The sequence below is a fragment of the Xenopus laevis genome, chromosome 1L (assembly GCF_017654675.1).
Source record: "Xenopus laevis strain J_2021 chromosome 1L, Xenopus_laevis_v10.1, whole genome shotgun sequence".
Taxonomy (NCBI): domain Eukaryota; kingdom Metazoa; phylum Chordata; class Amphibia; order Anura; family Pipidae; genus Xenopus; species Xenopus laevis.
Genome location: NC_054371.1, coordinates 121275698 through 121391027, shown reverse-complemented (window position 1 = coordinate 121391027; position 115330 = coordinate 121275698). Strand labels below are relative to the sequence as shown.

Sequence of the window (115330 nt, the reverse complement as noted above, 5' to 3'; positions counted from 1 at the left end):
TAGGTTGTATTAATGAAGTAGCACAACTGTAAGATAGTTTCATAAAAATGCTGTGGTTTATAGGAAGCCCCTTTTTACAGTATTAGGGTCAGACCAATGGGATATCAGGAAATAACCTAGTAGGCCCCGGTCTTGGTGGGTCCTCTGCATCTAAAATGTGTTATCCCAACTGTACTTCTTTGTTCTATGCCAACTCAGCATAGTCAATAAGAGCCAGAGATAACAGCGCCTTGACTGGACCTTTGTCACTGCTGCCTCTTAGGCCAATCAGAACTCCACTTGGTCAAGTTGTCCATCATAAGAGGACAAAGAGAAATGGCTGCATGGAGATATACCAGAGATATAACAGATAATGTGAGCTTAATTACTGTTGCAGTCTCATTTCCGACCACGTGGTCCATATTTACTAAATTAAAATTTAGTAAAATTACAATTCTAAAACTCTTCCTAATACCATTTTACACATTATGTAAGGCCTATTTATTGGATTTATATATCCAGCACTGCATTCTGCCTACAGAGTTTAAAAACAATATGCAGATGTGCCTGCCCGAGCCCAACTTCTGGGTTCGTTTTATAGACCGGTGCCACCTGCTGATGACATCACAAAAGGTGCAGGGTGAGCAGGCACGCGTCTATAAAGGTTGATTTTGGCATTGTAAAGTCGCGGGCGGGGAGAGCAGGCAGAAGATCTCAACCCGGAAGCGACCCGGAAATGGGGGGTACGAGGTCGGCCCAAACCCAGCCGATCAGCGAGTTTCAGGTCTACCCTCACATCACTAATATACAGGATAACCATTGACTACCAAGAATATTAATCAGTTGATTCAATATTTTCATATTTTAATATTTGCTGCACCATGTACTATAATGGATATGTATTACTGATAAAAATAAAGGATATTTTGAATATTTCATTTGGCTTTATATTTTGCACCATCTTGAATAACTGACTACTACTGTTGTAAGTGTTGTACGATTTCTTCCTCCCCTTCACTTTTTCCATTTGTCCAGTGTCGGACTGGCCCACCGGGATACCAGGAAAACTCCCGGTGGGCCAAGGTGTCAGTGGGCCCTCCTGCTTCTAATCTTTTGACCTATTTCATGGTCATTCTCTATTTCTTTATGGGAATAAAGAGGCTTAATAATGGAAGAATAGAGAATAGTATGTAGAGAAAAGAGACTAGGAGAATAAAGAGGTTGAGTGAGGAGAGGAGGTATAATAGTTAGGAAAGTGGGCCCTCAACTAAGGTTTTCTGGTGGGCCCCTGGTATCCCAGTCCGACACTGCATTTGTCTGTGTAACCAGCGGCATATGTCACAGAGTTTCTGAGTGGGGGAAGCCTTAAGGGTGAGCTGGTAACACACGGGAAGCTGCCCATTGACCGAATAGAGTAAGTATTACATGGTATTAGCCCAATATCACTAGTAAATAGCTTTATACAAATTGCACATTACACAATTTGTACATTTTGACACTATGATGAATCATGCTGAAATTTAGTAATCAATTATTTTTCAGTAGTGAATGATAGGATAATCTTGGATAGATTCATGGAATTAACCCTTATTTCCCTACTTAAAAATTCCCCTCAGCAGAGATGATATACGGCCTGCAATTCCTGCATTGTATCGGGATTATCCATCAGTCAGGATAAATTCTTTTCTACAGCAGAGGTAGGGTTGCCACCCGGCCGGTATTTTACCGGTAAAATACCTGCCAAGGACGGGGCCAGTATTACAAATTTACCGGCAATGTAGCTGCCGGTAAATTTATAATACAATCAAAAGGAGCCCTCGGCCTGCCCCCAATCCCCTGCAACTTACCTTTTTTTTTGCCTCTTCTAGCGTCCGCGGGTCTCCGTCGTGTGGCTCGCCCCTTTGTCGTCACGCCCCACCCCCTTTGACGTCACACCCCGCCCATTTGAGGCCCCGCCCCCAGCAGCCGGTAACATTTTTTATAAAAGGTGGCAACCCTAAACAGAGGCCACATATAAATAATGCCCTGCAATTCAGCAGCCCTTGTCTTCTGCTATGTTAACCCTTTAATCTCTATATTACAAAGACTTTAAACCTTTGAACATACTATTTGACCATCAAATGCATTTTAAAATCTCAGATTTCGGCCTGGCACATTTTCCCAGAAAACACGACCACTGGCTGGGTTTGAACCCTGGGATACATGGCCCCAGAGGTAAAATATGCAGTAATATTATATTTACAATGGAAAAACATGATGTATAGGAGAATGTATCTATAATGTAGCTGATACCTTTCAACTTATTTCCACTGTTAAATAATTTTAACAGGTACATTTGGATTTATCTCTACTCTACTCTCTACTCTATCACACTAATACCACCATTTCATAGCAAAAAGCAGATTGAAAACCAATTCCTTTACTCAATATACAATTTATACGGATTGCACTAGCAGGTTTAAAATCCACTTATGATGGGCGTCTCCCACATATACCTCCCAAACATACCACGTGTATAGTCAGCCCTGCAAACATTAAGCATGTTCATCATTTATCAAAACTAGACATTGATATCACTATACTCATATACAGGAACTATTATCTTCAACAACCCTGCTATAGCAAGGTGAAATATTTGGATTTAAATTTGTAGGTTTGATTTGTATCTGTTAATATTCCAGCATTTGAGTATTCATGCTAAACAACACATCAAACTGCCAAGAGTCAATATAGGCATTTGTACATGGTGGGCCAATGCAGCTGTAAAATGTAGTATGATTTATCTAGTCCAAGCTAGAGAAGCCAACTGGTCACGTGCATTACATACATTCAATGGTAAGCTGAATCCATCAAACACCATTGCCAGTATTATCCCAGCAGACATACTTAGAAGCAGGGCCGCACTGGGATTAAAAAGCAGTCCATGTGTCCCCCCATGAATGTTAAATAAAACCATTGGTGGCCAGCCCCCCAGTTGAAAAAAACATTGGTGGCCAAGCCCCCCCCATAAAAGTTAAAAAAAATTGGTGGCCAGGGTCCCCCCAATAAAAGTAAAAAAAAACATTGGTGTCCAGGGTCCCCCCCATACAAGTAAAACAAAACATTGGTAGCCAAGGTTCTCCCCATAAAAGTAAAAAAAGCATTGGTGGTCAGTGATTTAAAAAAAATATATATTGTTGTTCAGCGGAAACAGTGGCAGGCAGGCTTACTTATTGGCTTCCTTGTTCTCATGGGCAGTTTCCAATTTGTCTCTTTTCACTGGATTTGGCTCTCATTCGTTGGCTTTGGCTTCGATTCCCATTCGTCAGCTTTCATCTGTCGGCTTGAGCTCCCATTTGCCGGCTCCAGTTTCGGCTACCATTTGGCAGCTTTGTTTTGGCTCCCATTTGCTTTGGCTCCCAATTGGCTACCTTCTGCTAATAAGAATTAAAGCAGCCCACCGGGCATTTGTTCGACTGGACAGATGGCCAGTCAGGGCCTACTTAGAAGGTGTCATTTTGCAACTTGGTAATTAACTAGTTGTTTTCAGATAGATCACAAGAGATAACGACTTTTCCCAATTTCTTTCTATTTTCTATGTGTCACCATTTTTCGAATAAAGTAGTATAAAGTGTAATTTTTCACCTTCTAAAGCAGCTCTGGGAGGAGGGGTCGCCGACCCTGTAAACTGTTATAAATTAATACATTTAGTTGATTCATTTCTTATCTTTGTCCCTGCTGAGCAGAATCCCTGGGTTTCAAGTAAGGCAGCTGTTAGAATTGATACAATAGTTGCTAATACTCCAAAGATGCTGCTGAGAAATGTATCAACTAAATGTGGCAAAGTAGTAGCAGAGTCTGCACCTGAATTACTGAGCTGCCAGACGGACATTCAACTTTAATCTAAGATTTTAGACAAACAGTAAAAAATAAATAATGGAAGGTAATTGAAAAAAGTCTTTATTTCTGGGGAACAATCTGAAAACAACTGAACTGAAAAAAGTGTTTGGAAGATGAACTCCCCCTTTAATTATTTAAAAGTCAATCCCACATCAGGTGACATAGGGAACCACAAAAGACATCAAATGAAGGGTCACATATATGGATAAATCCTTCCACAAAACAGTTCCCTCTCCCTATTTAGACCCATTGGTGAGAGGGTACCTAATGTAAAAATCCAATACTCATAAGAATGGTCTCAGTGTCACCCCTCATAAAACCTGGTACAACCCTGTCAATCACTTGAAAGGAGACACATAGAGGCCCATTTATCAAAGGTCGAATTTCAAATCCATGTGAATTTCTTTTTAATCTTATAAATTCAAATATACTCACAATTCGAATGGAAGTTTATTTAAGAAGAAATTCAAACATCTGAAACTCAAACAAATATTCCTGATCTGAAAACTTGAATTGAATTCAAATCGAATTCTACTCAAATTGAGTTTTTTCTCTGAAGGAGAAGGCTATTAACATTTTCAAATGGGTCACTGGACCTCTGCCATTGACTTCTACATGAACTACAATGAAGCTGGTTTTAGGTGGCAAATAGTCGAATTTGAATTGTTCCCAGGGTTCAGTTATGATAAATCTTTAATTCAAATTTAAATTTGAGTTTGGATTATTCCCAACTCTAATTTGTGAGTTTTGACCAATAATCCAACTCGAAAATTCGAATTTCCAATTCGAACTTTAATAAATCTGCCCCATAATCTCCATTCATCCTATTCCACAAGATGTTTAGCTATGGCAGAGTTCATATCATTCCTGGAAACACAATTTAAGTGTTCCAATTTGCTCTTCCTAATAGGTCTAGTCCCAACATATTGTTGACCATACTCACATGTGGCCAGATAGATGACTTTGTTACTACCACAATTAGCATAAAATAAAGATGCATATCTCCTAGAATCATTGCTGCCTCCAAACTCCTTAGACAACTTATATTTACAAGCATGACAGCGGGTGCCTCCACATCTGTAACTTGCAACCAGTGTGGATCTAAATGGACCACATTCCATAAAAAGACTGGGAGAAATAAAGAGCCTAGATTCCTTCACTTTTTAAAAGCAGTTCTTGGTTGTGCAGGTAACAAAGATTTTAGAACCGGATCCTGTCTCAAAAGACTCCAGTGCAACCTATCCCATGCACCATAAAACTGTCCCTTGAAAAGGTGGCAATTATATTGGGAAACCTAACATTTGTTTTTCTACTATGACAATAAGGGATTCCCTTCCGAGTGCCCCTAGTCTGTAGTAAGCTGTTAAGGTCAACAAATACTTCCCCCTCATCTGAAGGTAAAAAGAATGATCAAACATAACAAAATGGAATCTCATAAATAATCTAAAGCTTGCATCAGAAATTACTTTTGTATATCAGGATAGAGTCTTGTGTGTTCCAACCAAAATCTAATGGCCATAAGACCCTGATGTTCAAGGAGGGTTGTCAATTAACATCCTGAATCGTATTAATACAATAAGTAGTGTCCCTCAAATATCTAGGCAATTTTAACACCAAAGGTAACAGAAGGTAGTCCATGTATTCCAAAAACTGCTCATTTAAGGATCCTGCGCTGGACACTATTGGTCTGTCCTGAACATTATTCAATTTTTCAATTTTTTATGAACCTTGGGTAACCAATGAAAAATGGGAATACGTGGACAACCGCCATTGATGTAAAGATATTACCTGTCAGTTAAAATAGACTTGTTCTTTGTCAACTATTCCAACTCATTAGTAGGGTCATAGCTAAGTGTTTGGTAATTTTGCCCATCTTGGAGCTAAGAACTACTGATCCACCCTTATCAGCACACTTGACAAAAATATATTTGTTCTCTGCTAGACCTTTAATAGCCCTTCTTTCCTGCTTCTTCAAATTTTTATGTCTTACCATATTTATTATTCAATTTACAAAGATCATTAATCACTAGCTTTTGGAACATATTAACATAATTACCTGACTATGTATTGGATAAAATGTTGTTCTCTCACGTAAACCAGTATGAACTAAATTCTACCCTTCACCATAACGATCACAGTATTTGATGATAAATCCTCCATTGCATTGATAGTGCAAAATTCTGCAAAAATAAAAGCAGAAAAATCTACAGCACTCTTTAGATTAGACACCATATTATTCATAGAGTCATTCAATTCACTCTGACTATCAAGAATTAATGTTTTTTCTCCAGTTCCTCTCCAGACTCCCTGAGTCCACCTCTCCAGATTGACTTCTTGTGCGAACACTCCAATCATATACACGGTTAAGTTCATAGTTCATCCACAAAATCTTCTTTTAAACTATCAAACTGAAAATTTGGCTTGCTAATGGACCTCATCAGAACATGTATGAGATTGGTGGTAAGCCTGGATCTAGAGTCATAATGTTTCGTCCTAGCAACCTGATCCTGTGGGAAGGAAGATTGGAGTGGTTCAACTGAGATACCAAAATGTGATTTGATTTAAAGGGGAAGGAAACCTAGTTGGCGCAAAAACCCTCCCCCCCTCCCGTGTGTTGCCCACCCTCCCTCCTCCCCCCTGGCCTACCCATCCCACTGGGCAAATGCCCCTAACTTGTTACTTACCCTTCTGCGCAGGTCCAGTCCAGGGAGTTCACAGACGACATCTTCTTCCACTCGATCTTCTTCCTGCTTTGACCGGCGCATGCGCAGTAGGAGCATTATCAATATATTTAAGACAGAGACATTTTGTGCATACTGCTACTGCAAAATGCCTTACCCTTTAAACAAAACAGGGATAGTTTGTCCATATATTGCAATATATTTAAGCTGGCCAACTACGTCAAAGTCATCCCATAACTGGCCAGTCCTACACTCAAATTGCATCTGATTCATTAAGAATTCTATTGCTTCATTATACATTTTACAAAAGGGACTAGGTTTTACCTGCAACTTACTTGCTGCTTTCAAAGTAAAACTCCCAAACTTGGCTGCCCTTTTATTAGACACCAGTGGGATCACCTGACTATAGCTGGGAATATATAGATCCAGCTATCATAACTTCCAGTTCTCAGTCTTTGGACATTTAATTAAAATTAGGGCAACTGTGCCAAAAAGTTATGTTTCTCATTGGGATGATGATTTTTTGCATGTAGTTCTATTTTTCTTCACAAGATGGCAATAACAACTTATAGGTCCAAATCAGTTATCCAGCATTTAGCAAGCAATGCAACCATTATTTTTTGTGCAGCTGCAATATCTTATAAATGATCAATTCTTTGTAAATCTTTTATAGGTAAAAGAGTTCACTTTGCAAAGTCCTACCCAGGGGTGCTTCGCCAATGAGGCAAGTTGAGGCTGTCGCCTCAGGTGGCAGCGCCCCACTAGGTACCAGGGGCAGCAAAAATTTGGTACTTTAAGAGCGAATTTCTGGGGGAGAGGGGGCAGCAGCAGCAACTGCTGCCTCAGGCGGTGGAGGGGCCAGGATCGCCCCTGGTCCTACCAGTTTGTTTAGGAAAATATAGGAGTCTCCTTTAAAAACACTTTGAAGGGACAGTTTACCCGCTTGTTCAACTTGAATTCAACTTGTGTTGGAGTTTTCTACATTTTGCCTATTGTTTTAATTATGTTTGTTTCTTGCAAGGTAGATTAATAGATTACTATTATACAGCCCCCTCTCTTCACAATTTATTGTGACTATTGAAGCGGGAGTTCATTATGCAGGGGAGATTATCTGTCCACAGTAAATGTAATCATCTATGAACCAAACATGCATAGCTTTACTTTCCCTGTTTGCCCTGTTGAGCTGAAACAAAATCATACATTGTTCTTGATTAGTGATGGGCGAATTTATTTGCCAGGCATGGATTTGCGGCAAATTTCGCCCGACTGCGAATATTTTCTCAATACTGTGCAAAAATTCACTGTGGGAAAATTCGCTTTGACAAAACAATTTTTTTCGCTCGTCAAAATTGTCGCATGTCAAAATTATTCAGACGCCCATTGGCTTTAATGCATTTGGACAAAAGAGTCGCACATATAGAAATTGTTGCACGTCAAAATTATTCGGACGTCCATTGACTTATTATAATTTTTACTTACAAGAGAATTGTTTGAATTCATGGCAATTTTCATTTTCATTAAAGGTCCCCCAAGTGACTACTTTTACTTACCTGACACCCCGGGGGAGGTGCTCCTTTCAGTAGAAAAAACCCACTGGCCTGGTGTTTTTCTAGCGAGCACCATGAAGAGATCCTCTTCCTGCTTCTTTGGTTTTCAAATTTCCTGGGGCAGACGCATGTGCAGTAGCGTGAAATAGCCAGCTTTTTCGTTAAAGTATAGTTTTTCACTCTACTGTGCATGCACAGCCGCGAAAAGACCTGAAGAAGCAGGAAGAGGATCTCTCCGTGGTGCTTGCTCGAAGATCAGTTTAGAAGCAGTTTTCTGCTGATAGGAGGACTGGCCCGCGGTGTCGGGGAAGTAAAAGTAGTCACTTGGGGTGCCTAACTTTTTGCATGTAAAATGCTATTCCTTCTCCTTTAAGGTTGGATGCCTTTTTCAAAAGTGATAAAAACTTAGTAAAAAGTTGATCCACAGAATGGTCTGATTGCCTTTTTAAAAATATGAAGAATTTCCCTATCTGAGGTCAATTGGAAACTGCTTTTTTTTTTTTTTTAACTTTCCACTGGATAAGCTAGAAGTTAGATTTACTTTAATAGTAGGTTGAACTTCTGTCAACATAATTTTATAAGAATTCATTCTATCATCTTGTCTACAACAGGTATTTTCAGGGGCACTTCGTTGCACTAGAAAGGCCAAAATTCTGATTTAAAATTTGGAATGTTGGCTCTTAAAGCTGCCAGTAGCAGCTTTATGCCACCCCTAGTAACCTACAGAGTGCTGCTATCTCAGTCAGGTTTCTTCACTTACCTTATGGCTGAAGTGCACCTGGGTATTATGACCTTTGGTAGAAAAATAACTGAAATAACAGCACTGGATCTTTTCCTCACTGAAGCAGCTGATTCCTGTGTGTATCTGCTGAATTTTGCCTGAAACCAAGTCATACCATAGGGTGGTTAATGTATATTCCAATTCTAGATAACTATAAGACTTACACTTTATAAATGTTTGGAATTCTGTGTCTAAAATGCAAACCCTTATTGAGAAGGAATATCTCTAGATCTTACACCATTTTGGTGTGACATACAGCCCTGTTTAGAGCCAAGCTTATGATGCATTTAACCACACAGTAGGCATTTATATTAAGAGGCATTTTTAATGAAGCCAACTCAAACATATAATGTTTGCATTATGTGGAACTACACAGAAGCACTGTGGGGTAAAGTGCCCTATATTCCAGCACAGGACTCCTAGTCTGTATACAGGTATGTCCACCATGTAAATAAAGGTCTACTTAATTGAGCCTGCAGCTATGAATATTAAGCAGGGCCGGACTGGGGGTAAAAAGCAGCCCGGGCAAAAAAATCAAAGCAGCACATGTAAACGTATGATCTCGTAAACGGGGCCTCGATGTGCAGTCGGGAAAAGCCTGAGCTAAGCAGCACCTGTTACCCTACCTCCAAGCGCATGTGCATAGAGTGCCAGGGGCCATGAGGAACAATGTAACATAATATATAGTAACATAGTAAGTAGGGTTGAAAAAAGACACACGTCCATCAAGTTCAACCTTTTAGTTTTTTTTTTTTGACGGGGTAGGCAGGAGGCAAGAGGGCACAAGTCCCCAGTGGGAGTGGGGCCAGGCAGCACACAGCGGGGTGTGAGCCGCTAGCAGGGCACCGAGAAGCCTGGGCACTGAGCAGTGGTGTAAAGAAGGCACCTGGTGGGCATTGGACTGGACTACCCCCCTTCAGGACAGGACTGGGCTACCTAACCCCTTCAGGACAGGACTGCCCCCCCTTCAGGACAGGTCTGGACTGCCCCCCCCCCTTCAGGACAGGACTGGGCTGCCCCCCCCTTCAGGACAATACTGGGCTCCCCCCCCTTCAGGACAGGACTGGGCTCCCCCCCCTTCAGGACAGGACTGGGCTCCCCCCCTTCAGGACAGGACTGGGCTGCCTCCCCCATACCTCCCGACTGTCCCGTTTTTAGAGGGCCAGTCCCTCTTTTGATAGCTCAACCTGCAGTCCCTCATTTGTACTGGAAAGTCCTGTTTTTTCTCTGCACCGAACAGCCACAAAATAAACAATGTTTCTAACTTAATTGCCTTTTGGCAATTTTAGATAAGCAAATAAGTAATTGTAACAATATAAGATAACAGGTCCCTTGGGAAAAGTTAGACTCACAGCTTAAAGGGCAATTCACCTTCACTAGCAAAACTGGAATAACTGGAAAAAAAACCACATAAATGTGTTCAAACTTTCATAACCTGCCAAATTTTGTAAAATGAACATGGTAATTAGAGGGTGTGGCCACACAAATGGGCGTGGACTTTTCTGCTACGCGCAGCAACTTTTTTGTCCATCTTTTTATTTACAAAATGTTGGCGGGACTGCCCCCCCCTTCAGGACAGGACTGCCTCTCACCCCAATGCTGATCGTACTGGGACACTCACACAGCAGGTAGCAGCAGCAGCAGTGCGACAACAGAGGAGAGGAGTGGGGGGCGGCAGAGCCAGGATGGGAGATACAACGAAGGAGCGGTCTTACAGCCCGCCGGATGCACTGAAGCTGAAAAAACTTTGGAGGCAATCAGTGCAGTGTTCGAGGTGAGAAGCGGCCCACTTCAACTACATATGGGCGGCCCCTTGGGCATTTGCCCAAAACTACAGATTTTCAGTCTGGGCCTGAAGTTAAGCAAATGCCTGCAAGATTTATGTTTAAAACTTAAACGGGCTAAGGCTTCTTCTATAGATACTACAATAGTAAACATTACTGACCTGTGAGTATCTGAATATGTGTGCATTTAATCATATACTTATTATTGATGTGCAGGGTGATGTGCAGGGGCATGGACCCCACAGCACAACTGAAGACCAGCTAACAGCCCATCTCACCCAACCTAGTTATTTATATCCTCTAGGTATTTGGAAGCTAATGACAGCATAGCTTGGCCCTGTCAATGAGAAGGGATTCCAATGGGTACACACAACAGAAGATCACAAAGGTAGAGTGAAGGGGCAATCACACAATCCTGCATGAAGGTCCTTCTATCTTTGTGAATAAAAGAAGTGTATTTAACTGTAAGGAATTGGGAGAGAGTGTGGTTCAGACAAGAAGGGGGAAATATTTTTGCCCTGGTGCTTCTGGAATGAAATCCATTAACATTTGGCAGACCCAATTAATTCGTTTTGCAAATTGAATTTCAGTCCTGCAGACTGCCCAAAGCATCCTTCTATACTATCTCTGGGTGTTAGTTGGAGGCTGCATCTATATTTCTCAATGACCATTGTCAACAATACACATGCCTGGTGTGGTGATACCTGTGAATAAAGTTCCTTAGTAAATAAAGACACACAAGCCATATTCTTGAACAGTATTTATTTTTTTCCCTAGATCTGTGACATTCAGACATTTTCTAGAAAACCGATTATAGGTTCTACGTGTCATTTTAATTTTTTTTCAAGTTTGTTTAAAATAAAAATCTAGAAATTAGATATTACTAATGAGGGCCAACCACCAAATGGTGCCAGCCATCTCTAAGAGGCAGGTTTGCCTTACCCCTCCCATGCAACAGGGCCCCCAAGCACACTGCACAGAAGGGGTAGATGTTTTGCAATAAGAGTCATTGTTGAAACTGGAAGCTGACTAGATTCTGGAAGGGATCTCATGCCCCCAATTAGATACTCTCTAAACATGAAATACCCACTCACTCCTTTAAATAGCTGGGCTACCCTATTAGCAACATGCTTGCCTTACACTATTGCCTTTGTGTAGCTATGAAACCACCCCCAATCATTTTTGGTACCTTCTGGTTACAGTCACTGGCAACACAAAATCTGTTCTCTCCTTTTTCATATCTTTTTCTATCTTTCTCTATCTTTTATTCCTCTAAGAACCCCAGCCTTACTGGTAAAGTTAAAAAATCATGTTTTCCTTCTTTGCTTTTGTAAAGAATAGGTATTATAGCACTTTTTATTGTCCTAAGATTTGATTGAATTTACAAGCTTGATAACTTCAGAAAGTACATCATCGATCACAATGTCAATTTTTTCCTTGCAAAAATGACCTTCAGTTCTTCAAGATTGTAAATTCAATTGAATGTAAAGGTTTTTACATTTTTTTTGTACGTCCATTAACATTTGTGATAATACTCATACATCATGAGAGTAAAATAAGCTGTATGGCAATCATTACCACAATGCAGAAGACAGCAGATTTCATACTATTGATTACATATACATTGATCCAATAAAAGGCATCATATTACCTATTTAATACAATTAACATATTACATTGAAATAGTCATCAAATTACAATCCGTTATGTTTACTTTGTAAGACTGGCATTTAAGCATACTCTTCCACCTTATATTAGCTGTGTCCCACTCTCTTGTACTAATGACACTTTCTTCTGCCACCAAGGTGCCCCTACAAATTCAGTTATTTTAAAAACACTCTCCTCATTTGGCAGTGAGGGTATTTTTCATGCATCACCAGCACCCTGACTCCATTCATGCTAATAAAAAAAGAACTACCATCCCCAACACTTCCTCAAGTAACTTTAGAAGTTCATTGCATTATAAAACGTATATCTCTCATGTAAGTATCTGCTGCTAGTGACACCTGCATGGTTCTTATGCCAAAATGTATCTCCCTTGTCAACCATTCGCCACTGGAATGTATTGTACCAATTAGGCAGAAATTATAATATACTTATTTAAACCACTCAAAGGTGAAATTTGGCATTCTTTCTTTGCACTCCACTCTAATAGTATATTTCCACAGTTTAAAGTACTGTCCCAGAAAAGGACTAGACCATTATTTTAGCCAAACATGTCCTTGGGAAGACCTTAGCCTTCCAAAGGGGGCATCACAGAGCCCTACACTGCCCTATGGGTGCAATAGGGAATTCATGGGCAGGATGGGTGTCAGATTAAGAACCAGTCTCTAGAAGAATATGTCATATCAAAAATATCATATGTAGTCTTCTTTAAACTCATGCTAACTGCCTGACATTGCAATTACTTAGGAGCAATTTTGAGCATTTTTAGTGCAATTTAGGATGGGACACTTTAAAATTCAAGTGGCTTTGAAATTTGAAAGTATGGTTGACTTCTTCATATCAGAGTTAGTAGTATTTAATAGAGCAGATAGTAGACGATTTGGTCTATTGTTATTGGTAAAAAGATTGTATTGCAGAAATGTGGAAGTTACCACAAGAATGTATTTTGGGAAATATATGACAGTATATTTCTTAACAATATATTGTATTCTCAGCTAGCTGAGTTTTATTTTTTGCTCAAACAAGGCTAGAGTTTGATTGGTCAGCCATATACATCAGTAAAGGACCACTGGCAATCATCTACTTGTATGTGAACAGTTTAAAAACCCAATATACCTTATTGTTCAGCATGGGCCTTTAATGTTCCTGATGCAAAGATCCTCCGAGGAAAGAGGGTTTTTGAGGGTGGCTTTAGGTTTAATTAAAAGAAAAGCACAGGATGAATTTGGCCAGAATCGGATAAAGAAATGAACACACATGTAACATACAGAAACCCACTCTTCCTTTTGGGGACCCCATGGCATACAGGAAAGAATTAAACATTGTTTTGTAGGGCTCCTGCAATGCTGGGGTACCTTACACTTATGTAAATTAACTTACTTGATGGCTTCCTGAGCACAGGCTTATGTTTGAATTTTTGGCCCTTAACATTAAGAAGCACCAGGAATTTACTGAAGAAGAACATCTGTAAACGTGCCTCAAGCCAGGTTTTAAAGTCTCCCATATTAAATTGGCAGTTTTTTAAGAATAAATTCTTAGAGACAGATTCTTATAACAAAGGCCACCCACCCTGGCCTCTCTATATAAATACATGCCACCCAGTGGGGCAGTACACTTGTATATGTCATATTACACCACTCCAGGCCATAAGATTAAAAAAATACAGTTCTGATCTTTTTTTTTTAGCTCTGTTATCTATATATAAATATATGCATGTATATTTATATATACATATTTATGTATGTAAACACACACACGTACAGTCCAAAACCTTACTTAAGGACCATATTCACCATAAACCCTTACTACCGGGTGGGCGTTCAAGGCTTTTCTGGTAGCAATGGGGCTAAAAAGAACCCTGCCTTCAAGGCGTTTATTAAAATATACGTGGAAACATTCTTTCTTCTTCTTTATAATGGGAGTTATGAAAAATATGGCCAATAACTTACCACTAGAAGGCTCCTGAAAAGGAAAAACGCATTGTAGACATCCTTAAAAATCAGAGTTTAAGAAAATAAATACATTTTTTTTTCTTTAATGATTTGGGGAGATTAATAAATCTCAAATTACTGTTCATGGTAAGCCCTGAAGCAAGGAGGAGGTTAATCGCGCCACTGCGCGTACACACGTGTGCGTGTTTACACAAACATTTTTGTTGTTGTTGTTTTTAATAGAACTTTCACTCCAGCATTTTCAAAGAACCCGCAGGGGTTAACAAATATCCAAGGCTTTTAAGAAAAAAAGCTGACATAATCAAACCACACAGTGGCTATGAATAATTAGTAATAATTAGTGAACTCATTAAGTCTTCACTCTACCGCTCCCACCAAAAACTGTTTTCTCTTCCCCCGCACATATTCAGCCGCTGTCTGAAGAGGTGTGGGGAGCTGTGGAAGGAGAAGTACGTCGACGCGGTGGACTCCATGAATTGTCTGAGCTGTTTGAAGGGGGAAATGCGCGATGGGAGCGTAGAAGGAAGAGTTCTCCCTGCTCTCGGAGCAGGGCGTGAGCAATCAGCCCTGGCAGAGACTGAATGGAGGTGTTTATGGAGTCTATCTTTGTCTCCAAGGTTGTAATCCTTTTCTCAAGGTCTTCATTGCGTTCTTGCAGCTCAGACATGAGGTCATACATTACATTCTGGGTCTGAACAGGAATACATAAACAACTGTTAACATCCTATCAAGATAAATATTCACAACACTACGGGAACAGATTTTTCAAAGGTCGGGGGAAATGTTTTCTGCACTTTTTTTATTGACAGTGAAAAATTAGATTTTCCTAAATGTATTATATTTTAGCATTATGTCTAAAATTATAAGATATAGAAAAAATAAATTGAATTGAAGTCACCTATAGACAGGTAGTAAAAACATTTTTCACCTTATCCATAAACTCTGGAGTAGGGGAGACTATGTTTACATTGAGTTGGGGGAAATCAATGACATTTTACTTTGGAGAAAAGAAAAGTGGTGAAAAGCTTTTCACAAAGGAAAAAAAGGGACCCCCCCCCACCCAAAAAAATATGTCATATGTGTAAATGTGAGAAAAATATTTTGGTTTCTTCCCTATTTGTTTCAGAATGAACACTATTGATAATTAATTAGGTGGAAGAGAGAATGCGATGTCAAACAGTGATACAGATAATTATTTTCCATTTTTCTGAAGTATTTTTAAGGCAGTTATAGATGGGAGCAGCCAGGAATAGATCAAACAACGTATATCTTTTTATTGAGTTTCAGTTTCTCTACTCACTGGTAGTTTGCATTGCACATGACTCATTGCTGCTTCTCTTGTTTCAGTTCAGCTCTTTACGCTTGGAAGGATAACACAGAAGCAATGGGCTGAATGGGGGTAATATGTGACGGCACAAAGCAACAAACCTTTTGAAGTAACCTGATTGACTGATGGAGAGTAGTTTCATTTTCTGCTTAGTCCAAGTTGAGTCCAATTACATTCAAGGAGATGCTTGAAGGAGAGCTAAACCCTAAAAATGGATATGGCTAGAAATGCCATATTTTATATAACAAACGTATTGCTTCAGCATCTCTATAGTAATAAGTCACAGGACTTTTGAATCTTGGATGTTGTTAGTGTGTCAGTCACATGCTCAGTGTGCTTTCAGCAGCTGTTGAGAAGCTATTCTTAGGGGTTGTCACAAATCACCAAGCATTTCATATAAACGGATGCAACAGGGCTGAATATTCAATTCTACCCTACTTCTTAAGTTAAGCTTTAGTTCTTCTTTAAAATGAGTAGAAAACAGTTCTTAAATCCGCAATGAGTTTATTTTTGCAGCACACGCAATGTGTGAAATTTGAGAAAGGGGATGACCCCAAAACATATTGTGCATAAATCTTGTCTGTGATTACCCTTAGGCAATAACTTTTTATTGACTTTTATTAGTTTTTAATTACATTTTTACAAGTTAGCATCCCAAATGAGCTGTAAAGTTGGTCAAACACTAACATGCAATCAAAGCCAGAGCAGGTTAAAGAATTCATTCATGTTATTTTCTGATATTGGATCTCCCAAACCTAATGCTCTGCATGTAATAAATAGGCCTCTTACAGTTATTTAATTTCTGGATACACTGATTCCCATGTTTTTAATCTCAAATTTGAATATACAAATTAGAGTTTAGATTTGGACAAATGTTTTGTGAAAAAGTCTGTATTAGTCTCAATCCAAAATCACCGAATGACCAAAACTTTGATCAGTTTTGTAATTTTTTTTTACATTTCTCGCATATTTACATTGTTAATAAGGAATGCATTCATTTTGGGTACACCCTTATGGATGTTGGGTACATTTAAGTTGCCTATAGGCAGAAAATGTCAACCTGCTTGCCTGTGTATAGACCCAAAACCATACCTTCCCCATGTGATACATAATTGGGTCTCAGTCAGATAGTGATTGCCCTGTGCTGAAAGTTTCCTTGCCCAAGGAGTGCACTGGGCAGATTTTCATGTAAAAAAACAATTGTCAATGTGTGTCATATCAGTTATGATAGCCGACAGGGAAATGCATCTCTCTGCAGCTTACTTTCCGGTCCGGTCATTGCAGGACTGTTTGCTCATCCATGTGGATGGTTACATTGGATGGTTTGTTGTGTAATATCAGTTTGGGTGGAAATTACAATATGGAGGTGTGGAATCCAGAATAGGTGATTTAAAAAGCATATACTTTTTGGGCACATTTTTTAGGTGTGTGTGAAACTCCTTGTGTAAAAGCACCCAAGTACCTTGATAATAGCAAAGCTGTAGCCACATATTCAGGTTACAGAAGATCTCATCAATGCAAGATAATTAACAATTGGCTTGTGAGTTATAGGGCTTATAGCACACCTTTATAGAACAACCACTCACACTTAACTTAAAATGAAAGCTACTTACATGCTCTTTGATAAGATCAATGACACATAAACAGCATTGCATTACAAGCTAAATGGCAGATACCTTCCCATTCACAGATATCACAAGATCTTTTGTATATCCAATAATGGGCCAAGATAATATTCATCATGTATATACAATCACTAATTTCTATGCTAATTTAATATGAGTTGGTTTCTGCTCTGCTATGATGTATTTCCCCAGTGAAGAAATGCCCGAGACCGTCCATACCACTGGCAATTGACTAATGGAAAAGGTGCTCATTGACCTGAAAATGTTCTAATGCATATCTGTGAATGAGAACAGGCTGTACCTTCTGCATCAGAAGGTTTCCAATAGACTCAATGAGAAGTGGCACAAGCAGGTTAAGAGAAAGATGAAGCACACTTAGTACACATCCTTTTAAAAGAAGTTGACAATAGATTTATTTTTCTCTTGAAAAGATACATGGAGGTAAGTGAGGGGAGTACTATAAAGTAATGGGGCATAAAGAGGGAGCATATGGTTCTACTGCACCATCTGCAGATGGGTACTGGTCTGATAATGGGCACATGATCGATTGGTAAGTGTGACTGATATTTTGTGATATTTGGGGCTCTTTTAAACAATTGGTTAGAGTTTTTTACTGCGCTTCTCTAATATCCTCTGGCTATATAGACATATTATTCAATAAAATATACATTTATTATGAATGTCTACTCAGTGTTATTCATTGGAGAGTATACAGTATATGTTACCCACACTGGGTGTGGGTAGATTCAATAGTTAATGTGCAACAGCCTGTGGTCCAGGACCCAAGAAGCACCATATCTGGTATATGCAAGAAATGAATTAATGCACTAGAAAGCATTTTAGGCCAAACAATTTTGTTGTACATAGTGATGGGCGAATTTGCGCCGTTTCGGTTCGCCGAAAAATTTTCTCGTTTTTGACGCCGGCGCCCATTTTTGCCGCAAATTTTCACAGGCGTTTCGCGAATTTATTCGCCAGCGGCGAAACGCGCAAATTCGCCGCGAATTCGCGCCTGGCGAATAAATTCGCCCATCACTAGTTGTACAGTAACCACCAAGGTCAGGGTACTTTGCCTCCTTGTATCTCCCAGGGAAATTTAAATTTAGAATCAGATTCAGAACATATAAGGGCTGGTGAGTCTGAGCACTGCTAGATGCAAGGTTGTATTGACTCTATTTATGAAAGGTAATTGCATCCAAACACAGGGCCGGATTTACCCTCCTTGCCCCCCTAGGCCCAGCTACTGTGCCGTCCCCCCCCGCACGCATTTTCTGGATGTGAATCTTTTTCCAATCAGTACATTTATGCAAAAGTGGATCAGATGGATCAACTAGCAGTTAGGCTTGTTTGAGATATATCTACTGTATATATATTCTCTATATACAGTGTTGGACTGGCCCGGCGGGATACCGGGAAAATACCCGGTGGGCCCGACCCTAGTGGGCCCCCGCCGGGCCAGACCCCCTCTCCCAAACAGTTTTTTTTTAAAAAAATAAACAAAATTTCGGCGGATCGCAGCGCCGTTTGCGCATGCGCGCCTTTTACGCATGCGCGTCTAGCGCCATTTACGCATGCGTGCCTAGCTCCGTTTGCGCATGCGCGATGCGCCGCCTGGGCAATTATGCCGAGCGGCGATTCGCCTAGGTAGCGGGGGTCAGAGGGGGGCCCTGGACACCAGTCCCGGTGGGCCCCGGGCACCCCAGTCCGACCCTGTCTATATATAGACACCTTTTTATACATAGATGCAGAGAGAGATGTGTCCCTTGTTTTGATAAGTTTGTCAATTGTGCTCCAGTGGGCAGCCGCAGCATCAGTTAAATATTTATTATAAAATAAAAAAGTCAAATCTTGGCAGCAGCATAATCTTTGCAGTTCCTATTTCTCAGCAGACATTATCCCTTATAATACATGAGTGATACTCCAAGTTCCCTGTGTAACTCAGCCTGCAGCCTTGTGCCTTTATATGGTCACAGAACAACCCCTCAGTGACTCCTAATATCCTTATCATTTACAGTAGGGGGTACATTATCCATTATAATACATGATGATACTCAGAGTTCCCTGTATAACTCAGCCTGCAGCCTTGTGCCTTTATATGGCCATAGAACCCCTCAGTGACTTCTAATATCCTTATCATTTACAGTAGGGGGTACATTATCCCTTATAATACAAGAACTGAAATGGTTTTCATTTTGTAGGAAGCAGGAAAGGGACATAAAAAAATCTGTAACAGGTTTAGAAGTTAGAACACTTGTGATTCTGCACCTCCAGCAAATCTGCAAGTTGACTATGACATATTTCTCTACATGGCCGATATACAGCAGATCTGCAGGGTAAATATTAAATGTACATACCAGGAACAGTTCACCTTGCTGGGACACGCAGCACAGCAGAGGCAGCAGCAGCACGAGCACAGAGAGGAGTGGGAGGGGGCGGAGCCACAGCGGGAGATAGGCTGGAGGAGCGGTCCTAAAGCCAGCCGGATCTATCAGGAGCAGCCGACTTACACAAGATGTTAGGGTGCGCCTTCTTGCCGCCCCTAACATCTTGCCGCCCTAGGCCCGGGCCTAGGGGGCCTTTCCCTAAATCCGGGCCTGTCCAAACATGATCCTTACACTTACACTGCATACCAAAAACTAAAAGGTATAGGGCACAAGTGGAGATATTCTGGTACTTCCCAAACAGTAGAACCTCTGCAGAAAAATAAAGTGGAACTCCACTTGCGAGCAAGAGTGTGTGTTTATTTAGTAGCTTTACATGACACCAAGATCATACCAAATACAATGTTTCGGGAGGTGTGTAACCCTGTCCCTATCTCAGGTATGTCTTACACACCTCCTGAAATATTGGTGCAGGTTCACTCAAGGGTGAATTGTCCCCAGCGACCACTTCACTCCACTTCGCTAGGTGCAAATTCGCTACTAATTCACTAAAATGTGAGGTTGCGTCCTGGGTGCCGAATGCTGACGAGTTTTCGCTATCGATACTTCTTCAGTGCGAGCATAGTGAAGATTCGCTAGCGTTCGATTCACTAGTAATCTTACGCTTAGGTCTGTAGCTTTGTTTCCGCAGTTCGCCTGGTCTAAGGTGGCGAAAGAGGTAACGTTCATTAAAATCCGCAATTTAGTGAATTTGTGGAGCAACTACCATTCACCAGAATGAAAAGACGCCTGATGATAGAGTGCGAACGAACAATAGCGACGGTCTCTTTCGCTAGTGAATTGACATCTGCTCCTGTCATTGGCGATGTCCCTGCGGATGTGATTTTTGCCGAAAAGTCGCTAGCGTTAGCCATGTACTTGGTGTGATGTTGGAGTCATGTAAAGCTACTAAAATAAAAACTCTTGCTCGCAAGTGGCCTTACACTTAGACTGGCTAAGGACATCTGTAGATGCGATGGAACCATGGAGCTACCACAACTTGTTATGTGGAAACTCCAGTATTCCCAATGCAGGCTACATCAATAGGTGCCAAAAGAATCAAACAACCATGGCAAAAAGTGAAATTGATGCTGACCCACCAACCAGTTTAACTGCAATGACTCTGGAAAAACGCTGCATTGTGGATAAAAAAAAAACATGGTGATTTGAATGCAAAATTGCATTTTGCAATTGTAAATGAGCCTTATAATTGTTTCAAGGATCATTAAAATGCTCATATCTTATTGCCCATTTAAATATTTCTTCTTTCGTGCCCTGCTGTTATTAAAAGTGTGATTAAAAGTGTGCTTTGTCAGAAGAACAAATCCAAAGCAATAGCACAAGAGTCACAGCGCTGTATATGCAAAAAACAGACAGTAATTGCTATAGCTTCCACCAGGGGGCATTGTGGGTTGTACCTATCATTACTACCGGGTATGGAACCTGTTATCCAGAATGCTGGGGACCTGGGGATTTCTGGATAATGGATTTTTTCATAATTTGGATCTTCGTACCTTAAGTCTACTAGAAAATCATGTAAGCGTTAAATAAATGGTTTTGCTTCCAGTAAGGATTCTATCCCCCATATGTAATAAAAGGCACTAAGTTTGCCCAGGAGCAGTAACCCACAGCAACCAATAAGATATTTGCTTTTAAACAGGTGACCAGTAAATTCTACCTGCCGATTGGTTGCTGTCGATAACCCCATTATTTCTTACTTTGGATCAAGTACAAGGTACTCTTTTATTATTATAGAGAAAAAATGTAATAATTTGTAAAAAATTTGGATTATTTGAATAAAATGGAGTCTATGGGAGACGGCTTTCCGTAATTTGGAGCTTTCTGGATAATGGGTTTCCGGATAAAGGATCCCATACCTGTGTTATTTATTTTATTATCTACATATCTAAGAATCAAGAAGCCTTTAAAAAACTACATACAACCCATCAATGTGTACATGGACATTACAAGCAATTAACTTTAATTAGTCTTATCAGTTATTGTAATAAGAGCAATGACCCCCTAGAGAAGTGAATTAAAGTATAGTTAGAGTAGGGATTCTTTACCTATGGATCTGGGTCAAGGCACATGGTGAGTGTTTAGAATGGGCCAGACCGATGCATTTTTTGAGGGGGCCATGAAGATGACTGTTACATTTTGCTACTGTTTTGGCTAAAAATAGTAAAAAAAACAAAATGAATCCAGAACAATGTCTGCAAATGCACACATATTCACTGGAGTTTAGTTACAAGTTCAGGGCAAAACCAATATGCAGTGATCAGAGAAATGCCAAGCACAATTCTTTTATTTATTGCACTTTTATTGTCCATAGCCAATTTACGTGCCACGCAATACTTTTCTATATAGTAGTATATAGTAATAGTAATAGTGTGGTGGCATTGCCACTTTTGCCTTGGGTGCCAAAACTCTTCAGGTTGGCTCTGATCCGGGTAAACTCTATTTTATGTTTTCCTATACAAAATGTTCTGTGCTATTCACAGTTTTCATTGTGCACTATGTTTTATTGTACAGCTAAAGGGATACTGACAAAAGTAAATGATAAGGCATGGGTTTAGCAGACTAAAATTCCTAAATGTGTGCAAGCATGGGAATGTGCATTGATTAACGCTCTTTTTGTGGTCACAGTGAGGGACATCATAGGGAGTTACAAAAGAGAATAAGCAGAGCAAAAGGAATGTTAATGCTGCTTTGATCAACTATTCATTTAGTACAACAGAACACCCAGAACGTTCTTCATTTATAAGGCCATAGATTCTTCCTTTTTTACATTTTTACATATAGTAGATGTCCAATCTGCAGTCCTTCATCTGTGCTCCCCCAAGAGGTAATGGCTTTAAGAGTTGCTTGGAAATGCAGAAGGCCCACATCATTAGACTAAAAGGTTTTCTTGAAAAAAAAATTTAAATAGCCCAAACCCCTGCTCCCCCCATGTGTGGATCTAGCAGTAACATCATCTGCAAAGGGCACAGCCCCCAGGTCTCTCATATTAGCAGGGCTGACCCTCACTAATAAGCGGATCACAGAGGGGGGTCCGAGCATCACAAGTGCCTTGTTACTATGGAGTAGCTGCTGTACATTCATGAAAACTGTCAGCTGTGTTTGAGGTGAGTGAGCTGGATGTGGGCTCTGCAGTGCATGCTGCTATAAATACACAGAAAGAGCAGAGACCTTGCTGTGCATTTCTCTTACCGTCATATATTCCCTGCCAGCTAAATATTAGATTCAACTAATACAATTATATCTAAGTAACAGAAGTTCGTAGCATGTGGTAAGGCCCTAGGACTCTTTGGGGCTCTGGATCAGTTAAAGGAACAGTAACATCAAAAAATGAAAGAGTTTTAAAATAATAAAAATATAATGTACTGTTGCCCTGCACTGGTAAATCTGCTGTGTTTGCTTCAGAAACACTACTATAGTTTATATAAATAAGCTGCTGTGTAGCAATGGGGGCAGCCATTCAAAGGAGAAAAGTCTCAGGTTACACAGCAGATAAGCTAATAGTGTTATCTGTTATCCACTATTTAACCTGTGCCATATAGCCTTTTTTCAATTTCCACCATTGCTCCACAGCAGCTTGTTTATATGAACTATAGTAGTGTTTCTGAAGCAAACACATCAGTTTTACCAGTGCAGGGCAACAGTACATGATATTTTCATTTTTTATGTTACTGTTCCTTTAAGAAGGTGATGCAGCAGAAAACTGCACTGGTCTGGGGGTTCTTCCAACGAGCACCATGGAACGGTTGGCTTCCTTCTTCTTCTTTCTACAAGTTTCCCAAGGCAGGCGCATGTACAATGAAATAGGAGCACCGGCCCGGGTGTGAAATACAAACGCTTGGGGGTGCCTAACTTTTGGAAACCCCAAGTAATGAGTGTCTTTCCTTCTCATTTAAGAAACACTGCAGTCTTTACCTTTGTTGAACAGTAAAACCTATATCAAGGAGTCAAGGAGTTGGCTGTTGGTCTATCCAGTGTCGGACTGGCTCACTGGGATACCAGGAAAACTCGGTGGGCCCAGGTGTCAGTGGGCCTCTTGCTTCTAACCATTTAGTCTATTTCATAGTCATTCCCTATTTCTTCATGGGAAAAATAGGCTTAATGTTGAAAATGTTGTAGAGTATACTAAGGAGATGTAAAAAACTAGGAGGATAAAGAGGTTAAATGACGAGAGGATTAATAGTTTGGAAAGTGGGCCCACGGTCTAAGGTTTTCTGGTGGGCCCCTGGCATCCCAGTCCGACACTGGGTCTATCTCCTTCAATATTATGTTGTGATCCATTGACATACTGCTTCTTAGTTTCTGTACCAAATGCTTAATTTTGTGAATTATCTCCACTCCTGGCAGGTTGAGCAGCAGATCAATGGACAGCAGACCTTTCCAGGTTTAATACCAAGAATAACAGATTCTGCCTCTTTAAGGATAGTGAACAATGTGGTTGTATGCTCAGTGCACATCTTCAACATGGCCAGACCATACCGTCTGATATTCCTCCCCCAGGGTGCTGAACACATTTAAAAAATAAGGAAAGCTATAGTCAAATTGTTAGTCAACCCCAGTAATGTAAATTAACTACCCTACGCCAAACTGCCTGTTTTTAAAAAAATCGCCATAGTCCAGGATAGAATTCCTTAGGACATGCAGCTGCCACTTTCTCTCTTCTTTCCAGCCATACTTTGCTTAAGGTAAGGCTTGTTGCATTCACAAACTTTGCAGAAAAGCAAAGCAGCAATGGCCTTGTTATTAAAGGGATACTGTCATGGGAAATTTTTTTTTTCCAAAACACATCAGTTAATAGTGCTGTACCAGCAGAATTCTGCACTGAAATCCATTTCTCAAAAGAGCAAATAGATTTTTATATATTCAATTTTAAAATCTGACATGGGGCTAGACATATTGTAAATTTCCCAGCTGCCCCCAGTCATGTGACTTGTGCCTGCACTTTAGGAGAGAAATGCTTTCTGGCAGGCTGCTGTTTTTCCTTCTCAATGTAACTGAATGTGTCTCAGTGGGACATGGGTTTTTACTAATGAGTGTTGTTCTTAGATCTACCAGGCAGCTGTTATTTTGTGTTAGGGAGCTACTATCTGGTTACCTTCCCATTGTTCTTTTGTTTGGCTGCTGGGGGGAAAAAGGGAGGGGGGTGATATCACTCTAACTTGCAGTACAGCAGTAAAGAGTGATTGAAGTTTATCAGAGCACAAGTCACATGACTTGGGGCAGCTGGGAAATTGACACTATGTCTAGCCCCATGTCAGATTTTAAAATTGAATATAAAAAAAATCTGTTTGCTCTTTTGAGAAATGGATTTCAGTGCAGAACGTTTTTTCCCATGACAGTATCCCTTTAAGTAAGAGATTAAAGTCCCTGGTGGCTGCAAATTACAAATTACCACCCTCAGTGACTTTCGCTTTCCTTGTTTTTCAACAAGGTCACATGCATGAGTTTAATGTGGGTGTATTTATCAAAGAATAAAAACACAGCTTTCCACAGTTCATTAGAGCAGGACACGCCAGCTCAGGGCCAAAATTAGGGGTAGGCAGAATAGGCACCTGCCTAGGGAGTAACGATGTCGGGGTCACTAGGCAGGTATCTTTTAAACAGTTGTCTGCCTACCCCTAGTCCAGGATTTCTTTGCTCCAGCTGCCTCTCTCCCTGATCATGCCTGCTCACTTGAAACCCGCCCCCCCACAGTGCACGTGACTTCATAGTGCAGGTGAACTCACGTTCATGCGTGCATACACAGGGGGAGGCGAGGTGACTGGCAGGATTGCCTAGGGCACCCGGTTGCCTCGGCCGCCTCTGCTCCAGCTCTCTATTCAGTTGCATAGGAGATTTAAGGGGCCAATTTATCAATCTATTATAACCCTTTGATGAATAGGCCCCTAAATCAAAGGTATAGTTCACCTTTAAGTTAACTTTTAGTATGTTATACAGTAGAATGGCCAATTCAAAGCAACCTTTTAGTTGATCTTCATTTTTTTCTTTTTTTTACTTTTTAAATTATTTGCCTTCTTCTCCTCACACTTTCCAGCTTTCAAATAGGGGTCACTGACCCCCCATCTAAAAACCAAATGCTCTGTATGGCTACAAATGTCTTGTTATTGTTACTTTTTATTTCTCATCTTTCTATATAGGCCCTCTCTTATTCAAATTGTTGCATGGTTGCTAGGGTAATTTGGATCATATTGACCAGATTGCTGAGATTGCAAACTGGAGAGATACTGAAAAAAAGCTAAATAACTCAAAACCACAAATAATACAAAAATATATGATTCTCTACACCACGCTAAATGTTAACAACCTTTTATTGTACAAATGAATATAGAGTTGTAAGGGTTCTCTCAGTACACTGTGAAAAGGTGTGTGTTTACTCTTTGATAAATATCCCACTAAGGATGATATTGAGTGGTTTGGTTCTTCCTAACTACAAGCAAGCATAATAACTCAGTTTAAAGGTAGGACTCAAAAGGAATTATCAGGGCACAAGTAAAGCCCATAAACATCTACATAAATCCAGTTATTGGACTATGCCATCTGGCCAATAAAAAACTGGTCAATAAAATCAAGTGTGTAATGAAGGCCAGAGAAAAAATCTTGAATAGTAACAATTAGAGATGCACCAAATCCAGGATACGGTGCAGGATTTGGACAAGATTCTGCCTTTTTCAGCAGGATTCAGATTCGACCGAATCCTTCTGCCTGGCCGAACTGAATCCGAATACTAATTTGCATATGCAAATTAGGACCAGGGAGGGAAATCACATGACTTTTTGTGACAAAACAAGGAAGTAAAAAATGTTTTCCCCTTCCCACCCCTAATTTGCATATACAAATAAGGATTTGGATTCGGTTCGGTATTCAGTCGAGGTTCGGCCGAATATAGTGGATTCAGTGCATCCCTAGTAACAATTAGTAATGGGCAAATCTGTTGAATTGAAGTCAATAGGCATCAAAATAATTTTGACACATGTCAATTTTTACGCGAGCAATAATTTTTATACTCGTGACTATTTGGTCCAAATGCATCAAAGTCAACGGGTGCCCGAATAATTTTGACGCATGACAAAGAGAGCTGCCAGAGATCCCTCTCCTCTAATTGATCCCTCTGCCGCACCACCATTGGTGGCCAGGGAGTCACCTAGACAAGCTGCCAAGTGGAGGGCTTCTATCCTCACTGCAGGAATTGCCTAAATGTTCTAGATATTTGGGGCATGCTGCTTCAACACTACCCACTTCCATTTGGAGTAAATATCAGGTAGTCTGCCCCACTCGACTGCACTGCAGCTTTCATCCCATGTACCTGTTGTTTAAGAGCAGTTGTTCAACAGGAGTTGCTACCTTCACACATTTAATTGCGGTGTAGGGCTTGGGCCACTGCAGAACTGCTTTCACCTTGTGGAAATCAAGAGCTAACCTTTGCTCATTGGACAAGTGGACCGCATACATCAATCTTGGGACAATCCTCCTCCTTCATGGTACCTGCCATAAAGAAGCCTTGCCCCAAAGCAGCCAGTGTTTCTTCCACCCAAAGAAATGGGTAGGCATTCCAATGCATGCGAGCCTTTAGAATTAACCCATTAACCTGACAAAGGTTCTGGGGGTGCTGCTCTAATACCAGAAAGGAATGGGTTGCTCAGTATCACTGGTGCAGCCACTAAGATTGTAAGCTTTATTGGGCAGTGTCCATCTTCCACTTGTTTCTCTTAACACTTAGCACTCAGCATTAATTAGCATTAATTTGGTCTTTCATACAGTTCACTGTTTAGCAAACCCGGCATTAATGTGTACGTAGAGTTATTTTCAGCGAATGTGATAACATGCGATCACACATTCTTATGCAAAATTTGCAACTTTATATTTACCGCAAGTTAGTAAACTGGCGATAACATATTTGGCGACAATTCTGTCTATAATTTGTGAGAATATTTCTACCGTGCTTTAGTAAACGGATACCTCAATCTTGAATGTAAATGCATGTTTTATATACAGTTCTAATACTGCATCTCCCAATAGCTCTTAGTTCTATTTGATTTATTAATCTTTTTGATTTATTAATCACTGTACAACAACACCTCAGTACATCACTGCTTGTTGTAATTTAATTTTGTATGGCTCTTATAGTTTTTAAACTATTTTAATAAATGTTAAGTTTTATATATTTCTCCTCTAATTCAGACCTATTGCTATTCAGTATTTTGGTGGTGCAGAACTAGGGAAAGCTTAGTTCATATCTAGAGAATACTTCAGCTACAAGCTCAAGGCCAGTGTTGGCAAACCCTACTGACGTGCAAAATCAAAGTGTCAGAAGACAGATCTGCTGTCAATGGGCCCATGTAAATTTCTAGCAGTGCTGGCCTCCCCCTACACAGTGCGAAGGTTAAAGATGGCTGTATATACAAATACAATCACCCCCATTTAGTGCTCATTTATAGGACTTGGGGCAGGGTATTTCAGCTCAGCCTGCACACAATGTTGAATCAAATGCAAGGTGTAGACACAGCACCACTAATGCAACGCGGCCCTGTACTTACCACCGACCACAGAGGGATTTGAAGTAGTTTGCAATTAATGCAATGAAATGAGACCTACATAAATGTGGTGCTGCCAAACTGATAAGCCCCCTGCATATTTTGGGAGTTGCCAAACTAATACCCCCAGTGTGGATGAAGTAAAGGGCATGGTCAGGGTCTAGCAAGGTATTCTGAAGCCACAGATTTGTTTCTTGAGAGGCTGGCAGTCACCTATTCAGTCCTGGATTCCTACTGTCAGGCTTGAAGGATCTCATAACTCCAACCTGATTGCTCTAACAGTGAACCTTAAATTGAAAAACTGGCTGTCCCCAAGTACTGTTTGTTCCTTGGAAAAATAGGTTGAAGGCACTGGACATGGGGCAAAAAGAACAGTTAGCCCTGGGGGTGGAACTGTGGAGTGTTGTTGTTATGGGATCAGTAACAACAAACAATTAAAAATGTTTTCAAAGTAATTAAAATATAATATAGTGTTACACTGCACTGGTATATGCAGATACACTACTATAGTTTACATAAATATGCTTCTGTAGCCCCCTTACAATGATTTAAAAACATCGGAGTTACATTATCTCTTTATATCTGCTGGATGTGACTGGTTGGATTATCAAGAGCAAACACATCCAGTGGTTTCTATGAAGTTAGATACACATCCCAAATGTGTGAAACAGCTATCTGGTGTTTCCCTCTAAATCAGATGACACTGGAGGATAACACAAATGGGACTGGCATCTCATATCTGTAGTATGATCAAGGCTGTACAGAGTGTGGTTAAGTACCACAAAGTTGCCATCAGGGGGAGCCCTTTACTTGTTGATATGTATGAAACTCCTGAGGATGTAATTAGAGATGTAATTAGGATTACACACTGAGGGGAATCCTAGCGATATCATTGCCTTTTAAATTATTGAAACCATGAAAAATGCAAAAGCCGACTTTAAACACAAACAGACACAGAGTTTCCCCCTGAATATTATACAATGTAAACAAAGACCACGGCTTTATCATAAACCATAATCCACAGTGACTTTTTCCCTGACACACTGATAATGACAGAGGACTGGAGCTGTAATATGCTCACCTTTGCTAGATCCACCAAGGTGTTAGCCTGATCATTGAGCTTCCTCTGCTCCATTTTCACGCTGCGTAGCCTAGGGGGGGACAGGACAATGAGAATGACTTGGCAGAGCCACATGTTGGCCAATCACATGAGACATGCAAAGCCACTGTCAACTTCCCTTCACTCACAAAAAAAAAGCCTTTACATAATATTAACCCCTCCAGAATTCATGAATTATTCCTGTAGACATCACCGTCACTGGTAGGGTTAATAGTCAGTTTGATGTATTTTATGTATTTGGTCATGCGATATTAATTGTTAAAAATAAGCGAGCAACTGTCTGCATAGCACAGATATGGAGAGGGGCCACATTCTTGCAAGAGAGGCCTGCAGAGCATTGCAACCCTAATGTAAGGACAGAAATTACAAATACATTAAACATCTTTGCATGCGTCGTTATGCATTGTTTTTGTTCATGAGCACCGCAACTGGCATTGTGCAGTGGAAATTAAATGTCTGTGAGAAGCCCGTGCAGCCACTGCAACCCTTCCTGATAATGAGCATGCTGCTTTATGCAATAATGCACTGCACTGACATGGGATTGCCAAGAGAGAGCTCTGGGAGGGCTACAGGCTTGAAATAAGTTCCAGAGTTTATCCCATATAGTTAGAATGGGCAAATTCAGAGTGTTACAAGAGCCATGAAGATCCTGTAAATTATATCCTTCTAAACGGTGCCGATATAATATGTGTGATGTCATTTCTGTCACATGATTTGCACTGCACTGACATGGGATTGCCAAGAGAGAGCTCTGGGAGGGCTACAGGCTTGAAATAAGTTCCAGAGTTTATCCCATATAGTTAGAATGGGCAAATTCAGAGTGTTACAAGAGCCATGAAGATCCTGTAAATTATATCCTTCTAAACGGTGCCGATATAATATGTGTGATGTCATTTCTGTCACATGATTTGCAAAGTTTCATTGCAGTTCCTTTAAATCTAATCATAAGAAAAGGCCATATTCTGTGCAATGCACAACACCTTTCTATCAAGGTGCATGGTGCAGAATTGCACTCCTTCACTGCAATTCTGGCTACTTTCTTGCTGCACAATACAAAGATAAAGTAAGTTACTCAAGCTACTACAGTGACAGTCACATGCAACTGTTGCAGTTACCTGTGAACAGCCACAGAAGGAATAATTAAAACCACTGAGTGAGGTTTTGGTTTATTTATTTAATTAATTATTTTTTTATTTCTTTCCCTTTTATTTTATGCTTTGTTTTCTATTTCCCTTTGGATTCTTTGACTTTAAGTATATGTACTCATTTGTTTAATTCCTTGGTATGTCATACAGCATTGTATATTCTTTTTCTATGCTTATCTTGACATACTTCATATGTTGTAAACCATAATCTGTTGTGTTTTTGAAAACTCAATAAAACATTGTTAAAACAGAAGGAATAATGAAAGCTAATTTCTGTAACAGGAGCCAAGATACAGGCATGTTGCTAGTTTACTATACTTTCTCTTGTCAAAAAGTCCTAGCTTTGTCTAGACACACTCACATAGTATTTGCCTATTATGAGCTGACCCCTAGTCTTGCAGTTTCATGTAAAGCTATTATGTTCGGCCATTACTAGATTTAGAACTACTGTAGAATGATGCTGGTTTTAGCCTTATAATGTACAGGGAGTAAGTTAGTTCATCAGTCCTCCTTGGCAGTCTAGACTTTGAAACCAGTCAGCATTACTATATAAAGCAGCATACTCTTCATAAGGGAAGAAGAAACACCAGAAAGAAAGATAACAGGATTTCTCATTCATCGTTGAATGAGAAACCGCAAAATGATCTTAGAGATGAAGACCAGAATTGTACAGTTAGTTGAAGTCCCATGCAGGCAAGCACTGATACATACACCTGAGGAGGGTATTTGTAGAGGATGAGAGGGTGTTAGAGGGAGAGAGGAACTTACTTCTGAGCCCTGGTAAGGAAGATTTAGCAAAACAAAGACAAAACACAACAGAATTCTATTTTTGTTGCTGTTAACAAACAGGACAAAAACACACAATAAAACACAGCTAATAGAGGACTTGGGGTTACACAATTCATTCCAAAGATTTGTAGCAGCAGTTGTCAAACTTTTTATGTCCAAGACAATGGACCCCTTGTAGATCCTACCTTTGCTCATGGCCCTACATAGCTTATGCAGTGAGTAAAGATATGGTAAAAATATTGGATGTCAATAATGTCAATCATTCAGCCATAGTTACGAGAATATCTAGGACAGCAAACACAGTCACCCCAAATCTCACACTAAATCACCTTCGTACTAAGCTTTCACGCTAAATTCACCCTGACATAGCGCCCCTATGGAGGTCAACTCCAAAGTTGGAACCAGTTATTTAGAGACATCAGACATTTTCAACCAATCATTTTTTAAACAATACTGTTAGGTCGTCCAATGTGACTCACTGTTGGTGTAGAATATAAATTATAGATGGTGTGTTAAATAAACCTATCCCTTTTTTTGAATGAATTATTATCTTCCTTTGGACTTCGGGGATGACACAATCATAAAATACCCAAAGGGTTGGTTCAATATTATACCATAACTGGTTACTGGACAAATTCTGCGGTTATATTTGCATTTTTAGACTGCTAATAGCAATTGGGAGTCAGGAAACCAATGGCTAACTGAAAACAAAAAAATGCATAGACAGGTTTCCTGGGCCATCAAAAACAACTGTTAAGTAAGCCTGGTATTAGCAGTCTAAACTGTTTAAAACGGCAAATGTCTTATAAAACACATTAAACAATAAAGTATCTACTTCTCCAGATATTGGACACTCTTTTTAATTTTCTTCTGCTCTGAATTTATCCATTCACAAAGAATCGAACCATGAACTCAATGAAGCCCAATATGTTTATGGGCAATTCTGTATATCTAAAGTAGCCAATTGGGATCCGTTATCCGGAAACCAGTTATCCAGGAAGTTCCGAATTATGGAAAGGCCTTCTCCCATAACGGTATATTTATCAAAGAGTGAAGTTAAAGATCACCACAGTCTGCTAGTGTGAAATTCCGCCACTCTCCATTCATTTCTATGGGATTTTAAAGGCGTATTTATCAAAGGATGACTTTCACGTTCACCCATTGATAAATACTCTTTTAAAAATCCCATAGAAATGAATGGAGAGTGGAGGAATTTCACACTAGCAGACTGTGGTGATCTTTAACTTCACTTTTTGATAAATATACCCCATAGACTCCATTATAATCAAATAATCCAAATCTTTAAAAATAATTTATTTTCTCTGTAATAATAAAACAGTATCTTGTACTTTATCCAAACTAAGATATAATTAATCCTTATTGGAAACAAAACCAGACTATTGTGTCTATTTAATATTTACATGATTTTCTAATGTTACAAATTACGGAAAGATCCATTATTCGGAAAACTCCAGGTCCTGAGCATTCTGGATAACAGGTCCTATACCTACTTAGATAATTATATTCTTGACCAAATCTTGAACAGTCCTTTCACCTTGTAAGTGATGAAAATATTTACTGTTCTGAGCTATACCTGATTGGTTCTTGTTTAGATATTGGGGGCTTTGAGAGCATCCTGGGAAATCATTTTACTTGGGCAGAGGGAGCAGGAAACTAATTTTTAGATTGGGTAGGTCCCTCTTTTTCTGTTGTATTAGTTATCAGTTATTTTTTTCTATGTTAACTGTATGTTCAATGTATATGTCCAGTTAGTGTACAGAACTGTGCAATATGTTGTTTTTTATGCATAATTGTTGTTGTCATGACAATTATCATTGGCTGTTCACTAGGCCCACTATTACCGAGGCCCATTGGGAATTACTTTGTTACTCTAGCATGCCAGTCTGCCCCTGGTCACAAGCAACTGTCACCTGTGTGAACAACTCAGATTCATGACTAGAATGTCAACAAACTGCAAAAATGAAAATAACCACCAGGTTTATAAAAGTCTGGTGGGATATCAGACTGATGCAGTTTTTTTTATAACTTCATATGAAATATATTATTTTCCTATGGCATGGGGAATGGTGGGCCATACTATAATTTTGCCCAGTAACTCCTAGTTCTATATTTTCAGTATAATTTGAAAGATAATGTCAGCAATGCAGTAGAAGACCCTTTTCTAGTAGAAACACATAGGTCCAGTTTTGGAAAGACACAAAGAACACTCAACATTCTGCACATCTGATGTGTGTTGTTTCACACAGTTTGAGATATCCCAAGTTTAGGTAGTGATGGTCCATGTACAATCTGGGGTGGGTCTCATGGCTGATATGCTGTCTGCAGCGGACAGATCTAATGCACGATGTGCATTCTGTAATGGGTAGGTCTAAGGGTTGATGAGTGATGGAGGAAGAATTAGGGCTGCTGTTTGATCCATAGGGAGGAGGGCTGTCAGTTGTCTATTCCCTTTCTATTTCTTATGATTTTTATCTCATTCAGTAATAACAGATTTCTCAGTATCTTCCTTTTCTCATATTTTGTTTTCCTCCTTTTTGTTGCCTTCTAACCCCATTTCAAGCTAACTCTCTCTGTTTGCCTTATCTTGTCTTATCTTATTAGATCTCTCTCCCTCTCTCTCTCTCTTTTTTCTTCAACTCTAATTCTTTGTGTCATTCATTTGGTTAATTATGATTTTTGCCTGCATTGCTGCTGTATTTTAGTGCTGCCATGGCAACCATTTTAAGCGTAAGCTAAGCAATAAAGATCAGGGACATAGTAATAGAAGTTTTACAGCAGACATCTGCACACGTATGTAAGCCTTAAATATTTTGCCTGTGTGTATTAAACAGATAGTTAGATAGATTTATGTCTTACCATATCATGTGAATAGGTTTTTTCAAAAGCTATTTCAGCCATATAAGTTTGCACACAAATATGGCGTATGTGGATTGTCAATTGGGTTTATTCCAATGCGAACTAGGATGGACTGTTATTCATTCACATGAACCTCTTTGGTGTTTGTAGGTAACTAGTTATCTTACTTGTTAGCATGGGGCAGGGGTATATATTAAAGAATGCTCAACTGTATATATGTGTGTGTGTATGGATATAGTTTTATATGTATTTGTAATGCATTAATGTGATACCCTCATATATTCCATTTAGAGCTCAGGTGCAGGACAAGGAGGTAAACATGGCTTGAACCTTTGTTAAATCATCATAGATCAAGACACCCCTAACTGCATCCATCCTTAGGTTAAATGTAGGGTCTAATATACTATGGAAAGAATGGAGCTGCAGTTTAACGACTCATCATGGATGAGTTGTTTAGTTATGCTGTAACGACTAAATAAAAGCTAAGCAGAATATTGGTATTTTGCCCACTAGGGTGAGCAGCAATGTCACGTTTCCTTGTGAAAGGAGGCAGGGCTTAAGGATCTGCAGTACACAGGGTCAGTAAATAATAAAGATAAATCAGTAATTAATGAAGATGAATCTACTTGCATGCAGCCCAGATTAGCTAAAAGACTGATAACACGGTTCTGTAATGCAGACCTGAAATACTGTAATTTTTTAACAGATGCTTATTATAGGCCCACTTTCATTTCCCCCCTACATACTTGCTAGGTTATGAACACAGCACTGTTTCAGTTCATTAGCACTGCTTAAATTGAATTATTACAGCTAGAATGTATGGAATTTGGACTAGATATACTGGGCATGATTTTAATTATCGCATTGATCATGAATACTCAATTCACCTTGTATGTGAACACGGGAGATTTCATTTACAGCAAGAAACACAAGGGTGCAGCTATACTGACTTAGCTATTTTTGCTAGAACCTATATGACTGCAACATGCCTGCCACCTTGGTATTTCAGTCGTATTTAATGGATTCCCAAAGAAACACTAGTGAATTATCCAATTATATTTAGCTCTAAATCTAACATAGCTAATTAGATATCTACAAAAGCTTATTAAAATCAAAACAATAAGATGAAAACATTAATAGTCCTACAGAGCAGGCAGTTTGGCTTTTTGATTTTCATAACATAGGTACAACAGCAGGTAGCAATCAGTCACACCATTACTGTATTTTGTAGCTTGTGGTCAGTCTTATTGCTGATTGGTTGCTATAGGGAACTGAAGTGGTGACATTTAACATTAGTGTTCGTACATAAGATATAGGGTGTTACAGATTTAAAATGAAGATGTGAAAATGAACGAGTTTCTATTATCGTTTTGTTGTCAAAACATAAGAAATTATACTCCAAAACACATAAAGGGTAGGGCAAATTAAAGTGGAGTAGGATAAATCTAATGTAAAGCGATTAAAAGTGACTGATGCTCATATTTGAAAATACAAATTAATGCAAGGGATTTATTGATATGGAGTGACATTCATATTTCACCTATAAGTTTACCACTTACATTTACTGTAAATGACTTTTGGGGTAATGCAGAAAGGTGCAAAGTTTGCTACTAGACAAGTAACCCATAGCAACCAAATCAGCAGATAGCATAGGCTGGTCTTTTTGATAACAAATATCTAATTAGGTTGCTAGATTTTACACTCTGTGAACTTTTTATTACATTACCATAATGAAAGGGTGTTGGGGAGAGGAGAGAGAGAGAGACATGGAAAACATACAGTATGTAAGAAGGAAGGTAGAGTTGAAACTTGCCAGGGAACTTGAATAACATGGGAGGACAATGATCAAGTTTGAGGGTGAACAGCCAGATCAGAGTAGGAGATGGCTGTGTATGTGACTGACAGCCAGAAGTACAGCTTCGTTTGACTGATGAATGCGGAATGGTGTCTGGATACATTTAGAGAACCACTGTGTCCTAAAAGTAGAAACATTCATTGCTAAATGCATTAATGTTCTATGAAATTGGCCAAGAATGGGTAACCTATGACCCTCCAAGTTTTGAATTATATCAGCCAGTATCATAATGCCAAATTAAAGTGGCAATTGGTGACAGGAGATGTACTTCTGTGGAATCTTTAGGACTATAGTTTTCTCATTAAACCAGGGGCCATAATTACCACTGCACAGGGGCCAACCATTGTCTGCTTCGCCCTTGGACTGTGTTCCCAATAGATAAGAAAGCAGCATATGTTGAAGTAGTATTGTCAACCATAACTCCTTTTTGGCCAAAGTACTCTCTCTTTTTTCAAAAACCAACTAATTTAAAAGATCACCAAGGCAGTATAAAGTGTCAAACCCGTCAAGAGACATGTGCAAAAAAGATCTTCAAGCACATCTTGAAGAAGCCCTAGAGGCAATGTAAAATAGTTAATGGTCTGGAAGCAGCTGTGCCCACATTATACTGTTAAGCACAGTTGCCATTATACATAAAGCAGTAGTTGCTGGATGAAGACATGGAGACAAACTATTCATTTTAAATGAGGGAATGTTAAGCTAAGTTCAATTCATCATTAGACCTTGAGAATATTAGCTATATTGCCTTTTTAAGGGCAGAATTGAATCCCCAGTGTATATGAAGGTTCATATTCATCCATGTCTTGGTATCCCTTTTGTAATAAGTCAAAGCAACTGGACTTGCTTTACTTTTCCTCTTGAAGGAGTTCGCAAGTCATCTTACTGGCTTTGTCAATTCAGAATCTCAATTCTGAATAAAGAAAGCCAGTCAGATGACTAGGGGAAAAACACAGCAAGTCCAGTTGATTTGACTTATTACTACAGATATTCATCCCCCAGTTTTGTAGAAGCAGTTTCTAATTTAAATCCCTACATTGAGAATCGGCACCATACTTGCCATACTAAAATGTCTAGACACTTAAACAGGCACATGGAAATACACCAACTTCTCCATTTTCAACAAATTCTAATAAATATATATTCTTGGAAAAGGTCCGCAAGTCACTGGATTTACATCATTCGGGTTTGCACAGTGCTAGCTGCATATTTATGGCTCTTACACACAAGGTTTTTCCCATGTGTTCCACTGTGGTGACTCTTTCATGTGTTCCATTACAAGGTAGAACACAACCCATTCTTTTTGTAGCTATTTGTATCGCGTGGAAGAGCCAAATGTAGGTGAAACTCAACTTAATTCATCCCACCTGCTCAACTGTTCCAATGTGAGTACTGCTGCTTTTGTAAATAATGAGGCGTGTTCCCTTGCAGTGGAATGCAAGGCATGAAAGATCCACCAAACTGGAACATATAAAAAATACACTCATCTGTAAGGGTAAGGGCACACACTGTTATTTTTGGGGGATTAGTCACACAGCTAACAATCGCTTCTACGTTGGCCGACTAGGATCTAGATAGCCGGCTGGGATGGCACTCGGAGCGCTTCATTTTCAAAGGTCGTCAGAAGTTGCCTCACGTGGAAACTTGGGCGACTTTGGAAAATCAAAGCGATCTGACTGCCATCCCGCCGGCAATTTACATTCTAGCCCGCGGGAAAGCAGTTTGGGGAGATTAGTCGCCCGAAGAAGAAGCGATTTGTCGCTGAGAGACTAATCTCTCGAAATAGCAGTGCGTGCCCTTACCCTAGAGCCTTCTGAATGGCCACACTGCACAGCCCCAGCACCTATAACTCACCAAGTAATCCAACTACATGGGCCACCTGATCAATAATCAAACATGTTCCTAACAGAAATGGAACCTGCTGTAAAAAAATAGTATTAGCCAGCCCTAACTGCATATTGCCTGTTATATCTGTCCAGCACAATTGGGCTTACAGCCTTTGTGCTCACAAGTCACACAGCCATAGCTACGCAATTAATCATTCAATTAGGGAGCAGACAATCCTAGTAAGACTGTGAGAATATAACCTTGGCGGGCAAAAATGGAAAGAACTAGTAAAGAGAAAAAAGAAGAGTGAAAATATACAGGAGGCAAAGATGATGGATAACGGATCTTATAGTAAAAGAGATGTGGAGATGTGGAACATTAGACATGAGATTCATTATAACTAAAGAGAAAGAAGGAATAACTAATCTAATATAAAATTAAACAGCATAATATTTAACCAAGCATGACAAGCTTCTGCACTCACTCACTTGGATGTGTCTGATGAACACGCCACCTAAATAACCTGGCAGTATGTGATCTGTGTTCTGGCAAGTACCAGAGGGGCTGTTGTAAGGTGCTATATTTATGGGGCTGGTGGGGGGCTGTTTGGGCCTCTGTGTACTTGAAATGTCAGGGCCTAGTTTGAATCCCAGTCCAGACCTACTTACACATGCTATGTAAAATTCTTTACCTATAAACAGAGGAAAGTTTTACTCTTAGGGGCATATTTATTATGCTGTGTATAAAACAGCAGGATAATACACCACACATCGTCAGGCTTCGCCGTGTAAAAAACACTGTAAAATGTTTTTGAGTTTTTTCTTAGAGTGATTTCTGCCGCAGCTATGTAAAATAACGGCAGCAAAATTACATACTCCTTGATAAATTTGCCATTTATTTTAAACAGCTGTTTACACTGTTTCATTTTATACAGCATAATAAATATGGCCCTTATGTAGGCGTAGGTTTACCAACAAGCACCTTGAAACTTAAAAATGCTATGTACATGACTGCTTTCAAATCTCTCCAGTCCTTTTGCATATCTTAAAGGAGGCAGGAGGTGGAGCATTTGGAAAAATGACCCTGCCAATATGTTATACAATAGAGCTAGGGTACACAATATCTTAACCCACCTTATCCTACAAAAAACACAGGTGGCCTCTACTCTGTACTTATATCATTCTTTTTCAGCAAACAACATTTCAAGTTATTTGCCTCCTGCAGCTATTGTTCTTTAACATTTACTGATACATAACTTCATGGCCAACATACTCCATAAACAACACAAAGAAGACCAACTTTAGAAATTCCTATTCTGTTAAAGGAACAGTAACACCTACAAATAAAAAGCAATTAAAATATAACATATATAACATAGCTACATGCTATGTAGCTATGGGGGCAGCTGTTCAAGCTAAAAAAGGTGAAAAGGCACAGGTTACTAAAATAACAGATTAAATTTGAAATAGCATACAATGGGATCCTGCTTTGTAACCTGTGCTGCTTTGAATGGCTGCCCCATGGCTAAATAGCAGATAGTTTATATAAACTATAGTAGAGTTTCTGAAGCAAACACACCTTTGTACCAGTACAGGACAACATTACATTATATTTTAATTACTGTAAAACACTTTAATTTTTTGGTGTTACTGTTCCTTTAGCAAAGGCAAAAGGGACATAAAATGCCAGAAGAATATCTTAATCTATTGGCAGTTATTGACCTCCAGGCAGAAACGTATTATTGAAAAAGTACAGCAAAGACTCAGGACTACACAGGTATACCTTGAACAAAATTTCCCTTTATCTTTATCTACAGACGCACACACTGCACAGTATATTATTCTGTATCCATGCACAAAACCCTGGATGTCTTTCTGTATCTATGGACTCAGAAACTGCAGGTTTTCTGTATCCAAGCCTGTACACCATTACTACATCATTCTGTATCTATGTAAATTTTTTATTAGCATTATACTTTATCAATGCAGGCTCAGGTTCCCTCTGTCACCATGCAGACACTCAGCTTAGGCCTGCTTCTATATCTGCAAACACAGATTCACTGTGCACACACAGATTGTGTTGCTGTTTCTGTCTACAAATGTATTTGCTCAACACTATTTGTATCTGCATTGGTTCCCTCAAAGAAAACCTTAATCTTAATTCTATATTTATAGATACAGGCACATACCTACCCACAGGCATAATTCTCTAAGTATAGCCACATGCACACAGAGCGAGCATTATTCCTTATCTAGAACAGCCCAGTGGATGCAGGCACACACTCTTTGGCCATTATTTCTTATGTTTTCCAGCACCACTATCCATTTGTGACTTACTTACTGTATATCTGCAATAATGCAATTGTATACCACATACTAGCAGGAATTATAACATGTCAAAATGCTGCCATGTTTCCTGTAGCCATCATCTTTTTACAGATTATCTATGTACAGGTATGAGATCCCTTCTCCAGAAAGTTCTGAATTATGTAAGGCCGTGCCCCATGGACTGCATTTTAAGCAAATAATTCTAATGATTCTAATCATTGATTCTAATTAATTCCTTCTTCCTTATTATAATAATAATAATAATAATTGGTAAAACAATCCTATTGGGTTTATTTAATGTTTATGTTATTTTTTAGCAGATGGTGATCCCTTATCCAGAAAACGTAGGGCCAAAGCATTCTTGATAATAGATCCAATACCTGTACTTTAATTTATTCATTAAGCAAATTCAATATGAGGCAGTTGGCCATTATTTAATGATCATCCCCAAGGGCTGGTATGTGCAGTAACGTGACATCAGTACTGCAGCTTGAAGAGTTGTGTTACCACTTGTGTTAATTGCAGTTATTGGATCACATTGGATCATTGTACATGGATTCACCATTACTGATGGGCTTTAAATGAAGCCTATTATCTCACATAGTACACAGCTAAAATGCAGTCTGCTATCATGTTATGTCATTAACACTGTAACCTATTAATAACAGCATTAGGTGCATTAGCCTCATAAACTGTACTCCACTTCCCCTAATGGTTCCCCAGTGTCCTACAACTGCATTAAATTAAAAGTTGTGGAGCTGTTTTTCAAAACCTTAAACAAGTCTGCTGCTGATTGTATCTTCTTTTTATTTTTCTAGTCCTTTCCTATTGCTCACCACCATCTCTGTTAATATGTTATAAGCATTCTGCATTTTTAGGTTTGACTAGATTTGAATTCATATAATACCTCCCTCCTACTTAACAATTTATAATAATTTCCCCTAACAACACAATAAAGAATGTTTCCAAAACTTATCCCATCACATACTCTAATCTGTAGCTGTAAAGAATCTTTCCAGGTCTCAGCACAGTCACATGCCTTCCTTTTAAGAGCCTTCTACCATGCACAGTACAATAAGCATATCCAACTGCAAAACATTCTCATTCTTTGTTTTCTACAAATTATACAGCCTCACTGCATCTCTCATTCTGTTAATGAAACTGCACTTCCAGTATTCTCTACCCAGCCCTTATTCTGCTGCTTTCCTCTTCCATTTTAACTTTATGCAGTCATAGCTTTAAGGTGACCCATGACAAAACTTTCTTTCTTCTCCATAAGACCTCTTGGAGCTTACCCTTTGAAAGAATTTCCGAAACCTTTTAACCATTTCCAGTTCAAACTCTACCCTATTGTCTTGTCTGCAATCTCAGTATTTTCTCATTACCCACACTTGATTCCTCCTGTAAGCACAACTACCCACTGTTCTAGCCTATGACAGAACCAAACTCATAAGGTCGTATGGGTCTGTCAGGGTGCCAGTTGAAAAACATGTAGAAATGTAGAAATATTGTATAATTAATTGTATAAATATATTCACTGTAATGCCAGAAAACAAATCACTTTTAGAGATCATATTTGTGTCAAAAATTGGTCAATGCTGCTATGAATTAATTTGCAATTGCACTGCCTCTTAATTTTAATATTAAGAATAGATTCCTATACAAATCCATTTCTTATTTCCAGGGCATGGGTTTGATCCATGATTTGTATTATGTTATTCTACCAGCTAAAACATGAAACCTATAAGTTACTAGTTTCTTGCTATGTATTAGTAAGCATTGCTCAAGGGATGTCCAGTGTCATTGAATATGTTGGTGCTTTTTGTAGTGTCAATAGTAATAATATAAAATTATGTCTTAACAATCATTCTTCTTTCTTTCACACATGTTCTCTTTCAGTCCTCCTTTTAATTCTCTCTCTCGCTCTCTTATTTAAAACTTTCTTTTCTTTCACACTCCCCTCCACCACGATGTATAGCCCTTTGCTCAGTCTCACACACTTACAGGTGAATGGCTTGCAGGAACTTGCGCTGATGTTTGCGTACTTTAGCATGGTCGATCTTTCTCACAAGCTTGGTGTGTTTGTAAATTAGCCACGTTTCCCTGAGCACGTTGGCAGCTGCATTTTTTACCTGTAAAAACAACAATAAAAGAAAGCAAAAGACACAAACAAAAATAAATAGTGAATAAGGAGCTGCTGTGCAAGTGCAATAAGCAGGAAGACATTGGGTATGATAGGAAAAAAGATCAGGAAAACATGGGGTTTGAATGCAATGGAGAGGAAGGCATTGATAAGAAAGGAAGAGCTGAGAAATAAGAAAACAGAGCTGGTAGATAGAGGATCTAGAGAAGGTCAAGGTAATCCTATAAGGATCACAGATTCTGTCCTCTCAGACCAACAGAAGAGATCTCCGATGAGTTCCTATTAATTGTTTTAAAAAGTAATTTCCCCCCATACTGCTAGTTGGATTGAAACCTACTGATGCTTGAGGAAAGCAGAATGCCTCCCAGTGGCTCAGATGTAGGTGGGACAGTTCCAAATAAGACCTCCAAAGTGGCCATGCTTGCTGTAATGTAGGTGGAGATTTAGTTAAATGTGGGGGGCGTGTGTTCAGTTCAACAAAGGTGAATCAGGGACAAGACCAGAAATGTCTGACTTTTTAATATTTAGATATCTAGCATTTGATATTTATGTACCAGTTGCACAAGAGATATTACACCTCATGCATTTTTAGCAGATTTTGTTATTTTAATCATTTTCAAGTTTACTGAACCAAGCCCCACCCACTAAACACAATTAGCTCTTCCATTTATTTTCTCATGTAAAACATTTCTTGGTTATTGAATGCCACTGTGATATTAAAGTATTTGAAGGAAAAGAGGAAAGAGGGGACTAGCCGAAGAAAAAGGTTGTACGGGAATAATAAAAGTAGAAAAGAATAGAATAAATAGAAATAGAAAATGCTAGAGAGGACAAAGGGGATAGAAAGGGGAAATGTGCACAGCCCATACATTTAAACATTTACGGTTTTGCTTCAACATTCCCAGTTACATATACTCTCTGACTCTTTGCCACTAATCTGACTCCCATTCCCTCATCCCTTCCAGCAAATTTGTACCCGCTTTGATAGTTGTGTGTCCATCATAAAGTTGTGTACGTGTTTCTCAGCTTTGGTAAGTTCCAGTTTTCTTGCAACAACCGCGACAACCAGAGCTGTGCAGCCTGCCCCCTGCAGAAGTAAAGCAAGTAGGGAAAAAACATGGACTTATTAGCCAAAAATAGAAAAAAACCATCAAAGATATAGTTTCAGTGGGAATAAAGGACAAATAGATTACCAAATAAACACCAGGGCTGAGCAGAGGAAGCCATTAAAGGTTAAACAACTACTCTTCTAGTATGCATACTTAGAATTAAAAGTATTTGACATATTATTTCATTGTTTGCATGAGTCAGGTATGTAAATGATAGCCAGCAGGTATTATGTGTAAACAGAGCTTTTTTTTTTTATATTTAATTTGTTTATTCAGTTTTTTTTTTGTTAAAACAAAGAGTACAACATATAACAAAACAATACAGCAATAAATGTTTTCTCATTGTATGGTCGTCACAGCTCATTAAATACATTTATCTGTATGCACAAATACATAAAAAAAAAAAAAAACAGAGCTTTTAACTGCACAGTTCTGTAGAACATACAGGGGGTTAGGTGCAAAGGTTGCTGCATGTTCAGTAACCACATGCAGTTATTCCAATTAACCTTTAATACTGCCAATCCAGTAAAATAGTTTATGTTAACTACTGATTGGCTGCAATAAGTTGATGAGCAAAGTTTCCAGGCATGGATTTGCAGCGAAATTCACCACCACAATCCCATATTTTTGTTTCCGTGAAACTGAGGACAAAAAAGTTGCCAGGACAAAAAAGTCGCCACGACAAAAAAGTTGCCATAAGAAAATCACCCATTGACTTTAATACATTTGAAATTAAAAAATTGTCGCGCATAAAAAAATTGCTGTCGTCTATTGACGTCAATGCATTTTGCAAATTTTTCACCATTCGCTCATCACTAGTTTCTAACACTTTGCCTATATTGTTACACTCCGCACCGTAGTAAAATGATCCATCACTGCATTTCTTTGACCCATTAGGTAGTTTATTTGTATAATAGCTTTATTAAAACAACAGAGAAGCTGGCAAATGTGAAAAACAGAGAAAGAGAGAGCGTCCAATCCCATTCTTACCATAATGCCAGTTAGCAGACAGACTCCCTTGCCACAGTAAGTGTTGGGCACCATATCTCCATAACCAATGGAAAGGAATGTTATAGAAATAAGCCACATGGCACCCAGGAAGTTACTGGTGATCTCCTGCTTGTCATGGTACCTGCCAGAGAAAAAGTAATAGAAAGAAACCAGAAAAGGTAAGCTTGGTAAGGGGGTGATTTCAGTGTAGTCAATGCATGCCAAACCATGGTGTTGAGAAAATCCCAGCTTCATGCCAAGTAATCCATTCCTCAAAGTTTCCTCTAGGAACTAAGTGCACCGAGGGTAAATACCTGAGTAACTTCTAATACAATATACAAAACAGCAAAGAACAACAAAGTAAATGGCATTTGCATCTGATCTGTATTGCTATATACAGTATATTTCTACAATCCGTAAATAATCAGATAGTATGAGATGTATGTCTGTTGGTCAGCAATATTTGCATTTCATCTTAAATTTAAATCATCTGCGATATTTTACCAGTTAAAAATAAACATTGGGTCATCATTACCAATCTCTTTTCCAACTGGAAAAATGTGTTCTAGCTCAGAAAACATGTGTCCAAATCCTTAATCCCGCACTTGATATTATGGATTAAATGGGGTGTTAGAGCTATGCAGTGCCTCTGAACTCTATCGCCCCTCAATAAAACACAACTGCCAGATATATATTGATTTATTTGGTAAATACTTTTTTGGCAGTCAGGAAAATGTATAGAAAATGTGCTCAAATTCAACAACTAGGAGACAGATTTACTAAAGGGCGAAGTGACTAACGTGAGTGAAAATTTGCCAGCGTGACGTCATTTCGTTGCTTTGCAGATTTACTAACGGACACAGGCTTAACTTCGCACAGGCGTACACCTGGCGAAGTTGCGCTCTGTCCCTGGCGAAGGGACTTAACTATGTAAATTCACTAAGATGTGGATTTTACTAAACGTTACCTCTTGCGCCAGACTTGCCTTCGCCACCTCAGACCAGGTGAAGTGCAATCGAGTAGATAGGACTTCCTCAAAAAATAGTTGAAAATTTTTCTAAGTGCCAAAAAACGCTGGCGACTTTTCATTTTTCAGGGTGATAGGCTGAAAAAGATCGTAAATTTTTTTCTGGGGTACCTGGCTCCCCCCCTACATTTCCTAACATATGGCACATAAACTATACACTGGGCTCATGTGTAGGGCAATATAACAACTTATATAACCCGGGCTTGTGTAGTGTAATGTATTGGCTGCACCACATACGTCCATTCAACTTTAACTTCCTGACGCATGCAAATTAGCCAACACTAGTGCAACTTTGCTTCGCTTGCCGCAGTAATGCTAGTGCAAGTTCGCCAGCATTCGGTGCCCTGGACGCAACTTTAGTGAATTAAAGTTGTCGTGGCGAATTTTCGCCTGGCGAAGTGTTGCAATGTGAGCGAAGCCGTCGCTGGTGAATTTTTGGAGGTTAGTAAATTTGCCCCTAGGAGTCCTTTAGGATTTTAAAAGTTTGAATTTGAATTTTTTGCAAAAAGGAAAGCAGTAGCCCAGTGCAAGCAGTCAGCAAATGGCTTTGCACTGCCAGTTATATAGGTGTCAGTAAGACAATAGAAGCAAATATCTATGGGGCTATTATGGTTTACTGCATTGGAGCAAGTCTGCACCATTGTTAGCAAATGAGCCACACAGTCACAAACTGATTTAAATGGCCTATAAGTGTCCAATGTTGTTGACACAGTCATGGATCTATTACATAGGAACCCTTAAACCTTATTGCCATTAGCACATGTTGTTCAATAAAAGACTTATCATTCTGACTTACAAAACCATAAGTACACTTAAGTCCTGGAAAAAACGGATCTCTTAAAAAGGCCCTGATCATTAATATTGTTTCCCGCTAGCATAACTGACATCATGAACATGTACCTGTCATTGGATATTTCTTATTCATCGGTGTCATTGAAAGCCTAAATGAAAATTAGCACACACAATGAGATGGGGTATCCCTGGGTTACATGTTGTTGTAGTTTTAGCCAACATCTGTTCTTATTTATTATGAGCAAAGAAAATCTGTTTAAAGGAACCATGTAGTGAACATTGTATGGAATAATCTCGAATTAAAAATGTCGGAGGTGCACTTTTATATGTTCCTTATGCTCATCAGAGCAGCCATGTTATCTCCTAATACGATTAATGAAAAAAGGTTGCCTGTGAATAATGTCTTTATATGATATTGAACATGTAGTAACTAGCATGGTTTCAAATCCTCCTTTTAAATTCTATATTTAAAATAATAATAATAATAATTTAAGGAGAACAAAACCCTTCTTAAGTTAAAAGCCCCTATCCATCACCTTTAACTGCCCCCCCCCTCCCTGTTTCCTATCCTCCATTTTCTTCTTCTTGAAAAATTGTCCTCGGCAGCAACAAAAACCTATCTAAGCAGAGTAGCGCAGCGGAGCTCACAGACGCCATCTTAGTTTGCTTTGGATCCTTTTCTTTCTCTTCGGTAATTTATGGAGGTTTCCAGTGCATGTGCAGTTACCACTATTACAGACTGGCTCTAACTGTGCATGGACCGAAAGCTCAAGTGTCAGCGGTCACTTCACTAAGAAATATAAAGCTACCAAAGATGGTGCCCACGAGCTCCACTGCATAGTTGAAGACTATGCGGGATGAAGCAGGGAAAGGGCCAGTGGAGGTTGGCGCACAGGGCCTTTTAACTTTAGGGGGTTCCCTTTTCCTTTAAACATTATGGGGCAGATTTATTAAGGATCAAGTTGTATTTTCCATGATAATTCGAGTTTTGAAGGGGTTTTTTTGGTAAAAAAACTAAATTTTTTTAAGATTTATTATACCCCAACTAGCGTTGCCACCTGTGCGGTTTTGATCCGGACAGCCCGGTATTTTGAAGGGCTGCCCGGGTCAAAACTTCCTGCCCGGTTTTCCAAATTACGAAAACTGGGCAGGATTCCCCATGATTGACACAGCCATGCCCCCGACATCACTCCCCGCCCTCGCCGCATCACAGCCCCGCCCCCTGCCCGGTCTATGCCATGCACAAAGGTGGCCCTGGAAATAGCTTGAATTCGAAGTCATGTAGACGTCAATGGCAGAGGGATCCCTTGAACAATTTGAAAATGTTAATAGCCTTCATGATGTTTGAGGTTTTTTTCGGGTTTTGCCTGAAAACTCAATCAATTAGAGCGATTCGAATTGTTTTTCGCTGAAAACGCAATCAATTCGTGCTTTCGGATCATTAACCCCGAACTCGCTGATTCTAATTTTCATTCAAGTTTTTTCTTCAATTAGAAACTATTCCAGTTATGAGTTTATCTGAGGTCATAAAACTCTAAAATCCGACCATTGATAAATAACTCCCATAATAAACCCAATAGGATTATTTTGTCATCTATAAGCATGAATTACTGTATATCTTATGGATCAAGTACAAGGTACTGTTAAAACATTATAGAGAAAAGGGGGGAAAAATTGGAATTATTTTCAGAGTTTTCTGGATAACGGATTTCCTGATAACGGATCCTATACCTGTAGTATGAAAAGTGTATTAGGTGTTAGATTCTATTGTGGGCGTTCAGCTGGAGTGTCAAGTCTGCTCAATAAACACTTTCAATCAAGGGAGGGGGAGTGATGCTACGACAGGGTCAATACAGTTTCCAGTCAAGGTGCAGTATGTACACCTCCATGTGAAACATACCTGCAGTGCATAAATACACCATGCTTGCTAACAACGTTTCCTGTTTCACTTACTAAGAGTAAACGAAGCAGACACATTATATTGCCGTTTGGTGAAAGCATCGGTTAATGGCTCTTTTGCTGTAAAGAGGATACACCTAACCTGCATTGTCCACATGAACACGTTAATGCAGAATATGTCTGAATTGATTTACATATTCAGTTAATTAGAATAATAAATAATGTACCCCTTATTGTAAAATATAAGGATATACGAGTTCCATTGCCATATAAAGGCATGAGGCTAAATGGCAAGTGCTTTTATACAGATCATGGAACTCCAAAACTGGAGTTAATATAGCAGTCATTCTCCCAAACTCTGGAAACTAAATTCAGCACCAGATCCATTAAGAAAAGATATAAACAGAAAGCAGTGGATGGGAACTGGCTGACTACATATTAACAGGAAAGGATATTTGAAGGTGCATTAATGATTAATATGTTTTTTTTTTCAGTTCTATGAATATAATTGCTTACATGGTTTGGAAAAAAAAACACTATAGTTCCTCCTTATTTATTTTTTATGAAGCTCACAGGATGCCCCTAAAGCCACTTCCAACTATATTGTTTTCTCTGTCAACTTTTGTCTGTTTTTTTCACTTGTTCGTTTCCTATTAACTTTGATATGTATACTAATACATATTTTAATTCAAATAATTTTTTTTAGGTACAACAATAATAAACCTTAGCCAGCAGTTGGTAATTTAGTAACTGCTAGAGGGCCACAGTTTCAGTATCCCTGCCATTAGGTTTCAGGTATACCCTTAAAGGGGACCTGTCACCCTAAGAAATAATTTCAAATTATTTTCTATCATGTTAGTTGAGCAAAATAAACTTTACTTACACTGTATTTATTATTTAAATTATGCTTCCTTCTGTTTTGGAATTATACAATCACAGCAAGCAGGCAGTTGCCATTTTGTGGACACAGTTATTAAGGGAAATTGTGTATCACCCCAAAATCTTGTGTATGAACCAGAATGAGGGACCTAATGTCCATGTGCAGTTCCGTACACAATTATAGAGCCTGAGGAGGGAAGGGGGAATGTGAGGAGAGCAGTGACATCTAGGAAGTGCTGAATGGAAAGTGAAAGTATTTGACTGCCCCTCCTCTATGCCACGGGCATAGAGGCGGGGCAGGTAATATTTGATTGACAGTTTAGATATTTAAACGCCTTTATAACAGGTATGGATGTTTTAATGAAAAAAATTTTTGGGGTTCCAGATTTAATTTGGAAAGGACTTTCATTATGCAGTTTTTTATATGTAGGTGACAGGTCCACTTTAAAGGGAAACCTCATATAAAATACATAATGTGGATCTCTTTTTATTTCAGAACAACCTAAAGCCTTGCAGTTGCTGGAAGCCTTCATATTTAAAACAAAAGTTGATTAATTAGATTACTTTAACGCAGACGGCTAGCTGAATAAAAGCATTAGTCTAATTGCATAAAAGTTTTATTAATATTAAAAAAACTGAGTAAATGTCACTTTCTCTATTAAGGCAGAGACACGCTGCTATTCCGGGAGATTAGTCACCCGGCGACAAATCTCCTCTTCTTCGGGGCGACTAATCTTCCCGAACTGCCTCCCCTGCCTTCCCGCCGGCTAGAATGTAAATTGCACTTTCCTTTTCCAAAGTCGCCCGAAGTTGCCTCACAAGGAAACTTTGGGCAACTTCGGAAAATGAAGTGATCCGAGTGCCATCCCACCGGCAATTTACATTCTAGCTGGTGGGAAGGCAGTTTGGGGAGATTAGTCTCCCCAAAGAAGAGGAGATTTGTCGCCGGGTGACTAATCTCCGGAATCGCAGCGTGTCTCTGGCATTAAAACACAACAATCATTTTGCATTGCTGTACTTTGCAATTAAAACATGTTTGTTTTTTTTTAAATCAAGTTTTATTTATTTAACTGTAAAGAAGAAATAAATTCTGAAAGAGAACATGGCTATAAAGTTGTATTTCATATACTGAACTGTACCAGTTCTGAGTAACAGCAATAATCACTGCCTTCAAAGTTGTCCACAGCAGCTCCATCTTGGATCTTGTTGGGCCATGCTTTGCGTGTCAGTGACACTGCACATGGTCAGTGCTCTCTAGCTGCTGTTGAGAGCTACACTTAAAAGGCATTTGTTGGGCAAAAATATTATCCCCAACTAAAGGTGAGGGCTAATATAGTTTAGGGTGACAGTATTATTTTTTTTTTTTAAATTGACCCCTGGAGCTACCGGTACGATCGGCCATGTTGGGGCACATGCATGTGCATAATGAGCAAATGCCGTGACTAGCTCATTATGCGTATGTATGACACAGCAGCTTACCCTGGGAGCTCCCTCCCAGTGTGAGTGTCCTAGCACTGACTGGGGGGGGGGGAATTTTATTTACAAAAAAACTACTGTTACCCCTAACCGGAGTGCGGGCTCTATCAGCCCACTTTTCCAAACCATATAAACAATATTTGGTTGGGCATAATATTCTATGCCTAACTGGTGCCCTTTAAGGGATTGTTGCCAATCTTTATTACATTTACAGTTAGTGAGGTTACATTTCTCATAAAACAGATGATATAGGGCTGGTTAGTATTCAGTTGTGATGCAGAATGCCAGTAATGTGATTCTGAATTAATTTCTTGTACAACCATGTATCATCAATTTTATATTGTATATATTGTATGTATGCATTTTTATAAGTGTGAGTCAGTCCCTAAGCTCAGGTATGTGAGAGCAGCCCACAACGTGCTATGAATCAGCAAAAACAAATATGATGGAATTTGTGGAGGAACAGATCTTCATCTATAAAGGCTGGTACAGAAGGCCAAATTATAATGTGTAGCATTTTCAGCCTGATTCTTTGTGAACTTTCACGCTCCTTTAAGTAAACAGTAAATTAAGAGACCATAGTATGGTATGAGACAATATTTTATGGCTAAGTGCTTCTTTTAGTCTGGGGTTCAGTCCTGCGACCCAGGGTTTGATAAAGAATGTATTAAATATCACCTACATACTGTAACTCATTTTTATTACTTGACCATAAGAGCAGGAAATCAATGTAATTAACCCTTTGCGGGTGGTTAGGTTCTGGACAATGTGTACAACAATTGTTTCTACTTGATTGATGTAAAAATGAAGCAATAAACTATACTTTAATGTATTGAAGAGTAAGGGCCTACAATAAACTATACTTTCATTTAATGAAGAGTAAGGGCCTACAATAAACTATACTTTCATTTGGGATTGTATATTTTAAATAAACATAAACCTTGTATTGTATTGAGCTTGTAAACATATTAAAGTGCTGTACACATAATTGTTGCACTACAGACAAGATCCCTGTCCCTTGATATTCCAATTAAAACTGGTGCCCAAGATATACATTGTTAGCCCAAGCCCTGGGAAAAGTCAGTAACTTAAACAATGGATCCTTTTACTCATTAACATCTTCCCTTTAAAAACATGTACGTGTTAGATGAAACAGGCATTTTATAAAATGAAAAACCCCAACATTTGTGGACACCAGCACAATGCATTTTATAGCCACCATAAAGAGATCACTGTGAATTTTACAATATGCACTTAAGGAATACTTTGTTTTCTCTTCACTCTTCCTTTATATAATATCAACAGTACATAGACATATATAAGCATAATTCTTTCCGCCATTGGTTATAATTAAACCACATAGAACACATGGACCAGGAACAGAGGCATCAGAATCTACATGCTTACATGCAAATAAGCCCAAGATGTTTTCCATTATACATTTCCTAAACAGCGTTTTGTAAACGTTGGTTTGAAAGAGAAAGGGCCACAGTAATAATGAGCATGCCAGTTACGGCAGAATGAGTTTTTATGGCTGAGTGAGTTCCCATCTTACTGCTCAGTGAGTAGGGCTGAGCCTTTAAATGAGCCCATGCTGTTTGCATGCTTTTTATTAAGCCTCTCTGCATGAGTCGATTAATGGCTGTCTAGGCCAGAGCAGGGCAGGCAATGGGAGCCTGGCTTCTCCCTGACATGCAAGCCTCACCGCTGGCATCTAAGGGACATGCTGTAGCAAAGAAATGGCAAGATGTGACTCATGCTGCATCCATCCAGTAAAGTTCTCCTTTGCAAACATTCCCTCATCCCCCTTAAGAAAGGATTAATAACAAGATATAGCATTGTCTGTGTGATAGCCATGAGCTTCTGCACTCATTGGGGCAAATTCACTAAGATTCGTAGTTGCGCCAGGTGTAACTTCACCGCACTTCGCCGCACTTTGCCAGGCGTAGTTTCGCCAGCGCTTCGCAAATTCACTAAAATCCGAAGTTGCACTCAGGGGTAGCGTAAGGTTGCGAAGTTGCGCTAGCGTTGATTCGCTAAGCGAAGCGAAGTTACGCTAGCGATGGTTAATTTGCATACGGCGCCAAATTCTAATTTCAATGGAGGAATACGTAGAATCACTACAAATGCCTGGGAAACCTTCAAAACATCAAATAAAATTTTTATTTTGCCCTACACATGTGGCCACTGTATAGTTAAGTTGCCATGAGTTAGGAAATGTAGGGGGGAAGGAGGGGAGCCCCAAAATAATTTTCGATCTTTTTCAGCCTATCACCCATAATATAGAAAAAACGCCAGTGTTTTTTGGGACTTAGAAAATTTTTTAACTTGTTTTGAAGAAATCCCTATCTACTCTATTGCGCTTCGCCTGGTCTGAGGTGGCGAAGGAAGTCTAGCGTAAAATGTAGCGTTCAGAACAATGCGCACGTTAGTGAATTTGCGTAGTTACGTCCGTTGCACAAATTCGTCAGGCGTAAGGGTGCGAAGTTACGCTAGTGAAGTTACGCTAGCGTCCGTTAGTGAATTTGCGAAGTAACGAAAATGGCCAACGCTAGCGAATTGACGCTAGCGTTAGGCGCTTCGGCGCATAGTGAATTTGCCCCATTGACGGAGAAGTGCAAATTGTTTTGACCAGCAGAATATGAGATTGTTTTAATCGCATTAGTGTTATTTCTTCGAAAATCATCCGTGGCTTCAAGTTGTCACTATCTGTTTATCAAGGCAAGTATTCAGCGGCATTACTGCACCCAGAATTTACTGCTGATCTGTCAAGTGTCACTTGTTTATGTGTTAGTCTATAGACAGGCCTGCCCTCATACTGTAAGAGCAGAAATTCTAAAAGCCTTTGCTTACTCTATTATGATTTGGCAAGAGGTTATGGGCTCCCTGGCTTCGACAGAACCTAATAACTAGAGCATTCAAAAGTCAATAATGTGGGCCAGTCTTACAGTTTGTATTGTGTAGGTCTAAAAATCACCAGTTTGGGATTGACCAGGATCAGACTGGGCATGATAATATTGTGTTTCAATAATACCTAACCAAAAATGTATAACTGCCTCCCTAAGAAATAATCTCAAAAATGTATATAAATCAGCATCCCTCTGCAATTTAACTTTTGCCATTAAGTTTTACTGAACAACATGTACACGGGAACTGTAGTAACCCCTACTTATATATAGATTGTATTTACCCTTTAAAATACTTTAAGGGCCATTTTAAATTGACTTTAAAGGTATCTCACTTTCAAGTGCTGGTGATTTCCCTGGTTTATTCAAAAGATGCAATTACATCTAGCTAATAAATTTGGCTCTGACCAGAATTCCACCAGAGATAGATCTTTTATCAGAGCTCTGTAGCAAGCCTCAGTATGACATATCATAAAATAATTGTTGACAGCTGCAAAATTTGATTTTTGTTCCATTCACAGTCACTAATTTATTCTCAACTATGAATGCCTAGAGCGCATTCCATATTCCCTAGAGCTGCAGGCTACAAGATGCAACTTTTCTAAATGGGGGCTACCTAGACACAGTACACTGGGAGAAACACACTGCCTCCAACTAGACACAGCAGCAACTATTTTCCCTTCAAAGACCTTAGTCGCTACAAGGCTATGTAGAGCCTAACAATGTCTTGAATCAATGGAAAACAATGTATTATGGGTGAAAAAATGTAATCTGTATCCAAAACTGAATTTAGTACCCTGACCCCATATTTGTAATTTAGCAATGTCTGTTCCTTTGTATGTCTTTCTTGTAAATAAAGGCTTAGAACTGTTATTGATCTATATATTCAAAAGTGCAGACTGGACCATCTTCTTACATTGAAGTAACACCTGATACTGATAAACCGATTAACAGAAAATATTGCCTTGATTCACAGACACTAACAGTTGAGCAAAATATTTTGTGAGAACATTATTGAGGAATAAATACACAGAAATCACATCAGACATCATTAAAAGAATATCTTCATATGAATTTCTTCTAACGTTTTCAGACTTTGATAGCGAATTTGTTTTAGATTGCCTAAGAAATGCATGCTGGGTAACTGGGAATGAAGGAACCCCCAACCTTTCTTTTACGTAAAGATGTATAAAAATGGATGACAGTCCCATCGTCTGCCATGAAAACCAAGCAGTGATAGAGAAGGGAGAGATATGGAGACAGCAGGGGCAATCAGAAGGGAGTTAGAGGTTGCTGCAGTCGTTTGAAAAGTTTTTCTACATTTGTTTCTAAATGTCACCACTAATTAAAGAAAAGCTTACTACTGTACAAAGCAACAGTCAGAACATTTTAGATTGTAGCTGTTATTACTTTTGTATGTATTGCTTAGTTATCTGCATGTGTCCTCTACAGAATTTTGTATATATCATAGTGCACAGAAATTAAATATGCTGCCTTCATGTTATTAACCATAAAACCACCAACTTGGCAGCAATGAGAAAATGTGGCAGAAATATAAATATATACATCCATATCTATACTAAACTTGAGCTCATTATATCCTGAATATTATATTTGTCCAAGAAGTCATCCAAGCCACTTTTAAAGGCATTAGTAGAATCTGCTGTTACAACATACTGTAACTTCCCTGAAGTAACATAACTGAAGAACCATTTTCAATACTTTGAATGAAAGTTCACTCCTCAAGTCTAAATGGGTTGCCACTCTTTATTTGTTCTTTTCTATGTAAGAAAATAAACCCCAATACCAGTCAATAAAGTGCTTCAACACACTTGCAGGACTTACCAGATGCCCTTGTCTGCAGAGTAAACAACCACAACCATAACAGTCTGCCTTCATTGTTTAAATCAGCCATCCCTTAACCAGTTCAGTTGCTCATCTCTGCACTGCATACTCCAGGTGTGGCTTTACTGGGGACCGATAAAGAGGCAAAATCATGTTTTCATCCCTAGAGTTAATGCCTTTTTTAATGCAAGACAGCACTCTTGTAGCAACATAATTACACTGCCTAGAGTTGCACAGTTTGTTATCTACAAAAATCACCACATCCTTCTTAAGGGCTAGTCCACACGGGGAGATAGCGACGCGTTTGCGGTCGCGGCGACAAAGCGCCGCGACAGTCGCCGCGACCGGCGCAGGCGACAGTTTTGTATGCGCGCCTATGTAAAAACGCCTGTGCTAACCACACGAGGCGATGCGCTTTTCAACAGTCGCCTGAAAAAGCCTGGCGAGGCATTTTCAGGCGACTGTTGAAAAGCGCTTTTACATAGGCGCCCATACAAAACTGTCGCCTGCGCCGGTCGCGGCGACTGTCGCGGCGCTTTGTCGCCGCGACCGCAAACGCGTCGCTATCTCCCCGTGTGGACTAGCCCTAAAGGGGTTGTTCACATTCCAACACTTTTTTGAGTTCAGGTGGTTTCAAATAGTTTAGCAGACATAACTTTTTCCAATTACTTTCTATTTTTTAGGTGTGACTGTTTTTCTAATATTGAAGTGTAAAGTGCCATTTTTCACCTTCTAAAGCTCGGGGGGGTCGCCGACCCTGTAAACTGTTCTAAATTGATACATTTAGTTGATACATTGCTTATCTTTGTTCCTGCTGAGCAGAATCTCTGGGTTTCATTACAGGCAGCTGTTAGAATTGATACAATAGTTGCTAATACTCCAGAGATGCTGCTGAGAAATGTATCAACTAAATGTTGCAAAATTGTAACCATTTACAATCTGCACCTGAATTACTAAACTGCCAGATTGAAACACCAGAGACAGGAACATTAAACTTTAAACTTAGATTTTGAAAAAACAGTAAAATATATAAAAAAAATGGAAAGTAATTGAAAGAAGTCTTTATTTCTGGGGAACAATCTGAAAACAACTGAACTAAAAAAAAGTGTTTGGAAGGTAAACCACCCCTTTAATTAAGGGCGCACTAACACACTGCTCATGATGCTGTGAGATTTCTATTTTAAACATTTTTCCATTTTAAATATCATTATGAGCTTTTTTATTTTAATTTTTATTGTGTCCTTTGTGAGAGGAGTGGGGAAAGACATATGGTTGCTAAAGGGTCTGATAACCCTAAAGCAATCAATAAATACATATATTGTATTCAATACAATATAAACTTCTAATATTTTCTTTGAGTTGAATTATGACACAAACCGTTTTTTTAGCTACCTGATTGTCGGTTAAGTAAAATTAGATTCCATAAAGTAATGGTTTCTCATTTGTAAGAAAAGTGCATTTGGGACTTTTTAAACAATTGGAGCCTGCAGAGCAATACACATTTCCATCACCTTCTCAGAAAAAAGGGGCTTGTAAACAAGTAGTGTTCTATAGGTTTTCTAAAAGGTTGCAATTTTTAATGGTTTGTTGAGGGTGAGAGCTATGTTTAGTAGTCAGGAAGAAGGCAAAACTTATTTGCAGGGCTTCAATACCTAAAATCCTTAAGTCCCTTCAACCCTTAAAGTGATACTGACACTAAAAAACTACTTTTCAAAATATGAATGTACATTAAAAGCTGCCTATAGGTCATGTTGATCATTATTTGCTTCAATTGGAGTAGACCATCGCTTGACAAAGGGGCGGAGCCCCGAAACGTTGCACCACCGCAGTAAAAACTTTTGCAAGGGCTTGCCCTGCAGATACAAGTCTCGTGTGCTAGTGGGGTTTTTTCGATCATTATTTGCTGACTGATCTGCTTTTGAAAGTAATTGTTACTTGACGTTCCTAAACCTGACTGTTTTGTCAACCTAACTGTACATTCTTAACCTGTCAGTTAGAGTTTCTAATGCCAATGTACTACTGCTGCACAAATATGGCAGCCCCCTCATAAAGGAATATGGGGATCAGATAATTAATATAAAAGCATTGGGCACATAGTTTTATGGCAAAATTTTAAATAGGACACAAAGAAAATGTTCTGATAGATGTAAAAAAAATTGTAATTTTTGGTGCCAGTATCTCTTTAACTGTTGGTGGATGATGGAAGATGTACTTTAAGGACACGTGAAGTGCCACAAGTTAGGCAACAGTGACATAAAAGGGGTCATTTACAAACACCAGGATCTTTAAAAATCCAGTGCAGCATCAGCAAGTTCAGGCCAACTTTATCCTTTCTGCCTGCACTATGGCCTGTTGCAGCCTGCATCTGCAGTGGCTCATTTAATTGTCTAAATAACACCCAGATTAAAGGACGGGTATAGGGTAGGTGATATTGCACCTATATGCCTCCCCTGCCCACCCCTCATGCCACAAGGGGTGGGCAGGGGCATCCCACAAGAGTTTTATTCTTGGAGCAGCAACAAGTCTACAACTGCTATTTATTTGGAAGACAAATTGCAAAAACATGACAGGTTGCACTCTTTTTTTACTTTGCCCCCTGCTTTCAATGTAATGTCACCCCTATAATTATCATTTTGCCATCTTGCACTACTATACCTGGTATAACATATAGATACAACTGCTCTTCTGCGAGATTTTACAATTTGTAGAAACCTGGACAACAACATTATTATGTGGTGTGTGTTTTATTTCTCAAACCACAATGATACTTTTCTAAAAAAAAAAAAAAAACCTTTTAAAATTATGACCTAACTTTAATATTTCTGGAAATCCACTATTTAGACATTTTTGTCTCAGTAATGATGTGGTCAATTGTGGTTTTTTTTTTGCAACCTAAAGAAGGGATATGCCTGCGGTACAAACTGATAATAAGCAGTTGCAGATAATGTAACAAGGCTAATGTTTGGTACCATGGAGGCAGTTCTAACAGTTTTCTGATACAGATGGAATTTTGGCACATCTGAAAGTCAGAGGAGCCTCATTTTATGGATGGCCAGTATTCAGTAGTCTGGGTTTTTACTTAAACTACCATGAAAAACTCAAATTTTTCAGGAAAAACACAGCTCGACCTTTGATAAATAACCCCCTAACTCATAATAAATCAAGTTGTCCTTGTCTTAAATTTTAACCTTGCTTTATCAAAGAATAAACCAATAATTGTTCATAATGCTACCCTAAAGTAGATCCAGCACTGAACCTGCACTCAGAAAGAATTCACTGAATCACAATCTGCAGAGTTATCCCACGTTACATAGGAACACAACATTGTCTAAACAAATCACAGTAATCTGCAATGAAGATGATAATTCATAATGCCACCCTAAAGTGGGACCAGCATTGAACCTGTTTATGATCATCTGCACCGAGGAGATCACAGGAGAACTGACCGAACCATAATCTGCAGTCAGAGGTTTACTCTACATGAGACCGGAATGCACCATGGTCTAAAGAACTCACAATAATCCGTAATGAAGATGTCATCCTAATAATCTTCATTGTGCACCAGATGGAAAAAAATACTAGAATATGTCACCGGATATCACAGATAAGACTTCGCACTACATTAAACTGAAAAATCACCCTGTCCCCTTTGTTCCCTTTGCAGTATTGTCTGAACCGTATATAGACATCTGCAACACACTGTACACAACCCAGACATTAGCCGTCTGTAACTGCAGTATAAAACATTTGCACCAGACTTGTTGTCAAAAGGTCAGTTTAAAATAAATAAACAAGAAATGTCTTTGATTACCAGCAATGTGTATTTTAAAGATCAATCTATTCCCTCACTGCTTAAGTGAAGCCAGGAAATTCCATTAGGTTAGACAGAAACCCGGCACTGGCTGTGCCTGCCCAGTCCAGATAATGGCCAGTCTATGTGCAGCTAGATCGGCAGTTGGCACACTATAAGAGATAAAATCCCAGTACTGTCTACTCTTGTACAACAATCTACAATAATAACTCAAGGAACATTAGAGGGAAAACCAGAACAGTTTCAAACCTAAAAATAAATATTCATGAGGTGACTTGATTAGCCAGAAGCACAGTCTACACCCAAAATCGGCAGTCATTAGGTCGCCCTGTACTATATGCAGGTCTGACAGTCATCTGTTCAGTTTAACTTGAATAAAGCAAGTTGTTTCTAAGAGTTCTGTAAGTAGAAAGATTTTTAGAAATGTCTAAGACCTTATCCTGTAAACTGCCTGTTAGACGATCACCCTGCAACTGATTAAAAGTCAGCAGGTCTGTGTGAAGGTTATCTTGCATAAGAAAAATAAAACCATAACATTGGGCAGACCCTGTCCATTGCTAATCGAAGGGTATTTGTTTTGTCCTTTTTAAGCTGCATAAAAGTTCCTTCTTTAAAAAAAAGTTTCAGAAAAGCTGCAGCAAGCTCTAAATCCCTGTAATTTGTCAGAGCAGGCGTGCATTTGGGAAAAGCCTGGCGTTCAGTTGCTTTTACACTCACAGTTTCTCCCTAGGAGCAGCATTAGACATTAGAAAGAGGGGACACAACGGTAGGTTAGGGGGCATGTAACAAACTGGAATGAAAGGATAAGGGAACAGCAGAAAAAGAGATTAGGAAAAGCAGGAAGAAAGGGTATATAGAGCAGAAATAGGTATATGAGACACAGTTAAGAGAAGGGTTAGCAGATAGAGGGGCTGAGAGGTTGGGGGTTACAGAACATCAGACAGGGAGAGGCATTGAAACGTAACAAAGGTAACAACTCTCACTGAAGGAGGGTCCCCATTCAGGTGTATTCATGGAGTCAATATAACTCTTCTACTGCCACAGGGGACCCCCACATAATTGGGTGCCAGATGAACCAGTAATAAGAAGCAGTGGTTTGGGGTGGAGATGCTACTAAAAGGGTTAACACTTCATGAAAAAGTTACAGCAGTTGGAGATGAAGTATAAAAGATGAGCACCAGGTGTAAGCAATATTAGCAAATATATTTCTATATGGTAATGGTAATGTGGAGGTTAAGTTCAGATCGTTGCAGCCCTGGCTGATTTGATGAAGAGTGCAGAAGAAGACATCACAATGCAGAAGCAAATGATTGGCAGCATGGTACATTTGGAACGACTATTATGTTAACATGAACCATTGTATAGCTCCCTTCTGTTTGAGGCACTGCAGTGGCTGATATTGACTCATTGCCCCGTAGCTCTTTTAATGCCACAGTATCAATCTGGCAAGATAAGTAGATTCCAAGTCTCATAGCTCCTTCAGTCTGTGTCATTGTGATACATTATGATTGGAAGGATTGATTCCTTATCAGAGATCTCCTTCTATAAATAACACAAAGCTGAGAGGGATAAATGTGTTTCCCATAGGTTTAAAATGGTTCTTTCTTACATGTGGGGGAGGTGTGAGACTATTAAAGGCATACAAAGGTCTTTAATTTTTTTGCTGTTGCGCTTTTTTATAGGAAATTGTCAGTGATAAATGAACAGTGTTTTAGGACTTAGTCAACAATGTTTCTAAAAAATAATCACGTTTCATTTGGTTTGACTCATCCTCCATCTAATCTCTTTCTGTTGACCTAAAGGTGGGTGCACACACACTAATAATGTAAGATTTGCTTTGTTTCTGGCCAATGTGCTTATTGACCCAAAGTAACCAGTTTGGCTAAACAACCTCCGGTGCCATTAAACAAAAGCTGATTAAATATTGGGCCTTGGTGGTGGTGTCTGAGAAGTTGTATGTTTGGTCAACGAGGAGCGTTAGTAGGCAGAACATTAAAACGAATCTGTGAAGTTCTTACTTACTAACATTTGCATAGTTAAAAGCCACAAAGCAGGTCCAGAAAAAGAACTGATAGGTGACTTAACCAACAAAGACCATCTTTATTTTGTGTCTCAATGTTTTGTCCCACCTGCCCTTGGCTTTACCCTGAAACTTCCTTTGGCCCTCTAGGTGGCTATGCAAGTACACGTATAGGATCTATTATCTGGAATGCATGGAACGAAGGGTGCAGTGTGCAAAGTAAAATTTTGGGTGGAAATCGCCTGATTTTTTATCCATAATGCAATGTTTTCCAGCATAATTACAGCCTACATACAGCCAATCAGAAGGTTGCACATGATGCATCAACATAAATGGCACACGTGTGGTAGCAAATCAGATCCATAACATTTTCAAAGTGAAAGTCTTTTTCACTTCATTTGCTCAGAGTTAAAATGTAATTTGCTTATGAGTCTTTTGGAGCATGTCTACTGTGCCTTTTGATGCAAACAATGGTTGGTACCATAAAATCACATCCACGTTCAGGATGGGGGTAGTTCTAAGGTTACCCAGTGTCAATAAGTGCCCATTTCAGCAGAATAAGCAGGAGAGATGCAATGGTGCTTGCAACTCTGCAAGGCGCATGCCTGGATGCAAGTGCCTTTAACGAATGGTGTCAATAAGCTCATCTGTGTCTACGTTATCGTGCCCGTATTTGCTTAACTATCCCCTCGATTTTTTTCTTGATAGGCCTACCATACCTTAGGATCATTAAAAAGCAAACATATTTAAACATTAAAAACCCAATATGATTGAGTTGCCGTCAGCAGGTATTTATGTACCTTAGTTACCATTAGGTACAAGGTACTATTTTACTATGACATATAAAAAGGGTTTTCAGGTAATAGATCCAATACTTGTAGTTCTAAAGAATTTTCAGAATAACATGGTCTGGTATGGTTGCAAGTCTTGTCCCAATGTTTATCTTGTCAACCAATTAATATTTCTGCCTTCCTTTTTAATTTTTTTCTATCTTTCCCACCCCTTTCATCTTCCTTAAAGCCTCTATGAAAATTCCATTGCTTCTATTACTCCACCAGAATAATGCAGACAGACTGATGCAGGCTGATGCATAGATTTCGTTAACTTATTTTCCTTTTAAGGAAAACTGCATCTCATTATCATTTTGTACAATCAGAGTAAATTCTGCTAAGTTAACATACACAAGTATACAACCCTTTTCCTCATCCTGATATTGGCACATTTGCTCTTTTTGTCAGCGGGTGTTGCTTTTTTTCAGCTAAAAAAGCCATTTCTGACTTTTATCATTATTTATCTTTATTATTGAAGTTGTTCTGCTAAAATGAATAGGTGACTTGTAAAGAAATATTACTTCCTATAGGCAACATGGTCTGATGAGAAAAATGGCTATGCGGCTAGTGGGTTCTTAATGCAGACACTCCTTATACATAATAGATCCTTTTAGCAGCTGGTGACTGTTGAAGACACATGAAATGGTTCACACTCAAATGACTTACAACCTATGGGAAAAACATCTGTTTGGCAGTCAAGGACAATTAAAGAGGCAATATACATCTCCTCTATGTTGAACAAAACACACCAAAATAGAATTATTTTTTTTTTTTTTAAAAAATGATCTTGTGCCTATTCACAAGATTATCTAGTCTGAAGGAGTATTTTATTAGCATTAATGGACTTTAACACTGGAGACAAATGGAGTGCAAAGACCAATATGAAGCCTTGACCTTTACCTCTACCTTTCCTTCTTTCCTGCCGGTCTCAGGGAAAATATTTAAAGAGCTATTAATTGCACGCAGGCTTTACAATAGCATATATGACGTGCTGTTCAATAATCTGTTTTTTTTAAAGAAAATTTATTGTACATAGTTGGATAATATCAAGTTTTGTATTTGACTGCAGATGAAAAAGTTTTATAACTTGCCATTTGGAGTGAATGACTGCTCCATATGACAATTTTGGCCTATGGCCTTAGGCTGCAAAGAGCAGCGCCCCATTTTGTCATTCAGAAAGAACAGCATCTTCCACTATGAGTTCTGCAACACCCTTTTATTTATTAACGAAATTGATAATTCTTTATAGGGGATGTTCTCACAAAATGTAAATTTTAGACAAGGCAATTTAGAATTGGTTTCTGGACATTTAAAGATATTTATATATCTTATATAAAATAATATATTTATATTATATATAAAATAATAATAATAATAATACAGTCTCATAAAATCGAGAAATTAGATGTAATTTTAAATTTCATGTTGGAGAGAGACAAAAGCACAAACAAAAAAGAGACTGCATATTGTCTAAGAATAATTTAATGATGAATGCATCATAGAACAGGTAACTTCTGATATCAGGGTAGGACTGGGTCAGCAGGACGCCAGGAAAAAAACCAGCCCTGCTGGCTTAGACCCGCTCCCACAGTTGCCTGAGATAGTGCTCCACTATAAGAAAGGCGGGAATTGGGGCGAGGGGGTTGCGGCTGGGGTGGTGTCGAGCCCAGGGTGGTATGCCCCTGAGGTGGCAGCCCTGGTGGGCTCGGACCCTCTCAGTCCAATGCTGACTGAAATAAAATTTCCATTTAACTACGACTCAAAAGGAAGTGTAGAATGAAAACACGATTTGCAGTAAAACTGTACTGTTAATACTGTACAATATATGCTATTTTAATCGGAACTGTAGTTAGCAGAACACCTGCAGGAATTGTTTACTGGTTTGATGAAAAACGTGTATATTGCCCCTTGAAGCCTTGCTTTCCCATGTGTATGGTCAATTGATGACATCAGAGAAATTAAAAAAAATAAAAAATAAGGCCTTGCACACAATAACACTGACTGAAAGGACTTGGAGGCCATGAAGTCTTTCATCTGCTGTCTTTAAAGACTGGTACACTGTCTGGAGAAATAGTTATTGACCTTGGGGATCTATGATGAAGGATTTGGGAGCTGTCATTGCAAACACATTTGCTCCTGCAGTGAAACCATGTACAATGAGGCATGAAGAGATAAACTCACTTTAATGCTTATGATTACAGATTGCATCCCCTCTGGTTAATTCCTATACACCTCATTATGCTCCTGCAAATGGGTCTGTTTCATTCTTTTACAAAAGCTAAAAGATTGTTTTCCTTCTCGTATTTCTAAAAAAAACATTTAAAGTCTTAATTTGAAAAAGAAGAAAAAAATGCTAATGTGTGATAGTCTTAAGTATACGTTAACACCAAAGTAATTTCAAAGGGTGAAATGTTAGCTGCCCTCACAGGGCTAAAATATTAATTTCTACTATATAATTTATCTTTATAATAATTCTTCAACTGAGGGCAAGTCTCTGGTAATAAGTCTGCAAATCACAATCATCCAATCTAAACCTCTTTTTATTTCATTGAACTTGTCTATTTAACATAAAAGCCAGATAGATTTTTTTATGTGAGGTGTACCTGGATTATAAGGAGAGGGGCATGCATTTCCATACTCATGCACACGCAGCAAGTTTCCCATCAATAGGAAATTAAACATTGAGAAACAACAGACATAATTAAAAAACCTACCTCTCACAAACTCGAACTGTCCAAGCTGCAATGATCCAGGATGAGATACTGAAGACCAGTAAAACAGTGCCAGGACATATGGTCATCAACGTCTTCATTACAAAACGAGTGTTGAAGTTGATTTTGTTGAGTGCACCAATGCTCCTGGAGGAGGCATCTGTGAAAAGCTTGCTGTGCAGGAGCATGACCCTTCCAATCAGGTAAAGTCTCAGAAACATGGGGATGGAAAGTATGATATCTATGTCAGCGTTGGCCACAGAGGTGGTATAAAAGAAGGCCAAGCGAGCTGTCCATGTGAAAGAGTACTGCCCAGGGATTGGGTGGATGGCACACACAGTTAGTTCCAAAGTGATGAAAAATATCCGTTCATAGGTCATGGCTATTCTCCAGTCATCGGCTCCATTGTCCACCATGAAAAGCTGGGAACAAAAGGTAATATGTGAAACCTCAGAATTCATTATTGGCTTCACTAAAGCACACACACACCAGGATACAGTCTATGCTACAACATAAGAACAGAGTCAGTTTTACAAGATATTGTAAGGTAGGATATATAGATAGATGATAGATAGATAGATAGATAGATAGATAGATAGATGATAGATAGATAATAGACAGATAGATAGATAAATAGATAATAGATAGATTGATACATGGTTGGCTTCTACTATTTTAGAAAGGCTAGATGCTAAACCATCAGGTCTGGCTTGCAGGCAGCATCTAACAGATTTCCATTTGGGTTGAGAGTTCAAATATCAGGTAAAAAAAAATTGTACAGACCTGGAAAGAGGAAAACTGTTTTTTTCTCTAATTAATTTGTATTATGAAGAACGTGAATCTATGCAGTAGCTTTAAGACTTGTTTTCATTGGATTTAGAGCCCTAGTTCAAACCCCAGACGATTTATCCTCCTACACCCAACATTATGCAATCAGGCAGGTAACATTTTCCTGTTATCCACCAAAACTAGGCTTGTCTGTCAGACAACCAGATAGGAAATATGCTTCCAGATATCATGCTCAAAATCCATTTAAACCACTCCAGCCGCTGCATGGAATTGTTCATAGTGATGTTATGCTTGTGTGCAGTTGCTCCTCTGAAAAGTTCTTGAAGAATTATTCCTGTACTGACTTTGCTTGAAGAGACTGGCCGTGAAAGTTCCAAGAGAGAACAAGTCATTTTAGAAGAGGTGATTTCCCATACACTGTATCCATACTTTTGGCAATATAGTGTACATTTCTGTATTATTCAGACAATTTTGGTGAAATCACGGTAGTTGCAAACTAAGCAAACACTATGAGTTTTTGATCATAGTATGATTACCAAACTATATCAAAGTACTCTGGCTAGTAACTACCAAGTAACTGCTCAGGACCGTGAAACTGTTGGAGTATGGGGTCTGAAAATGACACTATGATTTAAAAAAAAAAACCTTTATTACTTTATCTTTATAACCACAATACTTATATGACTCATACAACATCATGATCAGTATCAGTGTAATTAGTGCAGACAGCATAAATCCACTACCACGTATGAAGTTTGGTTCAGTAGTAATAGCAGAGTATTTAATTTCAAGCTCAGAGCACTTGATTTGCTCATTCTAGATGTAGGTCATTGTACTGCCATTACTTGATAAAGACTGAAAAGTTATTCTGCTGGAATAAAAGATTTTAAACTTTGATGCTGAGAGGGAAAAACTGAATGTGCACAAGCTATAGCATGAAGGGCAGATGGTGCCAGTATTTACTTTTTGGTTTTTAAGGAGGAACAAAGGTTGGTGCAATGCAATCATATTTTCATACAGTAAAATACACAAGTTATTCTATAGATAAAATATACTGTCTTAGGGGAAATTATTTGCAGTTGAAGAGGAAGCTGGTGGAAGGCCAGGGAACAGAGTGTTATTGGAATCCTTTCAAATTGTATACAAGCTGCAAGTAAGGTACTTCAAGTATTGAACTGGGCTCAGACTCTGGCTTATTTATTATTGACTACGACATCCTGAAACTAGTTTTTACTTCAAAGCAGTAGCAGATATGCTCTATGAAATGTATCATATGCTGGTTTAGAAAGTATAAAGAGAATTATACATTGGCTTTTCACCATATGCACTCTAAAATTTCCTTAGACGTTTATCAAAGAAAGGTGTAATAACAACAAAGATTATGCAATGATGAAATGCTAGGCATTGGTAAATTATATTTTCAGAAAACAGCTATGAGAAATGATATCACTGCAAATGTAAACCGACTACAGTCAGATTTTGTAATTGTACATTCAGGAAGAAAATTACAAAATTCCTATAGAATGGAAAATGTTGTTTTGTTTGCCAAGGATATTGTGCAAACTTAAAATAACTGAATTTCAGACATTTTTGTTCCAAGATCTGGCAATATCTGATGCAGGACTGGTCTGCCCTTTATGGACCCTGTCCTGTACATGAAGTTTATTAAAAAATGGACAGGTTAAGGACTGGAGTCCAATGCAGTGGAATGAATACATTTTTTGGCAAAAGGACTGAGTGATGTGGTTCATGGGACAAGTAACAAGAAAACAAAACCAGAACTAAATATTTAATGGACAGACTACATAGACTAGCTATCTTTCAGTCATCTGTGTTTGGACAACATACATCTTGTCATAGTTCTAAGAATAGTAAACACATAACTCATAAATACAACTCTAATACATCATCCAAAATTGCCTTTCATTCTGATGTCCAAGATGTGTCTAGAAGTTATGTGTTCTAGTTGGGCTACTCAAATCCACGACTTTGGATCTGTCTATTGGAAGGTCATCCCCATATGTTGGGAACCTGTTATGGTTACTGCAACCTGTCCAGATTTCCTTTTGATGGAGTGTGCGCTGAAAGCTGTTGCCAGGCTTATCTTAACTCTGAATAATTGCTGTTGTACTTTTCACCAATTCTTTCATCCTTACACTGTTTTTGCACAACATGCAATTCTGGAACTCTCTGCCACTACACAACCCTAATTTACAACATTAAGCTCCCACGCCTCATATTGAATTTCCTGACTTGCTGTAGGTCAGGGGTGTCCCATTTTGGACATTTCATCTTTCTACCACTGCGTGGTGATACCAAAATCTCTTTTACCAGTGCAAAAAAAAAAAATCAAATACAAGGCCTGCACTCCAGATCCAATATAAAGAGCTTACATTTTTAATGCATGGGTCACAAACAGACGTAGCTTGAAACAATGAACATTGCATGACTGTCGGTAAATGTGGTACTTAGGTGACAAAGTGATGTCATTAGCAGGTATATGTTTGTGTTTACTATGTTGACAAGACCTGACAGCTGTAGAGATGAGCAGAATAGGAGATAGAATGACAAGTTCATCCAAGGTCAAGCAGAGCCTGTGTTTCTTCTGCCCTCTCTATATGTCAACTTTCAGCATGCAAAACATATGGTACCTGAGACGCAAATCCTTTATGAGAGGGATGTTCATTGTGATTTTATACTGATTACCAATTTTCCCATAAAACACTTTTAATAAATCATAAGACTTCTATACAATGAATTAGCCCTCGTAATGTTTAATGTTGCGGTTTATTTTGTTTTGAGAAATATGCACTTACGTGTCTTAAAATGCCATTCTTAATACTATTGTTAATCTTTACAGAGGCCCTTCCACATTACCTGGATCTCTCTGGCGTGGTACATGATGATGAGTCCAAGCAGGATAGCAGTTGAGAGGCTGATAAGGCATTTCAGTGCAAATGAGTAAGAGGATTCCTGCAAAAGATTCCGAGTGGTAAAATCAAGCCCTGCCTTATAACAATATAAATGACACTTAAACCTGACACCAGCATAAATGCCGGATTTCACACACTCTGCCTGATTAAATTCATTAAAGTAAGCCAACTATTATATTCATCTGTCTCTGACTTTGTAAAACAACTGGTTTAAATACAAATATACCATCCTGCTCTGCTCTAAATAATGTTTTGATATACAGGAACTCCTCCAGTAGGTCTATAGTGCCCTCCCCTAACACTAACTTCTACATACCTCTATCTATTGCTCTGCAACATATATACAGTTGATTTCACTGTATATAATTCCACCTAATGCAGTTCATCCATCCATCTTATAACTGCATAATATACAGTAAATACACCCATACAATCATTTCCCTGTTAAATTCCTACTGCTCTCTGTTTTTCCTGACAATTTCTTCTATAACACCCTAAAAGTAATTTATCATATAACTCCATTTAACCTAAACACATTCTTCTGCTTCATTTAACTCCTCCCTATTATTCTCTCAATAATACACCCCATTACTTCCTCATTTTCCTCCATCAGAGCCTATTTGCTGCAGTCTTCTCTATATAATATATCTAAAGAAAATCAATTATGGGAAAACCTCCACAAAGCCAAGCCATAGCTTTGTCAGTCATATACATTGGGTCCAAGACCCATTTGTCCTTGGTCTTGGCAGTTATCTAGCACTTATTACAGATTTACAGGTGTACCTGTTGTCCCATTTACTTATAGATTAATGAGTCCCTATAGCTCAAAATGCCCCAACTGAGTTGTTGAGGTGCTAACTGAATGCTCAAACAGCCTAGTCAAATTGCAATACGGAACAATAAATGTACAGTGCACACTCCTTTAGGTTAAGTCCAATTCACCAATTAAAAAGGAGATTTCCCGACATTTCATTCCTCGCAGTCCAAATAACAATCTGTAGCACTATGTCCAAATGTTAATGCATATGCATCATCTGACTGACCTAAACAACCTAGAGCAAACCTGCCTGTATTATTGCTGAGGAGTAGTTGTGCCACTTGAAGCTTATGTCTACAGAAGACAAAAAGAACTGAGTGGTCAATCATTGTCTGCCAAGAAATGCTGAGAATCATATTTTAACATCCCAGGGCTAATAACAGAGAAAACAACTATCGCACATCTCTAGGACGGTCATGATTACCACATATATGAAACGCTGCATGAAAACCACTGCTTCTGCTCCTTTACTACATCCAATAATTTACTAAATCTCTACTATGCTTTGCTTTTTTTTTGAGTGCTGCCCTTAATACTGCCTTATTTAGTTACCTTGGTGTAGACCCCCCAAGACAGCTCAGTTTCAGTGACCATAACTACGATACCGAACATCCCAAATATGAGAGCGTAGTCACTGAGCCGTTTCCTCTTTTCAAACAGTGCTCGGCGGTGACCCAGCTTGTATCCTACGTTCTGATTCTTCTTCTGCCCCCTTGAGGCCTCTTGGCTGCCCTCTTCAACCCCTCTTAGGCTACGGTGTGATGCCTTAGTTGGATCGTTTTTGGATACTACTACTTCAACTCCCGGGCTGTGCAGGGTCTGCAGGGGCTGGGTTTCAGGGTCCTGCTCATGAAGGTTTCTCCGGGAGGAACTCAGGCTGCTGAGGGGTCGTGGGATACCCCCGTTGTACCTGCAGCTGTTCATGGCTATGTCCAAAAAATTGTTGGACTCTCTGAAGGATGCACCTGGACCACCATGACTGACAGACTGTAGTTCAACGTTCCCCTAAAAGAGACATTGAAAGATATTTTACAGTGTGGTATTTTGTATACTTAATCTGCTTGCTTCACAAAAAGGGTAGGGTTAATAGGTAAAACTTCATATGTTGTGCAACAAATTTAAGACAGGTGCTAAACTTTGAGGAAACTCAACATTTTCCAGATACCAAAAAACTTAAGGGGATTGTGTTCTGCTCTGTATGGTGTCAACTTGTGGACTGGTAATTAGTGTAAAAACACACACACACATGTGTTCTACATGCAAACTGTGCCATCCTTCATTGTTCACAATACTGTGTGCAGTTCCATGGAATGTACATGTAGATTCCAGTTCTTTGTGCTTATTGTGCATGTCCAATTGGTAAATTGTACATGTGAGTAATATTGGTGTCCAGGGAGGGAGATAAACAGGTTGAAAGTGTTGGGTAGTAAGTGTGGAGATTTAACTGGGCATGTACATGAATAATGTTCGCTCTGTATGGATGCAATGTGTAAAAAAATTGAAAAACACTGTGGGGCTGTAGTACAAGAATGTAAATAGCACTATTTACACAATGTTTCCTTTAATTAAATAAATCCTGACAACTGAAACGTACATTACTCTATCTGCCAAACCTTCCTGCAGATTTATCTTCTGTCAGCAAAATTATTTTTTACTAATTTACTTTAAACTTGAGCAGACTCCATAAATCACTCACTGAATTCTTTATATCAACAAGGAACTGAGATGTTTAGCCATTATTAGGACCTTGTAATATATGTAATATTCATAAACAGACTGACCTTGTGGACCAAAAGGCTAATTTCTGATGGGTATAGGCAGAAGTACAAGAGTGCTAAGAGCTACAAAACAGAACGTACCAATAGGTTTTAAATCTAGTTCATGGCGCAGTTCAAAGCTTGCCAAAGGGCTAATGGCCAGGACCATCCAGCAGCTATAAGGTCTGATGCTCCTGTTGTTTTGCCTTGAACAGGGGAGTTTATACCTGACTCTGTAAATGTCTCCCTGAACCGACTTGCTTTCCATGTCAAAATTAATTATTTACTGTGAAGGAGGCCAAAGGTTTGGACTATGGGAAGTGATAAGTCTGTGGCCAACAAGAATGAGACAATTGCAAAAGATTGGAGGAGTCAGTTAAGCCATCAGAGACGCTAGGGGATGAAGCCAAAGTAAATCAAATATGTATGTTTCATTGTTTTAATGAGCTTTTGTAAACATCTTTTCTGTATACATCTTATGGGTCCAAGAGGTCCAAACTACATAATCTATATTGAGTTGTCCATCGCAAAAGCTTTTGAATTAAAATGTACTTCTTGGCATTTTGCCAAAATACCTTTATTATAAATATCCAATAGTTTTAAAGGAACAGTTCAATGTAAAAATAAAAACCGGATCAATAGGTAGCCTGTGCAAAATAAAAAAATGCTTCTAATATAATTACCAAAAAATGTGATGTATAAAGGCTGGAGTGACTGGATGTCTAACATAACATAACAGAATGTAAGGAACAAGGTTTATGGTGGAGATGTGGTACAAATAAATCTCTGCTGGTAGGCCTCAAATATACTTTACTGTGGAGGGGATGATGATCAGAAAATAATGTGCTGATACAATGTATCAATAATGTCTATTTTCATTCTGAAGTTTCTTATTACTGCTGTCTCCGTACATACTATAGCAGGGGTCCCCAACCTTTTTTACTCGTGACTCGTGAGCTACATTCAAGTGTAAAATAATATTGGAGAGCAACATAAGCATGCAAAAAGTTCCTGGGGCTTCCAAATAAGAATGGGTATTGGTAGCTCCTATGTGGACTTAAAGCCAACAGTAGGGTCTGTTTGGCAGTACAACTGGTTTTTATGCAATTAAAGTTCGCCTTTAAGCTAGGAGTTCAAGAAGCACATGCTTGGAAGCCACTGGGAGCAACATCCAAGGGGTCGGAGAGCAAAATGTTGCTCACAAGCCACTGGTTGGGGATCACTGCACTATGGGTTCATCCTGCAGTGCAAGAGCGCACTTGTTTTTCTATTCCTTTGAATGCAATTTAAAAGTGGAAAGTATGGCTTTTTGGATTTTGTAGTGGCTTATTTTGTACTGATAAAATACCACTCCATATCTAAAGTGTTGCGAACTACCAAGAGGACTGCTATGGGGAATACCTATACATAGAAAAGCTACCAATTTCAACTGCTGCATCAGTATCCCCAGTATCCCCAATGGTTGCCACAGTGCCAAGAACACCATAGCTTTCCTCTTGTGACATAATTTGTTATCAACAAGCTCCCCGTATGTGGTATAGCAGATAACCGACCCAGTACATGAAAACATTTGGCAGCACTGTTATATTATAGAACATGGTGCAAAAAGATGTATGGTGTTTTAGCATGAGAAGGAAAAACATGCATTGCATACTAACAGCAGATCTCCCATAAGCACTTGTTTCAATGACTAAAGTATAAAGACAACTGGGGAACATGCAAATGCATACACCTTAGCATGCTAAGATTAGGTAATACAGACAGTGCCATATTGTAGGTTATAGTACGATTAAATGTATATCGATGAGAGCAGCTATGATTCAGATTTTTTCAAACATTGAATGACTGCAGTATTAAACCTCATCACATGGCAGCAGAAAGCCTGCAAATCATCTTGTATATTATGTGGGCTCCAGCCCTCTGCACTCCCTCTCTTTCTCTGGCCAGGAAAACAGCTCCATGGTAAAATAAGGTCCTCTATGCCCATCATGTTCTATCTACCCGTGACCATACACCCTACATTCTGCAGCCTCATCATTTTACCATTGCACTATCCCTCTCTTTACTTCGTCTTCCTCTGCTTTCTTGGTTTCATTTTTCAATGCTTCCTATGTATTTTTCTCTTTTCTCTCTTTTGTGCAGCAGTATGAATGACATAGTTGCAGGCAGCAAGTGTTCTTTGCAGAGACTGACAGTTCGTGGTGCAGGGGTTCGGGCCAAGAAAAGAAACATGGGCATTACTGTAACCACAACACTAAAGCTTTTTTTTTTTTTACAGAAGAAGACTGATGTATATAAACTTCAGGCTAAGGTTTCTGCAATACATTGGGGTAATCAAAGGTAGAATCAGGGGCGTAACTACAGAGGAAGCAGACCCTGCGGCTGCAGGGGGGCCAGGAGGTACAGGGGGGCCCATGAGGCTCTCATTGATGAGCAATTTGAACATATATTGGTAAAACAGGACAAACACTGGATATGTTGGGGGCCCTAAAATTAATTTGCTGTGGGGCCCAGCAACATCTAATTACGCCACTGGGTAGAATAAGGGATTATAGTACAGAAAACATATTGCACTTAAGGCTCCAGACTACAGATTCTTGATTTTACAGTGTAGGGATTAAGACAGGACTAAAATAGAGAATGTTTTGGATTGCAAGAAATTCTTTAATCCATCAAACAAAACAACACAGAATGGCAACAGTGTATTAACATAGGATATTACTTTTAAATAAAAGTCACAGCTAGTTATATTTGTTAGATTTATCTATTTATGTACCGTACTTAGGATACAAGAGATGTGGGGTGCTATGTCAAAGATCATTAGGCCTGTCAGCATTAGCTATTCATTGTGTAGTGTTCCAAAAAAAAAAAAAAAAAATCAGGAGAGGCCCCTGAGGTTGAAGTCATACACCAATTGATGTTGTGTCCAAGCTGATGTTTGTGTAAGGGTGTGCACAGGTACGAAGTGGCACACAATCCCAATCACTGATTTTTCTCTAACCAATGGAGTTCAATGTATGATGATGTGTACATATAAAGCAACCACCACAAAGTAGTGGAAAACTATCTTTTCTTCACAAAAAAAGAGCCTGGTCTTCAAATGTTATTCATTCTATACTGCAGTCAGGTCCAGAAAATCATTTTTATAGTCAAAGTGCAGGAACGTCCTTAGGTAGCAAAACCAGAGGAATGCAGCAATACTGTGAGTTTTTGTATCCACAAAGGAAGCATTACTTTTATTATCAACATTAAGCTAAACATTTTGCAATTCACACAGCTATCAGGCTGGTACACAGGCACGCACTGGCACATAAGCCAGACCCACATTCACACAGATTCAGTGACTGCCAGAAACTCATACAGAAACTCATACACCAAACAACCTGCTGATAAACGCTAACCAACAAACTGGCACACCGACACAAATTCACACTTTCGTAGCCTGTGCTGATATATATTACCATGCATACACACCTTAAATTGCAACATGCAAAAATGCCCGCTGTAAATACTTCGCTGATGCACAATATTCAGTATTAAGAAGAAATGCAAACCTAAAAATTTAAATATTGTTGTAAAATATTCAATCTTTCTCTCCCTGTCCCACCACTTACAATCTTTCCTCCTGACTATTCCCTATGTCAGTAACCCTAGCTTTCCTTTCTTATAACCAATACATTATTGATACAGGATGCATGCTTACACTTCTCTCAAGTTTCCAATCAAATTATATGGAACCCTAAATACTGAAGACCCAACCATCTGGTTGTTAATATTTCTGTATGGCCATTGAAAGGGTCTGCGTGAAATGCTGTCACCAAAGAGTTAATATCATGGAGGCCTTTTTACTGCAATTTTTAACCCCTCTGTTTCTAGAATTCCAGCATTTTGTCACAAAGAAACATGAATTATATGCCTTTGTGTATATTATATGTACATATATTTATATTTTTAAATATGAAGTTCTAATACTTTCTGGGTGATAACATGCAGGATGACTGTTCTATCAAGTCATCACTGCCTAAACATGGTGTTGAGCAATTAAAGCTTCTGATTTTTGCAATTTTATGAAATGAACATCTCAAAACATGCAACATATATACAACATACACACACACAAATATATACTACATACACACACATACAGCAGTTCTTTCATAGTTACATATTAGATAGAACCCCGTTATCCAGATAAATGGCTAAAGAACTGTTAAGGAATATTGGAAAACCTATACTACAACCAATTTCATTTGTAAAGTACAGATTTACTTTATGATACATCATGATTTAGGTGACAACAAGTACTTTCCCAACATATGTGTGTGCCTCACACCAGCTAAGTCAGCTGCTCTCCCATGAGAGCCACAGTCTAGGAGTACGTTTGTTTGGTAGTGGTGATGGGGGGGAGGATCATAGGAGAAGTTTCAGAGGCATTAGCCGCACTGCTGCAGCCAGAAGAGCCCACCCTGGTCTACAAGCCTGGCCAGTGCTCAACTTCCCTCTCTACTCATATTCAGCAGGTATCATTGTTTTGTAGACATTGAGCCATGCAGCAGGAGAAGCAGAGGTTTACTAACAGATCATGCAGCTGAGAAGATGGAAACAAGGCAACCAGACTGGATGACTGGTGGCAGACAAGCAGTGCTGGACATGTGTCAGAGGAGGATAGCTTTAGGATGTACATGCCTATAATCTGCCACTTAGGTATAAAGTACTGATTGGCACCATTCCACCTGCATGCATTGGTGAGCAGCTTGTGCTGTTTTAGTATGATGTGAGAGCTGAAGGACAGTTTCCTCTTGTCAGACAGCCAGTACTCCTAACCTGTTCTATGAGCAACAACTGATAGGCATCTCCTGTGCACACGCTAAGAATGGGGAGAAAACAGAAGAGTTGGGCTCTTGCTATGGTGCTGAAGGACAGCTCCCCTCACCCTGCAGAGCTCGGGATGGAAGCAACCAGACAACGATACAAATAGAATATGTGTGGTGCTGAAGGACAGCTCCCCTCTCACTGCCGCAATGGGGACCAAAAGCTGCTGCAAAGCCCTTTACCTGTCAGCTGGTCCTGATGAAGGGCTGGTGCCAGCTCTGTGTGCTCTGCAGCTGCTCTGCAGTAGGACAGCCCTGCGCTGCTGCAGCATCCCCTCTCTGCTCTGCTGCTGGCGCTGCTTCTCCTGGAGGTCTGTTGGATTCCGAAGGACCTCCTCTGATTGGCTGCTTGCACCACAACTATCCTCATGATGTCTTCAGTGTACTATTAGCCCCTCCCCTGTTTAAAGGGGAAACGCTGCAATGCAAGATGAATGATGGCTCACGTCTCTCCAGCGCACATAAAGCAGTACAGTACCTTGCAGACCTGCAGCAGAGCTTCAAATCCTTTTGACAAGGAAGGGTTAAAGCGGTTAGGATCTGAAAAGCATTCGGCCATTCAACAATTTTGTGCCATATGTAAACAGCCTTATAAGAATGGCAGCAGCACACTGTCACTGCTGTGAGAAAATGGCCCTTGTGAGTGTGCCTGGCCAGAGAGGCTAGTGCTTATTAGACATGACGTGTGTAATTAGGCATATGTGTTTAGCCTGCACAGCCCAATCTCATGTTACACTGCTGGATGTGTTGCTTGTGTGTGAGAAATCGTTTCAAGCCAAGGTGAAGAGAATTGAGCTTATGAATGGAAAAATTTATGTAACTATGAGGTAGAATGCATGCAGATTTTGTGTTCATCATTATCATATCTGCTAGTGCTCATCATAGGGTTGGATGGAGGTAGTACCAATAAGGAAGAGTTGCCACTATCCACTGCTTCTGTGCATGCACCAGCAGAGCCCAAGCATTTTTCATGCAGTATCAGTGCACACTTGTGACAGTGGTGCACATTATGTCTGCTTCTGCTAACACACTCTTCTGCGCATCATTTTGCTTGGCCTTGCTCAATGCTTAAAGGGAAAGTTCAACTAAGAATTAACTTCCAGGCTTTGCATTCATGCATTTTTTGCAACATGAAAATGGTTCTGTACCCATAGAAGGGGACAGCAATAATGAACACTGAAAAAAAATAATCAAAAATCATATTATAGAACAGCAGTGCCAGCCCCATGGCTGACCTGAAACGCGTAGGTTAGATGGGCTAAAATTTGGGTGACCATGATGGGTTGGGGAGGGTCTCAGCTCACTGAACTGCTCCTCTGCTTTCAAAGATTCCCTCTCTTGGAATCAGAGGTGAACACAGAAGCATCATAGAGAGCAGGAAGATGGCTGATATGGGTTGAGTACGGGTTCTAAAGTGGCAACTTTTTGCAGGTAAGGGTCAGATGTGGGTTACAGTTTTGCAGGTTAGAGCCTGGTGCAGGTTGAGTTTTTCATGACCTGCACATCACTATTACAGAGCCTTATGCTAGGGCTGCCCAAACAAATATGCTTGGGCTGTGGCTCTCCAGTGCATTTATTTGGTCACTTGAATGTTGAAAAGCTACATACAATTCTTTGCTTGACTTCATTTAAACCTTGTCTTATGTTCCAAATGAGGTATTCCAAATGACTGTATTTAGACAGCCCTTCTTTAGACTAATTTTTTTTTAAATATATATTGCATTTCTATTCTTCCTCTGTCTAACCTGAAGTTTAAACTGTTATCTGATTGCTAGGGATAGTAACCCAGTAACCAGAAATCAGATTATTTGCGAGGCCAGATTTTTATTATTAAGATTTCTATAAGCTTCCTGTTTTGATCCACTCATATTGATCTCTGCCAGTCAAGCCACTAGTTGCCAAGATCAGTAAAACGTTGGAAACTAGAAAATAATTGAAATTCCAACTTAAAAGCCACAGTGCAACATTATGTGATTCAGATTCAAAAATGAAGACCATTGTCAAACAAGCTATAGTCAGGTGATCCCACTGGTGTCTAATAAAAGGGCAGCCAAGTTTGGGAGTTTTACTTTGAAAGCAGGAGCACTCATGGGTATACTATAGGATAAATTTATTTAAAGTTTTACAAACTCCCCCCCATCAACACGTTTTGGTTCTCCTTGAACCGTCGTCAGAACCAAAACGTGTTTTGTAAAACTTTGAATACAAACTAACTAAGGTCTAACATGAGTATTTATTTTATTATTGACCTATACAAATTCATAGAAAAAATGGTATGTCCCAACTCCAACAACCTGAGCTTAGTCAATCCATTGGATTTAAATATATATTGCAAAAAGGCTCCTAGATATTTTGTGGTCAGCTACAAATTTCTAATATAAGGAAAATGCAGGCAACATTTAAATGCAAAGCCATGCCATTATCTTCAAGTGCCCCTGGAGATTAGTTTTACCCACTAAACCTAAATGAAAATATGAATTAATCTTAATTAAAGGGGCCTTAGGGCTGAAAAGGATATTCTGGTTTGTTTCCAACCCTTTGTCTACACCATGGTAACACATTATTAAGAAGAACACGTTCTATCAAATTCAATATATAGTTAATAAAGTAATATAATTAATTTCACATGACTAACTTAAACAAGTGTATTATAATAGAGTGCTCCTATTGTAAAATATAAAAGGTGACAAGTTATCAAGAAAGCTTCAAATTACAGGAAGGCCATCTCCCATAGTTGCCATTTTAATCAAATAATTTAATTTAAAAAAATTATTTTTCGCCTATCCTATTTCCTATCTTCCTTTTCCCATCTTGTGCTTGATCCCAACTAAGATACATTTAATCCTTATTGGAGGAAAACACATTCTATTAGGTTTATTTAACGTTTAAAATGTTTTTTTTAGTAGACTTAAGGTATGGAGATCCAACTTATGCAAAGACCCCTTGTTTGGAAACCCAGGGCCCCAAGCATTCTGCATAACATAGTTAAAAACCTCAAGCCTCTTGCTATACCTTGGGACATCATTGCTGGCAGCAACAAAAGACAGCAATAGCAGAATATGTTCACTGATGCTATCTTTTTTCTTAGGCTGACAACAACATTAATTGTGCATAGATATGAATGCACTCTGCGCTGTGGGGCAGTGGTCCTTTAAGAGTCTTTAAGAGCCTTACAGGAATGCACATGGGGGGGGGGTGAACTTCTATATAAAATTAATGCATTAATGCTTTTTTCATATATATATATACATACATATACACAGACAGTCTCAGTCACCTTGTTCCTGTTGCACACACTGACAAACTGTATTTGTCATGTATTGTATTACAACTTGCATTCATTGTAATGTATGTAACAAATTCAGGGTCCCAGTTATAGAAGCTGAATGTGACACTCAGCCTTTTGACTCCTGCTATATGTGATGGTAAGTCTGTTGATTCCTGTTATGCAGGATGTATGGAGTTGACAGTCTGATGGGTTCTATTATACATGCTGCATGTGTTTGCAAGTCCTAGGTTTTCATTACATATGCTATATATGATAGTCTCACAATCCTAATGAATATATACATGTTTTAGCCAGTCATATGTTTACTGTCATCCATAGTTATTGAGATGGTGTATCAATTGCAATATATTCTGTATTTGATGGTCAGTATGATGTTTTTTGTTATATATGTTGTATGTGGCAGTACGTTTCATGGTTACTGTAAGATTGCATGGTTCCTATAATTTATGCTGCTTTTGAATTCGTTTTCCCTCTACATGTACAATATTTACTGTGCCACTTGCTGCCACATAATATGAAAACATAAAGGATCCATTGCCATTCTTAACAGTTGACGGGTCTTTTTTCATTGAATGCTGACGTTTTTCATCTCCAAGCAAACCTTTGATGATTGTGGCCAAATAGTTTAATTTATACTTCATTAGTCCCACAACACTTGTTTCCAAAGGCTTCTGGCCTGTCTACATGCTGTTTTGAATATAGACTTTGGGGCAGATTTTTTTTGGGGTCAAAACTCACAAATTCGTATTTAAAACCATCAATTTGAATTTGAATTTGGATGTGAGATTTATCACACCTCGAACCTGGAAGCCTTTGTAATTTGACTATGCTCCACCTAAAACCTGCCGAGTTCATGTAGAAGTCAATGGCAGAGATCCCTTGAACTATTTGAAGACGTTAATAGTAGCGATGAGCCAAATTTTTGGCAAGTTTAGCTTCGAAAATTACACTCCGTAGACTACAATGGGAGAAAAACATTGCCAATCAAAAAAATTTGCACATCAAAAAAAATTTGCGTTTTTTTTGGGAAATGCGATTCAAGTTTTCGGGGTCGGGACTATTTGTTGAATTTTTTCATAAATAACATACCATTTGAGTTGTGAATATAATCGAATTTATTAGTGTTTAAAAAAAGATCACACTACTCTAAAATTTGACCTTTGATAACCTCCTTGGTGTTTGTGATGAGGTTGTAGGTAAGGCATCCTTGTAAGGACTGAATATGTTTGTGCAAACAACATTGCTTCGTGATATGGTGCTACACTACTTCCATGCCAGCAAAACTTTCCTGCAGGTCTTTTGCAGTCATGTTAGGGTTTTCCTTTGCCTTTCTGGGCAGCATATGAGCAGTTCTCTCATGTACAATTTCTTAGACTTCATGGACTTGCTTTGACTTTCTCAGTTCTCTTAACTGTATTTCTTGATGGTAATATGGACACTAAAAAATTGAGGGTTTTGCAATATATTTATAGCTTTCACCTGTGCTATAGACATTAATCAGCTTGTTTTTTCATATCCTCATTCAGTTGTTGGGGAGCCAATGGTTGTTGAGTGACAGTACAAAGTTTGGGGTATCAAAAAATGTGATTAAGCTCTGCAGTTGTCAATAGGTGACCACTAATAATAGCTATTAAAGCCTAATACGTTAATTAAGAACATGGGTCTTGCAGAGTGTAAGGGTGCCAAAACTTTTGCACAGATTTCAGTTAATATGTCCTTTGTTTCTGTGAATGAAATAAAATGGAACTGTGAATTAACATTTCTGCAGTAGTATTACTACTTAACCTAGAAACTAAATGTGTCATTTGGCAAGGGGTACCTTTTTGCATTCATCTGTATGTACAGAAAATTATTTGAAGGTGGTGAACTTGATGGACCTACTCTTTGGAGCACTAGAACATTCAGTCTTGGCACTTAAGAGCCAATGCCAAAAGTTCTAGAATATTAAAAACTGTATTATATATATTATTTATTGCAATGCTTTCCTTCTCATGTGTGAGCTTTTCTATATTGTAAAATTGTTCAGCATATAGAGCAATATATAAATACATTTAGGCATACACATATATGGACTGTTGTCTTTTTTTTCAACCCAAATTAAATGTTGTTATAGGGATTTATATTTTTTTAAAAAGTGCAAATAACAAGCCACAGTAATGTAATGTAAAGGTCCATGGTTCCTGATATGTATGTCATGTGAAGATGGCCAAGGTCTCAAAGTTTTTAGAAGATATATGTGCGTTAGGGTTATGGCACACCAGACAATTCTAAGCATTTGTAGGTGTTTTATAGCCTTCAAGGGAAGTGTCAATTGCCTGCAAGCAATTGAACATGGAGGATAATATAGAAGCTTTACATCAGTGAATGCAGGGTAAGGACATACCGTCATACTGCAGACTCTGCATTCTAGGCTCTTTTTTATCCTGGGTTATTCCCATGACACCCTGCAGAATCTGCTGTATGGTAGTTATGCCACTATGACAGGGTAACTTTGAACATTTTATCCCCAGCCCATGGACATATATATATATATATATATATATATATATATATATATATATATATATATATATATATATATATATACATATTCAAGCTGATACAAACAGGACTCCAACACAAAAAGATTTGTCAAAAAAGGAATAATGGAAACAAGTTGGTTGTGAAGAGCATTGTGCGCTCATCTCGTACTTATAGGCTGAATAGACAAGGAGTAGCCACAGAAATGAAAGACTAGTGTAACCACAGGAGTGAAATTAATAACAGGTTAACAACAATCAATCGCGTGAGAATAAAAATAGGAAAGCAAAGAGCATACAATATTAAACAACTCAATGTAATGCAAGAAGAGATAAAAATGCATTAATAACAATAAGAAGCAATAAGTAAAAATTGAGTAGTAATGAGATATGTTGAAATTGCACAATGAGCTTCATATTTAAAGAAGCCATTGGTTATATTACACCTCACTTTGGGCAAAGGGTAACCCTTTCAATCTCTATCCCAGATACTTTTCTAAGTATATTGTGACCATTGTTTCTTCCAACTTCCTACCTGTTTCTGTGCCTTTTTATGTCATGTAATAGAATATATGTCAAGTAATAGAATAAAATTCACAGTTTCTAAGCATTTTTAATTACTAACGTACATTATATAGGAAACAATACTGGGGAATAGACAATTCCTAAAAATGTAATTTCTAGATTTTAATTATGCTATTAAACACTGGGTTGCTTTGTCACATTGTTATATTTTTCAGAATTATTATTTTTAATTCTGACTATGAATATTTTCATTTTTTAATTCTGTTAAACGTTTCTAAGTAAATATACAAATCTACCGTAGGGGTTCCCTTTGCCAAAAAAAACCTCTTTATTGTCTTATGTGCCATAACCCTTAATGCAGTGGTTTTAAGACATTTTCTTTCAAGCCACAAGGCCCAACATTTGGCCAAAGTCACCTTTAATTTAATGTTACAGAAACATGTATGTATAACTTTATTTATAAAGTGCTACAAGGAAATGCTGCACTGAACAATCTTAAAATGTACACAGGGAGGACAAGTGTTATAATAAATACAATAAGTATAAATACACAGGGATAAAGTGCCATGTGGTATAAAACACAGAAGGAAGGAGGTCCCTGCCCCATAGCGCTTACATTTTAAGTGACATACATAAAAATGGTATCCAGTGATAGTTCCAAGAAAAACAAGCAATTTTCCAGCACTTGTGTGCTTGTGCTTCAATATTGTTTAACAAGTGCACACAGTACACTTGTGTTCACTAATAGTAGAACACTACAGTACCCCGTCTGGGTTATGTCTAAAACCACATTTGTCAGCTTGACAGAGGACTAATATGTCCAAAATGTTGCTGTGATATGCCATGAAAAATAATAAAGGTGATTTTAGACATAAACAGTAGTGCTGCAAAGTTCTACTAGTGCCGGACAGTTTAAGGATGTCCAGGACAAATTTGAGAAATTACGGATTAACCCAAATGCAACATCATCCTAACATTCATTTTCCTCAATTGGAATCAGACAGTTGCTGGAATCAGACTCTGACTCTGATTTATTAAGGGTTCGAAAAGTAAATTCAAATTTGAATTTTCTTTTTGGTGTCAACATTTGAATTTTTTTTGGTGTCAAAATTCACACATTTGAATTTTAAACCCCCAATTTGAATGTAAATTTGAATGTGAGATGTATCACACTCGATCATGGAAACAGTTCTAATTTGAATATTCGCCACCTAAAACCTGCCGAGTTCATGTCAGTGGCAGAGGTCTAATGCCCCATTTGAAAATGTTAATGGGCTTCCAGACATTTGAGTTTTTTCAGAGGAAAATTCTTTTTGAATTGCGTTCGTAATCGAATTGAATTCAAATCGAATTTTCGGGTTGAGAAAATAACATACTGATCTTTAAATATATAAAGGCTTATAAGAAAAATATAAAAATATGGTATATAACAAAATATATTACATACCTTTAGGGCTTTATTTTGAAAATTCCTACAGTTATTTTGTCTTAATAAGGGATTACTTTGTGGTTGTTGGTTTCTAGTCTGGTGGTCTAAGCTGCTCCAGGAAATACTTGCTATCCCTGTATAATTACTGTACATGCTACATTGTATGTGTTATATTTGGTGTCTCTTTATCTCGTTAAAGAAAACACATTCATGCTAGGTAAGTTTTCACTTTGGTATGAGGGAATTTGAAATTTTTTTTTTTTGCCTAGAACAGGATTTCTTTATTTCATTGCTGTAAAACTGGAGCAGATGGGAGCCCAAAAGAAGACTTCTTGAAACAAACAGCCCCAGGTGAATGCAAAGAATGCCAGAGATTAAATTGTGTCTGGCTTTTGGTACATCAAGTGAAGCATCCAGCAGAGTTCTGCAGTTTTATGTACTGTAAAATATTTTTATTTGGAAAAAATAGCCAGTGAGCAAATGATCCCGCATTGCCTTCCATTCATTTTAAATGATTTTGGATATTGTTACTATTTGATTCTCTGTGAAGTAATCTAACATCAGCACATCTGCGCCAAAAGAATTGAGCACAGACATCACTTGCACACCAACCACCAGGCAGTCCTTGGCACAAATTTGTCTGACTGGCGTCAAACACAGGTCGTTTTGCCCCTAGAATTTTCTTGGGGAAAAAAAAAGCAATATTGTGGGAAAAAAACATGGTGCTTGCTCTCCAAATCCTACTTTGCTCACACAGGGATAGATGTAAATGAGCCCTATTGTTTATGTCAGTCTCACAGCTGGAACAATATATGATGCATTGATATAGCACTGACTCTGACTTACACAGTGTTTATCATTCCTCTTAGCCCCTGCCCAAATGGTGCTTTTAATGTAGGATCCCACATACTAGTGTCAATTTTTATCAGGAGTTAGTTACAATTCATGACACCGTATATCATGCAGGCAGTGCAAAGGTCAGAAGCAAAATTAGGTGCTACGGGGCAGCAATTATACTCACTGAGCAAATGTACCTTTTACTGAGCCACCACCTTCAGTGGTTTAGATCACGGTCACTTTCAAATATAAACTCTAATGAATGGCCCATAAAGGGAAACTCTCATTAATATCAACATGTACCCAAACTGTAGTGCACAATTCTTTTACTAATTCTTTTAACAAATTTGCTTTATTATTTTTTTTTGCTATATAAAGATTTATTCCTCTGCTTTCCCAACCTAAATATTTTTCCTACTTGAACTCAACCATCCTGTGTGTTATTGACGCTGCAAATTGATAACTTATGTCAGTGACTCACAGCATGAGTGTGTTATTTGCGCTTGGAAAAACATTTTGGGTTGAGCAACTCACATGCAAATCTTTAAATATATAATGTACTGTAAGAAAAATTTAGCTACAGTTGCTTTTCAAAGAGATATATAGTGAATAAAGTACTCCCTCTTGTAAAATATAAGTATATTATAAGTTACCGAGGAGTTTCATGACCATACAGGTCATGGAACTCCAAGGTAACTTCTAATATCCTCATATTTTACAACTGGGGGTACTTTATTTATTATAATACACAAGTTTCAGTGAGTCATGTGTATCATGTTCTGACATCAGAACTCACCGTTTATAACTGATGACATCAGAACTCACCGTTTATAAGGATATAATTTACAGGATATTCATGGCTTTTGTGTATTATATACAGTATATCACATGTCTTTAAGGCCTTATTTTGAAAGTCCGTACATTAGCGATAAGACATTTAGGGTTTTTATTCTTTGTTGGTGTTGGTTTTTATTTTTTTGTTCTAAGTCGCCCCAGGAAATAAGTGCCTATAGCATGTAACAAACACATTCTGTCAATATAAACTGCTTTCTTATTGTAAATACTTTGTGCAATGCTGTTTGGTGCCTTTCTATCTCATTATAGAAAAACAGAGCCATGCATCCCTTCAGTTTGGGCAATTTAAAATGTTTCTGCCTAAAACTTCTTCAAGACTTGAAACAAACAGCCCCAGGTGAATGCACAAAATGCCAGAGATAAAATTGTGTCTGGCTCTTGGTACATCAAGTGAAGCATCCAGCAGAGTTCTGCTTTATGTACTGTAAAATGCCCAAAGATTTTGAAAAAAATAACTGGCTGGCAAATGATCCAGCACTGTCTTGCATTCATTTTCAATGATTTTGGATATTGTTACCATTCACCATCATGTATATTAATGGCAACGTTCTTTCCTACTGATTCAATGTGAAGTAATCTATCATTTTCCCCATAACTTTTTAATGCTAGCAGTAACACTCATAGTCATATGTTCCTTTAGGACATTAGTATTTAACTTGGGCATTATTGTATTCTGAAATGCAGTCAGTAAGATCCAGGTTGGCTTTACCCAATGATACTATAGAGCTCTATTGAATATGTCCGAGCTTTGTTTCCATTGACCATAGAACCAGCTGTTTTAAAATGTTCTTTTACAGGTTCACAGTTAGATCTAACTGAGGGATTCACTGCCACAGCTTGAATTTTTGCCTTTTGCTTGCCTCCAAGCTATTTTTTAACAATCCATCACATTATTGCACCGTAAAAATGTATTTTTGTTCATATACATTATCTGCACAAGCATGTTAAATAATATCATGAATCTAGATATTTAGCGCTGGATAAATCCACGTGGAAGTTTGGTATAAGTATTCTTTATATGTGACTTGATGTTAAAGAGTGCCACAGGTGTTGCACACTTTGCAAGAAATACGAGGCAGCTTTAAAAATTGTTTTCATGTATCTTGATTCGGCCCTTAAATAAATGCTGAAAATTTGCACAATCCTTAAATGCTTCATCAGACTCAAAACTACAGTAATAAACCTTGCATCTTTATGGAAGCTTCCATTCATCCAGATCACAATATACATTACCTAGCAGAGATAAGTCTAAAGCAATTGGACTTGCTAAATAATCTTTAAAATGTTTCAACACTCGCCCAAGTGGCTTCTTCCATGAACTAACACTTAGGGGCAGATTTAAGAAGGGTCGAATATCGAGGGTTAATTAACCCTCGATATTCGACCAGGAACTAAAATCGTTCGACTTCGAATATCGAAGTCGAACGATTTAGCGCAAATCCTGCGATCGAACGATCGAAGGATTTTAATACAATGATCGAAGGAATATCCTTCGATCAAAAAAATCACAGGCAAGCCTATGGGGACCTTCCCCATAGGCTAACATTGACTTCGGTAGCTTTTAGCTGCCGAAGTAGGGGATCGAAGTTTTTCTTAAAGAGACAGTACTTCGACTATCAAATGGTCGAATAGTCGAACGATTTTTAGTTCGAATCGTTCGATTCGAAGGTCGAAGTAGCCCATTCGATGGTCGAAGTAGCCCAAAAAACACTTCGAAATTCGAAGTTTTTTTAATTCGAATCCTTCACTCGAGCTTTGTAAATCTGCCCCTTTGTTGAACTGAAGCAGATACATCATATGATATTTTTCAAGGTTACTCAACTAAAGGGCAGTTTCTTTAGATTTATAGCAGAATGTTAAACCTTGCATATGCAATCTGGAGCAAGTGACAAGTAATGAAATGTTTTTGCTTTGACTGTGCAAAGAAAATCAGAACTTGCCAATTTCGTTCATTGCAAGCAAAATATATTATCATAATGTAATGAATGAAAGCAAATTACCAAATCATCTGCATAGTAAAAATTGCATTATAGAGCATGCAACATCCAACTATTCTGGCTGTACTCTGTTATATTCAGGGTAATACATTCCAAAAGGAATGCAACAACTCTTCCTATTTGAGGATTTAAATGAGTGAAATAATGTACCTCTTGATTGTCCAGCAGTATATTGGTCTATAAACACAGAACTTGCATATAAGGCCAAGCAACACATAACCAAAGCACTAGAACTGCAGTCCAGTAGAGAATATTTAAGAAATGCAAACACAGGAAAATATGTTAGCATCAGAAATCAGCAAATATCCATAACTCCTGTTTTAGGGTTAAAATTCCTTTCAACATTATAAGTAGCAAACCTGACATAAGAGGGTGTTCTTAAAGTTGTGGGGACACTCTGAGACTAATTAAAGTACAATGTAGAGTAGAGTAGAAGAAAAGTGCAAGTGTTCAGTCAAAAAAAAAAATATATACACACCTGAGCTGTAAGTGTGTGTGTGTGTGTGTGTGTGTGTGTGTGTGTATATATATATATATACAAATAGCAAATAAACCGCACTCCTGGTCTTTTAAGGTGAAAAAATCAAATCATATTTACATATTTATTTCGACATTTCGGCTCCTAACTCAAGCATATATATATATATATATATAGCCAAGTCTAGGGATCTAGCTGAAACGTTAGTTGTTTTTGTTTTTTTACAAGTCCTGTGAGTGCGAGCCTCTGTTGTGCCTGCATGCAATTGTCCAAGCTTTTTGCACACACACACACACACACACACACACACACACACACACACACACACACACACACACACACACACACACACACACACACACACACACACACACACACACACACACACACACACACACACACACACACATATATATATATATATATATATATATAAAACATGAAAGTATTTTATTCTGCTGTATGATTATATCAGCATGAATGTGGGTGTGACAGTGTTAAAACGGGGCTTATTAATATTTATTCATTAGAGACACACTGTGTTTTGCTCCTTTACCATTATACAAAGATGACCTACCAAGTGCTTGCCTCCAGATGAGAGCACTGTTAATCTTCCATCAACCATAAAATGGAGCCCATCTTTCACACACATTTGGAGAAACATTAGAAGTGCTAGTAAGCGGAGAGGGGGTACAGGCAAAGTGCACCGTATCAGCTCCACATACTATCTGCTGGGATACCTAAATAATTTACTGATCCCTCACCTCCCATCTGGGGAGCAGGTACAGGAGTTGCTGGCAAGACTGCAAGAAACCTGCTGAAGGGTGGAGTGACAGAACATTGATACGGCACAGACATGTGCTTTTAATTAATGAGACCACCCTATCACCATTACTTGTGGATTCTATAACTCTGCCTGGTCCTCTGCCTTGTGGCACAGTTTAACCATTTCTTTATATTGTTTCCTTTTGATCCAACTACCTTATACTTGTATACAAGTACCTTTATAATCTCCTCCAACCTTTTCCTGCCTATATACTCTTTCAGACTAAAATCTCTGAGTAACATATTTAATTACTATTCAAAGTCACCCAGTACCCTCTGTAATATCAAGCCACACTTTAACCATGCATTACCACATTGTCCACCTGTGCGACCTCTGTGAGAATCAAATAGATAAAGCTACAGTCTAGTACCTTCCCAAATACCTCTGAAGAACCATAATACACATTATCTGTATATATACTCACAGTGAAAGAAGAGAGTGCCCTGTTTAGAATTTTGGCACCCAAGGTGAGCTGCTCACACGGTAACACGGCTACACATACAGTCAGCATTCCTTTTTTTTTATTAACCTGCTAATTTTGTAAGACAGATGTTCTTTTATACAAATGTACTATTCTGGAGGTACTGTCTGCACCACAACAACAAAAAGTGCCAGACCTACCACTGTCTGGCTTTGTGTTAATGCATACGAGTGTAATATTTTGCTTTGGCATGTTAAAATGCTCAGTACTTGCCTATTCCAATGTATTAAGCTGGTCACACACAAGCTGGTGTACAGGATTTTTAGATGATCAGTGTCTAATACTGTCACAGATCTGAAGACCAAAAGCCACTGATCTGATCAATGAAACGGGAAGGGTGTATGGTCCCTTCTACATGTTGGGGGTCATGGCCAAACTGGTTTTCTATTCCAAGTGATTAGAATGGGAATGTTCACAGTATTTAGGAAACAGCAGCTGTTCAATGTGGTTAGAAATGGCAGAATTGTATAGGGAATTTTCCTTTTGGCGCACCCCTGTCTTTTTTTTGACACACTGGGGGGATTCTTCACATATAATTACAACGAAAGATGCACAAATCTTTATGAATCCTTAAAATAATTGTCCACCTAGGCTCCCCCCTCTATTCGTGGTCTGAAATGTCTACGGCTCTCAAGTAAATTCATCTCCATACATCACACGTTTTTAAACACCTACTGCACATCTGCAAATGTACATGTAAACAGGGGTTCCCATTGCTGCATTCTCTGACATCATCCTGAGACAAGAATATGGAAATCACACACAACCTACCTCCAACATGCATTTCTGACTAGGTTTCTGAGAGTTGTTTCATAAAATTACAGCTGTTCTATAAATCTTAGCACTGACTTAACTTCTTCCTACAAACCCTCTTGCTTTGCTTTCAGTGGCTCTCTCCCAACTGAATCACTTACCTTTGTGTTATAGTTTCCGTCACAAAGCATAATCAGTCGTGCTTCGTCTGGGATCCCCAGTATGTATCATCTACTCCCCCCACCCCAACCAGCCAGCATCCCATACATCACTACTAACTATTTTTAGCATCAGTTTTTCTCCACATCAAACCCAGAGACAACAAGGAAATACCCAGCCAGAGGGGGGCTGCTGCACGGGGAGGAGGGAAAGGATATTTAGGGAGGTGGGGATAGGAGGACATGAAAGAAATACACAAAATTTGGAGATATACAGATTACCAATAGGAGAAAGCAGTGACATGAAGAAAAGAGAAAGCTATTGAGTGCTTTGCAGATCTTGCAGTTCATTGTCTCGTGCTTCTTAACTTCTCCCTGATGCAGTCAATTAAACCACCTCTCTCCCTGCTCTTTCTTCTCTGCAAAATCACTTTCACTCTCCCACACTGCTGCTGAATGCATGACTGCAGGAACCAGGGCTGAGGGGGCTTGCACATAAACACCAACATGCCCCCCAACATACTATCTGTACCCAAACTGGTCCACATTACTAAATGCTTGATGGTTGGTGCTTTAAGGGAAAACTATTCACACTATAAAGGTTTTTGTTTTGGAATTTGACCAAATTTCAATGCTCTTGGCAAGGTTTGGACCCAACCCAATATTTGCATTTATTAAAATTATAGGGGGGTGAGTACCTACTTGACAAGACAAGATAAAATAGCAGTCACAGCTACTATAAAATGATGACTAAAGTGTGCGAATGATCACGATAAACAATAGAATGTTTGATTATATTTCACAGACTTGGGAATACTTGAGAAGACCAACTATATAATACTCATTTTTTTCAAATTTTTCTTACTGGACATGTGCAAAATGAATGGACCCTTGAGACCGTACCTTTTTGGCCTGAAAGCCTCTTCTCTGGCTTTCATTTTGTTTTATACAGTATATAAAACACAAGTCCCCTTGTGTTTTCTGAAATGTTTTGTGTGCTATTGTTCTAGTGCACTAAATTTAGGCTGGCTCCCTGAATTAAAAAAAAATGTATGAGCGGCTGATGGTCTGTGCCAAGGCCGTGCTTTAATAGATTTTATGGTCACGACGTGCATGTGTGTGTAACCCTCTCCCTGCTACACCCTCAGAGGAATCTCTGTGCTCTGGAGCATTTATAGAGTGATTGACTCACTGCCTCTAAAAATCTCTCATGCTTTTAACCCATTGTTTGCCGGAACACAACGGGTAACATAACAGCACAATTAAGAGGACAAGGTATCTGAAAAAAGGGGAGTCTGGAAACAAAACCCTAAAATTATAACGGCAAATGAGACTTTTTAAACGGATCGTGAAATGGAAGACACCTGACACACCCAGCTTGGAATGACCTTGACAAAAACTCCTTTTGTTACATAGATGTTAGTTGTAAGAAGTGTAAGCATGGCAGAGAAATGCTACAGAGCCTTGCAGAGACAAAGTGAAGGGATTGTGACTTGGTATAAAGACATGAGTAGGTGAGACATGTGTAGGCAGTTAAATGCCAGGCAAAAGTGAGATAGAGGCAGAAAGAAGTGAGATGAGACATAAAGGTTAGAGGTAACGCTGAAAAAAACAGACGTGAAAAACAGAGAAGGGGCAGGGCACACTGACATACGTATGGGGAGGAAGGGACAGAGAGACAGGGAGAACAATCAGACAGTTAAAATGACTAATCCCAGTGGAGAAATAACCAGTTACATTTGTATTCACTGTAAATTCTTGGTGTTGTTTTAACCTGCTCTTTCATCCTTCATAAACAATACTCATGGATCAGTACCTGCCAAATACTGAAGCTCAGAATCCGCAAGGGGTGCACTGAATATTATACAGAAATAGGACACTGATTTAAACTGAAAGCTCCAAAATTTTCATATATCACCCAGCCCCACTCCTGCGGTACTCCTCCACTCTAGTCCTCTCTCAGTAAAGTGAAACAAAAAAGCTAAAAGCCCACGGTCACGTACTGATTCAAAGGATAACACTGCTTGAGAAATATTAGCAAAGACGTCATACGTTCTACAGATACAGGTCTCCGGAAATTAGTTATCCAGAAAGCATGAATTATGGGAAGGCCGTCTCCTATAGACTCCATTTTAATCAAATCATTCAAATTTAAAAAAAAGAAATCCCTGTAATAACACAATAATACCTTGTACTTGATCCTAAGGTATAATTAATCTTTATTGATTGCAAAACAATTCTATTGGGTTTAACTAGTGTTTAAATGATTTATTACCAGGTTTAAGGTTTAGAGATCCAAATTGTGGAAAGACCCCTTATCTGGAAAAACCCAGGTCCCAAGCATTCTGGATAACAGGTCCTATACCTGTACCAGGGCATAGGAATGTAAGGAAGGAAGGAAAGAGGGCAGAATCCGAAATATTAAAATATCAAAAAAACAATTGAGAGAGAGAGCTGGGGAATATATAATAGCTGCCAGCACAGGACTCCTTCCTTGGATTGGTCTACATAATGTTACACTGAGTGCTACAGTGCTGACAGATTGCGTGGTTCCCTTAAGGGAAAATATGCCATGCTTCTTATTGTAATTAGCAAGCATTTATAGCAAGCATTTATAAAACCCGACATATTTCACATACAAATACTAAATCACGGGTTTTATTATGGTTTAAATTGCACATATTTTCTCTAACAAGAGGTTTAAAACTCCTATGGCCCATCATTTCTTTAGACACCCCTTAGCTCACAATACAATGTGTAGCAAGACAAAAACTCATTTAATTTTGTAGTTGTAGGCACATCCTAGACAACAAGTTAACATTCATCCTATTAGTGCATCAGGTTGGAACCCCCCATATATATTCGCTTTGGCCCAACTGTACTGGATAGCCCCACTGTTTGGGAATGGCATGCTCTGAAGAGAAACACTAGTCATATACTCATACACAAGTCGTTACCTTTGGCAATTGTTTCAGCTAAGATGAGCCTCTAGTGCAAGTCATACTCAAATATACCAGTGCAATACCCAGAGACAGAATCTTCAATACACACAATAAAGGGACGATGAATACGGACATTTTTTTCTTTAAACTGTCCCCTTGCATAGCTGCTGAATTTAAACATCCTTTTCAAGTTTTTGAGAGTTAAAAACATTGCCTGTAACTTCCCTTAACTGCACTAGCTCATATAATAATAAGGTTCATGGTGACACTTGTAGTGCAACTCTTAAAGATGTTTTTTTTTGTTTGTTTTTTTTAGCAATGTTCTTTTCTTTACTAGAGGAGAGCTGACTATTGCTACATGCACAATGGTACATGTAGTCAGGACCAGCAGTGCACAGAATATCAAAGGATGAACAAATGTCGTCTGCAATTGCAATTCCATTTAAATTAACTTTTAAATCTTTTTTTTAAAAATTAACTCTTGTATATAGCACAGTAGCAGTAACGTAACTAGAGGGGGCGGGCCCTGGCGCAGGACACGGGGCGGGCCCCCCTCCGTACGCCCGGAACTGCACAGGATTCATTGCGCGTGAGCTGCCGGGGGGCCCTGAGGGGATGTGGGCCCTGGCCCAATCGCACCCCCTGCTCCCCCGGTAGTTATGCCACTGCACAGTAGTCTAGAATTTCATTTTATTATGCTAAATTATAATTGTTGAGCATTTAGTTGCATTTCTCACTTTAACCTCTTATTAATGAAATAATAAATACACAAAATTACAAATGTTGTATCTGTGCACGTAAAAAGGTCCATTCATGTTAAAGGGTGGTTCACATTTAAGTCAACTTTGAGTGTGTTATAGACTAGACAATTCTATTCATATCCCAACCTCTTATTCATATACGTGCATGGTTGCTAGAGTATTATGGACCCTAGCAACAGGTTGCTGAAATTGCCAACTGAAGAGCTGCTGAAGAAAAAGGTAAATAACTCAAGAACCACAAATAATAAAAAATGAAAACCATTCGCAAATTGTCTCACAATATCACTCTCTACGTCTTATTAGAAGTTAACTCAAAGGTGAACAACCCCTTTAACTGTGACCCCAGCAGCCACTTATTTTTAGCTACAGCTCATAACACAGCAATGGTTCACATTGCTACTTCTACTCCTCACAAACAGTATAGGATAGGGTCAAGTATATTATTATCTGTATCAGTATAGCAACCGATTCCCTAAGACCTAATTTCCAATAATAATTTAGGAATTTGATTGATTGATTGATTTTATCAAATAGTAACTCACAGTATACTATTGTGACAGCCCTGGAAGAGAAGGACTTTTAATCAATGGGGTATAGGTGTTCGTGGCTACACTGTTTTTTTATTCCCTGAAAGCAGGTGAATTTTTTTTGGGAAGAACCACTACAAAGATCCCTGAAACAAAGGCCAATCAGTCTTTGTAGCACGTCACTAAAAGCAGTTGCAGATTACTCACGTACGGATAGTCATGCATTGATATATATATATATAATTCATTGCTTTTTTTCCTATGAAAAACACAGGGACTATTTTTGTTCATTGTGCATGGGTGTGGCTTCAGGAACCTGCAGAATGAATGTTCTACTGACCAAACATAGACAAGCTTGCTTGCAGTCTCTTCCATGTTTGTACAGGCATTTCAATTTATAAGGGTGGGGGGCAATCTATTTTTCAAGCACTGTGCACTTTCTGCCTTCTAAAAACGTAGTAACTGCACCTGTGCCATAGGTTTCCTGAGATCAGGTTTTACCTACGTGATCTCATTCCAATTAGCTGAAAATAACAGATAAAGATTCATATACCACAGTCTGTGAGCTCTAACACGTGATCAGTTCTCATAACAGGAAAAATAGAGAAGTATCCAGAAAATTCAAATGTTTAATGATCCACACATTTAATATATAAAATCAATAAACAATACAAATGAAAGATTATATTTCTTCCCTTTGACTAACAGGCAAATTGAATATACAGGCAGGCATATCAAGCAGATTAATTCACAAAATACAAGTCCTGTCTTTGATCTGCCCTACGAAAATCCCATACTTTCCCCCATGGCACATACGTATACATCATGTCTACAAATCTTTCTGACTAGGAAACCCCTGACGCACAAACCCGTACTAACCCTGAGTTTGCTGGACTCCAAGTGGCTGAAGATTCCAAAGCAAAATGCTGCTAGAAAAACCCATTGCTGGCAACCTCTTCCCCTCGCTCCTACAATACTGCCTCCTTCCTCTGAGCCTTAGCGCAGAAAGCCCTTTTGGATTGTGGGGGAATCCTCGCTGCTGTCACTAACACCTTGCATTTCCAAACAGCATTGGAAGGGATGTGCAAAGCTGTGTATACTAGACATTCACAGGTTATCGTAATTATATCTCATGTGTATACTTGTAACAAAACAAAGGCTGGAAAGAAAAATTGTACGTTTTGCTAAATTACACCCCAAGCATTGGATTGGTATGCTGCTGTTGGATAACCTAGTCACACACATCATCTTAGAATGAACAGTAACTGTAAAATAGATTCAGTTCAGTTAAAAACACATATTATACATTATAATGTAAATATTCCTATTCATCACTAAAACCTAACCTACATGCATTCAGTCAAGATTATGCATTTTTAACCATTTATGGACAACCATACAGATTAATGAGCTCCCAACTGCAATCTGCAACATGGAACCTTTCCATACAAATATTTACAGTGCAGAAGTAGCACAAATCCTTCTACTGATTTTGCCACAGCTTCTGCTCTACAGATTCAATGACATTTATTATGTATATTATAGGAACTACCCATAGGGCCCACAAATTGTGGTCTTAAACTTCACCAATCACCTTGAGTTTATTAATCCCTATATCCATTACCTACCCATAACCTCCACATTTGGCATTGTGCATAGCCCCCTTCATGGTCCAATTTTTATTATTTCCCTGGTTTGAAATTAAATTCAAATGCTGTTGTTGTAGTTGTACCCATGGCTGCAGCCACCCATTTCTACTGAATCTACCTGTAAGGCATTGGTTTTCTGGTATCTCTGAAGCTATCCTTTAGAGATCCAAAATTCAGCCATGGCATTCAGTTCATAACAAGTTTATAAAAAGCCTAGCTGCATTTATTTGCAAAATTATCAGGGAGAGCAAATAAATGTTCACTCCACTTTTACCTAGGCCGAGGCCACAAAGGCATGCCACTACTAGTCGCATCTGTCTGTGAAGTAAGTAAACGGTGTGGCTGTGGGGAAGAGGGGTGCAATCGGGTCGGGGGCAGGAAGGTGTGTGATTGGATCGGGAAGAGGCGGGAGGTGTGAGTAGGTCGGGAACAAATGGGGGAAAGCAGCCTAGAGCGCGTACCCTTTTTCGATCCGGCTTTGATCTTACCCCAGCTGGCCTTCGGAATGGATATATAATTTATGTGAAAGTAGGGAGGGGTGCTGGGTTTTCATTTGGAAGGGTTGAATTTGATGGTCTTTTTTCAACCCGATTTAACTACAGTTTGTAACTCCTCTCTTTTGTATAACATAGTGATATAGCTGCTATAGTATCACAACCCATATTCCAGCAGTACCACCAATGGAGGAATTGAGACAACCTCCTCTAGAAGTGTATATTTACTGCTTAAATAGAAAGTATAGTGTTCTAGAAGGTTTAACATAAAAAAGTGATCACTCGATTAATAATTGCCAAAATATTTACCAGATATGGTCCAATCCGCCTCTTTTAGTCTCTGGACCACTTTACCTTCATGTTGTTGACTACCTTAAAAAAAGAATATTTTTCATCTATTAAGAAAAATATATATATATATTATTCAAGCAGGAATATAAACCTCACGCACTCTACTAAGATTCATTGTTGGCTAGCTACCTTCTCTCTTGATCCTACTTCAATTTCCCTGGTTGAGTAGCTACTTGAACACTTTTTCCAATATTGATGCAGCCGTTGGCAGTACAAAACAAGAAAACTTATTGCAAAGGGAAAATAGATGCATTTAGACTGTAGAATAAAAGCAACATGGATTTGAAGGTTCCAGGTGCAACATATAAAGTTGTACTACTAAAGAGTGCTGGTGGTTTCTATTTGTGTTTAATTACAGCACCACTGGTTACAGATAGAGAGATGCCCTTCTTACATATTTCCTATAAATATGTTAGTGATAATATGAGCAGTATTAAATTAATTACTATGCCACATGGTGTTGCTTTGGTCTGAAGCAACCCGTGTAACAGTATGCAAGGCATGTTGGCCTAGACAATAGTGGATGACTGAGTGGTGAATTTGTATTTATGTTGTGCTACTAGTGATATTGTAACAACATACCATGGTGGTCTAGTGGGGGGATGTTAGGGACACCCGCCGAGAGTGGTATCCTCTTCTTCCTGAAAGTCGCAGTACTAGGGTGCGCGCAGCGTGCCTCTGCTCCCTTTATTGGCGCATGCGCGCTGGCGTGCATACATCAGCGCGCAACCGCGTGGAATTCTCCTGGTTTGACCCTTGTCTGCCTGACTTCGTTTGTACTCTGCCTGCCCTGACACGGACCTGATCTGACTTTGCTTTCTGTCTACGCCTTGTACTGCAACCTTTTGCCCAAAAGACTTTGCATACCTGTTGTGCCCCTTTGCTTGTTCAGAACCCCTCGCTTTGCACCTCTCTTAATAAGACCTGGCGGCATCCGATTAGCCGAGGGCTCCTCCCGAGGTGAAAGGCGGCTGTTAAAGGCGGAAGCAAGAGCCAAGAACAGGGTGCTTAGCATTGGTTCTGAATTTAGGGTGCCAACCGTGACAGATATAGGTTGGGGGCTGTCTGCTGTGTGTCAAACTTCTGGTGGGAAAGTATATTAGATAAATTTGTGTGATATGTGTTATGAGACAAAAAGAGTCTAAACTTGGGGAGCTTTGACTACCATGGTATGTAGAAAATCAGATGGCACACACTCCAGCAATTGTGCTAAATATTTGCAGTTTATTGAGATCTCCACACAACGTTTTGGGGTTACAATCTCCTTTCTCAAGAGCTCTCATTAGTGTAACTTAGTTCACAGGTATTTAAGAGTTCGGAGGAGGCACACCCCTCCCCTCTAATTATGTGACATCACAAAGTGCATATACAAATGAAACAATAAAAGACTGTGATACATTGTGTATTAATATAGCATTATAATATACCATTATAATATCTGTGTAGTGACTTGAAGTGCTTGTTACTTGTGTCCAAGCAGTAATAATAAAGGTGAATTGTTGATATATATCAATGCATTAGCGAGACTAAACAAGACCCACACCCGTTTTCAGCAAGCGCTGCCCCCTGATCTTGGACACCCCAGATGGGGGTTGCGACTGAGGGGGTGGGGGTCTGTAGGGGGGGTTGCAGCAGAGGCAAGGGGGCCCGGAGGGGGGGGTGGACCTCCGACCAATACTGTACAGGTATTCTCTCCCTAAAACAGTTGTACTGGCAGATACATCAGATACAGGCAGTCCCCAGATTAAGTACGAGATAGTGTCTGTAGGTTTGTTCTTAAATTAAATTTGTATGTAAGTTGAAACATATACATTTACTTATTAAATGCAACAAGACAGATGTCTGTCTTAACATAGTATTTATTTTTTACGTTTCTGTGCATATTAATTTTTACCTTTCTTTGCTCTGCAGTAGACAACACATACCAGAGGGGATTGGGGCAGGTGGTTCATTAAAGCTAAATGCTTAAAAATCAAGCAAGCCACAGTATGTTACTGTAACCGCCTTTGTCTGTAAGTGTGAGTGAGTTGCAAGTAAGTCGGGTGTATGTAACTTGAGGACTCCCTGTACTTCCAAGACAGGATTCAATGTCTTATTAGCAATTGAGAAAGAACAAATTTTACAGAAATTAAATCTTAGCACAAAGATAATCCAGGGACTGGTCTGGTTGCTCTTTTGGATTCCGAAATACATTTTTCATGCCACGAGGCAAATTGGAGGTTGCTTTAGGATTTTTAGCCTTCCTTCGGATCCTGTCTTGAGAACTTTAGGCAGGATTTCATGTATCTTAGCACTGCATTGGAGTCTTCTGATCTATCATCTAATACAGAAAGAAGAAAAGGGCAGTGCCTGCCACAATCAGCTCCGGATTTAATTTCCGGCCGCCCCTAGGCCGCGCAGTCTGACCAGTTGGCCGCATGGCCTAGCGCCCGCCTTCCCAGCGCACCGGCGAAAAAATGCAGTCGCAGCTGGTGTAGTTGAACGGGGACACGAACGTCCCCATAATGCGGCTGGGCGGCATGCCGCCCCTATTTTTTGCCACCTTAGGCCCGGGCCTATGCGGCCTTGCCGCAAATCCGGGCCTGGCCACACTCTTTAATTGCCCTCTATCTAGCAGCAGAGATCAAGTTCAACAATATCCAAGACTTAGCGGTCTTTCATTGTTGTGTGTTCAGCCTCCAAAAATCCATTCTTCCATAAAAATTTATACTTTTATACTCTACTATCTATTCCCCAGAATTTCATTCTCTTCCGAACAAAACAGTAGGTAGGGATTACAGACTCCATGACATTCAAATTTCTCCTATATGTAGGGTTGCCACCTTTTCTGGAAAAAAATATCGGCATTCCTATATTTTTTATCTTTTTTTCCCTATTAATAACATTGGGATACCAGCCAGGTGGCAAACCTACTTATATGGCACATTCTCAATACAGGTTTAGTACCTACATGACTTCATGAGCCTGAGCTGTTCGTCTGATCTTATCATGTTCACTTTATTAAAACTGCTAGATGTACTGTGCAATAAGGGGCATGTTCATAAATGATGTAAAAAAACTGTTTTGAAATATATCAAACTGCCAGTGCTTGTTGTGGCATCACATATTGTTATAAAACTGTGAAACCGAGATTGGTTGCTGTTCAATTTTTGCCATTGAAGAATGTCTTAAAGTAATTTAGCTGACTATTACTGCACATAGCCTTATCCATACAGCCTTCAACTCAGTCCCGGCTGATTGATTTCAAACCAGTCATCATGGCCTTAGTAGCGCAGGCATTCTTAAAAAACGTATTAGTGCATGGATGGCACAATGAGTAGCTGAATAACAGACATACCCAGCTGCTCTGTGCTATTTTAAAACTGTCTTTAAAACATTTTCTTAATAGTATACGTACCCAGGCTCACATGCCAGGGATTTCAGATTTCTACATAATATAGGCGATTGCATTTTTATCTAGCATTATATGAATTACTTTTGTGTAAGCTAGTTCATTAACTACAATGGATACATGTGCCACTACAGCATACATTGGAGCCAAAATAATGACCTTTGTTTTTTGTAATGACCTTTGTAATTTTTCAAAGTAATTGGCAGCAACTTCTAAGGTGACTTTAAACAGAAATCCATATGTTTATTGGCAATGGAGTTTTCATAACAGTGCAACAGTACTTAACATAAAGAGAGAAACTCCCAGATTTTCTGTAACCTTTACAGCTTAGTTCCCTGGCTGTCTGCATACATATGGTGTGTCTTTTGGCAGAGCATTAGCCACCCTTAGGACTCTTACTCACTGGCGTTTTGACCTGCGCTCCCCTGCATTCCGTTTTTTGGCGTTCAGCCGCAGGGGAGCGCAGGAATAGACGCAAGTCATTATTTCAAATGGGGCTGTACTCACTCAGGCGCGTGTAGGCGCCGAACGCAGGTTCAGACGCAACATGCTGCATTTTTCCTGCGTTCGGCGCCTACACGCCTACACGGCGCCTACACGGGAGCGCAGGTCAAAACGCCAGTGAGTAAGAGCCCTTAGGCTGTCAAAAAAATATTTTCCGGACATGGCTACCTGCTACTTTGGGAGGCAGTTCCCCTCCCCCAAGTGGTGGCATCACTCACCGCAGCTGCACTAGTTACTTGCTAATTGCACCCAGCTTCTATTATATTCTTCCTGCGCTGGGTCTCATTGAGCATTCTGGGTGATATGTACCCTCCCTCTAGTGTTTTTACAGACACTGTGCCACAACGTCCTCATACCTCCCAACTGTCCCATTTTTCACGGGACAGTCATGGTTTTGACTGCTCAGCCTGCAGTGTCAGGTTGTTAGTGAAATGTCCCGACTTTCTCCCTGTACTGAACAACCAGAAAAAGACAAAGTTTCTGAAATATAATTGAAGAAGAGGCTCCTGACAGAGAGCCCAGAACACTCAGAGACTGCACTTTGATACATTTATAACAATATAAGATAAACATAGGTACAATTATAACTATTTAAGATAAGTAGGTCTTTTGAGACAGCTAAAAAGGGAATTACCTTCATTAGCAAAACATTGCCCTACAACTCCCAGAAATATGTTAAAACTTTCCATAACCTGCCAAATTTTGAAAAATGGACATGGTATTTAGGGGGTTTGACCATAAAATGGGTGTGGTTAAAAATTTCCGCCACGCTGCCTGCAAAAGATCTTTTGTCCCTCTTTTAGTTTCTGAAATGTTGGGTGGTATGTGTCCTGTGTGCATGAAATGCAGTGTATGTATATCTTTATTTACATAGCGCTAGCACTTCATGATACAGTACTGTACATTTTTACAATACAGTTATAGTACAAACAGATGGACAAATATTACAACAGAAATATATAATATATAGGGGTCATTTATGAACTGCAAGTGCAGTTGCAATTTCGAATAATCAAGTGGTTGTCACTCTTGTCAATTCTTGGAGTTCTAACCTTTCCCCCAACTAGTCCAGACAAATTGCATTAATGTTTTATTTAAATTGGCAAGGTTATAGCAGATCGGTGAAAGATGAAACATAATGTAGGGTTTTAGGGCTGTGTATCTGACAATGTGCCCATACAATGCATACTTCATTAAAGAAACTGTTAGCATACATGAATGCATATTGTAGTATAGTATATAGTTGCCATATTTTTTCACTTTAAACTAAATTTAGATAAAATTCACATGCCAACAATTTATTTAGATTTGTGTGCTACAGACTGAACTGGGGTATGTGTAGGAAGTGCAAGAAGCAGATATAGATGCAAGTACCTTCAGTGAATGTCACCTGTACACAAATTGGCTGCAGCAAAAGTAGCTGCAACTGCTTGTTGTTGATCATGGCACCTCAAAGGCAAGTAAGTATAAGAGAGCTAAACAATTAAAAACAAAAATAAACAAAACTTCAAATATAAAGACCAACTGCATATTGTCTTAGAATATCCCTACCTACATCATACTAAAGGTTTAGTTTTAAGGCAAACTATGCCTTTAAACTGCTGCCAGGTTGTTATATCCCTACCACCAGGCAGTGATTTAATGGCAGAGTGGAAGATGAATAGGAGAGAGAACAAAAAAGTGAATGTCCTTGTCCTACAATAGCTTAGATAAGAAGCAAAATCATGTGTCACACACACTGGTGGATCAATAACTGCTTTGCCCTTTTATTTATAGCCACAGAGTGTGACACGCAATAAAGTTTCAGGGGGGCTAACCTCTCTTTTTCAGATGAAGTGCAATCTGTCTAAAAAGGTGTTTGAAAGCTCACGTGGCTCCTCCTAACCTTTATTTAGAGATGGAGATTCATAATCAAGTGAAGTTATAACACAGATTATAGCCCATTGGAAAGTCTTCAGGGTCTATAATTCATGTTCCAAATATTGAATTTAATACAGCAATTTAGATGGATACTGGATAATCTGCAATGTTATAAACATACAGTAGATATACAATATACAGGTATCACAAATGGCTCAGGGCTGCCAGTGTATGTATGTGTAGGGGGACAGGTGGGAATTCAGGTTCCAGTTGCAGACCCTGAAAGAAATGGGGCTAGCTGCAGTTGGTGCAGCTCAGGGGCATGTTTTGGCCGGGTGTGGCCAGAGCAGGTCAGGGGTTGTAACATTATATAACTACTTTTTAAATAGGTTCAGTCTAAGCCAGTGATCCCCAACCAGTGGCTAGCGAGCAACATATTGCTCACCAACCCCTTGGATGTTGGCCCTTAAAGCAGGTGCTTATTTTTCAATTTCTTGGTTGCATAAAACCAGATTCTGCCAAAAGCAGGGGCTACCAAATAGACAATAAGAGCCCAGGGGGTATATTTATCAAAGAGTGAAGTTAATAGTGAAGTTCCACCACTAGAGTGAAATTCCGCCACTTCCCATTCATTTCTATGGGGTTTTTAAAGGCGTATTTATCTAAGGGTGAAATTTCACTTTCACCCATTGATAAATACGCCTTTCAAAATCCCATAGAAATGAATGGAGAGCTGCGTAATTTCACTCTAGTGGCGGAAATTCACTCTTTGATAAATTTACCCCCTTATGTTTTCCCTCTGAAACTCTTTTAATGATTATGTTGCTCCCCAACCCTTTTTACAATTGAATGTGGCTCACGGGTCAAAAAAGGTTGGGGATCCCTCATCTAACCACAATCCAGTGGAGCATCTATTTGAATATGAAGGTGCACAAATGTTATCCAGCCTAACCTGGACACAGCAAATCTGCCTAGAATGGAAATCCTTCCATTTTTTTGTTTTGTCTTCACCATAAAATAATATCCAATTAAAATGTTATTTTCTAGCCCTTGAACACATCTGTAAAGCTAATGTTAGATCACTGTCAGAATACTTTCATTATCTTTCTCTGTCAGACTGCAGATTCTGCAAGATGGGTATGTGTAATGCCTAAAGGACAAAGCAAATGGCATACACTTACAGATCAACAGAAACATTTGCCTTAGCTATTAGTAGCCGTGCTCAGTAATTCACTGTGGCAACTGTTGTTTGCCACTGTCTTGTGATGCTGGCATCAAACCAGGTTCTACCCAGCACAAAGAATTAAATGGAACTGGCACAGGGCTTTTCCAAAATGCGCTAATGTTACATGAAAAAAGGGGGACACAATATCCACACTCGTGAAAGAAATGCAGGTTGTGACAGAGTATTGGATGGCAGATTGAAGGCAGAATAAAGCACAGAAAGGGGGGAGGAGAGTTTAGTGAAGCATTAAAAAGAGGGAGATGGAGAAGAAGAGAGTATGGGGATGAATAAAAGAGAATTGTGGGGGGGAAAGAGTAATAATACAGAAAGGCAGAAGAGAAGAGATGCATGAGGGAGATACCAGCCAGTGATAAAGGGTGATATAAGAATAAACTGAGCAATGAAGAACAGATTGGAGAAGAGGAGGGGGTAAGGGAGAGAGGGGGGAGATTCCATGAATATGATAAGGATGACAGAGAAAAGTCACACTAGAAATTTCAGAGATGACAGGGTGATGGGGAATAACTGAATTAAATGCTGCTAGGTTTCCCTTACCTTCAATTTTGGCTGCAGCTGCAGGGTTAATATCTACTCAGTCCCCCCCCCATACATCCCCCCACAGACTCAGGGAATCCCCTCTCCCCACCTCCCTCTGCTTCCTTTCTTTCCACATCAAAGACTGCTCTCATGCTCCTTGGTTGCCATGGTGATTGGCCATTTTCCTTGTACTGGTGTGTGCGCCAAAGCCTGTCAGGTGTTTTGTCAATAAAGCTTTGTAAAAAGCATTAACCCTTGGATTCCTTTAATGAAGAATAAGGGGGGGGGTGCGACTCAAGGATACTTGATAATCCCTATTCTAAATGAAAAGGAAAAAGAATAATAGAAAAGTAAGACACATGGAATGTAGGAAAAATTTAATAGTTTTATTGGCAGAAAAATAGAGCAAAGGATTAGTAAAATTGGTTCTGTCGATAACATGACTAAGTGATAGTGAGATAAGAGAGTGAAAGATAAGTATGGAAAGCCTTGTATTCATCTTCAAGGTCACTGGGGGTTTCCTAGGTGCTGACTATGGGCTTCCATGCTTCCCCACGGGGCGGTCCTTTGTTGTGAGAAATCTGCTTGAAAATGTTCCGCATGGGGTTCCACAATTTATATTAGAATCTTTCCAGCCGTGATTGAACTACAACTTCCAGTATGCCATAACAGCCATTGAATGTAAGAGGCAGTTAGGAGTGGTAGTTCATATAGAAGCTGGAGGCTGCAGGTTAGACTCCTGTGATATAGATGCTAACCTTCAGTTAACCTAGTTTGATACACCTTCCTACTGCTGCATATCACAATAAACATAATTTTGTAATTGTGTCCCTCCCCTTTGTAGCCTAGGCAAGTGCCTCTGCTCCCAACTTTTAGTTCCAGCCCTGATATTCAGCCTCATGACCCACACTTAGAAGTCACCCTCTGTCCCTGCACCACATTCCCTTCAGTCTCCCCGTGTCCCCCTGCTACTCCCTCCCCTCACATGATCCGGGAAACTAATTAATTCCCTGGAACAGCTGCTGGGAGAATGAAGTGCCCCATTTATCTGCAGTTTAAAGGTTAATTACTAGCTCAGCTCAGGGGAATTCTAATGCTCCCTATTCACTTTGCCACAATAAACCCTTTCAATGCTCCCATGGGAGATGGGACAGCTAAAAAAAACTGCATTGATACACTATAAAAACACTCCCCAGGGGGCTCCTCTCATGTGAAATGACTTCGAAAATGAAAGTCGTAAAGGAAGACTGAAAGTTCCTTTCCTTCTTCATTAGCATTACATCCAGATCATGAATTATAGGAATTAGAGCTAATTTTCTATATAGTTTTCTGCTGACTATGAGGCATTCTATGGTGCTGCCTTTCTGCCTATTGACTACTGACTTCAGATCAAGATAGTCCCACTGCACTGACCATAGAAATCCATGGAAACTATCCAATCGTGTTTGTTTGATTTTCATTGTGGATCACGTAGGCATTTTTAGTCAGATATCTACCAATGGAGAATCATTCACAACTTCAGAAGGTCAATACACATTGCGATGGTTCTTATATTATGTGTGATTTTGTGTTCTCTAGAGTAACAGGCTAAGTAAGAGAGGACTTGTGTTACTTACTGCCAACAGAGAATGAGATCTGAAGAATATTTTTCTAATACAAAGACCAAGACAGTCTTTAGTCTGCAGCTGAATATTTACATGTAGCCTCTGAGTTGCAGAAGATCTATAAGTGGACTTTTTAAGATTACTGGTTGCTAATCACTGGAGATGAGTAACTATCATCTGCATCAGTTCTATTGTTAAATATATTTTATAGCTGTCTCTCGCAGAAAGATATGATTAGAACATGCAATGGAGTTTTACAATAGAGCATCATTATTTTCTATACAGTATATTACATGGTAGCATACATTATACACAGACTTTATACGCCCAACAATATATTGTACCAAGCTATAGCTCCTCTAATAGCTATCTTCATCTGCAACATCTTTCTTTTTGGCAAGAAGTAATATCAGCTACATATTATGGAAATGGGTTTCACCTTCTCTGGTACTCCTATTAGTTATAAACCATGGCAATATTCCTAAGTCTCCAGAAGTAAATTAAAGGGGCTGTAAACCCAAAACCCAAACATTAAATCATGCACAATGAAAGAAAATTTAATTCTAACCAACTTCCAATATACATTCATCACAAATTTTACAAATATATTTATAAATTGGTGTACTGTGGGTTATATATTTTCTGTAGTTACAGACAATGGGTGACTTCAAGTTGAACACATAGAAGAAAAGGTTTGGTACCAGGGTGTATATATATATATATATATATATATATATATATATATATATATATATATATATATATATATATATATATATATATATATATATATATATATACACATAAACAGTTTGCGAAATATAGCTTCGCAAAAGCTATATTAAATTCACACAAAGGCAAAATTGTTTGCACAAAGTCATAACTTTTCGCATTGCGAATTTTTTTTCTGTTACCGACTTTTATTACATTCCCCTATAAATGTCTTAAAAATATTGATAATGGGTTGAGTGCAGAGGATCTCTTGTATTTGTCTGTATGAATTTTGTGGTCACAGCCTCATTGCACCCCAGCTTAATGTTTGTAAAATTTAGCGGTGAGCCCAACTTTCCCTTTTTTATACTTAAAGTAGCTGCTTGAATATGGAATACAGATTTAGACCTGGGTGATTTCATGATCTCCTGCTACTGTTGAGCACTGAGGGAGTGGAAGTGAGAAGATCATGTCCCAAGTCGGTGGCTTTGAAGGTTTCATAATGAATGAGAATGGCAACTATATATAATTTTAATTAGATATAATTTGATGCAAATAAATGGTGTTTCAAATGGCTGGGGTGAAGAAAATCTATAAACTTTGTGAAATAAAGTTGGTGTTATGGGGGTTTACTGGTCCTTTAATGCTGTTTTTCCCACTTTTTTTCAGACATTCTACTAAAATATTTTAATTTATTACACTGCATTTTCGTCTATTTAATGATCTTTGATTTTTAAGACTGGTGGACCTGCTTAATAACAGATGGCAACTGATAAACTTTATGATTGGATGCTTCACTGCTCTAGATTTGCAAAAATAGACAATGATCCTCAAAGCAGAGTACGGAGATAGTGGAGGCCTAAACAGCTGGGAAATGCTCATGTTTCAGATAGTGAAAGGGAAATCCCTAACAGAACACACAGTAATCTAGGTAGCTTGCATATTGCAGAAAAGACTGGCAGTCCAATTGGCTTTTTATCAGTTATCTGTTTCCAATGCTTGGAAATCCATGGGTTTATTTATGCTCAAAATGCACTTGGGAGAGGTACAGAAAGTGCTAGGTTTTTATGTTTTGTAAACGACAGACCCAGCCAGTACTGGGTGCTCTTTAATGTATGATTGCCCATAATGATAACAATACTGATTTACTAACTAAATGTATATAGACTGCAGTCATAATTGCAGAAGAAGTGTAGCCACTGCAGAGATGAGGAGAGAGAGGAAGACTTGGATAGACTCCAGCAGTGCCAGATTCATATCAGTGTGGGTGACCACCTCTCATCAACACAGACTTCCAGGACAGCCTCAGACAGTGCTGGGTTCCCGTCTGATGTCAGATGATACACTCGCTGCATATTTTTAGACAGGGCTGGATGTCTAGCTACAGTGCTATTGCCTCTTTTGCTAGACATTTTTAGGACAATCCCAATTTTCTACACTAGTTGGATGGATCATAATTGCAGATGAAGTGGACAGAAAGTTTATATTTTTCTTCTTCTAAAAAAAGTGATCACTAATTGCATCAGACATTTCAAAGGGAAATGGTATGCATATTGAATCTTGCCTTTTATCTAGCGAAGCCATGTTTCCTTAAAAATGGCCAAAATGGGAGCTGTACACATACTGACAGCCACCAAGGTTATATATAGAATTAGTCTTCTTTACGACAACAAATTATTGTCGTTAATCAGGAGTCCAAATATAGAGAGTGTAATTTTATTACTTAGCTATCTCCAGTAAATAACAGTGTATTAAAATGGCCTAGGGGCAACAGTGATCAGTTCCCATGCCTAGTTTATTAAAGGGGAGGGAGCACATGACTCAGCCTCTTTAGTCTACACCTAGCACCAAGGGGGATTGTGCTGAGGAACCTGGAGTAGAATGCCCCATACCACGTTGAGTCCAGAGAAGTCAGGAAGCATGGACCCCATAATCAAGGTGAAGGTAGTTGTAGACAGCTCTTGTCAGATATACAGAATAGTTTAGAAAGATCAGTATTTGGCATCATCGGTGAAAGTAGCGTGGAGTTGGTGCTCCCCAGGTGACAGTTGCCAGTGTTGGGTCCATAGGAGAGTTCAAATGTAATTTGATGTTTTTTGTATTGCAGTCTGTCAAATATGGCACTGGCGCTGGGCAGGTACCTGTTAAAGGGCCTGCCTAACCCTACTCGGTATCCATTCCCTTCTGCTGCTTTCTCCTCCCTCCACTGCACTCCCCTGTTACGGGGGGAGGGGGGAAGAGGGGGTGAAATATTGGTGATTGTGCTCTCTTTTAAGACCCACGAGCGCAGTCATTTTTTCTTTGCTTAATCTTCTAATGAACACTTTTTCACCTTCTAAGACCTGCGAGGGCAGACAGTTTCTCTTTGCTATATATATATATATATATATATATATATATATATATATATATATATATATATATATATATATATATATATATTATTTTTTTTAATTTCTTGCATGTGGGATTGAAGAGCTATACTGGCAGAAAATGCAATTTGTGCTCTTTTAGCCATAATGTGTGCAAGTAGAATTCACAGAGCAGATGGATAGAGTACAGATGGCAAAATGAGAAACTCTTTGAGTCAAAGGTTTTTATCCCTTTAAAACTAGACTCGTACGACATCCTTATGGTAAAGTGCTCTTTAGAAGCAGTTCAGATGCATTCTGATGTCTGCATGGAAACCGTTGCAGTCTGATGCGTGCATTACAGCTCAGTACACATTCTTCATTCAGTAAATGGGTTATATATTCCTGTAAAAGCTTCTTTTTTTTTTCCCTTTGAAGGAAAAGACCTACAGTATGTCTGAGAAATGCGTCATTCAAGCCATGGTAATTTCATTTTTTTCTCTTTTTCAGGAAAATCTTTTTTTTTTCTCTCACAGGAACCAGTATGGCATCTCCTCTTGCTATAAATTCATAAAAATAACGTCGCTTGAATATTTGTATGCAATGCCAGTGAATGGAAACCCATGTTCTGATTCACTGTCATCTATGACAGCTACAGTTTTGTATCTTACCTACTCTGCTCTTAGATGACTGCATAATAGCTATCTACAATATTCTGGCTATTTTTCGATGCACACAGATACCCATGTGCTGTTTATAATCTCTATGGATTAGTTTGCTCACTCATTTCAATTTATCTGTACTCCCTGTTAAACTGCAGCTGTTTATGGTGACCTTCCACAGTCCCGGCTTGTCCTTTCCTCTTGGTTCTATGAAACCAGTGTGGCACGGGGTGACTGGAATCAGCCAGGGACTGAATAAATTGAATCACGAAGGGTTGTACAACTGATTATACTCTGTACTGTATTTTAATTTGAAATTTGTACTTTCACATCCTTGAGATTCACATTTGGAACGTTTTGTCTGCAGCTTTGAACAACATAGCCTAGGCTTTGTAACATGATTACCTTAACAAACTCTGCTCCACGTGAGACCAGATAAAAGGTAATAATGTCAATCCTTAAATCCAGCAGGATAAAGCTCAAGCACTTACCCCAACTGCAGTAATTTTTAACATTATTCCAATTTTAAGAAGAATGGTATATTGTGGAAATCAGTATTTTAGTTCTTTTTTTCACTATCTACAGCATTTCATTAATTCATCCCTCTCTCCCTCATCTCTACCTAACCACGTATCCTTCTGAGTATCCATGTGCCACCTGTGTCTCTCCCATGCACGCCACAGCAGCCATCACCTTTAGATTCTCACTGAATATTCTTAGCAAACCCCTCAGTCTGACATATCTCTATCCTGCTTTTACCCTCTTAGAACTCCTTTGTCTCCACTGTCAATTAAGTGTAGGGGACTGGTAAATAGGTTCCCCTTTTATTAAGCAGTCCCCTAAAGATTGGCCATTAAAGAGATACTGACACCAGAAATTAAACCATTTTTATATCTATCATAGTATTGGCTTTGTTTGCTACTTATAATTTTGCCATAAAGTATTTGCTCAAAGCTTTTACATAACCCATCTGTTTCACCGTGCTTGTCTCTGAGGGGGGCTGCCATATTTGTGCAGCAGGAGTTCGTTAGCATTAAAAACTTTAACTGACAGACTGAGATGGGACAGTCAGGTTGGCAAAACAGTCAGGTTTAGGAACATCAACTAAAAATGATTTAGAAAAATAAACCTATCAACAAAAAACGGTCAACATGACGCATATGTAACTTTTAATGTACAGTCATATTTTAAAAAGTAGTTTTATAGCGTCAGTATCACTTTAAGGGGCCCCAAACCATGATCCCTAGACTTCCCTAGTGTATAAAGATATATACAGTATTTGGAAGCCATTTGGATCTAAGGGCTAACAGACTCCCTGATAAGGAAAGGGAGTGAAGAGGGGAACAACAGATAAGGCAGGATTGAATGAGCAGGCAGCTTTTTCCTGTTATAGGTCTCTCAATGAGAGAGAGTTAGCTCAGGGCTATTGAGCTAAGCCGTTTCGGGCTCCACCAAGGAGTATTAGAGGGAATAGGTTCCTGGTGGCATTGTTACCCAGAGAGGGAACCAGCATATAGGTCTTAAGGACTAGATAGTTCTGCCTGAGTTGCACTCAAATAGGTGTCCCAAGAGAAGGGAACTCTAAATGGAATGGTTGATCCCTCTCTAAGGGACATATTTATTACGCTGTGTGAAACAAAATTTGCCAAAAAAACAAACAGTGTAAAAAGATGTGTAAAATAAATGGTGACTTTACCAAGGTGTGCTTTATTTTACGCCATGTGAACGTCAGATTTGCTGCTGTTATTTTACACTGCTTCCAGCGGAAGCCATTCTAAGAAAAAAGGCTAAAAATCGTACACTTTTTTTTACCCAAATGCTGGTGATATTTTATCTCATCGTTTTTTTTACACCACATAATAAATATGCCTCTAAGTGTTCCATAAAGTTGAATGCTCTGCTCACAGTGTTGTTCATGAGTATATACTGACTGACCAATATTTGCAACCAATGTTATATAAGAAGCACTAGCATCCATTTACAAAATTTCGTAAGCTATAGATTTTGGGAGCCCAGGGCAGTTTAATTTTATCATAGCCTTACATTCATTTAGAACATGGGTGCCCAAAACTAGATTGTAATCTGCCAATATAGTGCAGTATAACAGAGTAACACTGCACTGACCAGCAACAGTTCTACTTTTAGATCCTTCTAGGTGTTTCCAGTTATTCACACTTTAAATCAGATGGCTTCGGAATTGGTACTGTTTCTTTAAATTCACAAGAAGGCAATAATGTTAAAAATTTCCAGGACCTAGGGTAACTAGATGCCACCTCAATAAAATCTGGGCACGACTGCTTTCAAGTTTTCATAGAGTCACAGTCTTAGGGTCTCTCATGCTGCACATGGAATGTATAGTCTTTCTTAACAAATCAGCAACAATAGACTAATAAGCACACATATCATAACTAACAGTAGCAGCTGTTTTTTTGTAAATGAGACTGCTGTCCTCGTGTGTATAAAGAGTGCATCGCTGGATAATAGTAGTTTTGAATAATGACACCCTTACTGTTATTTTGCTTATTAATATAGTCAATCACCCCTATACTACCATCTCTAAAACACAAATAAATTGCCAGACATCGCCACTTAATGTCTTTTGCTATATCTACCAGCTCCCATAGAGTAAAAGCTCTCCAAATGATGGGGAGGGGTTACATTCAAGCAAATTGATGGATACTATATATAAATAGTAGTGATGTGCTGGCTGTCCTGAAACTCGCTGGACCTGCATGTTTACCAGTGGGTTGGGTGGGTTTGGGCTGACATCTGCACAGTATATCTGGGACACTGGATAGTCCATTGTCCTCAACCTTATCCTTACCCTGTTTGGCTTCTGCCTCCAGCAGCCTTTACTGAAAAGCATGTGCCTGCCCTGTCCCATCCCCTTTTGTGATGTCAGAGATGGGCAGGCGTGGTGCGAGTTTATAAATAATGGAGCCTTGCTGGGTTGGGCTCAAGTTGGGGGTTGGCCGGTTAGGGTCGGGTTCGGTTCAACTTTTTGTCAACCCGCACATATCTCTAATAAATAGAAATAAACAACCAAATTAACAATAACTTGGCAACATGACCTCCACAAATTATGAAACTCACTACATACTGCCCATGCACATGCAAGTAGACCAACAGAAACACTAATTCTTTACATTTTCTAAGAAATATGTATAAAGAATAATTTTCTTTAGTTGTATCTAATAGAGTACCCTTACAAAATATGGTTGGGTCCTACTTTCTCTATATAAAGGACATTATCTACTATGTACTTCCACTCTAAATCACATCTAGTCTAAGTGAGGATGCTAGCACCAGTGGCATTAGCAGACATCCAATGGAAATCAATGTTGTTCTTATCTTAGCTAAGTATAGTGCAGATCAGCAAGTTGGTGGAGGCCATTTTCCTTTACATTATTTATCTTCGTCGGGAGGCTTTATTTAACTGTATTCAGGGGCGATCCTGGCCCCTCCAACTGCTGCTGCCCCCCTCCCCCAGAAATTCGATCTTAAAGTACCAGGAGCAGCATTTTTGCTGCCCCTGGTACCTAGTGGGGCGCTGCCGCCTGAGACGACAGCCTCAACTCGCCTCATTGGCGAAGCACCCCTCTGACTGTATTACATTTTTTTTTTCTTATTTATTAATACACTAAAATTTTGTTTGCGGGGAAAAAAAACTTGAAAAATACGAATCGTACAATTTTTTTCAGATTTTTGCACAAAAATCCCGAAATCATTGGATTATATTGCACGAAACCCAGCGCAGATCAAAAAATCTTTGGGACTTGTCCCATTGACTTATTTGCAACCTCTGCAGTTCTGAGATGCTGGATTTTCGGATTCTGACTTTTTCCATCCTCGGGGTATAATAAAATTTAGAAAAATTCGTATTTTATACCAAAAAAACCCATAATTTTTTCAGATTTTTGGCAGAGTTTAGTAAATAACCCCCTTAGTGAACACTTCCAGGAAAACTGCTCTCTGCATATTAAATCTCAAATGTTTTAATACATTGAAACATGTGTATGTGTGAAAGGCATAGCAGGGCTCATAGTTGTATTAAAGGGGTCGTTAACTTTTAGTTTGTTATAGAATGATCTATTCTCAGCAACTTTTAAATTAGTCTTCAATTTTTTTTAATAGTTTATGAATTTTGTTTTCTTCTGACTCATTCCAGCTTTCAAATGGGGGTCACTGACCCCGGCAGACAAAAAAACAAGTGGGGGCACATTTACTATGGGTTGAATATCGAGGGTTAATTAACCCTCGATATTCGACCATTGAAGTTAAATCGTTCGACTTCGAATATCGAAGTTGAAGGATTTACCACAATTCGTTCGCTCGATCGAAGGAAAAATCGTTCGATCGAACGATTAAATCCTTCGAATTGAACGATTTAAAGGATTTTAATTCATCGATCAAACGATTATCCTTTGATCACAAATTGCTAAGAAAGCCTATGGGGACCTTCCCCATAGAATAACATTGGTGCTCGGTAGGTTTTACGTGGCGAAGTAGGCGGTCAAAGTTTTTTTTAAAGAGACAGTACTTTGACTATCGAATGGTTGAATAGTCGAACGAAGTCGTAGTCGAAGGTCGAAGTAGCCAATTCGATGGTCGAAGTAGCCAAAAAAAAACCTTCGAAAGTTTTTTTCCTTATAATCCTTCACTCGAGTTAAGTAAATGTGCCCCTAACTGTGTTGCTGTTGTTATTGTTACTTTTTATTACTTATGTTTCTGTTCAGGCCATCTCCTAGTCTTCCTTCTCCTCCTTCAAGCCACTGCATGGCTGCTAGGGTAATTTGGACCCTAACAACAAGATAGCTGCTGACATTTCAAACTGGAGAGCTGCTAATCGAAATGCTAAGTAATTAAAAATGAACACTAATTGCAAATATTCTCTATAATACAAGGCCAAATTGGTTTATTTCTCCCAGTTAAAGGGCTTGTTCATCTTTAAATGAACTATGTTCATTAAAAGGTGAACCCCATAACACTATAGATTTCAACAGATCCTTCATTTTGTGTCTGGACTGATGGGACAGACCTACCCTGATATTTCCTCATTTGAGTATTTGTGCAACAACTCTTTACGCAAACACAAAATCAGTATGTTGTACTCTAGTCTAGCGGAAACCGATTGTCCCCGGAGGAAAACAACACGTATGCTCAAATGGGAGCAAAGATTGGGAGAACCTCTAGAAGTGGAGGACTGGGAGCGTATCCACAGAACAATGGCAAAAGCATCAATAAATACTTATATTAAGGAAAATGCATATAAGGTGTATCATGACTGGTATTATACACCCAAGAAGTTGCACAACTGGTTTCATTCTTCTGATTTGTGCCCTAGGGGATGTGGGGAGATAGCAGATGAAATGCACATGTGGTGGTCATGCCCCTTGATACACAGATTGTGGGTGGAAGTGTTTAAGACCATAAATGAAACTCTGGCAACATCATTACCACCTGACCCATGGTTAGCTTTGTTACTACGCAAACCTGAACAACTGACATCCAACGAACATAAACTATGTGTCCAATTGTGCCTGACCACGAGAGGTTTGATAGCTAAGAGATGGAAGGGCCCCCCTCCAACGATGCAGGAAATCAGAAATAGGCTTTGGTGGACTATGGAAATGGAGAAGCTTACTGCTTTATTGAATAATAGGCTAAGTAACTTTGAGGATGTGTGGAATATTTGGCTCTATAGAGAAGGATTATTACAAGGTAGAACGTAATTTCTCAACCACCGAAAGGTTACTCAATCCCTCCCCCCCTTCCCCCCTCTTTTTCCCCTTTTAAACAATAAATAAAAAATGGTTAATACGCTAATACAGGTTTCTACATGTGATACAATGAGATTGACGAGATTGTATTCCAGTAAAGACT

General features: G+C 38.9%; 1 protein-coding gene across 4 annotated transcripts; it reads right to left on the bottom strand.

Moving 5' to 3' along the window:
* Nucleotides 1-11398: 11398 nt before the first annotated feature.
* On the bottom strand, nucleotides 11399-90004 carry kcnn1.L (potassium channel, calcium activated intermediate/small conductance subfamily N alpha, member 1 L homeolog). 4 transcript variants are annotated; one of them, XM_041562915.1, is made up of 10 exons: nucleotides 89882-89996; nucleotides 69656-70108; nucleotides 68231-68326; nucleotides 64568-64986; nucleotides 44369-44510; nucleotides 43246-43356; nucleotides 42131-42258; nucleotides 31223-31231; nucleotides 29271-29340; nucleotides 11399-14959 (listed from the first exon to the last, which is right to left on the bottom strand). In XM_041562915.1, exons 1-10 carry the CDS (start codon nucleotides 89909-89911, stop codon nucleotides 14675-14677), a joined length of 1743 nt encoding a protein of 580 aa, XP_041418849.1. In that variant the 5' UTR covers nucleotides 89912-89996; the 3' UTR covers nucleotides 11399-14674. The 4 variants fall into 4 exon arrangements, with proteins under 4 accessions (XP_041418849.1, XP_041418867.1, XP_041418859.1 ...); XM_041562933.1 differs by lacking the exon at nucleotides 89882-89996 and adding an exon at nucleotides 75915-77208; XM_041562925.1 differs by lacking the exon at nucleotides 31223-31231.
* Between the last annotated feature and the right edge of the window lie 25326 nt (nucleotides 90005-115330).

Excerpts from the sequence above, each read along its gene's own strand:
- kcnn1.L (XM_041562915.1), bottom strand. The coding sequence starts at position 89,911 with ATGCTTTGTGACGGAAACTATAACACAAAG. Across the intron at positions 70,109-89,881 it reads ACGGAAACTATAACACAAAG|GGGAACGTTGAACTACAGTC; the intron begins GTAAGTGATTCA and ends TGTCTCTTTTAG. Across the intron at positions 14,960-29,270 it reads CCTTGGTGGATCTAGCAAAG|ACCCAGAATGTAATGTATGA; the intron begins GTGAGCATATTA and ends ATTCCTGTTCAG.